The sequence below is a fragment of the Triturus cristatus genome, chromosome 2_1, assembly GCF_964204655.1.
Source record: "Triturus cristatus chromosome 2_1, aTriCri1.1, whole genome shotgun sequence".
In the NCBI taxonomy this organism is placed as follows: Eukaryota; Metazoa; Chordata; class Amphibia; order Caudata; family Salamandridae; genus Triturus; species Triturus cristatus.
The window spans coordinates 934,369,004-934,513,182 of record NC_140581.1 but is presented as its reverse complement, the minus strand read 5'-3'; the positions used below and the strand labels follow the sequence as shown (position 1 = coordinate 934,513,182).

General features: G+C 45.1%; 1 protein-coding gene across 3 annotated transcripts; it reads left to right on the top strand.

Annotated features, from left to right (window-relative positions):
• Window positions 1–30,323: 30,323 nt before the first annotated feature.
• On the top strand, window positions 30,324–138,058 carry GCNT1 (glucosaminyl (N-acetyl) transferase 1). 3 transcript variants are annotated; one of them, XM_085633403.1, is made up of 3 exons: window positions 30,417–30,672; window positions 31,024–31,113; window positions 136,099–138,058. In XM_085633403.1, exon 3 carries the CDS (start codon window positions 136,221–136,223, stop codon window positions 137,496–137,498), a length of 1,278 nt encoding a protein of 425 aa, XP_085489529.1. In that variant the 5' UTR covers window positions 30,417–30,672; window positions 31,024–31,113; window positions 136,099–136,220; the 3' UTR covers window positions 137,499–138,058. The 3 variants fall into 3 exon arrangements, with proteins under 3 accessions (XP_085489541.1, XP_085489529.1, XP_085489535.1); XM_085633409.1 differs by having other exon boundaries at window positions 30,466–30,672; window positions 31,024–31,234; XM_085633415.1 differs by lacking the exon at window positions 31,024–31,113 and having other exon boundaries at window positions 30,324–30,672.
• The last annotated feature ends 6,121 nt before the right edge of the window (window positions 138,059–144,179 follow it).

Genomic DNA, 144,179 nt, shown 5'->3' with positions numbered 1-144,179 from the left:
ACATAGGTTTTTGAGCCAAACACAATATACACATGTATTGGCACAAAAATAAGTTTAACTTATCAGTCTCCACTCCACCAGGGACTCACTCCATCAGCAAACCACCGATAGGACAACACCAGCACAACGGGGATATCTAAATAGGCTTGGTGAAATACCGCTGGCCTGACAGCGATGGAGCCAGCGAAGCCAGCACACATCTAAATACGGTGGGCAGGACTGTGTCAACTCGACGGGAGTACTTGACACCACCGCCACAAAGGGACAGTGGGACTACCGCCGAGATCAAAATCGGGCCACTAGTTTTTTTTCTTTACCTCTTTTCTCCTTTATCAAGTGTTTAGTTATGTGTACGAGTTGCCTAAAGTAATAGAGGTTCTCTTTATCTGTTTTGGTTACAGACCGGACCTTTTGTTGAATGTACACATTGCTACACAGGCCCTGAGGTCAACTGGGTCAAGCCATTATACGGTAATGGTCTTATGGGCATTTAAGGCCTACATAGGGGTGACTTGTTTATCAAAATTTACAAGGAGGGTTTAGGCCTGTCACAAGGGGTTATTTTGACAGGTCTAATTTGCAGTTTAAACCTACACAGCCAAGTCACTGGTGGCTAGCCTGTAGTCATGTTTTGAGTTGTCACTTTAGTGGTGGCACAACATATGCTGCAGTCCACTAGTGACATTTAACTTACAGGCCCTGGGTACACTTTGTACCATATACTAAGAACATGTATAGGAAAGCTAAAAGTGCCAATCAGTAGTATATCTAATTTTGACATGTTTTGGGGGTCGGAGCACATGCACTGGGTCTAGGCAGTGGATCTCCAGTGTACAGTATCAAATAAACAGCAGCACCAGTCCAAACAAATGGAGGTGATTATTACAGAAAAATAATAAACCATCCAAATAAATACTGTTCATTTGAATAAGCATATCGGCGAAGACTTGGTTCTTAAACCTGTGGAAAACTGATGGAGCTTCAGAGAGCTCAAGGGGCACGACACTGTACTCATAGTATGGGGTGTACAAAATTCATGTAATTTGCCTTTGCATTGCTAAGTGACATTTCGGAAAATTACACATAATTATGCAAAATGAAAATCCGTCATTTTCCGCTATATTTCAGCACGAAATACATCATTGCGTCATTTTTTCATGCAAAGATGCCTTTTGCAATTAAAAAACTGGCAAAAAATCAAATTATTTTATTCCCATGAGTTTGGAATACATTTTTATACTTAATGGTGCATTCCCTATAATTTCTTACCGGGAATCGCACATACTTACGTGATGTCGCATAATGGGATAATTTCTGAAATTTAACCCAACAAGTGTAGCTTGAAATTCCTGAAATTACACCAATAATGCCGGTTTTGTTTAAATTACTCATAATGTCCAAAGGGTGTAAGGAATGCAGTCTTCCCCCTACCTTCTTTACTTATTCTTAATAAATGTTATGCCCACACGAATCCAAGTTAGTTATAAATTTAGTAATTAGTACCTATTTTAGAATGTCTCAAATTAAAGGTGGAAGACAACAATTGTATTGAGACGGTAATAATCAATACAGTGTTGTAATTTGGTGGACTTTTTACGCGCAAGTGATGCCCCAGCAGGTGAACAAGAGTTTGTGATAAATTCAATGTTTAGGTTCTCTTCGAGATATTTTTTTACCGCCTTTTTTTCAGGTTCTGAGAATGAGTATATCATCCCAAAAGGTCCTATCTCAAAAGGAAAAGATTGATATGGGAATCATGCTCGCGAAAAGGAGGTAGAGAACGAAGTGCTCGTCTTACAAAGATGTCAAGGAACTTATAGTAGCTGGTAGGAATATGTGACAGAAAAGCTATAATTTTAGGGGCTGTTTGTATTCTACTTTGAAGAGATGAAAACAGACCAGGATTCCTATAATGAGCAGAAAGGAGGACAAAACTAAGACCCTAGTGGTCCTATTTATACAAGGACTGTCCCTATACAACTAAGGAATTGCATGAATTACTGAATGAGGAGCTGCAATGAAATCAAAAGAGCAGGTTTCATCCGTCCCAGAGCTGACACCTGCAGCGTAAATGCCCTTTCAGTAACACGGTCCGACCTTAACACAAACCCATCAACTGCATGAAACAATTTGTCAACATGTTTCTTCTGTATAATAGGAAACTTATTTTGGATGGCCCTAGTCTTGTTCATGAATAACCAGTAGCTCTAAAATCAACCATTTTTGGAGTAAATATGTTACTAGGAGAGGATCAAAAAAGACACCCAGGAAGCAACGGTAAAGAAATGGACGACTGCGAACAGGGCATATTGTCTGAAACTGAAAGCAGTAATGATCAATAATCACCCACACTCACTTCACTTCTTAGAGAAAAGGGTGTTGGTGTTTACATGTTTCTGTGGGCAAATCGGCTGAGAGCAAACCACGTGACCTTTCTGACCACAATACACACACAGTCTCTCCTCAGGAAGATGACCTTTTAAGGTACCAATCAGCATAAGTTCTGCTGGTGTTTTTTTTGTAACCACAGATTTTATCAATAACAAACAATAAGTATGTTCTCTTTTTCTTTCTGCGTTTTGTTCTAGCAGACAATGCTCAATTTGTAGAGCAATATCCATGATCTGTTGCAAGTTTTCTGGTCTCGCTATTCTGGCTAACACATCTTATATTTTTCACTTGCAAGCTGCAGTGAAATAAAAGGTACTAAGGGCCTAATTATGACTACCGCCGTAGCCACGGTGGCGGTGCGACCGCCCTATTACAAGTTGGGCGGTCGGACTGCCATGGGAACGCCGCAACACCGCCAGGTGGTGTTGTGGCGATCTTGAGACCGCAGTATGCTTGCCGGTGCGACTGCGGCACCGCCAAGCATATTACGAGTTTCCTCTCTGCCAAGGTTTGCATGGGGGTGAGCCCGCCATGAAAACTGGAGGAGACAAAGGGGGCTCTATAGGGCCCCCAGTTGGCTCAGGGCCATGGGGTGCATGAAAGGGGACACATGTTGTGCTCCCCCAGTGTGCATGCACCCCGGTGCCTGCACGTCATGGCCTGCACCAGTACATGCCGTGCAGGAACTGCCTTTGACGCTCCCATTGTGGTGCCTTTTTCATAGACATTGCCTTGGGACTGCCCAAAAACCACTCACCAGAGATATAAAAAGTTGTAATCTGGTGGGCAGTGTCAGTTGGCCTTGGTGGTCTTGGAGCGGGCGACGGCGTGGGGGCCCCGCTCCAAGACCGCCAAAGTGGTAATTAGGCCCTAAGTGTTTTCTGGTCTACCCACTTCTCTGCTTAAAACATAATAAAGCATGTACAATGATCCTTGAAGAAAATCAAGTAATGCTTCTCAAGGATATAAATTGTCAAATCAATCAAACATATTCTTAAGTCTCTTTTTCAAGGACATATAATTATCTAGAATAATGTCACCACTGTTAGATAAGGAGTGGTGCATGTCAAAGTGTTCCCTGAATGATTTCTCATAAGTAAGATAAGATGGCGCCTAGAGGAGAAGGAAAAGGAATTGGGCATAAAAAACTCTCACTGAACACTGGAAAACAAAATATCAAGAAAAAACTATTCAAAACAAACAAGTCTGAAGAAAACAAAACACCTAGAGGAAAGAATCAAGGACCTGAGGTGCAGGGGACAATGAGCAGGATAAAGACAGATCCTCAAAGCGTTACAATGCAAATATAATAATGAGCAATCTCTTATATAGTAATTAGTGCCGACATCCCAAGAATGACCTTGAAGAACATTGCTTCCATTAGTATTATTCATAGAAAGAAATGGTACTCCCCGACATAAAGATCCATGCAATATAGATCTCCGACAACCAGATATACTCATAAACCAGTCAGGTTATTTATATCTCGTACTTCTCCACATCCATTTTTCAAACACCAACAGATGGACAAGGCTTAGAGCCGCACTCTTATGAGGCCAAATAGTAAGTTCAGGGCATTTTTTTTTTTTTTTTTTTTTTTTTTTATTTATAAAGTTTTCACGGTAACAGAAAAAACACACAAACAGCGCCTGATGGCTCTGGGTATCATAGTGCAGAACACATAGCATGAAGTTGGTACAGTATCAACAATGTCAAGTACATCATAGCAATAGACGGCAGAGGAAGAAAGCACATATCACATCCAGCAGTCACCCAGGAAGCACTATTCAGCAGTGGAATGAGCCAATAGATAAGCAGTGAAAGGTCCCCAAATGTCTCGCGGCCTCGAAGCTTGCGGCAGCTCCTCCCAATAGCATAGAAGTTGGTCCCGACAATATGCTATATCTTTGAGCCACTGTGCTACCTGCGGCGCCGGCCTACCATCCCAATGAATCGAGACCCTACGTTTAGCCAAGAGTAGCGCCAAGGCTGCTAGCTTACGATTGCTAGCTTTGAGCTTTAACACATTCCCCAGAAGACAGAGGGTCATAGTACATACAAGAGGCTCACCCACCATTTCCGCCACCGCCCCCGTAACTTTACCCCAGAAATCAGATACCTTTGGACAGGTCCAGGACAAGTGGCAAAAGTCAGCCGTGTCTGCACCACAGCGTCTACAACAAGGCGAATCCCGGAGTCCATATTTATGAAGTTGCACTGGTGTATAATACATCTGATGAATGTATTTATAGTGGATCAGCCGTAGGTTACCATTGGCTGTAAGTTGTCCTGTAAGCCTACAACAATCTACCCATTCATCTTCAGTGAGCTTCTGTGGCAGGATTTCATTCCACCTATTCATGGGGCCCAGAGTAACAGCAGCCTCATCTGTTTGCGAGGCGTTGTACAGTCGAGTGACCAGTTTAGTTCGAAGTTGCGAGGTATACAGCAATTGCAAAGCCGTCAGAGCTGGAGGCTCCTCAGGGAAGCACGTGTGCAGGGCCACAAGTGCGGCTCGTAGTCTGCAGTATACAAACGTTGCCATAGCGGGCCTGTCCTCACCCCCCACAAATGCATTAAGATCAATAAACTGGCCATTAGGATATATATCCCCCATGGTGCGCGCTCCCACCTTCTGCAAAACTTTCAAGGAGCCCGCTTCGGTTGTCACCGAGATTTTCCCGTGATGCAGAAGGGGCATCGCCGGAGCATATAGCGGCAGCCTCCGGGCACGTTTCCCGAGTTCTCTCCAAGCATGCGCTGTACATTGCACTGTGTCAACTTCATCGTTTTCAAATACCGTAGTGTCGTTGACAATCATTGCTTGCAGTGGTAACGGGTTCACCGCCCCCGCCTCAACAGCGACATGGGGGGTGTACGGTGGTGCATTTAGCCAATAAAAGGCATACTGCGCTTGGGCGCATAGGTAATATAGGTGCATATCCGGCACCTTAAATCCTCCCGACTCATAGGGCAGTGTCAGAACGTCCCATTTAACGCGCGGCTTTTTTCCCCCCCAAACTAGCGTAATCAATAAGCCACGGAGCGTCTGGAAGAAATGCGATCTTAATATGATGGGAACGGTGCCAAACAGGTATAAGAATCTGGGGAGAACCACCATCTTAAGGAGAGCCACCCTGTCAGCAAATGACAACGGTAGGCGTATCCATCTGGTGACCTGTTCCTCAAGTCGGACGACCGCAAGTTCAGGGCATTTTATCTTATATTTAATGCCAAGCAGAATTTGTCATAATAAACTGCAGCATGGCCCCCATTACAGGAATCATGCAAAGAGCTCAAGTCAAGGTCCAGAACGTGTTGGGAAACGCTAAATGCAAGATCACAAGGGGGGGTGGGGGCTAGGCGTCACATGGCCAACAGCCTTGGCGTGAGGAACTGTGATTGAGAGCTCCGCCCTCTGGCCCAACATCCGTGCAGTAAACTGTCTGGAAAATAACCCCTAGGCTATACCTAGAAAAACGCTAACCCTGAGCGAGCCATGAAAAGGTGAGATGCAGCAGAGGAGAAGTCCCTGGCTCCGACCACCAGAGACACGATAGATTGGTCTCTGTGGAAGCCCGCAAGCCTAGTAGGCCAAGATGGTGTCTGATCCGTGCTGGAGGCCAGAAATTGTGTGGAGAATAGTGAGCAGGGGCTGAATGCCAGATTTACTCCCCAGTGGGGAGTGAAACAGCACCCCATCGATAAGCAGTGGGAGAGAGTAAGTCCCAGCCCCTGCGGGGGGAGTGGTGAGCCTGCGAGAGTGGAAGTGGAGAAGTGGTCCCAACCCGGGACCAAACAGTGGTGAAGGAGGCAGGAGGCGGTGGGCGGAACCCTGCCCCTGGGTCAAAGTGTGAGCGGGTCCAGTGAGGACTTCTAGTGCTGCTGATGGGCTGTTTGTCATCCGCGGCCCACGCTGAGAAAGGCTGAACAGGCCCTGCAGATGAAAACGGGTGCACGGAGTTGATCAAGGGCTGGCGGGAGGCTATTGAGTATACAGCACAGCATGAGGGGGCGAGTCAAGGGAACTGTGAGAGCGACAGACCCGCCTAACCCACAGTTGGCCAGGACGGAATTGGTGAGAAGGCCAGGTGGGGACCCCAGTAAAACAATTCCATATCCACACCATGTTGAAAGATAAGCTCTCCAGGTACACAATCACACCTGGACAAATATGCCACGGTGCTGGTGCCCCAGGGAGAGGACAAGCGGGACTCAGATGTACAGCACTGTGACTTGACAATGCAGGACGTCCTGGAAGCGATCTAAGACTGGTGGACCTTGCTGGCAGCTAATGTGGATGAGGTAGCTGTGGACCAGGACTTAATGCATGCTGACCTCTGGAAAGTCACAGATAGAGTCACATGAGTGGAGAGACAGGAGGTTTCAGGCCCCCACAGAGATTTGGAGAGTCTATTTACGCAGACAGCCGCCTTGGAGGCTTGGGTGGAGTATACTGAGAGGTGCTCAAGCCAAAACAATGTCTGACTAGTCAGTCTTCCTGTACGGATGGAAGGTTAATTATTAGAATTATACCTTGAACAGTGGACACCGGCGGAATTTCAACCATGTGGTTTTTTCTACATTTTTCTCAATAGAGCGGGACAACAGGATGCTGACCCAGTCACTCCGTCCGGAATTGCCACCAAAACCATAATATTCTGACTTCTCAACTACAGGGATATAGATGTTCTACTGCAGGAAGCCCCAAAATGCTTGGAGCTGCACATTGGAGATGTGCGAGTAATGTTGTTCCCTGATTTCATGCTCCAGGTATGAAAACAGTGCAGATCCTTTGAGGCAGTGAAGAAAAAGTGTAGGGACCTGAATCTGAAATACATGATGCTTTATCCAGCAAGACTTAAAGTACTGCATGGCGCTACATCGCATTCCATTCATGGAACCACACCAAGCATGGGACTGGCTGGAGGCATTGTCTACCCATGGAACTGAACAAAGGAACCGCAAAACTGTTCGGCAGAGGCACATGGAGAAGGACAAGTCCGATGACTGAAAAGAACTGCTGCAGTTAATGAGGTGGGTGGGATGGGAGTGGTGCACTAAAAGAAATCTATCTGCCCATACGCCCCCCCCCCAGGGGGACAAAAAGTGAAAGGACCTACCAAGCAGAACCCTCCAACATGGAGGGGCCTTGCACATACTGGATCAATGGAAGCAAGTATTGCATATGTTAATTGACAGTTTGTATAGTTGATGGACTTGAGTATCATTGCGTACTGTACTATTGATTGAGCGAGATGTACCAGGGGGATTATATTTATCTATGCTGTTTGGGCTCAGATCGAAGAGCCATGGTGAGATGCAAGTTGCAATTATGGTTGTTATATCACACATGTCGCAGAGGGATTTGGTGCAAAATGAAGTGCAGGGGGTTTGGGCCTGGAAGTAGTATGAGGATGTTGAGGAGCACTTGATTGGCTCACTCTATCAGTATAGTTACCTGGAGTGTAAGGGGGCTGAATAATTACAATAAGTGTGCGAGGGTTGGGTCATACTTGCGTAGGCACGGGGTGCAGATGGCCTACCTGCAGGAGGCACATCATCTCCACAGTGAGACAAACAAACTCACAAAGAAAGGAGAGGTGCAATCTATCACACGGGGTATAGCACATACACACTAGAGGAGTGGGGATTTAGCTCACACCAAAGACACCGTATGAAGTAGAGTGGGCGCAGACAGGCACCAGAAGGCGATACGTCATGCTACATAGCCACCTTAATGAATACCCCCTAACTACAGTAGGGCTATATGCGCCCAACATTGGGGAGCTGGTGTGCTTGGCACTGCAGTGTTGTGGCTGGGGGACATCAATTGCATGTTGGACGGTCGGATGGATAGGATCCTGCCTAATGTGACCTATAAGCAGGGCGTGAGGAAAACTCTAGAAAAGGCCACGTGGGACCTGTACATGGTCGACATATGACAGAAACACCACCCACAACATCAGGAATTCTCACACTATGCACAGGCCACCAGGATTGACTATGTCTTAATAGATCGTTTGCACGTACAACACGTATCGGATGTTAATTAAAGGGGCAGAGTACTCTCAGATCTCTTCCACTTTAATATATAGAGACAGGCTAAGCCTGGAACAACAGGACACCCCACTACAGCTCTTCCTGCTGGAAGTAGGGGACTTCCAGACCGAGCTCCCAACAAAAAAATGTTCATTGACTTTACCCTATGCTGGCCAGACAGCGGCTGGCGATACACTGGTTAAGTAATAGGGTCCCAACGTGGAGGGCTGGCTGAAGGACACAGCGGAGTGGTGTGCAGCTGTGGGGGCTTGAATGAAACTGGTTCAGATAGACCCCAATCTCGCAGATAATTTGGAGCTGTGGCACGGCCTACTCGAGGCGCTGCAATTCCACCCGGATGCCTGCCCCCATGAACAGAGCTCAGCGAGAGGGTGATTGAACGTGGCTCGGACAAGAGGTGCCCACTCACGCATAATAGTTTTGATTGGTGGCACGCCCTTTGATAATAGTACAAGGCCCCACTTCCCTGTGCCCCAGCATCATCCCCATGTACTGTACCAACAGCTCATGGGTCAGCCCACGGTCAAGACGTGTGTGTTTAGTTCACCACTGGGATAAGTTTGTTTTTTATTTCTGGCACCATGCTAGTTGCAATATGTCAGAGACATTTGTTTCAATGTAACCAAAAATTGAGGGAACACCATCATTGACTACTGCAAAATATTGAGACACGTAACTTGTTGTGCTGCCCAGAAAAGTAATGAAATAAAATAAATAAATAAAAATGAATCACAGTTTATTTGAGATAATGTATTCTGGCAAATGCCACCTGCTGCGGCGTCAAATCAGGAAAGGAGTGCCTGGAGAATAACAGGTTCAAGGTCGATCACCAGCGATCAAAACCAGGGGGTGGTTTTAAGCTGCAACGTAAAAGGGTGGCTTAACCCTAGAAACAGCATGGCTTGCCTGCTCAAGATGGCAGCTGTGTTTTTACACGGCTCCGCCAGCCTGCACCGTCCGACAGCATCCTCCCTCTACCAGCAGAGAGGGGGCCGGGCAGGGTACTGCAGAGAGTGGAGGGGCTGCCAAGAGCAGGGATTTGTATTAAGCGCCTGGTGAGCTCGTCCGTCCGCTGTGACGAAGACGCCCGTCAGCCATGGCAGGGCCTGACAAGAAGGGAAGAGTGGGGAGCTGCTGCGGATGAGTGAGACAACCAGTTCCTGACTGCCTGGATCCTCGAGGGAGCCATGGAGCCAAAGAGCAACGGCCCGAGGGGCCTGACGTGTGGAAGTAATACCAACACAGAGAGGCAGTTCTCCTGTCTTCTGTGCATCTGCTGCATAAGTGCCCCTTCTTATCCCTGTCTGGAGGTACCGGGGGATCATCACACCACCAAGTGACAAGGTGAGAACGCCAGAAAGGGGGCTTGCTGGAGATGCCAAGTGGTGGGTGAGAGCGGACGAAGGAGCCAGATGTACCCCATAAAGACATGCAGGGACACTCTGGAGACCTGCATAAAGAGCGAATGTTAGACCTGGCATCCTTAGGGTGGTCTTCCTCCAATATTTTTGCTTTTTCCCTCCACGTTTTGCTGTATCTTTTTGTTGGCCATAGAACTCTGAGCACTTCACCACTGCTAATCAGTGCTGAAGTGCATGTGTTTCTTCCCTTAAAATGAGTGTAATTGATGTATACCTGATTGACATATTAAATGTACTTGTGAGTACCTTGTAAACTGCTATACCATATACCCGGGCCTGTAAGTTGAATGCTACTAGTGGGCTGCAGCACTGATTGTGCCACCCACAGAAGTAGCCTTTCAAACCTGTCTCAGGTCTACCAGTGGAAAGCCTGTGAGTGCAGTTTACTGCCACTTCCGCTTGTCATTTAAAACTACTTGCCAAGCCGTAAACTCCCCTTTGTTACATATAAATTACCCCTAAGGTTGACCCTAGGTAGCTCTACGGGCAGGGTGCTATGTAAGTAAAAGGAAGGACATGTACTGTGGTGGGTTGCATGTCCTGGTAGTGACAAACAGCCTATTTCGTTTTCACTACTGTGAGGCCCACCCCTCTCATAGCTTAGCATTGGGAATTCCCTTAAACCTCTTAAAGTGGCAATTCCTGATCAGAGACGAGTAGCTTTTCGATTTTTCTGGAATGGTATTGATAAATCGTACTTACTGGCGAGGTTGGTTTGAATTTTATTATTTTAGAAATTCCACTTTTAGAATGTGTACATTTCTCTGCACGTACTGCTCCATGTGGGTGTCAGCCTGTCTCGAATACAAGTCTGGGTGGGGCTGGGTGACAGCTACATTTGTGCACTCCCTCTAGACAGCCACAACACGTCACTCAACTGCATTTGCATCTGCATTTTGATGTGTGTTCATCAGCTGGGAGGGGCTCACACTCTACTTGAATAAGTAGTATCCTGCCCACACACAAGGTAATGATAACCCCCCACCGATAGCCTAGCAGACAGGACTGGGTTGACAGGGATCCTTGTGCACTTCAGAGAACTCCTTTGAAGTCACTCGCTACGTTAAAGGCACTTTTGGGTATAAGTACTGGGGCTCTGACCCCCTAAAATCAGACATGGCGTGGGACTTGTAACAAGACGTTGCTGGCTCTACATCTGCACATTGCCAGAAGGACTGCTATGCTGCCAGGAGGGACTGCCACTTTGCTAACTGCTTTGCTGTGTTGGCCTGCTGTTTGCTGAGTGCTGTGCAGCAGGAGGGACTGCCACTCTGCGACCTGCTTTCATGGGCTGGCCTGCTGCCTGCCACATTTTGTTGTGCTATGGGTGTTCTCCAAGGGTTTGATGTCTTGCCCCCTGTTCCTAAAAGTCCCAGGGTCAACAAAGACTTTTTGCCGTACCGACGCTGCGATAGCACTCGGAGTCTGGAAGCTGAAACCTCCTCATACTCCTCGCTTCACTTCTCTAAAGATAAGTGCTCCACCTTGGCAGGCCAATGCTCTGTGCCCCTCACGTCCACGCCCTGTTAGCAGAGACTCAAGACCAGAGCAGCGCCTTGGGCTGGGTGCCGAGCGGATCAACTGAATTCACTTCTAATGAGTTGTCTAGGCAATGCGGAGTGCAGTGATTAGGTCATCCCAGCAGCGTTGGCCTGTCCGACGCTGAAGACCCGCCTCCCTTGTTCTCAGTGCCCTGAGCAGGTACAGATTCACAGCAGACCTCGGAGGTCCTGGCAGCTTCTGTGCTCCCGCTGACAGGCATTAGAGCCTGCCTTAGTAGCCAGTCCATGTTGTTCCAACTCCTCTGTTGTTTGTGCATGGTAGTGTAAACCAGTCAGCGATACGTGACTTACCGATTTAACAGTTCTTTCACCTTCCTGAGTTTGCTAATCTTGCATTTTTGCCTACTTCAACAAAACGCTTTGAACACAAGTGTTCATTCGACACTCAAGAACTATTGAACACTGTGATTCTTGGTATTCTTTAATTGTGCATATCTTGATAAATATTTGTGACATTGTTATCGTTTTGGTCTTGTTTTGCTATTAATGTGGAAGCCATTTTTATAATTATTTTCCTAACCTAATTAAACTACCTACTTTTTGATACTAAATATCTACTGAAAAGGCCTGTAGAATGTTTTTTTTTTTTTTTTTTTTCAATAAAAAAGGTTTTAATGTTGCAATGTTACAAAATCTGTTTTTATATTAGAACCAAAGTATAGCAAAAATATGCAGGGTGTCATTTACAATTTTGTAATATACTTTTGGTACACCCTGTGCCCCTAAAATAGTAATATCATAAACCAGACATTTTTTGATGAACCATGATTTTTGTTTGAAATTTCTATCTTTAGCCGTTCAAAAGTTACGGAGGGTGGGAAAGTTATGTGGAACACCCTGTATATCTACGATATATCTACATAATTATAGTGTACTATAAGTCAAATAAATCCTTGGCTAAAATACCATTACAATTGTGTGCTGGAAGACTAATATTACATTTCTTTTTTTTTTTTTTGAAACCGTTTATTACAAGACTCAAAAATATACAAATATGGGCCTACAACCTTCCGGCCGGCCGCTAGCAGTGAAAGGAGCATACGATACACATTTATAGAACACATGGTGCTGCGGCCGAGCATGCACAGGAGGTAACATCGTTGCGAGCCACACTGTCCTGACCCCCCTATACGGTTCCATTTTAAACTTAAAGAACAACAACTACAAAACTAACCCACAAGGCAATCCTCAATTGGAAATAGCAGCACGTGCTCCCCTGGAGGGGGGGATCCTAGCCATCCATAGGAATCTCACGAGGGGGGAGAGATCAGAACTAGGGCTGGGTACACCCAATGCTCAGGTACCGGGGGGATGAGTTAGCTAAGGGGACGGGGCCGGCGACGGATCGGGCAATAACGGTGGAGCACAGATTCCCCCGCGGTAGGCGTTCCAGGGGCCCCACACCTTCACCCATGTCGCAGGCTTACCTCGCGCCACATACACCACCTTTTCCCGAAACATGCACCAATCCATATGTTCCTTCCAGGCCGAGACAGTCGGGGGCCTCTGGGATCCCCACAGCTGGGCAATATCACGCTTGGCAACCATATACCCCAGAGTCGCCCACCACGTCTGCGGCACCGAGTAATCGGTAGGCTCCCACACATTCAACAGGCATCTCCTCGCTTCGGGCAACAGCGCCACATGCGTGACCACTCGCAGCACCTCATGCACACCACGCCAGAACCCCGCCACCTCCGGGCACTCCCACAAGATATGCAGAAAAGTCCCCAGCGCACCACACCCGCGCTTACACAAACCGTCCTCAGCGTAGCCCATACGCAGGAGCTTTGGCCCCGTCATGTAGACCCTGTGGAGTATCTTGAGCTGGACGAAGCGAAGGCGAGCCGGTATGGCCACCTCTTTCGGGGAGGCCACCGCAGAGATCCAGTCCTCGTCGTCCAGCTCCAGCCCATCGGCTACCCAAGCCTCACGAAGGGCAATCAACAAGTCTGAGCGGTCGTTGATCAGTTTCTTGTAGATCAGGGAGATCGTGCTGTCAGGGACGTGTCCGTCCAGCACTCTATCCTCCAGGGGGGAACACTCCGGGATGGAGGCAACGTCCGGAAAGACGGAGCCCAGCGCATGTCGGACCTGCAAATACCGAAAGTATTCGCTGCCCTGCAACTGAAATTCCGTCTGCAGCATTGCAAACGTTTTAAATCCTCCCCTCGTCCAGAGATCCCCCACTTTGCTAATGCCTATTAAGTCCCACTGCTCAAAGCCCTTCGAGGTCCACAAGGAGCCCAACCGCTCAGACGCATATAGTGGTGACTTCCACCCCATAGCTGCATTGGCCGCGTGCCACACTCGCACCATGACACGCGTGGGCCCCGTTAGGCGATTGTCGGGCGCGCTAGAATAGAGTGCTCGATAATGGTCACCACCTGGAAGTAGCATCCTATCCATTTCAAACGCCGGGTTTAAGGCTGGCCCATATAGGCCCTGATTGATAGCAGCTAGCTGGGAGGCCCAATAATACCGTTTAATATCCGGGAGGGCTATCCCCCCATCATACCATGGGAGCGTCAGCTTAGCCAGGGCAATACGTGGCCTCCCGTCCCAGAACAGACGGCGCTGCAAACTCTCCACTTCGCGGAAGTAGCGCGCCGGGACGAGGTCCATAGTGTTCTGCAACGAGTACAGGAAACGCGGCAGCGACATCATTTTAAACAATGCCACCCGGCCGAGCGGCGAAAGCGGCAAACGCCGCCAGCGCGCGACATCCTCTTTCAGACGCTGGAGGGGGGGAAGCAAGTTCCGATCATACCGAGCCTCCGGGTCCAGAGTGATGAAGACACCCAGGTACCTAAATCCCTGCGGGGCGACCTGGATCGGACAGCCCCGCGGGAGGATAGGAGCCTCCCCGGAGAGAACATACACACACGATTTAGCCCAGTTGATGACCAGACCGGAGTTACGACCGAATGAATGCAAAACATCAACCAGTACTATGAGTGATTTACGTGGGGAAGCTAGGTACAAGAGGATGTCATCAGCGTATAGGGATACGCGGTCCTCATACTCAGGGGTCCAGCGGAGACCACGGATGGAAGGCTCCCACCGCAGCCACGCCGCCAGGGGCTCCAAGGCAAGTGCAAAGAGGAGCGGCGATAAGGGGCAGCCCTGCCGCGTGCCCCGGCCCAGCTCGAACGGAGCTGACACTCTTCCGTTCACCACCACCTGCGCCAATGGGCCCGAATACAGCAATTTGACCCAACTGATGAACCCTGGGCCGAATCCAAACTTCGCAAGCATCGCTCAGATATATGGCCACTCAAGCGTGTCAAACGCCATGGTGGCGTCTAAGGACGCCAAAATGGCCGGCTCCCGTATGAACGGGGCACGTGCGAGCACACCGTGCAAACGCCGCAAATTAAGGGCTGTGTTGCGATGGGGAATAAAGCCCGATTGGTCCTGATGAACCAAATCGCCCACCACACCGACCAGCCGATTGGCCAGTACCTTGGCGAGAATCTTGGGCTCCGCGTTCAGTAGCGAAATGGGCCGATAGGATGTAACCCGGTCCCGAGGTCTCCCTTCCTTGTGGATGACCACGATTGTAGCCAGACGCTGGTCCAGTGGGAGGGAGCCCACCGAGTGTGCCGCCAGGAACATAGCCCGAAGGTGGGGCGCCAGCGTATCCGGTCGCAACTTGTACAACTCGATAGGGAGACCATTCGGACCCATGGCCTTGCCGGAAGCGACCGAGCGTATGGCGAGGGCGATCTCGTCGGAGGTGGGAGCGGCGTCCAACGACACCCTGTCATCCCCGGAAAGGGACGGCAGCGCGATATCACTGAGCAGGGCACGGGAATCCTCTTCCGAGCAGGGAGACACCGGGGAGTACACCCCACGGAAATAATCCGCGAAGCAGGAGACAATTTCTTCTGGCTCAGTTACACACACACCATCCGTTTTCTCAATCAGCGGGACCACACGATTCGCTCTCTCTGTTTTGTCCAACCACGCTATAAGTTTACCAGCCTTATCACCCACATCATACAGTCGCCCCTATTGCTCTCTACTGAGGCCCCTGGCCGCCTCCGTGACGAGGGCCCTATAGGCCGCTTGCTTGAGTTGGAGGACATGCAATGCGGCATCCGTCACCCCACCTTCTAAATTACCCTCCAACTCGGCTATTTCAGCCTCCATCCGGGTCACCTCCTCCCGCTCGCGCCTCCGGGCGTGGGAAATAAGGGATAGGGCCTCCCCTCGGAGTACTGTCTTGAAGGCCTCCCATAGCGGTACAGCCGAAGGCACAGACCCCACATTCTCATCAAAATATCGCTGAAGGGATTTAATCAATTCAGCGCGAATGGTGGGGTCGCGCAGGTACCAAGGATTGATTGGGACCACCCTACCCTCACCCCTCGGAAAGACATCAAAGTGCAGTAGGAGCGGGGAGTGGTCCGAAATACCCCGTGGCAAATGGCGCACCTCTCCCACCCTCCCAACATAAGCCGCCGGGACAAGGACATAGTCTAGTCGTGAGAGACTACCATGGGCTCCCGAGTGGAAAGTGTACTGCAGCTGAGTGGGGTGTTTTAAACGCCAGCAGTCCACTAATCCAAATGTATCCAAGAGGCCGGGTAGCCACGCCTGTGCCCGGGGGAGGTCCCTAGGCGGGTGACGATCCACAGTCCCAGATACCACCGCATTAAAATCCCCCCCCCACAACTAAAAGCCCCCCCGGAGGAGAAGGCGCCCAAGGTCCGCAAAGGTGGTCGACTGCAGCCCCGGTGGGATGTATACTGACACAAAGACAATCACTTTGCCCTCCAATCTTCCCACCAAGACCGTGTAACGTCCCCTGTCATCGTGGAGCACCTCATCAAGCTCCAACGGGAGCGAGTTCTTCACCATGATGCCCACACCCCTTGAGCCGGACGTGAAGCCCGAGTGAGCCACAAGGCGATAGCCACGCCGATTCATGGCACAGAAGGAGTTGCCAATAAGGTGTGTCTCCTGCAGAAAGACCACATCGGGCGAGATACGCTTCAAAAACTGCAGGACCACACCCCGTTTGATCCTGTCCCCCAGTCCATTCACATTCCAAGACAACAAAGTTAGTTCCCTACCCCCCATCATGTACAGAAGCCATCATTCGTCCCCCGGAGAGCACTTTAGAACTAACACAAAATACGTTTGCCTTGTGATAAAAACGAACAACACCCCATCCCCACCCACCCACCCCAACAGAACTCCCCCCTCCCTGCACCCCTGCATGAGCCCAAACAGCCCCCCCAACGTGCAGTGTGCCTGTCGCCCGATATATAGTTAGACTAACTAAACCCCCTAGAGGAGGAGGGAGAACCCCTAATAGACCCAACACAACCTCCATAGGAGGGGAACTTACAAAAACTGACGCAGAATCAAAAGTGGCAACATTTTCGTCCAGAGTGAGGCCCAATATTAGATCCTCAGTCCCGATCCAGCGTGCCGTCTCCCCCCGCCGCCCCCCCCGCCCCTCCGTTCACGATCCCCGGGCAGAGTATCCAGCCAGTCCCCGGCCGCTTCAGGACGATCAAAGAAGTGAGTGCGACCATCCACCTCCACACGCAGCTTGGCCGGGAAAAGCATGGCATATTTGAGGTTTAGGTCCCGAAGACGGCGTTTGACGCCTAGAAAGCTCAGTCTTTGCTTCTGGACCGCTGGGGTGAAATCAGGATAAAAATTAACCTCCATATTGTCGAGCTTGACCGGTCCATGCAGTCTGGAGGCTTGCAGGATAGCGTCTCTATCCCGAAAATTGAAAATCCGGGTGATGAGAGGTCTCGGAGGGGCTCCGACCTTCGGCCTTCCCCCGGGAACCCTGTGGGCCCCTTCCACAGCGAAGAATTTGCTCAGCCCCCGTGGCTGGAGATGGGTAGCAATCAGGTCCTCCACAAAGAGATCCGCCGCCGCCTCCTCGCGTCCCTCGGGCACCCCAATAATGCGGACGTTGTTCCTCCTTGCCCGACTCTCGGAGTCCTCCAGGCGTCGATCCATCAGCGCACTTGCCTGACTAAGCCGGCGCACCTCTGATTGCAAGGCCGCCACATCTGTCGTTAGGCCCGATGCGGTGTGGGCCAAAGAATCTACTCGGTCGTTGGTTTTGGAAAGATCGGCCCTCACCAGGGCAACATCCACAAGGACCGAGTCAATCTTCTGCGCCAGTGTATCAAACCGCTGGCCCACCGAGGCCTTCATCTCGGCAATGGCGCCCATGACATCTCGCAGAGTCAGATCTGCGGGCAGGTCTGGGGCATCAGGAGGGCTCTCAGGGGACTTGCGCGGTCCATCGGGAGATCCCTTCCGGAGGGTATAGCGGTCCATACTGTTGGCCTGATGGACGGCGCCACGCCGGGTCGATTTGGTCTTCGCCCGGTCTCCATCTTGTTTCGTGGCCATGGCCACCAGTCTCCCAGTCGCACCAGCCACGTCGTGTAGGGCAGGAAAGCAGGGCCACGAGCTCCGGGGGGGCCCCCTCAGAGCAGTGGGGTGGATCACAGCCGGCAGGTAGGCAGAATCTCCCAGCAAGGCCCCACACCAACACCAAGGGCTCCACGACCCAACCTCGCAGAAACGACAAGGTGGTGCGAAAGCGAAAGCGAAAGTGCGGGGTACGCGAGTCGCCAGGCCCTGCCTGCCGCTGTTGTTCACTTTGTCACTTGATCACCCCACAGCGCAAATCCGGGGTCTGGCGAGGGGAAGGCCGCAAACCTCAATCGGTTTCACTCCGGTGTTCGGGGTCCGATTCGGAAGCGGAAAACGGGTGCCACCTCAGCTCGGGTTCACCAACGTAGTCCCCTCATCCAGGACAGGATAATTTCAGGATAATCGTAGGAGGTTGCGGAGGTCCTCGGGAGCCTCGCACCTACGCGGCCATCTTGGTTGCGCGCTAGGCTCCTCCGGCCTGTAGAATGTTGACAAAATATAATTAAATAAATGTTTCTGCAGTTGCTGAAATTAAGCTGCTCTCGTAACGCAAGGCTTGCTCAAGAACCACATTTGGACAGTACATGATGCTAGCTTAGCAACAGGCACTTGGGCACACCATGTTTAGAAGTGGCACTGTCTTTCACTGGAACCAATATTGCAAATCATTTCTATAGAAATTACTGTTACTGGTACATTGCATTAGCTTGGAAAGTCCCAAAATGTCACAAGCAGAAAACATGTGGGTAGCAACACCCCACCACCTCAGACCATGCAGGTATCACGCAATGTTGGCCTCTTCTTATTAGCCTAGAGTTCTATACTTATGTAACTTGCTGAGGCTACTGATGGGCAGAAGCCTCACCCTTTGCTTAATTTCTCAAGAAATGCCTTAATCTTGTCTGTCTACCTAACATATATTTCATGAATAATTATGTTTTTCCCTTGTGGTATCCACCAATAAAAGGCTTTGGAAGACTTCTCGTTGTTGGACATTCAACCGCTTTGCTGTCGGTCTCCGTGCTGCATGTACTATTGATTTGTATCTTGTCCTATAATACATTTTCTCTTTTTTCATATGTGCTGATAGACTGGTATTTTCTTGAGTAGGCTCCTACTTTTATAAACCTGTGTGGAGTCTTTTTGTGGTGTATTCATTATGCTATTGTGTGGGTGTGTTGCACATATACTTTACACTGCCTCTTTAGGTCTGATTGCCCTGTGCCAAGCTGCCAAAGGATGAGCACAGGTTATCTTTTAGTGTGCACTTCCCACCTTGACTAGAGTAGTGTTTTTTGCCTGACTTGGGTGCATACCTCAGCGAACCAGGAATTCCATTTCTAACAGTGTGAGACAGAGGTGGGGCGAGGAGGAGGTGGTTCCACCCCACATGACTAAAGAAGGGGATGTACATAGGGTATCAGAGGCACAGGGACCCTGCCTGCAGCCCGATTGATGGACTGCTTGGTTCCTCAGTCTTCAGCAGCCCGGTGGTATGAGCACCCCTTCCCCTCCATGTCTGGAAGTGCTGACGGATCACCGCACTGCCCGGTGACAATGTGAGAACGCCAAAGGGGGGATTGCTTGGAGAGGCCCCCGTGGTGAGTGAGAGCGGACGGAGGGCCCCAAAGTACCCCATAAAGAGGTGCAGGGAGGCTCTGGAGACCTGCATGGAAAGAGCGAGACAGGGGTGAAGCGAGGAAGAGGTGATTCGACCCTGGGATTAAAGGTGGAGAACTACATACACCAGAGGCCCACACCCCGCCCCGGCTGGAGCCTGATTAATGGACAGCTTGTACTGCCCCAAGAGAAGATTGTGGGGACTGGTGGGTCCCAGAGGCACCCTGGAAAATATTGAATGGCGCTGCACCTCATTCACCAGCATGACCAAAGACAAAGCACCCCAAGCAACCAAACAGGGCATGCTCAATAAGTTAATGCACCCAGGCGGAGCAGCGTTACCTCAGGGACATGGCGCAACAGGAGGAGATGCATACGGGCCAGAGCAGCGTCCTCGGGCACAGACGTTATTCTCGCAGCCATCAATCAATCCAGAGATATGCTGGAAGGGAAAATAGGTGCAGTTGACTGTGACGAAGAGCTCCTGTGCCAAGACCTCCTCAAAGTGGTTGAAAGAATTACCGAGGCGGAAACCCAAATCTCTGGAACAGAGGGCTTGGTGCGTGTCCTGCAACAATAAGTAGCAAAACTAACATCGACTGTTAGAGAACTTGGTACCAGGGCACAAGATGTGCAATGACGTGCATTGAGGAATAACCTGCTTTCATGGGGTTCCTGGAAGGACGCATGGCCTCCTCCACCGTAATGTTTCTAGACCGATGGCTCAAATACTTTATGCCACAGGAAGCCCGGTCCCTGGTGTTTTCCATTGAAAGAGTGTATAGGGCTGTGATGCTTAAGCCACCTCCCGAGGCCCAGCCCCATACGATCATCGCCGGAATCCTCAACTATTTAGACAGAGACACTATCCTTACATATGCCTGGACAAAGGGCCCGATACACTATGAATCCCGTTCTAGAATGATCTTTCCGGACTATACAAAAATGGTCCAGCAGCAGAGGAAAACCTTCCTAGCAGCCAAGAAACTGCATTGGAATCGCAATATAAGGTACATGTTCCTATATGCGGCCAAAGCCAATGTAATCTGCCAATCCCAGACGCTCTTCTTCTGATCACTGAAGGAAGTCTTCCAATGGACGGATGAGATTTGCATACGAGACCCTACACTCCACCGGCGTTGAGTGGTGCAAGCTCAGCGGTGGGGGTGGTCGTCGTGTTCCCATGGTCGAACTGACAGGCGTCTCCGCTATGGAGACCGATCTCACTTGAACTGGAGATCCCGCCAGCGGACAACAGACCCTACAAAACTAACAGGCGGACACAATAAACTTGAGTGTAGTTTACGCCTCAGCTGCGGATTGGCGCCGACCAGTTGAGGGGTAGAACGCACATGGATTAGTTACTTTGAAAGCATGCCCCCCACAGGCCTGTGTGGAAAATGGTCTTGACCTTATTCTACCCTTGATACTCCTCGCCCTGCCTCATAACTGAGGAGGGGCAACATTGAATATTGGAGGGACAATTTTGGTGGTCACTGAAAGTGGGATTGAAGCAGAACACCTCCATGTACCCCCAGAACTACCCCGGTTACGAGAGCCAATTAGCTTTATTTCCAGAGGAAGCCATTGTTAGGGGAATGGGTCCAGATTGGAGTACGGCCATCCTAGCGTCCCATTGGCGCTGGGCCGACTCCGCAATAGATACTTCCACCCCTGGACATAATACTCCTGAGAAGGATGGTTGACCACACACCTTGGGGTACTCAAGATCAACTCCACATCATCACCTGGAATGTTAATGGCATGCTTGATAAAGTAAAATGGGGGGTGGTCCCTAAACAGGCTAAGAGGATGTGGGCGACATATTGATCCTATAAGAAACACACCTGATGGGTAATAAGGCTCCATGCTTTGAATTATCCCTATAAGATCCCTCGCTCCCTCTTCCACAAACTGAACTCCATGCTGCGGAGCTTCCAGTGGAATAAGGGGTTCCCACCCAGTGCTCTTATCAAATGCTTTCAATCGACATACATTTAGGGAATTTCGACTGCAAACAACAAAGCATATTACAGAGCATCACATTCATTGGTTGTCAACGACTGGTGAAGTGATACCCAAGGCGACCCAGTGTACGCCTTGGAGAAACACATCCTGGAAGGTATCCTGTTTCCTGTTCCTACTATATGGAGGGGAGGGGAGTTTGACAACTGCGGTGGTATTGAAGTTATGTAAGTCCACCCTGAAACAGATGGGGTTGGAGGGTATACTTATGGAACAGATGCCTCTGGGGGGGTGGGGCCTGGCTGCGATGGGTGGCAGTGCTGGAAGGGTTCCGACAATGGGATATCATTGGGATCACTACATTGGGGGACATAATGGAAGGGACTACCCTTAAATAATTCCAAACCCTACACAGAATACGCCCTACACTGGAAACAGTTTTATATATATCTACAGCTCAGGCATGCTTTAATGCCATACATTGCAGATTTGGAGAACCTTCCCGAATTCAAAACATTTGATATCAAATTGCTCATGGAAGTGATGGGGGACCATAAACTGGCGAACGTTTAGCACTCATTGATCCTCGATCAGCTTGACCCCTTCAGTGCGCTGCACAAAACTTGGGAGGCAGATATAGGTTAACTTTCAGAGGATGAGTTTATGGAAGCAAAGGCATTCCCTGAGACTCAGCAATAGAGGCCAGATTCCATTTGATATAATTAAACTACCTCCACAGGGTATACCTCACCAGACGGAGGATATGAAGGATGGAGGTGATCGATCCCCCTCTTACCACCGATGCCAAGCTGCAGAGGGTCACTTCATACACATGGTCTGTGGATGCGACAGACGGGAGCTGATTTGGAGGAGTGTCACCTCCTTACGAGGCTTGATCCTGGGCTGGAGGATTCAGATGGACCCTAAACTTGTCTATTCAACACAAGGGATAACTTAGTCAATAATAGACATAAATGCACGCTACTTCAATTGGGGCTTTTATTCGCCAAATGAGATGTAGCTCAACATTAGAAAGACGCAGCTCCCCTGTCGGTGTGGAAGTGGAAAAAGGGTCTAGACCACTTCAAGGGTATGGAGAGATCGGTGTTCAAATATTGCAAAATTTGTCAGGCCTGAGCTGATTACAGGAGGCTATGCTTAAAGCCAATACGATCTGGGGTTGAGTATCTAGATGTAGAAATGAAGGAACTATGAAGAGTGCTCAGGCAACAGAGAACTGCAAGAGGTTCACTTCTGAACAGAACTATTTGGGGGGTGCTTGCAGAAGCAGGGGAATGGAAGGGTTGAGGGTAAGAGCGGGGTGCAATGTCTGACTACTGTTGGTTGTTTACCTTGTTATGTGACCTAAAAGAAATACCCGTACCACTGGGGCACTGGGTTGCCAGATATCCTGAAGTTGTCCACAAAATGTGTGTTTGAAAAAACAAAAACAGGAACAAAGGAATGCATTTACCCTCTGTGTGGGAAGCAACAAACAACGTCCCAGCCCCACTAGGAGGCATATCAACTATAAAACTTGTATACATGGAATCCCATGATCCCGTTGTAAGGGTGTTAGCAGGCAACGTGGTTTGGATATGTTCCACCTTTATCTGTGCTTAGTCAGAACAAGTACTTACAAATTGTTTAACGTATTCTCACTAGTTTGGCCACCAAAACTGTGCCTGTAATAGTTCATGAACTCTTCTCTCTCTAGGGTATCCACTTTGTGAAATTGACCTTCATGGATTTACATATGATCCTCATGAAATAAGAGTGACCCAGTCTTGTTTCGATGGATCTCCTAACCATGTTGCCCGATTGATCTGTTGTACTTTCTCTTCAAACTGTTAAACAAACTTATCAATCTAACCATTCAAGAATGTTGTAGTGACAAAATCTTTTTTTCCTACCCCTTCTTATTCCTATTAACCCTCACTCTTGATTGCATTTCTTAAGTGTTCCTTCCTCTCCAAATTATGATATCAATCGAGATCTAATATCTGGCCCACTTTTTCCATGTCATTTGATATTTCTCCTGCTTTCAAATGTATATTATATCCATAAAATTCACCCATTATTAAATTTCAAAGCTTCTAAATGGTCTAAATCACACTTATCCTTGCACGTCCTGACTACTTCTCCGTGTTGTACTTCCAGCTTACTCATTAGCATCTCTACAATCTATCTTTGATGCTTCTATTTGAATTTGTCTTCTAGTGTTATCTTCTACAGCGCACATCTCTTTTCTATTGTATCCCTTTGCTGGCTTATTTCCATTCAGCATGCATTTCACGTGTACAGCCTTTAAATGCTTTCATGGCCTTCTTCCTACACCTTATCTATCCTCTGTCCTCTTTCTTCAAACCTTTCTGCAGCCTGCCTCTTAGTTGCATCATGTTTGACGTCCTCTGTCTTTTGCATCGGTTTCTTCTCACTTGAACTCTAGAACACTGGAATTCCTGCTCACACGGTCTGTTCTGTTCCTACTTCACACCATTTTCACTCTCATCTATATGGGTACCTTCTTTCTATTTCTATTTGTTTGCACTCTATTGATTCTTCATTGCTTTGAAAGTTATTGTATTGCTTCGTTTGTTAATTGTTCTGGTGAAAATCCTATATAAATTGAATGAAATGAAAATGAGTGCTAGAGATAGCCCTTAAGAGGAGGGGAGTGTGGAGATCAACATTGGTCCAACAATCTTCATAATGACTTCTAGATTTACATTAATGAAAAGCAAATGATTAGATACTTTCGACATTGGGTAAATCCTACATGATCACAGTCTACAACATAAATGGTGTGTAAGGTCCTGCACGGCCTAATGCAGTTTTATTGGGGGTAACTCCAACAGGAGGGTCGGGATACTAAATTGACCCAGACAGTTAGGTTCATGTATAAATGACCAAAAGTTAATCATGCAAGTCTGTTGATTTCGGGGGTAAGAAAGCGTGCATTGGCAGAGAAGACGGTACTCATTTGGTGTTTGCGAGATGCAGAGCATCCACCAAAAGCGGTGGATGCCCTATCCACTAAACTGGTGATTTGCCCACCCCATTTAGCGGTTCGGGAATTCCACCTTTCTGCAGAGGAAATCGCAGTTAGCTCTGCCAGCAGAAAGCTTTGACCGACAGCCCGTCTGGTGGTCATTCTAAGGGATATTTTCCCTGTGCTGGAATGCTGCAGAAAGCCTGGTGGTCCCGAAAAGAAAACAAAGGAAATAACTCCCATGTGCTGGGATAAAACTGCCAGCACATAAGCATGATTTGCTTTTTCGTTCTCAGTAACAAACTCCAGGTTTTGTAGTTTGTTATTGAAAAGAAACCTTTGCTGAGCATGTGCATCAAACATGGCTTCACTGTCTTTAGCGGGGTCACTACAATGTCAGGTTCACTTAAGGCACAGATGTAGGAAAGTGCCCCTTTTTGCATGGTTACCCCCCACACACTTTTTGCCTGATATCTAATGCACTTTGACCGAGTGTGCACTGGGTCCATGCCAATCAGCCCTGTGTTCTTTCCCAAAACTGTACCTTTGTTTTCACAATTCGCACATCTCTGGCCCACATATGTCCTTTGTAAAAGGTACCAGTGGTACCAAGGGCCTTGTGACCAGAGAGGGTCTCCAAGGACTGCAGCGTGTATTGTGCCACCCTCAGAGACCCCTCATCTAACACATATACACTGCCATTGCAGACTGTGTGTTGTGGTGCAGACAAAACTTAAGAGTTGACATTGCACACATCCCTGTGTGCCATGCCCACAAACACTGCCTGTGGCATAGGTAAGTCACTCCACTAGCAGGCTCCACAGCCCTAAGGTAGTGTGCACTATACCACAGGTGAGGATATAGCTGCATGAGCAATATGCCCCTACAGTGTATACGTCCATTCTTAGACATTGTAAGTGCAGTGAAGCCATATTGAGTACATGGTCTGGGAGTTTGTCATTATGAACTCCACAGCTCCATGATGGCTTTACTGAAAGCTAAGTTTGGTATCAAACTTCTCAGCATAATAAGCTCACACTGATGCCTGTGCTGTATTTATTACATAATGCACTCAGGGGGCATCTTAGGGATGCCCTACTGAAAAATGACCAACTCCCTCTTATCCTGCTGACTGGTCTGCACCAGCCTGCCACACACAGACGTTTCTGACCCCCTGAGGTGGGAGCTATTGTGCTCTCGTGCATCAGGAACAAAGCCTGCTTGGGGTGGAGGTGCGTCTCACCTACCCCCAAGCAGGAACAGCATTCAGGGTGGTGAGCCTCAAAGCTTCCTTTCCTTTGTTGTGCGAGCCAGGGCCTCTCCAGCTAGTGGAGATTCCCACCCCCTTGACCAACCCCACTTTTGACAGCAAGGTCAGTGGGAAAATTAGTAGTCAGGGAAGGTGTGTCCCCTTTCTGCCAAGACCACCACTAAGGTGCCCTGGACCGAGCGGACCCCCTCCTCAGGAAATCCTCCATGTTGAATGGAAGGATGTTAGCCAGTAGAATTAGGGAATTCCCCCTCTCCAAAGAGAGGGGACAAACTAAGGGTGTAGTCACCCTAAAAGGTAAGTAGCCCATTGGCTACTACCTGCCTGTACCAGTAACGCCCCTAAATGTAATATTTAGGGGCACCCCTGAACCTTGATCCTCAGATTCCTGCAACCTACAAGGAAGAGGGACGAAGAAAGCCCCATGCAGTAAAGCCTGAAGACGGCTACTGACTTGGCCCCAGTCCTACTGGCCTGTCGCCAGCTTAAAGAACCTATGAAGAAGAGGACACCTGTCCTGTGGCAAGCGACTTCCAGAAACCCGAAGAAGGTTGCCCACTCTTCACCAAAGACCAGTTCTCCCAAGCAGAGTGGCCCTGTCGAGAAGAATCCAACTGCAAGAGCTCCGGATTCCGCTGGAACTGCGATTCCTGCCCACTCTGCACCCCACGCCCACAGCCCAAGTCTGAGTAGCTCACCTGCGAGTGAAGTCTCCCTAGCCACCCTGACCTCAACTCCATCGGTGGCTGACCTCTCCTGGACTCCACAAAGAAGCCTGCAGCCTCTTCACAAAGAGTCTCCCTGGCCGCGAACAAGCTCTGGTAATGAAAATCCACACTACCACATATAGAGCTTTTAGTACTATCTGCTTAAGCCTCTGTAACTCTCTGGGGATCCACTGAACTCTGTGCATGCTATATCTTACTTTGGTATAGTTTATACAGAGCAAGCTTCTTACATTGGTGGATCAGCGGTGAGGTCTACGACTTTACATTTGCTGACCACTCTGACAATAAGTTAGCACACGACTACAATTCAAAGTTGCCTACAGATTCAACTGTATTTTTTAACTGAAAATGTTTCCACATTTTTTAAACGTCTGTCAGGGTCTTGTTAAGTCCCTTTGGTGTTTTAAAAATCTACTTTGGTTAGGGAAAAGGACTTAAAATACCCCAACTATTAGTAAAATGATGGAAGAGGTAGAGAACATGGTTGACTAATATTGGGCCTAGTGACTTCTGCACCCGGCTTTCTCAGTGCTGTTGGTGGTGCAGTACCTACCTTGACCTGACCCATGGCCAGTGTTGGTCCAAACCCCCAAAGACTGGATGTGGAAGTCAAGTACTTACCTGTAACTGCATATAACAGTTTTCATTCCATAGGATTGCATTGCATTTCTGACTATTGCACAAAATCTCTGTTACATTTGTTAGGTTTGCTACTGTTTATTTGACATTCCCAAAGTATTTTAATACTCCTGTAAAGTACTTCTAGGCTTTTACAACATAAATCCTACTGTATTTGAAAAGTATTGCAATTCTTGAAACGGTTACTTACCTGCAACTGAGTTACTCTTGGTTCTAAAATAAAAAAACAAAGTAATTACTTTTTATACAAAACAATTGGTCTTGGATTCAGTCTTTGAGTGTGTGTAATCATTTCTTGCCTAAGTGTGTACAAACAATGCTTAACACAGCCATCTGATAAGCCTAACTGCTCGACCACACTACCACAAATAGAGCTTTTAGTATTATCGTTTTGATAACTTTATTTCGGTCAGAGACCATAAAAGCACAGATAAAATATATATACATACAAGATAAAATACATAAATAGTTGAGAACCTTAGTTGAAAAATTATTAAACAATAAGTTACCACTGGACTCTGTGCACACTATACCTTACTTTGGTATATTATATACAAAGACAGCTTCCTACAACAGTACAACAGAGACACCCACCTATCCGGCAGGGATAACTCAGTATGGTGACTAGTCTTCCACCAGGGGAGCCTCACCTGGTAGGGTGCCTGTCCATAATTAAATCACTTCCTAAGTCTTTCCCTGAGAGCCTTATTTAGAGTTGGACAAAAGCAGTTATTCCACTCACAGATTATGGATGTCCTTTCAGCTGAATTAATAGTGCATTCACCTATGGCACTTTAAATACGGCGGTTTGGACAACTGCCACTTTTTGGCGGATGTCACACTTTGTCAACTTTTATACAAGACCCTAAGTTTCTACTCACAGTTTCTGGCTCCAAATTGCAGGACTCCTTCAAGAGCTTGGGCTTCCTCTGTAAGGATGATCCTTTACTGAATGTTTTTCACCAAACTACTTAGAAGAATAGCAGTATATGCATCCCGAGTGACCGTCTATATACACACAGGGGTGTTTAATGGCTGCCCGGTATTCAGTGGCGTAACGAAATCTCAGGGGGCCCACCTGCAAGGTAACCCGGAGGGGCCCCCGCTCCGGATTTAATCTAGAGCTCTAAGGCCTGAGTACTGTGCTGAGGGGCCCCTTGCAGCTCAGAGGCCCCCCGCACCGCAGGACTTGCGGGGGTCTGTGTTACGCCCCTGCCGGTCTTACTGTAAGATCTCCTCTCCTCGTGGGAATGTGCATGAGATTCCTCGCCTTTTCAAATACAGCGAGAGCTGGCTCTAGCTGTGCACTAGTTCTACAGCCTTTTCAATAGCAGCTAACCTTTGCAGAAATGTGAATGCTGGGACATGGGTGCCACCTTGAGGGACCGGTTATTCAGATTCTATATTATCTAAATGTTGTGTAGCAAGACTAAGATATTAGCACAATGACACAGCTGTTGTGTAAAGTGCTCTGCACATGTAGCTTAAGTGCCCTTTTCTTTTTCTGTACCACCCACTGGGAGAGGCTCTCCTTTCATGCCATTCTTCTGTCTTAGCACAACAGCTAAAGTGAGTGAGTGTCATGGCATCACCCTGCCCCACCTTTTGCAAAAAGTGTAACAACTCTGTTGTCAATAGCCTTATCCTGCTAGTAAGGTATAGAAACCCTGACGAGAAATGCTCAGGTACTGGAAAATTATATCAACCCTGCTGAGTAAGGTACGCATCCTTATAGTGGAAGCAAGGAAAACATGTTAATAAAGGCTCCTCTACATACATAGAAGCCCTACAGTGAAGTGTGCATCCACAGCACACCAACGAAGGCTGACACCTAAAAATGTCAGCGCGAGTACAGAAGAAGGTGCAGACTGCTGCAGTGTTAACATAAGCTGAATCCGGCCTCGCTGCGCATTTCCTTCTCCCATATCATTTATGATAAATATATATTAAATGATGATAATGATAATTGCTTTTATGTGGCAGTTCATATTGCAGATCTGCGATTTCTCAGCTGGTTAGGGCACATTTCTGTGTGGTAATATCTATACTTTGAGGGCATGCTACCTATTATTTACCTATCAGAAAATCATAAAGTTACGAGAAATGCAATGCTATTCCTTTACAACACAGTGTTAAATATATAGGTAAAGTTAGATAGAGGAAAAAAAATTACATTTGAGCTTTATCTTCCAAGTTACTGGTTTTGTTGAGGCATGACACGCAGAAACCCTGTTGCTGCAAGCTTTTTGTGTTTCCCATCCACATTTACCACTAGCATTTGCAGATCATAAAGGAGGTTCCATGTTTACCATGACACTAATGTGTTAAAAACACATCGTAGGTGTGGTTTATACCTTTGGATGATAATGTATGAAATCAGCAATATATGGAGATACTTGGTCTAGGAACATACTGCCACACATATGTCCTAATATCTATAATGGAAGATATATGGCATTGTATGCAGATATTACATTGGACTTGCCTGTTATACCAAAAACCTAGTCAATTTTAGTTTTGCAATTATGATAATTTTAAAAGAAAACTGAAAATAATAAAAAATAGAAATAATAAATCCGAGTAAATTTAGCATTCTAATTTCTAGCTAAACAAACTTAAACGTAATGCACCCTTGTTCGTTTTGAACCTACTCAAATCTTTTTCCCATCTCACTTCATAATTATAAGTTTAATATCGTTGAGGGTGGAGTTTGAAAATACTTGTAAAGCTTCGTTCTGTAACTGTTTAGAAGTCTTTCACATTCACTTTGTTATCACAAAAAGTACAAGATAGGACTCAAAGTTAAAATAATTAGCAGCAGTTTACCAAAACAAGAAATCGTGTAATATTTTGGCATGCTAACAAAAATACACCAAATGCTGCCAAACGAAAAACACTCATGATAATGCACATTTGTTTATTCCCTCTGTGGAATGTTTCGCACCCGCGCCTTCCATTTGATCGCTACTGTAAGAATCATTTAAGCGGCATTCTTTGCCCTTTCCATTGCCCCGCCCCAAAAGAAATCACCACTTTGCAACGATTACCGTCAAGGCATATATTCTTTGCAGTTTCCAATCCCAAAAACACAGGCTCGACCACCTTTTGGGGTCGGCAGACTCGTGATTTGACGGGGTCTGAGCTCCCTTGACCTACAGAAAGTTGGGCTTGAAAGGAAGACGCGCGGGCCTGCCCCTGTAGAGGGCGCCCTCGCCCAGACTCTCGTCCCCGGGCCGTGTGGGGACACTCCTTGCCGCCGGGGAAGGGCGCTCTGGCGGTCACTCCCTTAGACCCTGTGGTCCCGACTCCTCCGGCGTGTACGGGCTGCCTCCGCCCTTCTCCGTTTCACTAATCAGCGGCACGCCTGCGAGGCGGGGCCTGCCATCGATGCTTCCTCCTCAGCCCAGGGGACTCGGCAGAGGCGGCGGCGTGCGCTCCCCCGCCTGTCGGGCGTCCAACTTCACAACGTGCCCGCCGAGGGTGGAGGAGGATCTAGAGGCGCTGCTCCGCCCGACGGCACAGCCACCAGCCCCTTCACTCAAGGCACCCTCACTATACTCCCAGCGCCACCTCGGATGAATGGCTACTACAACATCCCCAGGTAAATGGCTCGCTCGACAGCCTTCGAACCGGAAAATGGTCTGCTGCTTTGGGATTTAGGAACGAGTACCACAAACACCTTGTCTATATCTGCCCCACAGCCCCCCTCTTGTGTGCCTAGGATGGAAGCAGGGGTGTACCCCGGTGCTCGAGTTTGTTTCTAGAGTTCACGCTCTTTTTTTCTGTTTGGGGGATTGGCACCGCGAGCCGTGGAAGCAGGAGGCAGGTGTTTCCTTTTGAGGGCGCCACACTTCCTGGATGACCGCCCTTTTGATAACGGAAGTAGGGGCGTGTTGCTGATACCCATCGCATTGCTGCCAGGTGACAGTTTGCTTCTGCTTCCTCGCCCTAGGTAAATGCAGATCTGGTCCACGCCGGTGCTGGGCGACGTTCCCCGGAGAGGTGACCGCTGCTGCGATACCCGTCTGGAACCTCTGATGTGGTAAAAAGCCAAAAGTTGTACTTTAATCCGATACAACAGAAAACAATTTTTAATATAGACGACCATCTTTTTTTTGATAGTGTACTATCAACTTTTTTGATGTTCTCGCCTATTTTAAAAGGTATTGTCACACCTACTCCGTTTGTCGCCTTTCTCCTCGTTTCTTTTAAATTGTTCTTTTAATCCTGGTGCAATAACCTAAGTCGCTTGCGCTATGTATACTTGTAAATACTGTAGCGAGGATTTGAAATTATGGTATAGTGAGAAAAGTGAATGCAACAAGTGTGTAATTATTGTTTACTTTTTGAAACACTGCCGCAAAGTTGTGTGCTGCTTTTTTTTTGTAATCTTAGGGGGTGATGTTCTTTATTTAGACCCTCACTAATCAAATTATTATACATTTCCGGTCTAACTCCCGGGCATGGCGCAGTAAGATTTTCTTTTATACTATGTGCAATTATTAATGTATTGCTTCCAGATGTCATTTCATGGTACGCAACCGTAAACAAAACCTACGTAGGGTGTTAGATATTTTTCCTCGTGGCAGCGATATGCATCGGCGCTTTTGTACCTCGATTTCATAATTTCCATTCGCTTGCATAATTTCCCCTCGCTTGCAGAAGACGTTCAATGTTTCTGGTTATTGTCTCGTGAGGTAACTTCTAACTCGTCCCTCTCTGTAATACGGTCCTGCGGGATATGATGTGTTCCACATCGCGGCTCATCTCTCGGCTCCTGAGTACAGCTGGGTGTTACCCAAGAGTCCGTGTGTTCCTGGAGATCATAGCCCCCTAGCTTGTACGTCAAGCAGGTCCCCCGGCTTTTCGCGATTTTGAGACTGGCAAGCCTCCCGTGAAGTCTGAAGAAGCACGCAACGAGCGCACACTTTTTCGTTCTCACCTGTAAAGACAAGCAGCCCTCCGCTCCTCCTTCAGGCTGCAATGCTTGGGAGCGAGAGCAAGGCATCCAGTGTGCCTCTCGGAGAAAAAGTCTGGACTCCAGGCATCTCCTTTGTGTGAAGCATGTGAGCTGCTCAGCTAAAACGAAACACCCTTTGCTCCGATTTCATGCCAAGAATTGATGTCAAAGTATTAAAATTTGATGCGAAGCAGAGAGGGATACCCAGGTAGTTGGTGCATTGCATCAATAAACCGGAAAACATGGGATCAATCCCTGCTTCCCACTCATGACAAAATGGTGTGATCCTACGCAAATATTTCATTTAGGCAAGCTCCTTTTACTTAATTGCCACAAATGACAGCACATTGAAATACATGAGCTTAGGATGTGCACTGTACAAAAACCTCTTGAAGTAGACGTTGTCGTTTTCATAGGCAATAATGTTGCTCCATGCTATAAAAGAATTTAGGTCATATACAGAGTGCACGTGTCAACTAACTTGCCTCTTAGTTCACGCGTGGCATTGTCACCAGGAGGGGTGGTGGGGACAACAATGTCATGTTTAAAAACTATCACTTTTAATAGGTGCCTCTCAAAGCATTTATACAATAAAAGCATTTATACAATATGATGTGCTCGGATGAAACGTTTCAACATGTTAAAGAAATACACTTTTCTGAACTTTGAAAAGACTGTATTTTATTTTTACGTGATGTTTGCTGCTTGGCTTACATGTCAGTGGCTCGGTTTGTGTGCAGACTTGGAGCCCTGCCAGACTCCTGGCTCGGCTCTTTGTTAATTTATTGGCTCTCCGACTACTAATAAATATACACACACACATATAGTATTCATATCAACAGAGACAAGGCCTACTCAAGAAACAAAAAGCGATCTGAGATTTAGGATCCAATTGTGATCTTGAAATCCTGCTATAAGCCTAGAGGTTCTAAAAAGGACCATTCCTATTAATGCGAACACATTTCAGCACACCCCAAAGAACCAGAACTATGACCATTGTTTTGCCTCGGACATTGACTAGTACCAATTGTTGCTATGCACATTATTACAATTTGATTCTGCAGAAAGGAACTTAACTAGTGTTGTGCGAGCGAAGGATAGCCCCTTATTGAAAACAATGGAGTCACACCTAGATGGATGACACTCTTTACTATATACTGACCATGTACTTGCCCCCTGATGCCAAACCCATGAGCAGGATATGAGTCGTAGGATTTGACATATAACCCAATTCAAATTATATTATCAACTATACCATTGACTAAGGAGTGACATTTCCCTAGGCCCTGTTTCATCATATTTTATGAGTGCTGCCATAATTTGTCGCCGTATTATATGGCACAAAAGAGGCGAGTAGATTTTGTTACAGGACACATAGAAGTTTGAAGCAACCTGCCCCATGGACAAGTAGATATTTTATTAAATTCCACAACCCTAATTATACACATCCTGTACAAAGGGATATCATTTTTATAAAAAATTGATTGACTTGCGCATGGATCAGTGCAGGGCCGGACTGGGAACCAAAATATGCCCTGACAAATTGCTCGGCCGGCCCCCTTGGGGGTTGGGGGAGCGGCCGAGCTCTTTGCCAGGGCCGATTTTGCAGCTATACTGCAAAAACTGCCCTGTAACAAAAACGACCCCAAGGGGCCCAAAACCAGCCCCAACCCATGAGGCCCACCGGGAGATTGCCTGGTGCCTGCTACGGCCAGTCCGGCCCTGGATCAGTGACGCCTCTTGTCATACAACTTTCCATATATTTTCTCACCGGATGCCAACAAATGAGCGGTGAGTCCTATGATTTGACTTATAACCCAAGTCAAACTACAACTTTATTAACTGTATCATCGGGTGAGGGGTGACAGTTTTCCAAGACATCATATACAGCCACATTGTACCAATAATGATGTGGACCAACTAAAAGATAACCTCATCTTGGGCTGTGTGGGGCAACGACCAGTTGGTTGGCTAAGTGCTACACAGGTGAGGGTGCACACTGGTCTTTATTGCAAAGAGTGCTGAGGGAATAGATATAAGTGTAAATAAATGTGTGTGTGTGGAAAGTGCATTCCCACAGGCGTAAAGATAGATTGGGGAGCATTTATATATCTTCTACCAAGGTGACTCAGTTTAAACTTGTATTTTTTGCATAGCCAATTCGAAACCTTGAAATGGGGCAATCTGAAGATTTTCCTTTGTAAATTTTCTGTTAGGTTGTGCTCTCAGCACATCTGACATCACATTTTAAAAGAGGGAGATGCACAGATATATTTTTAGTTTTGCCTTCAGTGGGCTGTGTGCAAGTGTTTGCTGAAGTATGTATGTATGTATACCCAGATTAGCCAAACCACGGCCAACATTTAAAACACAGGTGGCGAGTATTTTGGTGGAGCAAAATATTTTGTCGAGATCTGAGGGGAGTGATCATGTTATCAATATTTTTTTTACACCAAATCGGAGTCCCCATGTTGCAGTGCAACCTGTCGTCATGCAAAATTATTACATCAATGCCCCAGACTTGAGTGTTGTGACCTGTCCGCCAGTGCTTGTGTGCCGCGTGCAGCCGTTCTTCAGTCTCCGTTTATACACCAGTTTAATTATAGCTAGCCTATCCATTTCCAGAATTGGGACAGACCCTCCAAACGTCCGATTGATCGCAGTTCCACCAGGTTCAGAAGTGGAACATGCCAACCATCAGTTTCTTGATCCTGCCATGCATTCCTTGGATCTTGAAGCCATGAGCCGTGTTGGCAGGGAACCCTCTCATGTTCCTGTCCCTTCAGCAATCACAAAGGGCCTGAGTTTGACCAAGTCTTGACGGTTTTCCATTTCCTGTCTGGGTCCATGAAACTCTTAGCAGCCGTTGCCTAAATCAGAGGTGAAATCTTCAATTCTGCGACTGACCCAGAATTTCTGGGGCGAATGTAAACTTACCCGTGAAGCCCCTGAAGGTGATGTGAGGAGCAGAGTGCAAAGTTGTACCTAGGACCTTGCACTATTTTCAGATAATGGCAGGGTGCAGGGGAAGGGAATTCACCATGCGTGGGAAAGCTTGACTGAGGCCCAAGAGTCGGCTCCTCCTCCCATTTAAAGGAGGTTAAGAGACCGCAACGCCCTCTAACGCCTGTCGCAGTACTGGAACACAATGATTTTTCTTGGGTAGGCATGATAAATGACTACGCTTTACTTCGGAAAGAGCTGCATTACTTGTTCGTTTTTCAATCTGTAAAAAGCTACTGCTATGCAGTGAGTCATGGCTTTATAACTATGTGCTACCGTTTGTGTGTGGTGTTTTTTTTTTTTTTTTTTTTTGTTCTCGTACTTCACAAAATGACTTCTGTATTTTTTGTGGCACTCCTCTCTTCCATTGATGTTCACATCTGATTCACCTTGTTCCCAGCAGCTTCTGCTGAGTTACACCAGTCCTGCCTCTGTTAGCATTTGAGGGTGCAGCCTGACATTGTTTCCTTGGCGTCCAAAGAAGACATTTGATAAGGACTTGGTCTTCGGCGTCATCTTGCTCCTATAGTAATGTGATGTGTTGCGAAAGTGCGAAACAGATGACGGAAACATTGCATTGTTCTGCCCGGGGAAGCGAGGGTTGTCTGGTGGTTTACCTGCTCTATGGAGTTTACTTCTACTGAAGATACAGAGCTGTGACATAAGCACTGCTTCATGTTTAGTGCCTGGCTGGCAGTGGACCACTTCGTCAGCCTAGGGTGGTTGGTATTGTATTTTCACTTCCTGGGCCGTTTGTGATGGAGTAAAAACGGTGTTAATGTCATTCTCTGGCATGTAGAGCCCCTTCTTGTATTCAGTGTTTTTTCCCGTTTGGAGTTGATCTGTGTCTGTGTGAGTTGATATATTCTGTCAGTGTTTCGGTGCTCGCTTTAGTTGCTCTTTTCTGAAGCCCTAACTTAAGAATCCCTTCGCATTCTTTGTTTGACCTTCTTGCCCTCGGGCGTCTGCCACTCGAGGAGCTGGCATGCAGTGACAGTATTGCAGATGGGCCAGTCTGGGCACTGCTCTCGTACCTGACGACTATGCACTCCTTTTTAAACCTCAGTCGTGTTAAATACACCACGCCTCTTTACCATACAAGCCTTTATTTATAGTACGGTTTGTCCCCTACATACTTCATCACTCCGCTTGGGTCCAGTTATGCTCAAATCTCAGTTTGCAGTTTCATTGCACTGTTTTTAATGTTTTTACTTTTAGACTTTTTCTACAGCTTTAGATGGCAGCAGTGTTTTAAATGTTATACATTGAGAACGCTGGTGTTTTATCCACTACATACGAACACTGGGGTCATAGTTTGTGTTGAGCCATATTTTAGTTTTGGATTATGAGCTTTAGTCTGACTACAGGAAACTATAGTATGTGTGTTCTAAAAGGTTTGGGGCCTGGTGCAGAAGGTGACAAACTGCTTCCCCTCTTTCTACTGTAAGTGTTGCTTCTGTTGCTGTACCCGTGGAAACGGGGTACTTTTGATGAAATCTCCCTTGAATTTCCTTTCACTGTTGTTCCTGATTCCAGGATTGCTGACTACTACCTCTTGCCTGCCACTCGAGGATGCACATCTGCCCTTCAAGTGAACCTGTGGCCAGTGCTACTTCCCCAGATGCACCTCTCGGCATCTGGCATCTTCCCACTATGGGTACTCCTTGACATGATTCAGGTTTTTTTTCCCCCTAACTTGTAGCAGGCTGAGCAGCTGGCACTGGTCTTTTGCTTTCTTGCCCCTAGTGCGCCGGTATGCCCAGACATGGGTCTCGGGCTCACTGTGCCACTGGATTCAAGCTAGCCTGGCTGAAGAGGGGTGAAACCCCGAAACCGGTCCCAGGATGCTTGTATCTGATCCAGGGAGGACCTGGCTTGGCAGTTCAGGCTGGACTGTTCCCATGAGGAGCAGGGTCAAGACTGATTTGCTTATGGCTGAGGTGTGGTGAGCAAAAGAACGATGGAATTAACCCAGATCGCTTGACTGGGGGTAAATGTTTGATTTGCTCTGTATTTCAGCCATCATTTGTGTCTTGTGCATGTCAACTTGGCCCTGCATGTTTTAGAGCTCTTTTTTTTATGAATCCACGCCCTGGCTGGAGCGGCACAGGAGCATGGTTGAAAACTGAAGGCAGGGTGGGCTCCTAGGAATCGCAGCAGCAGTGAGTGGTAGGTGGCAGTATAGCCTCAGTTCTTAACTAGCAGCACAGCTGCAACTGTTGCACTCTACTTTGGTAGGTGGAGGACCTGTGGCACTGTGGCACTGTGGCTTCTGGGAGTAGCAACAGCAGTGGGTAAACCTGCACTACTGCTGCATTGGCTGTAACTGTTCTGAGAGTGACTGAAGCTTGCACTATTACTGACGTACTATGCTGGATTCATGTCAGTGACCTTTGCACTGCTACTTTCCACACTTTACCTCTTTTGTGTGTCCGGGGGTGGGTTTCACTGCTCTGTACTGCAAGTATTCAATGTGAGTGCACGTGGCACTGCTGCCTGTTGAGCTGGACCCGTTCCTTCTCTCTGTTGCACTGATACCGTTGTTTCTGCTTGTGCCATAAACTGGTGTGTGTTTGTATTGTGAAAAAAGCCTACACTCTGGGTCCATAAGATGTCCTTTGCATTTAGTGTAACTTGAGAAAACAAGCATTTGCAATGCCATTGGTCTCGCCTTTGGGGCCTTATATGTATTTAGCTATGCAGCACATTAGCCTGGGTGCTTAAACATCTACTGTTCTTTAACATGGTGGAAAGTAAGCACCAAACTGCGTGACACGCCAGATATGGGAACACATGGAGTGAAATATTGCCTTTGAGCGGGAAAAGGTATAGTCCAAAGCTCTGTTTTTAATATAAAATCAGGGCCTTCATTGGTCATATCACTGAAAATACAAGATTTGAAAAAAATATTATTGTCTACGGGTGCTCAGGGAAGACAATTTCTATGGACTGGAATCTAGAGAATGCTAAAGTGATTCTTGTATTTTACTGACCTCTGCTGGTCGTTTTCTATCAAGAAAGTTAAATCGAGGCAGTTGCCAGAAAAATGTAAAAAAAGATAATACCTCAGCAGAAAACAATGCTGGTAATTTACTGACCTCTACTGGTCCTGTTTTAATAAGACAGTTATCCCCTTGAATGCCCATGACGAGCTGGACTCGTCATGGCACACAGTTCTCGTGTGCCCATGACGAGTCCAGCTCGTCATGAGGCATCCCCTGGGAAATCCCTCTGGTGCCGGCACCAGAGTTCCCTTTAAACCAAAATAGCCTTGGAGCTGGGGAAGAGCTTCCCCAGCTCCCAAGGCCCCCCCCCCCCCCTGGTTTCCCTTAAATGACGATCGTCCCCCTGGGGGAGAGGGAGAAAACCCACTAAATTCCAGGGATTTTATTTTGCACAATTTGTTTTAGGGTGGGGGCTGCCCAAAATGGGCACCCCAATGCCCCCCCCCCAAAGAGTCTTTCTGCCCCCCCCCCCACCCGGGGGGCGCAGAAAGCCCACTAGAAACCATGGATTTTTTGTTTTATTAGTGTAGGGGTAGGGGCTCCCCAAAATGGGCATGACCATACCCCCACCCCACCCCCAGAGAAATTCCAGTCATTCTGCCTCCCGGTAATGCCGATGGTGGCAGTGGACCCTGATTCCCCCGGGCAGAAAGCCCACTAGGCGCCAGCGAGTACGCAGGCTTTTTTTATGCGTGGGGGTGGAGGCTGCCCAAAATGGTCATACCAATGCCCCCCACCCCCACAAAAAATATCCAGTCTTTAGGGGCATATCGGGATGAAACCCCCTCCCCCGATTTCCTCCCTTTTCAGCTACATTTGAGGTTTGCAGGGCATTCTGGGTGAGGAAACGTTGGGGAATCCACACAAGCCATACCTCCCTGGAATCCCCCGGGTGTCTAAATGTGTGCAGGGCTCGACAAATCCACTCGACTGCTCGCATTTGCGAGGTCATTTTAGGTCCTACTCGCCCTTTCTGGCGAGCAGGAAAACATACTAACTTTTGTCCTCTGTCTTTGAAAAGGGAGAAAATGTGACAAGATAACTAGATTTAAAGGCCTTTTTATTGCTCACAAAGCAAATGAGCAATAAAGATGCCTTTAAATCTTGTTATCTTGTCACATTTGCCCGGCTTTCAGAGACTGAGGTCAAGTAGGTTACTGTTAGGTCGAGGAGATTTTTCAAGGTACTAGACCTGCAGGACTAGTACCATTTTTCAGATTTTTCGAGCCCTGGTGTGGGTTTGGTAGGTTTCCCTAGGTGGCTGCTGAGCACCGGGCCAAAAACCCAGGTGCAGAGCTAGGGTTCAAAAACTACAGCTAGGCACTTTGCTAAAAAAGGGTAATTTTTCACTGCGAAATTGAGGTGTGTCCACGATGCGTTTTGCGCCGTTTCCTGTCGCGGGCTCTAGGCCAACCCACACAAGTGAGGTACCATTTTTCTCGGAAGACTTTGGGGAACACGGGGTGGGTGGAAATTCGTTGATCCACGCAGATTCCAGAACTTTCGACCACAGAAATGTGGGAAAAATGTTTTTTTTTTTTTTGGGGGGGGTAATGTTTTAGGTTTGCAAGGGATTCTGGGTAACAGAACCCGGTGAGAGGCAGTCAAGTCACCCTATCCTGGATTCCATTGGTTGTCTAGTTTTCAAAAATGTATAGGTTTTCTAGGTTTCCCTAGGTGCCGGCAGAGCTAGGGTTAAACTACAGCTAGGCACTTTGTTAAAAAAAGGGTAATTTTTCATTGTGAAAATGTGGTGTGTTCACGTTGGGTTTTATGCCATTTCCTGTCGTGGGCACTATGCCTACCCACACAAGTGAGGTACTATTTTTATCGGGAGACTTAGGCTTATTCAGATTTGTAAAGGAACTGTTATTACCTATTGACTTTTGATGCATTTCTGCCTTCCAAATGAGACATTGTGTAAAAAAGAAGTCATTTTAAAAAATGACCAATAATTCTCATGCTAGTATGAGTATTCCCAATTTCGGAAATGTGCAAATATCTACTGTTTATAAACTCTATATTTTGTTCCCATTTCAGAAATACATAGGTGTCTTTCATACCGATTTTTCCATTGTACACATTTTTGCAGAATAATTACTATATACCCGGTACATAATAAAAAACCATTGCAAGTTGCTGCTCAGTTTTTGTCTCTGGGTTAGTCGGGTTCTTGGTGAAACTACAAGTCCTATATATCCCCACAACTAGTAATGTCCAGCGGATGTAACTGTATATTGCTTTCAAAGAGCTGTCATAATTAGAAGAAGTTACAGGTGAAAACGTTGACACAAAAGGCTGTTTTTTTCCCAACTAATTTTCAATTTATCCTATATTTAACTGTTAGTTTCTATAAGGAAACCTTGATGGATCTACACAAATGACCCCTTGCTGAATTCAGATTTTTGTCTACTTCTCTAAAATGTATAGCTTTCTAGGATCCATTATTGCTTTTGTACCCATTTCTACCATTAACTGGAAGGAGGTCAAAACCACAAAAAATAGCAAAAATAGGCTATGTCCCAGAAAAATGCCAAAACTGTGTAAAAAAAAAATGTTGGGCTTCTGACAAAAGTCTGGTATCCCCTAAAAGTTGCGAAAATTGTGATTTCAGTCCCACAAACCATTTTTTGATAACATTTGCAGGGAAAAACCCAGACGCTTTCATTTGCAGCCCGTTTTTCCCATTTTCCCCCAAAAAAACAAAATATTGCTTTATTTTGGCTCATTTCTGTGACCCCTCCAGGGGAATCCACAAACCCTGAGTACCTTTAGAATCCCCATGATGTTGGAAGAAAAAGACGCAAATTTGGCGTGGATACCTTATGTGGTCAAAAAGTCACAGGGGCGTCAGCGCGCACTACCCCCAAATAGCCAAAAAAAGGCTTGGCACACAAGGGGGAAAAGGCTTGGCAGGGAAGGGGTTAAATGGAGGCAGTTGAACAGATAAAGTCCCTAAGCGGAAGCAGACAAGTCCTAGGGCTGATCTCCAGAGCTCCTAAAGTAAATACACATGTAAGTATATATTAATGTATAAGTATATACTAAAGTATATACAAGCGGTCTCGAATGCTCGACCTAAAAACGTCTTCGCTACACATCAGCCAAACTATTAGTTTTGTTCATGTTTTGGGTGACCGGTGTGTTTGCTTTGTAAATCTGAGGGTTTAAGTTGGAGGCATTTTTAATTTCCTCCTTCATATATTCAGGTTACGTATATTTTTTCAGAAATTATAGAATTTCATATCGGCTTACTTCTTACTGTGCTAACATGCTGGACTCCAGTAGCTTCTTTGAACTGATTGCTCATGGATGGTAACCCCTTTCGAGCAGAGAGGGCGGCAGATAGTGTCTTCTTCAGAGCAGCCCTTCAACAGCTAAAAATCGCTCTTTGTGAAGCAGAGGAAATTGAGCAATGACATCCAGCCAACATGTTCCCAACACGTGATATCTGATTCAGGAGAAACAGTTGCCATGTGTTGAACATCCTCAATTTACGATTAGTTACAAAGATTAACCTGCTTCTGGAGAAAGGTGGGCATGGAACTCGACAAACCTGTGTATACCAGGGCCTTAGTTTTGAATTCTGAGCTGTCTTTAACGAGGGGCTAATTTAAAAGGAAATGTGTCTTTTACCATGCTTGACTTCATTCACTTCGACTAGCTTATAAAATGTACCCAGTATGTTTTATTGTTTGCAGTGTGCCTTTTTTTCCCTCTTGAAACATTAACTTTTATCGATATTGCAAATGGGCCAATTTTATTTTATTTTTTTAATTCTTTTTAAATAATGGACTTCTCCTCGGGTGTCTTAGAGTATGCTGACCAGTTTCACAGTGTTTTGTACCTGCTGGCAGTCGCTAGACTTTCCTTTTGATGAACCGGTTTAAGTGGTTACCCTGAAGTTGTGATTATTCCTTTGAGTGAATCTGCATGACCTCTGGATTCTAGGAAGAACAGTTACAGACTGTTAGTTAGAAAACGACTCCAACCTTACATTGTCAAAGTCTGTCAACCATCTTGTGAGTTGTAGGAGTTTTCTTAGGGCAAACGTTAATTAGCAACACACACTCCATACTTTTATTTATAGAGATAAAAAGCCCCCAAAACACACTATTTTGCTAATGGTTTCTGTACTAAGCAACTATGGCAGACTTTTATTTTTTATTTTATTTAACCCCTTCGGTGCTCATGACGGAACGGTTCCGTCATGAGCCACGGTTGAGCTGTGCTCATGACGGAACCGTTCCGTCATGACCACGCCCGCGCAAGATTCCGTCAGCACAGCGGCGGAATTTGCGCAGCATGGAAGGGGTTAAATCACATTTTTGAATATTACTATCATCTTGTAGAACAGTTGAAGCAATTTTTATTTTTTATTCTTTGAAAAAATATATGGTTAATAGCTATTTGGCTACTTTGGTGGTGTGGGTACTTTTTGTGTGTCTTGCATCAACAGATGCCTCTAGTTTGACCAAAAGGTCTTTCTGTACCATGTTTGACATCATCCGCCAGATCTGGCCTTTTATCCAGCAGCACTTTTCCACGCTGGGACTTGCCGGCTGAAAGAAAGCAGGCGTGTTAATGATTAGCACATGGCCGGGTACTCTAGTGTAAAAATGTAACACCAAGCATCCCCTGTCCGTGGCGCCTTGTTTCTCTCCCCAGCGCCTGTATTGTAAAAAAAATGTACAGTTTTTTTAAAGAAGCCTATTAGCAGAGTTGCCTTTGGAGAGTAATGCTAAACAGGGCCTTAAGTGGGATGAAAAAACTAGGGGGTCTCTCAAAGGGACATGGCCAATGTAATTAAGGGCGTGACTTAAAAACACGTAAGCTAAAAAACTGTGCTTAGCATAGTGTGCCGCCCGACTTGTATTTTGCTGTTTGTCCAGATATGATGCAACAAGTAACATCATATGTACAACGAGTCAGGGCTATTGGCTTTGCCAATGGTTCATAGTTGCATGAGATAAATAAGCAGCAACTATGGCTTGTATATAATATTAAAAAAGCTTTCACTTAAATCCTGGAGGCACCACGACAGTGTTGCTGCTCCTGAGTTTCAAAAAGAGAAGGGAAATCCAGAGAGAAAATGACTCTTTAAAGGATTTCCCTTCCCCTACAACGCTCGCCTGGCATGACGTCATGCCGTAACTTCTCCACTAGTGAGAAGTGAGCAGTGTGAGCACGTGCACATGATGTGCCTGCTGTCCGTGCAGTCTGGCAAAAACCGGACCGCCTGCAGAAGACCGAGCCCGATAGAGACCCGTTTCGAGGCTCCCTTTAAAAAAATACAGGTGCTCAGCACCGGTGAGACCCGGCCCATTTAAAGCCCTGATGCTAAGGTAAAGATTGGATACCAGCAGATGGAAAAGTGACGACGCCGGCATGTCTCTCTACACACTGGCAGTATTTTGCTGTAAAAGAGACCGGATTTTCAATAAATGTATAGGTGAATAGTGTGAAAATATATTCCCACCCCCTCCGTTTACACACTTTATTTTACAGTTGCATTTATATAGTTCTTCACACCCCAACGAGGCGCTGAAGCACCTTTGGTGGCGGTATCATGCTGCTCCTTACGTTTGGCACCATAAGCGATAGCTCAGTAGGGGGGATGTTTTGACAGGAGTACGCTGGGCAAAAAGTCATGTCTTAAATCAGAAATGCAGCTAATAAAATCAAACTTGATTTATCTTCGCTCCAGTAACGGCTGGCTTGTACCGAGGGTGGTGGGCGGGGGGCACAAAAAAATAAATAAATTGACTTACCTTTCTAACTTGCAGCGCAACGTCGTCCTCCCTTAGGTGTTTTCTCTCCTCATTGAAGCTCCGGACCAGGAAACTGCACTACCCAATCTTGGCACTGCTCTCGCAGTGCCAGGATTGGATAGAGCAGGTTTCTCAGTGCTCCTAAGAGCACTGGAAGCCTGCACCTTCTCTACCCAGCTGTCTAAGACAACTAGTTTAGAGATCTTTAAAATGCACATGTCTGGCTGACTGTCCCAGGACTGCTGTCCAAAGAGACGTGTATTTTAAAGCGCACAGCTCCATACAGCTGCCACTCTACAGCCATGGCAACCCGTCCTGCCCCTTAATTTGGGACGGTTCACGGGTTGCTGAAAAATGGAAGGGTAATAAACTTTACCATTTTGTTTTTCAGCTGTGAGGCGATGCTCCTCCTCTCAAATGAAGGAGCCGCCCCTGCTTAGCTTCATGCCTGCTTTATGTTCAAGGAGTAGGTAACTGCGTACTGTTTCTCATGCTTGAGAACAACACTGTGGTTAATATTGTTTGTTCTCTGGGATTCGTTGTTGATTTTCCGTTATCTTTCACTTTTTGGTCAGCGAGAGTTGGATATTTTATTACTAAACCTGTTGTGCACATTAAACAGATAGTTGAACTGTGAACAGTTGTACAGCCCTATTGAGGCTATCTTTGGTGAATGATTCTAGGAAAGTCGGTGCCTGCACTTCAGTAGTTGTAGGAACATAGACCCTTTGAGTTCAGTGTACCAGTCGCTGATGCATGTTTAGCAGAGGGACCTGGACACCAAGACTTGAGCCAGCATAGAATCGCATTAATTTCTCTTCTGCCTCTACATAAAAGGGTATTTTTTTTCTTTGTGAAATGGTGGTGTTTTGAGAGAGTAAGGGGCTGATTACGATGTCGGTCGTACCGGCTGCCGCGTTCCTGTCTGAGGTGGTTGAACCGGCGAAGGTCTTTTCGGAAGCGGTTGGTCTGACTGCCGGACTACGATGCATGTATTGTGTACTCTGACCACTGAAAGACCGCCGACTCTGACATCCCTGTGGTCAGAGACCACCTGCATCAATAGAGCTGTTTAGGGATCTCTGACTGCCATCCGGATTGAGATGTGGGTTTCTGATGACCCGACCATGGTGTTATGACCAGCTGCCTAGAGTCGGAAACAAAGGATTTGGGGTGCATACTCACCCCAATCTGCTTCTCCCCAGCAGTCTCTGCTGTGGATAGGATCCTCCAGGTCCCCCCTCCACCTCGGTAGCTGAACCCTGACAACGACCCTGTGGGCGCTGGAATCCAAGTAAGTCCTTCTGCGGTATGTATCCCCCATTGACTGGACTGTGCACATTCTGCCACACTTCAGTAATGGGGTACGGGGTGCACAAGGCAATATTCCCACATATGTAATGCAGGTGTGTACATATCACGTTTTCTGAGTTTTGTACACCTTTTCAGCAACCATATTCGGTGATATGTGCTCTACTGTAGCTGTGTTCGCCGTGGTTGCATCGTAATACGGCGGAGGAATCTTTGCAGCCTCGGAGGTCGGAAAATGCTCTCGAAGACGGCGGTTAGTCCGACCAGCATTGTAATGATGCCCTAAGTTCTTGCTTGGAACTTGTATGGTTGTTAACCTGTCTCGTATTTTTTGCATAGCCAATTCGAGACATTGAAATGGGGCAATCTGAAGTTTTTCCTTTGTAAATTTTCTGTTAGGTTGTGCTCTCAGCACATCTGACATCACATTCAGACACAGCAGGCACTGGAACTAATGGAAATGCCATTTGCCCAATACCCAAGTTCAACAGATCCATTTTTATGTCTCGCTACAGACAAGAGCTCTTGTGATCAATAAATCAAGTACGAAGAAGTATATTGAGAGAGTGGACTTTGAGTCACCTCATATCTGACGATAGATTTCATGTTTTTCACGGTTAGCAATTGCCCGGATTGATGGGCTGTCCATAAAAGCTATCTCATTTTAAGGATGGTTACTTTGTCCTATCTGTGCTGCCATCACATTTTGGTAATGGGATCAAGTAGCCCTTTTGTAAACAGCAGATGCGACATGTGTTGCTTGTGATTGAGGGTCATTGTGTGTTCTCTATTGTGTTTGATTTGCTTTACCTAAATGCTTCTCCAAGCTTTTGGTTTAATTGTTGCTTGTGGGCACGGCTGAGCCCCCGAGCGTTGATCTTGTCTTGAGGTACAATTGAAAAAGGGGTATTTTTCCCTTTCCACTGGCATCTCTACCAAGTGGATTCCTACTCTGAGATCTCTGCAGGAGGATGATCTCTTAGCAGAAACCTACCCTTGTAAATCACCAGCGAAGATCAATTGGGGAGCGCAGCCCAGCATGGGCTGACACTTCTCCCACCACGTAGGACCAGCAGTTTTTCTGCCCCTTAGGGGAACAGATTGGGGGTTCTATCGCTACTCTGCCTGCCCCCCGAGGGCAGAAAGACCACTAAACACCAGCAAAATGTTGGGGTAAAAAAATTGAATGTGCACCATATGCGGGCAAGCTTTTCTACACCACTGATCCCTAGGCAGGTTTTTTGGCCACCTCTGTGGAAGCAGATTGGGAAATTTACACCTAAACTGCCTGCACCAAAGAGATGAAAATCCCCCTGGACACCAGTGAAATGTAAAAAAATAAAAAAAAGAGGGGGGCCTAAGCGCTAGCTAGGCAGTCTTTGTGCTCTTCCACCTCACCGGACATAAAGTTCTTTAGATCCCCAGGTAATAAAGGAGAAACAGGTGGGAGTTTCCTGCCTTTGCATCGCTCACCCCCACCCTTCCAATTCTGATTCAACTAACATACGTAACCCACTATATATGCCACATCTAACCTAAGACACTTGACATAGCTCTGCCTCTGCGTTGCTTATATTTTACTATTGCCGTGTGGAGGCAGTTTCGTAAAAATGGGGCAAGTTATGCCTATGTGACCTGGAATGATGGCTTAAGGTACTAAAGCATTTTCCAGAAATTACTCGTACCAAACTCGAGGGACCTTTTAGTAAGGGCCTGTGGTCCTGCAGCATGCCCTGCGATGTGCTGATTGCGGCTTTTGAAGAGAATGAAAATGTTACTGCCATTTGCTTTTTCTAAAATAGTGAGTACTATTGGCTTTGGCAAAGCATGTTAACTATTGCTTAATTTAATGTGGGTGGTTTTTTGTTTTTTTTAGCCCAATCTGGAGTCTTGAAATTTGTAGATTAATTTTTATTTTTCAGGCATGGCTAAAAAGACAAAACGAGGCTACCATGAGCGTGACAGTGACCCAAAATGTGCATATACAGATCGGGTGCCTTTCCACCAAAAACGGACTCTCCTACATCTAAGCCTCGCAAATGACGGATACAGCCAGCTTGGCACTACAATTGTTTTGTCCATAGCGCGGCCAGCAGAGAATGTAATAAGGTCTGTGGACCACTCTGACACATTTTCTTCTTATTCAATATGTTTGTAATCCTTCTGTGTAATCTGATGAATGTAACATTTCTGAGTCAACAGAAGTGATGAGTAAAAGCCTTTAAGGCATAGTAGTAGTGCGTCTTCTGTTCATCCAGTTCACTGTGTGAATCAAGTTAAAGAATAAATGCACATGTAAACAGTTTATTAGAAGACGACAGGCCATAAGTAATCGTCTGTCATTTCTCTGTGAGTACGGAACCACTACTTTCTACTTATCGGTATGGTTGCAAAAAAAACCAAACATAGGTAATGCAAAAGTCAAACCCAGTCATTACGCCTGGAGCACATGGTTTGGCAAGTCTGATCTGATCTCACTCATGGGACAAGATTGGGCCTATCTTGCACAGAAGCTGCTTGTAACAAAATCTTGGAATGGATACCGTGGGATGCAACACTTGCACAGTGAATTTTCTTTGTCCCGTGAGATGTGGTAGCATGAGGCCTATTACTTGCTTAGCCATTTCTATTTTTAATTGTATATCCTGCAATCTCAAAATGTCTCGTGTGAGGGGCAAGAAATTCATCTGTTCCCTCATATTTTACATTTTGTTACTTGGAGGCCTTTACATTTTATGGGTATGTCTATATTACAGGTAGCAGGATGAAAAAATACGAATTTATGGGCTGAATTAAAAAAAAAAAAAACACACACACACACACATATATATATATATATATATATATATATATATATATTTTATAGAAATCTTTGTATATTAATTGTGCATTGAGCATAGTGTTTCAGATAGGTAATGTGAACCATAATAGGAACGAATGTATTTCTGGAGTCAAGTCAGACTTTATTTTGCATTAGTTAAAATGCATAAGTACATACACAGTAAAAAGCAAGTGAATGGATGCAGTTTTCATAAAACAGGACAAATACATCATCTTAAATAAAAACCATGACATTTATCTCATCAGTGTGTACATATCGGCTGAATTAAACAAATTGATATATAAAAATCTTTGTATATTAATTTACATTAAGCATAGTGTTTCAGATAGATAATATGAACCATAATAGGAATTAATGTAATTCTGGAGTCAATTAAAAGTAGAACTTAACATTTTGATGTGCCAAAGTTCATGGTGGAGCTTTTTTGTCTTGCTGCTTTGGCGATCACTTCATATTGTCGTTTGTATTGACGTTTGCTGAAATAGATTTCCAGTGGTGTTACCATTTCTCATACCTTCCCTTCATGTTTTGATGATTCCAGTGCAAGGTTTGCTTGTGAACCAGACTAAGACCTTTGTCCCAGCGAATCTCTTTGCTTTCCGGGTGTCCCACACTGGTGGTGACAAAATTAATTGATTGCAGATCTTTCAAGAGCATGCAAGAAACCAGAGTCGTTGGCAAGCTAGAGCCGTTTTATTCAGCCCATCTGTCCAGAAAATAAAAACGGACCAGACATCTGTAGTGCATCTGTAACGCACAGATGTGTACCGGGAATGCACAAACGCAGTGCGACACTGCATGAGAGGAAGAAACACTCATTGGGAAGCGTCCTGGACTTGATTTGCCACAAATCTTTCTGTGTGGAGACAGAACGTTTTGGGAGGTAGATTTGGTTGAGCACCTCGCTGTGGCAGGCGCTGGTATGAGCAAGATATGGGAGAGTAAATGCAGACACCAAGGAAGTGTTTTCCTGCCATGTCCTATTCAGAGCCTTGGACCGCACCTGGTGGTTATAGAGTCTCCAGGCGAAAATGGTGACAAATAACCGGGTTGCAGACGCTGGGACCCATGGAGTATTATAGGAGCAAGCAGAAGGAACGTTTACTCCCCATGAACTGTGATCTCCCTCTTAGTAAGAGCCTTCGTCAGGTGTGGAATAGTGCTCATTTAGTGATTGGACCCGCATCCGTTGCCGCAAGGTGTCCTGACCACATTGATGCTGAGTGAAGGCAAATCCCATGGTTCTCCAGGCTCTGGAGGTTTGCCGACCTCTTGCACAAGGTGCCCCCAGCTTGAGCTGGCACACCTGACCCCATTTATTGGTGTGTGCTGCAAAGCTCTGCACTTCCTTGTGCAGCCCAAATCTGTGCTGGTGATCCAGTCTGCAGTAGATTCAGGTGGCGATGTGTACAGAGCAGTCACCCCTTCAAACATGTGCGTACATGGAGTGTGCTCCACATGTGCATAGGGCATAGATTTAGGTTTTGGTGTTCTGAATGTGGAAGTTGTTTTGTACTTAAAACTAGAATTGGTCAACAGGACTTATCAATTGCTTCTGTACATCCACTTTCTCATAAAAACAGTACAGCTCTTTATTGAACATGGGGTGTAGTGAAATTCTAGAAGTAAATTGAGAAAAGTGTAATGCCTTCTATTAGTGTGGTCAGGACGTGCAAGCAGGAATGCGTCTTCATAACCAGTAATTATCACTATGACCCTGTTTACCAGTGTAGGTGCTATTAAGCACACCTGATTTTAATGTGCCATGGGGTACATTATTTATCGGGTGGATTAAATGACACCTAGTACGAGTTTATGGGGAGTAACATGCACATGTTTGTTTAAAGCACCAAAATCTGCATGTTACAGTAAATACTGAATGACTTTCCCTGTTAAGTAAATTTAACGAAGGTTGAGTTATTTAACGCATTAAATACCTTCAAACTTATAATTCCAACCCATGTGTAAACAGGTTTATGCACTGGTCGGAATTAACCGACTACCTCATAATTTGGCCCGAAGTGTATTTTAGTAATACACCAGTAGTGCCTGTCTTTTTTTCCCTGCTCAAGCAGTACAGTAGAACTTACATTACCTTTGTGTTGATGCAAAAACTGCATACAAAATAGTGCTACATACCCAAAGTTATTTAAACTTTTATTAATGCAGTAGTTTGTTCGTATGGAATTTTATCAGCTTAAAGGGAGTAATCGCTTATGTCAAGTGTTATCTCAGACGTGCACATCAACCTATTGTGCTACGTTAACTGCATTTGTATAGGGCATGCCTGTGATTTGTAGAATGATAAGTCTGTAGGATCTCATAACTCTGATTCTCATTGACTGAAAAGTGGGTTTGTGGTTCCTGTATTTGGTTATGATCTGTATTGTAAGAGGGGCATTAAATTGGCTGCCAAGATTGGTGAAGAATCTTGTACTGTTCCTTTATTTCATATAATTCATAGTGTCCGGCTACGTTCAATTGTGGACAGCAGTCTTAAGAGCATTAAAAAAAAAGTATAATCTCACGTGTCATCGAAGTGGGGGGGGCAGTGAGTATCGGGTCAGGATCAAAGGTGTGGCTAAAAGGGCAACATATTATGTAACTGTTTTGTTGGTCTTTCACCTTCAGGTAACTGCATTTATGAATATACCACTTAAATCTATTTTTCATTTAAGCATTACCCTAATAAGTGGGAAATGCACTATTTTATGTTATGAAATCTCTGTTGGTTAATGTGATCACAGCAAATGTCTGTGTATGTTACTGACAGCCACAGACAGCCCCTGTTTGGTGCAGTGGGCAAGAGTGACGTGTATTTTATCTTGTGCTACAAGGCCCCAGCCTGTGACAGAAAGCACTATGAATATGCAAGACAATATTTTAAATTTTCATTACACACAGTATAAGATAGGCGGTCACCTAATGCAACAATGTAGGTTCAAGATAGTAATGTGCTTCAAAAATATAGATTTTAGTAATCTGCAATCGGACTGTATCTATTTCAAACTTTTTTTTTTTTAATTATTTTTTTTTATGTGTCTATTAAAAGCACACACTCCACAGCTCAGCTGCTAACACTTTTACAATATCTCTCAAAAGGAATAAATCTGTGTCATCCGAAGCCTCACATGACTCCATCATTTAAAGCCAGTACTGCTTCCAATTAGCCTTTACCTCTGCAGATTAACCAGTTGCCCACATTACATCTCGGAGGCAGCAGGCACTTTGAGAAGAAGGCTCCTTTTCTTATTGATCTTCATCGTCGGAATTAACCGCCCATGGATCGGTGTATTTTAGCAAAAATAGGGGCCTGTTATTGTTGAATTAAAATGTATGGGCGTTCAGCCTCACATGTGCTGACCTCTTGTGGTTCTGCCTGGATATGTGTGCCGAAGGAACATTGCTTTGTTCGGCTGTGGTGCTCGGTTGGCCCTGCTCCTCTTCAAGTGGCCATTATGTTTCAAGGCTTATTTCTCCCTTCTGTGGCCTTGATGCTACTCAGTGTGCGAATAGGTGTACCAGCCATTTATTACTATAGAAATGCATTTAATGGCAGTACAAATGACGGGATATCTGAAGGCAATAATGACATTTGTATTGCGCTTTAAGGCCCTGTAATGCCGGTTTGAGAGACCTTTATTTGAACAGGAACAAATAAGAAATGTGATATTCATTCCGGCAGATAAACGACATCGTGCTCTCCAGTTACACATACACTTATGAGGAATTGCTGTGTTCTGGGTTAGTTCGGCCTGCCAGGCTTGCTCCAGGCATGACATCGCTGTCTACTTGTACACTAAACACCTGGATTTTGTCTCCGTATGATGCACACGACCTTATAACTAAATTCCACAGGAATTAAGACTTGCCATCTGTGTAAAAGAATCAGTTTTGCACACAGTGGGTAAATAACTTATAGAATGTGTTTTAAAAAAAAAAAAATGTTCTTATAGATTTCATGCACATCACAAGAAAATATGATTATTATCGATACAAAGGAAAGTTTGTTAGCTTTGAGTCATTCTAACCTGAATGCACAGTTTAAAATAATGGTAAAAAAACAGACTGGAGCTAGTAAGAAAAAAGCATTAGCAAAGTTAAGTATTATCCCTCCAGCCCTCGCGTTCAGATGCTCTTTGTTTCAAGTGAGTGTGCATGTTGATCAGGAAAATTCCATCGCTGGCTGTGCATGAGAACCAATGGGTGAATTGAGCCGATCCATTGCACCACACTGTGCGCCATGGTGGAAGAAAGCAAAATGTGACAGCCACTCGAACCATGGATGAAGACAGCTGACCCAAAGCTCATCTATATAGTTTTTATTTATGACATCTTTTCATTACCTGAGGAGGGTGAGACTGCTATAGCTGTGTCTAGCTGTCTCTAGGCCGGACACACACAGGCAAATAAATGCTCATGTAAAAGGCTCACTGAGTAGTGTGTGTTACTTGAGGAACTTGTGAAACTGATGGTAATGGTTTTCACACTTTTGACAGATTTGTCGTGACTACTTGTGTTTTAGACGTTACTCACCATACACACACCACACGCAAATACATACAATCCTTAACATCTCAGAACTAAAATGAAAACCTTATGTCCTTGAAACCTATTTTGTCACACTACTCAAGCTATGTCAAAAGCCTCTGAAGGATGAACCATTGTATTTTCCTCGAGCCATGATCAGAACAAGCATTGGCATAGCCAATAAGTCTCGCCTTTGGAACCTTATAAGTGTTTAGGCAGATCTATTGGCTTTGTCAATGTTTTTAAGCTATTTTGTAGAGAAGTTAAGTATTAAAATAGTTCATAAGCTGTCACTTAATTCCAAGGTTTCTTTGGCGACAGGAGAAATAATGTAACTGCATCGTAGGGATACAAAGTTGAAGAAACAACACACAATTAAGTGGCGTAAGACTAGAGCAGCCGACCTTCGAGCTGAAAAAACAGGTTCGAGCCTGACGTCCCGTGATTTTAAAAAAAATCAACATGCCCTTGCCCATGTAAAGCGCTCCAAGTTTTCGCTACATAAAACTGAAAAACGAGTCTCTTTGACATTACATCAAAGACGGCTGCGGGTTTTGTGGCTTTTTTCACCCTGAAGGTAAAAATGGGAAGCCCGATAGGGCACCTGCTTTTTAAAAACTGCACAGTAATGACTAAAGATGAATTACCTACACCTGCAAGCTGTTAAATGATTTGTTGAAGAGTGGGCTCTATTGTATTGTGTGTAGTCTTCTAAACTGCGGCGGCTCATCAAAAGGTGCAAATGAGTGGTGCCCCTCTACGTGACAGCTGCCACACAATGTCAGATAAATACACTTTTTGTTTCTTCTTTTTTTTTTAATCCTCCTGACTACTAAAAACATGTATTAAATCTTATGCGAGCTACTCTGCAATTTTGCAGTTAGTTGTGTAGGGGGAGGTGTGGGGTCCCCACCCCTTTATAATGCCTATAGAGAACAGGGCTGCCAAAAATTATAGTGTGCATGTTGTGCTGGGGAAGAGCTGTGGTTAGCCCAATCTGACGTGCACTTCAAAGGCCTCCGATTCCCACTGTACCAGAGAACCTTGGGGGGTCCAAGACGACAAGTCCATTGCCTCCGATTGAACACTGAGTTGGCCTGCTCAAGCCAATCCCAATGCTGCTCTCATATACTTCAATGTTAAGATTGGCTGGCCTGGGCCGGGCAGGTACAAAGCAAATTCCACTGCAGTGCATGGCATGCAGCGTGGGGGCGGTGGAATAGCCTATTACTCGGGGCTCTGAGAAGGGGCACCTCCTGAGCATGCCAGGGTGAGAGTGGCGCTGAGTGGGCATCACATGAGGATGTGTGTAGCAGTAGTGCAGAGGACAACTGAAAGTGCAAGGAGCCCTTTACAAATCATAACTAGATGAGCAGTAACAATGATAAAGAGGCCGTACTGTTGAGCCGCTGTGCCAGAAACAATCAAGTTCACTTTTATATAATGTACTGTGTTACCGTTAGTCTTGAATCATCATTCCTGATGCAGAGACGTTTTAAGGCATGGGCAAAGTGGGCCCAGGGCCCTAGTCTTTGACTGGGCCCCCTGATAGAGCCAGCTCAGTTTTGCAGAGTCTTGCTCTGATGACCTTGAATAATTCTTAAACATTTTTTTTTAAATACCGTTTTCTTGTCATTTATTTTTAATGTGGGTGATGTGTGAGAGTCTATTACAGACATTTTGCAGGGAGATGTGATTGTTTCATGCAACATCTTTTAAAAAAGATACCTTTTGATCAAAACAGGCCCTCACATATGAGAAATGGGCGAGCGTCGCAGAGATTTGCATTAATATTAGTGAGCTGCTGTTTTACAATATGGAAAACACACGTCACTATCTCTGACTATTATATGTAAACACATTTAGAATTTTGACGAGTGTGCCTGTGCATTGCCAGTGACCTGGCCAGAGATGGCATGAAAGAGCTGAAACTGATCATATATTCAAAGCTGTCCCTAACAGGAGCCCCAAATTACATTTGGCCCAGGGCCCCCAAAATCCTTAAGATGTCCCGGTCCTGATGAGCATTAAGTACAGTAATGTGACAATGAGGCCCCACACTGCAGAAATCTGGAGTTATTTTTGCAATAATTTCATTAAACTCTTACAGTAAAAGGGAAGGTTTCTGGGCTTTTCAGAGAGCTACGGTTGCTCAATGACATTCAACTCTCTTTCAGAGGTCTGGAGTTTTAAATTGAGGTTTGTATCTGAGGATCTATTTTATGTTACATTAAACATCTTGAAGGTTGGATTCGTTTTTGTTCTGCTTCCCTTACTGGTTGATGGATGACAGTAAGTCTTGTCATTCGTGTTTCATCTGCGAGGTACAAAAATGCAAAGCTTGTTACTTTCAGAAATGTTTGTATTTGACCCTTATTGTTTTTGTTAAGGTAGTTCCAGTGGGTTCCTGTTGCTATAATCATTGTTTGGCCTCCAGAATTGTAAGAATTGGGCTCACTCGCCACATTGCATTCAAGACGGCAATAATTTAGGGCTCCCACTTTAACATGCCACTAGCCACTTTTGCTTCTAAAGTCCATGACTGTTTTTTGTTTTTCCTCCATGCTGACATCTTTCTACCTATTTTTATGTCTTTCGACTCTATTTCCTGGTGTTTAGAGTTACTTCTGCACACAATCCCTGTTTGATTCACCTAACAAATAAACTAATATGAATGACGGTTAACAATAACAGAAACTCAATCATTTTCCGCAGTTCTGGCAACTTCTGTAATTGGACTATTATCCCCGTTCCATTCATCATGCCCCTCTCGGAGCTCCAAGGCTCAGACATGTATAATAAATTCACTCTAGTCGGCGGGTATTAAGTACATTGAAAGATGTCGTAAGGGTGACCGATAAAATAGTTAATTCAGGCTGGTTTTCAGACACTTGTGGTTTTGGCATGTTGCTGTTAACGGCTACAAGGTGGCAGCACATCCCTAGTTCTGGATGGGGAAAGCTCGTAAACAATGATATAACTGCTGCCCGATTTTAAGAATAAATGAGATCCTATTATAATTTCTGGTCAATCTTAAGAACGAACGAGGTCCTCTTAGTATTGATCTTTGAGCCGCAAAATAATTTTATTTCAGTTTCCTTCTTAGAGGTGCAGCTAATACAGTGTCTAATTGCCGTATATATTAAATGAATAGTTCCCTGCCTTTTATGCTCCTTTGCCAGGGCTTTAGGAAGGATGAAACAAGCAACCGCAAAAGTGAACGCGACCGCCATCTGTTTCCAATTAATGTGACCGCGAGACATGCAAATGTAAACAAGCGTGGGCGCGATAATTGGAAACAGATGGCGCAGCTGCTCGCTCCCGCAAGGTAAACGCCATCCATGCACGAGTGCTCATTGTAAACAGTGCAGTATATGCACGAGTTTCCCAAAAATTCCTGAGTGATTCCAAGAGGTCGCTCCTAAGCAGCGCTTGCGCGCTGCCTAAGCGAGACCTAAAAACTGTGCATAGCAATATCTGCACTAAGCAAATACCATTACTGTGTTTTCTTCAGGAAGAAACTGAAACACAGCTCTCCCAGCACCCGTTTAAACACTTCTTATTCAGGAAGGGTCCAAGGTATTCATTCTATGTGATGGTGTCGTAAAAGTCTCTAGTGTTTTGATGATAAGGTGGCAGCTCTGTGTAAATAAAAATGCATGAAGATCCACAGAGAAATTTGTGTCGCTTGTTATTAATGGTGAAGGGACCAATACACTCTTTATTCAAGTCTTCTTTTTCTTTCTCTTTGAAATTCAAAATCGGGCTCTGTGCCTTTACGGTGGAAGGATACACTTGCATCCCCTTGAAAAGCAGAAGCACATGTGGGAAAGTTGCACCGATAATTGTTTGTGCCTTGTGTGAAGTCTGGGAAACAATAAAAAAACATAACCCCTAACAAGAAATGTAATAGAAAGATAGTGGGAGTGCAGAGTTGTAGGTTCCCATCTTATTCAATTAAAATACCTAAATGCAGGACTTTGAGGCAAGGGACTGCTGGTAGTAAAGCCATGGAATGATTGAAGCCAAGTGAGGCATTTTACTTTCTCAACCACCACAAGTCATGTAGTAACTTTGTTTACTGCTAGTACTTACAGAGCATCCAGTGAAGGCACACGTTGGTCATGGAAGCTTTGTGGCATTTTCGGATTTGGTACTTGCATAGCCAGTGTTTAATTTGTAAAAAAAAAAAAAAAATAAGTAGCAGGCCCAAAGGCTTGCTCAGAAGCCCATGGCCAACGCTATGAATATCGAAGGTGGAAAATACAAAGGTCATTGGTTGAGGAGGATGAGACCTTTCTCAAGCAGTAACCACCATTCTTCTCAGGGTGAAGCCACAAGCAAACCCTAATTTAACCAGTGCTCAACCCTTGGGTAGCTTAGCACAGAGCAGTCAAGCTTAACTCTGAGGCAATGTGTAAAGTATTTGTGCGACACTTCAAACAGTAACATAGTGAAAACACACCACAAATGGATCACTCACCAGTTTAGAAAAACAGAGCACATTTAAATAAAACAAGTCCAAAACAACATAAATTCAATGAGTACAACCAGAGATATACAATTTTAAAGATTTCAGTGAAAATAGCACCAAAACGCACAAAGCACCAAATGTGGGTATCTGATTTCGCTGGACCGGACAAAGTCACAAGTGAAGGCATACTGTAATGGAGCATGAGCTGTCTACAGGGACCCTAAATCGTGTTTTATGGAGCTTTGTGAGGGACTGCATTGAATATGCATCATACAGCCAAGCAATGCGTCTCTTCCGAGATGCGGCGAGGCTGTTATGGGAAGGCTGACACCATCGTCAAGGATCCTGTCAAAGTGCTTGCAATGCGAATACCGCACTGAGGATGCGTTGCACAGTCTGGATAGTGCATCGGTTCCTAAGAGCTGAGGTACAGTAAAGCATTGTCATCTAAGCTGTCATCTATGAGGGATGCATGTGGCTGCGCCGAGGATACGTTGCGCAGCTCCTATTCCGAAGAGGGTGCGAGTGGCTGAGGCAATGCAAGCCTTTGCGAAGGGTTTGGTCCCTGATGCGCTGGTTCTGCTTGAGGTTGTGTTATGCCCCCACCCCATCCTTCAATTCTGCTGGATCCACAGAGGCTGGGAGAGCACCTTAGGCCTCCTTCCAAGGGTCCAGGAAGGGGGTGGCACCACTTGGCAGTGTAGGCAGATGGCAGAGTCCAGGTGCTGTGCTCAAGGTTGTTACAACCCTCTGTCCCTGAGGCTTAAGTCAGGAGGCCAGCCAACTTGCCCTTCCAGTCATTCTGGGCTCCTGGGTTCAACAAATTTAGGTCCAGCCCATCTCACCCAGGAAAGAGGTCAGCATAGCAGGGGTGCATTCCTTCAGAGCAGCAGTCCAGCAGAGTTGCAGTCCTTTTGGCAGCACTGCAGTCCTTCTTCCTGGAACAGTATCCACAGGTCCAGAAGTGTACTCTAGAGCTGGTGTCTGAGGGCCAATATTTATACCTGGTTCCCCTCCTCTGCAAGGTGGGAGACACTTCTAAAAATACCATTTGAAGTCCCCAGGCATCCTTCCTGCTCTGTTCTGGCTACTAACTACAGGGGATATGCTACCCTTTGTGTGGATGCAGGACACAGCCTAAACTAGTCTAAGTAGGGCTGTGCCTAGCCCCTCCCTCCCATCCGGTCAGTGATGGTCCATTGAGGCACACCTAAGCTCCCTATTGTGTGTGGCTGTCTAGGAGGAATACACAAAGCTCGGCTAAACCTAGTCATGTGACCCAGGTACAGGCTACAGGGACTAAATGGCTATGGCAGGAAAATGCCAACTTTCTATACGTGGCATTTTAAAAATTGTAATTTTAAAAATTTACTTTACTATAAGAGGGATTTTTCGTTACAATCTCAAAAGCCAAACATGGCCAGGTTACCTCTTACCGTTTGGAAATTGTACCTTATTAGATATAATAAGGTAACTCCAATGTTATCCGATGGAGAGGTAGTCCTTGCAGTAGTGAAACACATTTTAAGAGTTTTTCCCTACCAGGACATGTAAAATTTTAAATTACATTCCCTACTTTTAAAATACTTTGCACCTTGCCCTGTGGGTGGTTTAGGGCCTACCCCAAGTGTGAATTATATGTATCAAAAAGGAAGGTTTGGACCTGGCAAAATGTTTATTTTACTGGGTTGAAATGACCAGTTTAAAACTGCACACACAGGCTGCAATGGCAGATCTGAGACATGTATGTTTAAGCGCTACTTAAGTGGGTCTTACTAGGTACAGAATCCTGCTGTTTTAGAAAAGTGTCATCTTCAGCTTAAAGTCTTAATGTTCCCTCATCATTTGGGTTTAGCAGGTATTAGAAGAGCTGTGGGGCAGTCGGGTGTCCTTTGTACAGGGCCGAATGAGTGAAGCGTGGTGATTAACATCTCTTTTTACAATGGGCAGCAATGGCAGGATCCCTTTACAATCACTGGTAATAGGATACTAGCCAACAAATACTTTGTCGTTCTTCGCCACTTGTATCGCCTGGAGGTTAACTTGAATGTTTCAGAAAGTCTTAAGTTTTATAAAGCTGCAAGTACTTGGCCACACTAGACACTGATTTTCCTGATCCATGCAGTTTTTATTTCCACACCACCAGTCTCTTTATACTTTAGAAAAAACTAAACCCACTTCTAAAGTACAACTAGCTTACAATGAATAGTTTATCATCTCCGCTTTGAGGCACTGTTCCAGGATGACAAAAAATCCTTTGTACTCTTGGCAGAATGGCCACACTGGCATGTGATTTATTTGTGGTGTGTTCTTTTTATTTCTGTGTGCTCTTATATCGGAAGAAAATCTTTGTTCACAGAACGGAGGCAGAGCAGCTGGCCAAAGAGGGTCAAAGGACAGATGTATTCACTGTTGTCCGGTTTGTTTTGAACAAAAACAGTGCTTGCGTATAAGAGTTTGGATTCAGTCGCTGCAGTTCAAGTGAATGCATTTGAAGCAAGCTTGCCTGTGTTAATACCACTAGTAGGCCTTGTGGTTGCATGATTTAGAATTGGGTTATATGAGCTACCTCTCAACTCTACCTCATTTGGATGGGGGCATACACCCTGGAATAATTTGAAAAGGTATTCACCTCACTTGTTTCCCGAGTCTTGAAAGCTGAGCCACATACCCTGTCCTATTCACACTGAGGTGAATGCTGCCCTTCTCAGTGATGCTTTCTCTGCCCATTGTGGCTACTGTAATAGCAACTTATTTATCTGTAATCTGGGGCGCATGTAGAGCTGAGTGGTGTCACCGACTGGCTTGCAAATCTTGCTTTCGGATGAAACCTTGGCTAACCACATGCTGAGCAGATGCAGTTACAAGGTGGGAGGCATACCGATTGGCTGTTGGTCTCTCCGCCAACTTGAAACAAAAAGAGGCTGGCTTTATTTTTCTTCCTCAGGATCCTTAGAATTATTTGCTATTGGGTTGTTTCAAGGACCTAATGTATGCAGATCCAAGATATAAAAAAAATTAATTATTAAAACTAATCTGTAAAAGCTGTATTCGAAAACTATCCAGAAAAGCCCAAAACCTGTGCCAGCAGTTGACTGCCACACTCCACATTGGTGCCAGGGAGTCTCGGCTGTCAAAGAATCCCAGCAGCTGAACATCTCCATGACTGTCATGATATGCATCTGAAGTCCTGCCTCCACCATCCCTCAACTCATCAGATAAGTTAGCTGACATAAATCAGCCTTGAGGTAGGCACTCTAATAACAAAGTCTAGAACATTTTCAGATGATATAGTAGAAGTACCTTTTTCTAAGTTGAATGCTGAATTAAAGTGTGTACAGCTGCTTGTCTGAACTTCGGGGAGGGTTGAGATAACCAAGACTTGAAATATCATGAAGTGGGTCCAGCCTAAACTCACTTGGGCACTAATGCCCCCCACATTGACTAGTGATCAGCCCATTGCATGCGGTCCCAGTTGCTTTTATGTGTAAGGCTCCACTCCTCAATGGAATGAGGGGTGGGAGCTGATGGGCAGCAGATTCGCCTGGCATTCCTGTCTGATCATACAGGCAGTGACTAGGAAGGTAGAGTCCCAGGACGAGCCTATACATGTTCTAATGACATAAACTGTATGCTTCCTGGGATGTCACACTCCTCTCATCCTCAAGGAAATTTGATGCTTATTCCCCCTTCCTCCTAAAAGATCTTAATAGGCTCCCCTTTGACGTGTGAATTACATTGAAACGTGTGCCAGCCTACAAATCGTATCATGTGAATGAATCTGACTGAACAGCACAACGTCTCAGGTGGTTTGAGTAGCAAGAACTCTCTACAACTAGAATTCTGGAAATACTAAACTGACCAAATGTTCAATCCGATTTTATTTTTTGAGGTGCTGCAACAAGCATGTAGAACTTTATCTCCCCTCTTACAATAAAATAGTGAAGAATCATTTCTTCCACTATTCTATGTGCATTTGTAGAGCGCATGGCGACCCGTAGGCATCCCAGGGTTAGCAACACAGAGTCCACCAAAACATACGGGGGCCGACTAGTTATCAAATAGCCATGGGTTTAAAAGTTTCTGGAAATTGAGTTCATTGTCACGGAGTCTTATTGTGAGGAGACGGGTGTTCCATGATTTGGCCATCGTGTACCCAAAGACTGCCCTCCCTTTCTCTCTCTCTCTTTATACGTGGAACAGTGACCTGGCGGGAATTGGTGGAGCGGAGGGCTCTATTTGACTTGTAATGGGATGCCAGTGGTCTGAGAATAGTAGGGCCTTTTGTTTGGAGTGCCTTGTGGGTTATGCATAGTACCTTGAATTTTACCCTTTGGTCAACCGGTAGCCAATGCAGGGTGGCCAGGCCCCGCTGTGTAGAATTGTTTAGGAATATTCAACAGAGATCGGGCTGATGCATTTAGCATCACGAAGTTTTTTTTATGACGATTTTGTGGCTGTCGGGTAAAGCGAGTTCCTGTAGTCGAGACGGGAGAGAATATGTGCCTGGACCATGAGCCTTCTGGAATGGAGGGGGTAGCAGGTGTAGTATTTTATGGAGCATTCTGGGAATGCCGTAGCAGCATATAGTCTTGTGGCCTGAACCTCCTTGCCAAATGATTTGTCCAACCATGCCCCTGGCTTTTAATAACCACCTTGGGGGCAGGGGATTGCCTAAGCATTCAGGTCAATCCAAATTGAGGTGGGTGTTGATGTTATTGCCTAGAACCATCAGCCATCCAGCTCACTGCTTGCCTTTAAACAAGGTCCTAGTGTGGGAGGATAGGAGTCACCTCCGTGTGTTAATGGGAGCAGCAGTTAGGTGTCATCTGCATATGAAACCATAGATATCCCCAATGACTGTTCTATATCTGCTAATGGATGCATATATGAGTTGAAAAGCGTTGGGCACCAGGACGAGCTCCGCACCGCACCACAAAAGAAAGATGTTTGATGAAAAGGAATCTATAAAAAAGATTTGGAAGGTCCTATCTTTCATGGGGCAGGTGAAGCAGTTTAGTCCTGACCCATAAAACCTACATTGTGAGTTGTTCTTAATGAGGATCTCATGGTTCACCGTGTCGAATGCTGCACTGAGATCGGGGATAATAATGATGGCTGTCGTACCTCCTTGATCAAGCAGCACTTTTTACTTCTCTACCACCACCAGAAGGGCCATCTCTGTGCTGTGCATAGAGTGAAACCAGGTCTGCGTGAGTTGCAGGATATTGTTTGTTTCAAGAAAGTCTGAAATGCTTCTTTACATGTTTCTCTACCACTTTGCTCAGACCAGGTAACAAAGAGATGGGTCTGTAATTGCTTGGGCAATATTTCCATGTGGAGGGACACTATTCCTGTTGCTAAAGATAGGTTGGCAATTTCCAGCAACACTGGGAAGGTGAGTGCAGCCACTTTAGAGAAAATGTGAGGAGGTGTTGGATCACACGGGGGACCTGATTTGACTTTATTAAATGGAAGTGTGAAGCTGTCAGGAATATAACCTGAAAAGTCCATTAGGGCATTTTTCTCCGCAGTTAAATTGTTATTAATTCGACTAGGACTAGGGTCCTTGCTAGGATTGGGAAATGTAAAATCGATATCTGTGATTTTTCATAAGAAAAACGTGCGGACATTGTCCAGCAGAGGGATATGGGGTTGGCGCTGTAAGATGTAGGTTCCATCGGTGTGTTTACACCACCTGATTTTTTTAACTAAGCCTAAAGCCTGCTGTAATCCTCGATAGTATCTTCCACAAGTGTCCTTTTATTATAATGTCTACTGTCTATTGTAAGGTACACTAATGCACTTGTTGAAGCCATGCTTTATAAAGCTGTTAAATAAATAAATCCATTGTTTAGGACCGTGCCTAAAACTGAAGCGAAGTTCTAGCAAGAGTGCACCATGATTTGCCACTATTTTGCTACAGATATTCTAAAACCAGCTATTGGCCAGTGAATGGCCATTTCCTTGAAAATCTTCTTGCCTGATGGAACGATATCCCCCTTTGATGCAATTAGTTTAAAAGTATTTAGATGGTTCACCGTTGGATAACAGTGTTCAGTATGTAAAGGCACATTAGTAATAGCCTGGTACAGGATTAACCCATAGAATAACTTGTCGCTGGCATGATTAAACACATAGCAAACATTGATTACAGTAATTATGAGTTTTTAGGTGTCGGCAATATTGCACCTGCACAACCGTTCTATGTAGCCGCACGATTTGCAAATCACCTTAATAAAAGCATAACATTAGTATTTGTGCACTATCTTAAAGTGACCACGAATGCTAAAGTAATTTTGAAATTCTTAGTACATAATCTAAAACAGTCTTGCTTAAAGCCCCACAGATATTGGAGTTAATTTGCCGAAACAAGACATGGATCCTCTGATGGCCTTTGCCACCTTATTAAACTTATAGAAACTCTAATTAAACCCTAAGTTCGTAAGTATAATGAGTGCTGTATAGTAAAGCCTCACTTTAGTTTTTCTTTGGGGGGGGGAGGTATATTACGTTGTATTGGTGGTCCAGCCAGGCTTTTCTCCTCGAAGTATGCACATGCCATCAACAGTTCTCACTGGCACCTTCGTCCCTTCCATATGCAACCCCGGAACACTCCACCCTTGAATGCATAGAAATGCTTAGATGGTAACATTGCTTACCATGCGTTGCCCAAACAAAGATTAAAATTTGCGATTTGCATGAAACTGGGGTACTGGTCTAGGCTTTTTTTTTTTTTTTTTACACTGTATATTTCATCATGATCCCCAGAAATGCCGTCGCTGATTTGTTGAGGACAAGTAGTAAGGCAAGGATTTGCAATGTCGTCATGTAATGCCTCAGACCCCTTTCTGGTTTAATGCAATGCCTCCGCTTGATTTTGATGGCACTCATTTGCGACTACTCCAAATAGAAATTTTTTTAAATTTTTTTTTTTTTACGAGCCTTATGACTGTATTTGTGCTTTGATTATAAAGCATGCTGTGTAGGTTTTGAAACTAATTAATTAGATGCTAATGTCCCAATCCTGTTTATTAACCAAATATGCATGTGGAAAAGCATCACTGATGGATATTCCGTTCCTGGTCTGGTTTGTAAGATCTAATCTGTGACCTGTAAGTTGCAATCGGAAGAAACCTGTTGCTTAAAGCCAGCATATGATCCTCGTGCTCACTTCACCACTGGATTCAAGCTACCTGGCTGATGAAGGGTGATGCCCTGAAACCGGTCCCAGGATGCTTGTTTCTAGTCCAGCGAGGACTTGGCTTGGCAGTTCGTGCTGGACTGTTCCCACAAGGAACAGGGTCAAGACTGATTTGCATATGGCGGGGTCCGAACTGGGGTGGTGTGGTGACCAAAAGAATGATGGATTAAACCCAGATCCTTGTGACTGGGGGTGAATGTTTGCTTTGTCCAGCATTCCGTCCATCAATTGTTTCTTTAGCATATGATCCTCGCCAGACTACCTTAACGAGACCAATCACTGAAAGCAAATGTTTAATTTTTTTTTCTTAAACTTTATTGCCTTTTACATATGTCTCCATCCTCTGCACCGACATTACATGTTTTCATTTTGCATTGTCTCTTTATACATTATACCACATTTCTCCAACATGTTAACTATATTTGCCCCATGGACATCTCCGGTGCTGTAATGCTGGTTGTAATTCGTACACTTAGTCGAAAGCTAACTTTATCTTAATTGTATTTTAGCACCGCGATATTCGTGCTCGCTGTCTTTCGGAAAGAACATAGGTCGTGGGCATGAAATGCTCAAACCCAGTTTTGAATTGTAGTCTTCTTGTGCAACATCCTTGCGTTATTGTTGTATGCGTGAATGTTATAGGCCTAGACCCAGGTGACTCTCTTTTGGCAGAAAACCACAGATTGATGTGGTTTGCTTAGTGTTTAGTCGATTCGTCGTAAGAAAGCCTCAGATGGCATTGTTATTAATCAGTGGTGTGAAAACTACCTCCGGGTGAATTGTCTTGGGTTTAAAGCTTTCAGACAAGGCGTGCCATTAAACGATTGTGTGTGGCGTCTCGCGGAGGGAAACGACAGAGAGAAGAAATGGTGCCTGAAGTGAAATGAAACTTATATTGGTGAACCGTAACTCTTTCCCTAGTGTGCTGTGGAAAAAAATGAATATTTATAAACGTCGAAATACCGCAACATGACACTTTAGTCTCTCTTACTAGACTCTGATACTATTTTTTTTTCTTTATCAGCAATTGATCGTGTGGAGGGGTGTGTTTTTAAATCTTTTTTGGCAGTCTCTTTCTCGGAGTTCCTTGGTTATTTGTCTGGCGGCACTCTGATCAGTCAGTTTGGTTTGCTGGTACCCCTCACACAACCCGTTACACTTGCTCCACTGATAAATCTCTCACAATCGACAGCAGCCATAAAAGGATCTTATTGCCATCACAATTCCCTTTTAGCACTTGAAGCGGTGTTATCTTGCTAACTTCTGAAAAGGAAAATGGAAGTCTCACGGATCCGCGAGAGTACTTTTCCTGGGTCTTCTCAGAGTCCCAACAGTCTCTTGATTTCTAGCCTCTCCAAAATAAAGACTAGAAATTTACAATTCTAAGGAAATTTTACTATCGAAAAGAGCATGAATTTTGTAATTTAACGAAGTAGAGATACAGGCTCATCGTAGATTGTACTACATGAGTATTGAGTAACTAAGTAGTGATACAAGGTCGTCCTAGGGGGCAAAGATGCTTCTGAACTGGCGCGAGGGAGAGACCTGCTTTCGTAGGGTATGGAAAGACGAAGCTTGTCTGGATAGCGGTTGATGACTTCTGTAAATTATGTAATTTTTCCAGAGCGGAATGGTGTTAGTTGGTTGTATTGGGTAGTTCTGTAAGAAGAGGATCTAATCTGTTCCTACCAATGAACTAACATCAATTAAACAGCTTCCATAGGCATCCTGGGAAGCAACAGTGTGGAGAGACAACCTGTGGTGGCTGGCTGCGTCTGATTACCTGCACATTTCACTAACTGGGTTTTCTCCAATGCTCTGAGATGAGTTTTCCATCACCCTCAGTCCACCTGCGAATGTCTCTGGTCTAGTAGATGTGCACAAACCGAACTCGGATGTTTAATCGGTTAACATGGAATATAGTTCTAAGTTGCATTCCTCTTTAGATCGGAGTTCCCCTGTTGTCCTGGTCTGTTATAGCATCTGAGAAACGTGCAATGTTTGGATTGTAAAGTTGCTGTGCTCTGCTTTGTACAGCTGCGTCTAGCTTAAAGGCAGCATGAAACAGTGGTCTACAACTATACCAAAGGGGAGGGGGGGGAGATGGGGTGTATATTATAAAATGTTTGTGTTTGGAATGAGATGTCAACGGGCAACACAAGTTCATGTACGTCTTTCAGTGGCTTATTATAAAATGCGACCTTGCGTGCTTCCGCTTAGTGCATTTGAAAGCTATTTCCTAGGGAGTCTGTCACGCCAAAGGTGGAATGTGCTGGGGACAGGCTGACTGGTTGTGCTAGAGTCATTGTTGTGCTTGAAGATAAATTAGATTTAATAACTTTTATATAACGCTTCATAGTACTTCACACTTCCTAAGTGGTTTGAATTCCAGGTGTGAACTAATTTGATGTGAAACATGTCCTATCCAGCCCTTCCACAAACAGTTCAAAGTAGTGTTTTTTTCTGCAGGTAATCTTAAGAGCGCAATTGCTTCGATAGACACAACTGGATCTACAGCAAATGGTCTTGGCAAAAGTGAGTATGTGCTCTTCTTTGGCCAATGATCAATATGAACTTGAATATCACATTTTTAGGTCTCGCTGGCGTTGCAGCGCGAAGCGCTGCCGCCAACGAGACTTATTGTTGCCGTGTTTGCTCCCAAGGGAGACAGACCAGGGCACGCGCAGCGATCGGGGTCTGTGGATGCGCTTCAGAGAAGCGCTTGCGCAGATGCACACGCCCCCAAGCGCGCACGCGCCACGCCGGGCTTGTTGCGTGAGGTTGGATAAAGCACAATAACGTTTTACACGTTGATCCCGCTTAACCATGAAACATAAACTACTGCTTTTAGTTTTTTCATGTTTTCGTACACTTTTTGGGTATTTGTCTTCCTTTCTTCCGTTTATTGGTATTCATACATAAATCCAGTTTCTAGTCTGGAACATTTGAGCTCTCAGCAGTGTCTGGCAGAACGACCCGTATTCATCCAAAGACGTTTTGGGAGCCATGTCAGCAGTACGGATAGTAGTGCGCGTCGCATACTCTTCCTTCACGTTTTGGACAAGGTTTTCTACTGAAAGGAAATCTGGCGCCCTTTACTCCGCAGCAAGCAAGGTAAATGTACAAACTACCTCCGATGCTTTTTACTCTAGGTTTGGGAAGCCTACAGCCTGTCGCGTCTATTGTCAGCTGCTCGGGTTCGAATACCCCACAGGTCGCTAGTCAAGGAAAGATCCAGAGGAGCGACATGTATTGTGATTTTGAGGTGCCTATTGTCTTTTCAATACAGTTGCGCTCCTACTTACGCTAAGCCCCTTATATCGTATTTCTTATTGTGCCCACTCTCGTCCCGGAAGAAATGAGGAAATCTGAAAACGTATACTCCTGTTTTGAATGTTGATTTTACAATTATTATTTTATCTGTTCCATGCTGAGGACGTTTTATCTTTTCCGGCGTGATACTGGGAATGGTTTCTTTTTTTTCTTCCACATGGGGAATGTTTTCTCCATGTGGGCACTCTACCTCCACCAGTCTGGGGACCAAAGGGCAATCTTTTAGCCAAATTCTGGTGGACCATCTGTATCTTGAGGTCTTCATCTAGTATCTGCCAGAAGCACATAGAGCCTCTACTACACAAGACTAGTTAGCAAACTGTGTGTGTGTGTATAAATATTGGACAGGGTGAAAGCACCGAAGCTCGTGGTCTCCACAACTATGGACCTATCGGCAGCACTTTGAGAGAACACACACTGAACCTACTGTCGGCGACCCCCGTATTTTACTCCCCCAAACCGAACTATGCACACTAGCTCAGCGTTCATTTTTCGGTGGATCTGCAGTAGCAGCACACCACAGTGCTCAAATTCTGTACTCTGCTAACCGCTTTCAGAGGTCTGTGAGTATAGACTGGTGTTACCATCTACTAAATCGCAACCCATCGGCAGTTCTTGACGTCGCACCCATGGTTCTGTAATGTGGCTGAAGCAATAACGGAATCAAGCCTCTAAATTCGCACGGCATCATTCCATCTAGGGGTCTGCCTTTGTTTGGTACCACCTGCCCCATATGCTGTAAGGTGATGAGAGCGGTCCTCTCCTGCTAAATTCCTATGCCATGCTGTGATAGGCAGAGTATCGAGATCATGTTCTCTTAAAGTCAACTTTGATGTACTCGTTCATAATTATCAAGAATTCTCCTTTATTCGATTTCTTTCAGCCAATCTTGAATTTTTAGCCAGCATCACTTTTAGTAATCTTAAATCCCGGCACTTAGTGTTAAAAGTGCTCTCCTCAAAATGCTGGTACGCCCTACTTAGTTTTGTGAAAGAAGCTTGCCCAGTAGTTGACCCTGCTGTAACACGCCGCGAGAAATCTACTCACCCGCTGCTATGGCGAGTCAGATTTTATCAAGTAGTACTGTTTTTAGAGCCTGCTGGCCTGACTGGTGGAAGAGGTCCCGCTGACACAGAACAGGTGTTCTCTTCATTCAGAAAATTCATGAGAAATAAAGGTGCCTTTAAATTTGGTTTTTATCTGGTATCATTTGCTGTGCATTCAAAGACCAAGGTCAGATGTCGACTTCTGTCTCCTTACAAATTTCTGCTTATTTTTGTCCAGGATGCAGTTAGAGGGTTTTGGAAAAGTGAACTGCCTGACAGTTGTGCTGTGAACACATGTAAATAGCTTGTAAATGAGCTGCACAATATTTCAAAATATATTTCAGTAGTTAATCAAGCAATTATTTGTAATGCTGAATTGAGATGGAAGCAGATTTTAATAGGATCAAAACAAATCGGAATACCTGCGGGGTGATGTTCAAAGGATAGATATTTCCTGAAACCCGATTTCCATACGTCATAGTATGTACGCTATGTACTTTTATCAGTACGCCTGCATGTCACTGGGAAAGCTTGTGGCCATTTCAATGGAAAGGTCTCTGTAGATGACACCGCACAGTCACATCTTGCTTTAGCAATATATTTATTAAAAAATATTTTTTAATTATGAACTGAGAAACCTTCGTGCCCTCACCCTGATGACAATGCTATTAGTGAAATAAGAGGCAAGCCAAGGGTCGCCTGTATCATATATGTGGGCTAGATTCCATTATACATGGAGCAAAAGTTTTAGCCTGACATGAGTACTTTTTTAGGTTTCTCCTAGCTATTGCATTTACGCAATCGCTATGCGAGACTCTAGTAAAAGGGGCATTTCAAAGTGCTCCCAAAAGTGGATTGCATGGCGAGCACGCGCACAATCACTTGCATCGTGCCGCCATGCAATCCGTTTGGGGAAGCGCTTCAGCCCACTGGCGCCCTCGGCATCATACTTCAAAGGGTCCGCTCCCCCGCCTGGAATGCGCTCCCCGCCAAGCGTGCGCGCTTGCTTTCACTTTCGCGCTGCGTCACCGCGCAGAACTGCACAATGCACGAGTTCGGAAAGCTCTGAAATGCGCCTACATGTTAGAGAAATGCATTCTTTTAACTTTAAAGACATTTGATCATGTATTAAATCCGAAATTAATCACGGCGTCTCAGCTTCTGCACTGTGTGATTTTGGCCAAATTCTTTTTCACGAAGCCGCTTTTGTGCACATCACAAATGACTGCACCTTAAATGCGTGAGTTCGGAAAGCTCTGACATGCGCCTACATGTTAGAGAAATGCATTCTTTTAACTTTAAAGACATTTGATCATGTATTTGTTTGTGTCACAGCTCGCCAACCTTCACCCCTTCCCTCGCTCGCTCTCTCCATACTTCAAAGGGTCCGCTCCCCTGCATGGAATGCGCTCCCCCGCCAAGCGCGTGCGCTTGCTTTCACTTTCGCGCGGCGGCACTGCACAGAACTGCACAATGCACGAGTTCGGATAGCTCTGAAATGTGCCTACATGTTACAGAAATGCATTCTTTTAACTTTAAAGACATTTGATCATGTATTAAATCCGAGCTTAATCACGGCGTCTCAGCTTCCGCACTCTGTGATTTTGGCCAAATTCTTTTTCACGAAGCCGCTTTTGTGCACATCACAAATTACCACACCTTCAAATGCGCGAGTTCGGAATGCGCTCCCCCGCCACAGCTTGCCAAGAGATTGGGCAAGTTGAATTGCAGCTTGAAAATAAAAACAAGCATTTGCAATGCAATAGGTCTCGCATTTATACGAGTTTGAGCTATTGGCATTGTAAATGACGATGCTTTTTATTTAAGTTTGTTTTTTTTTAAAACCTAAATAAAAGGCACTGTCATTTACAATGCTAATAGCTAAAACTCTCGCAAATGCGAGACCTATTGCATTGCAAATGCTTGTTAACAAAGGTTTCTAAATGTAATAAACAGTGCTGCTTTTGTGACTTTCTCTGGGAAGTGCTCCTCATAAGCTGTTTCAGTAACCTTGACGTTCTTTTTTTTTTTTTTTTTTTTTTTTTTTTTTTTTTTTGCCCAAGCACCGGTCTAGCATGACGCTGTTCCTCTGCTATATCCTGTGTACAGAGAAGATCCCTGCGGAAGCCCAGTGCAAGCAGTGTCCTTGTTTGACCTATTATAGGGATTGCAAATGAGAAACTTACACGTACAGGGCCCATCTTCTCAAAAGAGTTTGAAAAAACTTGATATTATTCTGAAGCCTTATAGCAACTTGTAAAGGTGCCACTCGTTGCCTCTGTGGAAACCTTTCTTTGATATTTGTGCAGGGAAAGTAGATTTGAAGAAGTGAGCAGTTTAAGGCATCTCAGGGCTGTGCAGCACAAATTCTGATGTAAATGCTGAGGACCAATTGCAGTGCCCATCCCCACTGCGGCAATTGTTTTGCAGAAATGGATTTTCATTTATACGATGCTCCCTAATCCTTAGTGGGGTATCAAAGAGACTTTTTTTTTTCTGAGACCAGAAGCGCAGTTTGTTTATGTGAGTAATGCAAAGACCTACTCTGGTGGTCCAAAGATCATGGTCTGCAATGGTAAATGACACTTCTAATATGTTTCCTTTCATGTTTATAGGAAACATTTATGTTGCAAAAAATGCTACCACACTCTGCCTGGGGAAAAGGCTCCATTCTCTGTGAAACTCACTCACTCTCTATGATTCAAAGCAACCCTCAAAATTCAGCCCACATGATTGCTTCATATCATAGAACAATATCTTACCTACCTACAACTTTTCATCTGCCCCAACGTCCGCTATATCAGCAGTCTTAATTTTATGTTGTGGAAACATCATTTACAATTGCAGTGTAGGATTAAGCGCTTTGCTATTGTATGAGGTCTTGACTTGTCCATATGTACCTTGATTTTACCCAAAATTTGATCTGGATTCACTATGAACACTGCACAATCAATTCTTGTGAGACTACAGATATTGTGTGATAAAATGCTAGATGTGACTGCGTCATTATCTCTTCACATATAGTTTTCCAACATTTTCAAAGAAACGGATTGTGTGACTAAAGGCGCTGTGGAATTCATAGCTTGTTTGGTCTTTACAGGGGAGAGTACCTCACTTATATGTTGATATGTTTGCTTGTGTCCCTGTTTTAGAAACCACCTTTTGTTCAAGGTTTGAACTCTAGCCCAGTGATCACTGCTTCAAAAGAGGCTTTTTTATTGACTTTCTTTGGCAATACGCTGGGGGTCAAAGGATCACGACCTCCTCCCCAGCCATTACACCCTTAGATCAGATACTCCATAACTGGCCTGCACTCACTTATGCATGCACTTTTTTTCAGGTATCGCCTAGGCAGCATTTGCGCTCTCTCTTTGAGACCTGCTGTATTCAGGTTATGGACTTTAAGCTCTGCCCGTGTTCCGCCCATCTTTTCCATTGGCTCCAGTTACTGTACTTTGTAAATGGTGGCTTTTGATTCTTCAATAGGCTTAGTAGTACCTCCACTTTAAATGTTGAAAGTTAAAGCGCCATGCCGTCAATGCTAGAAAAGCAAGTAAAAACACAACAAAGGTTGGCCGCCTTTACATCATTGTCTGCATTACCTCTTAACCCCTTGAGTGCCCATGACGAGATAGTCTCGTCATGGGCACAGCGCAACCGCGGCCCATGACGAGACTATCTCGTCATGAACCCCGCCCGCTAATTCAACGCCCGGCACAGGGCGGGGAAAGGGCGGGGCACACAAGGGGTTAATATAGCGGCCGCCCGTCTTTAATTTCTATTTATTGATGGCACAGCGCACTTTAACTTTAACCATATGAAAGTAAAACATGGCATACTGCAAAGGCTACAAAAGCCTAAAAACTAAATGCTTGCTGCCTTAAACCACTGGGTAACGGAATTTAAATATTGGGGCTCAAGGAAAGGGTTCAGTACTACAGGCTGTTACTAGACGTCCCACCGACACCTAGTAACAGCCTGTGGTACTGTACTCAGTCCTTGATACCTAATGTAGGAATTCCAGTGGCTTAAGGAACGAGTGCGAGCATTTGTGAGCATTTTGTTTTTAGGCTTTTGTAGCCTTTGCAATAAAAAAAATAAATTCCACTAATGAAGGAAAAAATGCTCGCTCGTTCCTTAAGCTCCTGGGAAATGGAATTCAAGTGCTAGGTCTTAAAGAAATGGCGCAGTACAACATCCTGTTACTAAGTGTCGGTGGGACACCTGGTAACAGTCTGTGGTACTGCACCCATTCCTTCATTAGTGGAATCTCTTTTCTTATGCTTATGCTACTGCTGGCATAATTTTAAATGGAAAAAATAAACATTAGCATTTACAACGCCATTAGCTCACACTTTCACTAATGCAAGACCTATTGTGTTGCAAATGCTTATTTCGCCCTGGGAACGAAGCAAGACTTTCTGGGAACTCTGTACATTTAAAAAACATAAACTACACCTCTTTCAGCTTACCTCCAGTTGCACTGAAAGAGCCTAGGCATTTTCTGTACGGCCTCAAAATCGAAGCATCCATCCATTCATTCAAACAACTGTTCTTTACCAAACCATCATGCCTCCTACTTCCCTCATGTTTGTCTCTGTGGCTTACTATTGAAAGATAACCGCATCCTGTCTCTCTCTGACTGAAGTGAACAGAACCCATGATCAGTTCGGTGTTACCATTACATTACCCAATATATTGTAGGTTGCACCGAAGGTTAGGGTGACATCGCAAGGTTTTATTAATTGCAGACATTAGCCAAGTGAGCACCCTTCAGCCCTGCAGTCCGGCAAAGCACCACAGGTCATCGAGTACACCCAAACACTATAGCAGGGACATGTGACTGTCCTTGCCCAGTAAACTCAATCAGGACACTCAAGACTGACAAAATACCACATGGAGCAGATGCGAATAAACATTTCCAAAGCAGTCAGTCTACAACAACCTATCGCTAATAATGATGTAGCAATTGCTAGACAAGTTATTACCATCAGCATTAATCTAAAGATGTTTTCTTACCTGGAGGGAAGGCGTTGGGATGCACCATTCCGAGAAACACATGCACCATTTAGGAGAAAACCTGTGTGCTCCCTGATGGTTGCTCTGCATACGGTCCATAGGACTGAGCGGTATAGTTCTGGAATTCCTTAGCTGTTAACTGGAAAGCTCTTATTTAATTTGCAAAGAACGTTGATTGCCACAGCTGTGCCTATGTGTCCACTGTGGATGAAGATGATGTCCTTGCTTTTATCTTGCACATTGAGTTTTCTATTTTCAGAACTAGGTTGTTCCAACACGAACACTCCTCGTGCACAGTGTTTGTTGTACAACAGTCCCCTGCGTTCTCTTCTCACATTCCGACTTCTACAGCAAACCTGATAAACAGGAAGGGAGGGAAATAGTTCACATGAGGAAATCAAACCGGAATGATCCAAGCTGCCATGGAAAGGCACCGGGGTTTGATTGCTGATGGCCACAACGCGTTGACATCTCTTAGCGCAGCATTTACAAGTCGTTAATGAGTGATGCTTCCTGCAGGCTCTATTTATTGCTTGAACATGCTTTGTGTTGTATCGTGGTAGTATTTATGGCACGCTTTCTAAAATGCATATGGAGTTATGTTGTCGTGCTATTTCACGCATCTGTGATGCGGTTTGTCTTGCAAGCCGTCTCGCAGTCTGTTCTACAAAGTTTGCAGCGAGCTGCCTTGCAATATACACTGAAGTGGATAAGCTGTCTTTCATGCAAGTGGGCATGCAGGTGATCCCAGTGTAGTGGTCAAGCAGTTGTCCAGTGTTGGTCAGACCTGCGGTCAGGGTTTTTAAGTGGGATGAAAAAACTGAGGGGGGTCTCTCTCAAAGGGGCATGGCCGATGTACCTAAGGGCGTGGCTTAGAAGCACGTAAGCCGAACATCTATGCTTTGCTTAGTGTGCCGCCCGACTGGTATTTTGCTACTTCGGTCATTACATCCAGATTTATAATACAGCAAGTAACATTACACTTGCAACAAGCCAGTATTATTGGCTTTGTCATTTGTTAGTTGCATAAGACAAATAAGCAAGAACCACAGCTTCGTAGTATAGCATATTGAAAATCCTTCAGTTCTGAAATGGTGGGACTGTGAAAGAACTTTAACGAGTCTCTTTGAAGTTACATCAAAGGCGGTGAAATGTGGTACTGCTTTAGAGTTATTTAATTTCTTCATCTTGAGGGTGAGGTCAAAATGGGAGAGCCCTATAGAGACCTGTTCAGCACCTGCTTTTAAGAACTGCTGGTGTTGAGCACTGGCAGGAACCTGCCCACTTAAGCCCTGCCTGCGGTTATGCAGCTCTTAACGTCTAAGATCATACCTGCATGCATATAGAAGTGCATTCACATACATGTAACTGGAACTTTATTGTTGAGAAGCCTTCTGGCAACAGTAGGAGTAGCAATAATTCATAACTTAGTCTGCGGTTGGTTCAAGGAAAACGGTATATAGTGCATTTCAGCATTATTATACATTTTTGGCCACATATGGTACTGCACCCTGCAACATGGCTAGGTACAAAACATTGGCATTTATAATGCCAATAACTTCAACTCTAACAAATGCGAGACCTATTGCATTTCCAGTGCTTGTTATAGTTTTACTGGTGCAGAACAGTAAACAGTGAATCAAAATACGCTGCTTAGCTAAGCGACACAGGCGCAATACACTGATTGTAAATGATTTGCAGTGCTTTTATAAGTGGCTGTCCCTTGGGTCAAGACCCTTGTTTATAGTATGCCATAAAATGAGCAAGTTAAAACTAAGTTTACAGAAAAAAGTTCCTGTAGAAAGTAAACATTTCGCCTGACCAACTGCACACCATTTACCACTTAGACCCTATTTAACCCCGTGTATGCTTCTGACGGAACCACTCCGTCATGAGCCACGGGCGCCGTGTCCTCATGACTGAGTGGCTCCGTCATGCTGCGGCCGTTGGCAGCCGCTCCGCCCACGCGGCGCTAATTCCCCGCCTGTGCGGGCGATTAGCGCAAGTGGGTGGAGTCATGACGGAACCACGCCGTCATGAGCACAGCTCGCCCGTGACTCATGACGGCGTGGTTCCGTCATGAGCATGGCGGCGCCGCAAACCCCCCAAACCCCCCCAGCGCTGCGGCGGAATTCGCGCCGCAGCGAAGGGGTTAAAGAACCTACACGTCAGATTCAGGATATTGCCTAAATAACGTTTCTGACTGAAGAAAGTGCACATTGGGATTCACAGAATAAAACGCTCAATCATTTTGTATTTATTTACCTTTTTTTCTGCCTTTTTTTGATGTTGAAGCGCTTTTTGACAATTCAGTGTCTCAAACTATTTTCTGATCCATTCTACTTTCATTATTTTTCATTTAAATAAGTACTATTTCTCTCCCGCTAATCACTTTCCAGATTATTGCGTTAGCAATGTTTTCACAGTAAACGTTAATTCTGTTTATCAGTTGAGGTTGCGTGTAAAACACAAAACTCCAAGGAGAGCTGTTATAGCCCCACAGGACCGCACAAGCAATAGTAGTTTATCATTCAAATAGGTGGCGCTTCACCTCACAGGATCCTACTGCTCATGAGCCGTGCCTATTTGTAAATCGATTCTAACCTACATAGGGAGCGCTGCAAAATATCACATGGACCGTTAGTAGTTCATTGTAACACGTATCAAAATAGTCAAGTCAGTCCGTCAGGATAGATATTCTTCGTTCAGTCCATTAATACGCAGGAACCATAATGTTAATTCCCCAAGATTTGTTTGTTCTTCACACATCCGTTTCCAGACCAGCCAACGCGTTTCGTTCCTTTAAGAGACGTTCATCAGGGATAAATATACATGTCAACCTATCTCAATCTTCTTCCTGCAAAGAACATTCTATTCAACGTTTACGGAGGATCGCACAACACATTTTTCGTGATGTTGGCCCTTTTTGCCTTCAATATCCTAACGTGCCGTATCACGTCCATGAAAACCTCCTAATCAGAAACTCAATATTAGTCAGATGTTACTGTCTGTTATTAAAACTGTGTCAAATCTTTTAGGATGAAGCGTGTACCCCTATATGCACCATGGCATTGAAAATAAATGTGGCCCAATAACACAGTATTTAGACTAGCTGTACTAAAAAAAACAAAAAAAAAACCTTCACAAATTTATTACAAACATACACAGATTAAATTTCAATTTATTATGACACTTAAGCAAATTTTACATGAGAAAATCATTGTTTACGACCTCACAGATTTGAATATTGCGTTTACTTTATCCATGAAAACATCTCTCCTTATGGACAGCCTCTTCAATGTGATTTATTGTACTGCATTATTTTAAGCCCTTGCATCCTGGTGTTTCTTAATCATATATTTCCCAAAAAATGGGTCGCAAGATAATTTTTGGTGGGTCGTGAAACTCAGAGCAATAAATAAATTCTGAGTTTAACTTGTCACATTTGCTATGATTTGAAGACAGAAGTCACATGTAACTGCTTTATTCTTTTAACATGAGGAATGGTGTTTGCTTTTCTTTCTGGGACTGCAAAGCGAGAGTTGTTTTTAAAGTGAATTATGTGACAATGTAGGATGTTGTTTTTTCCAATACACAACAAAATGTAAATACCTGTAAACAAACTATGCATCCAGCAGGTATGAAAGCAAAAATGAAGAACTTTTTTTGTAATTCTAAATTGTGCTGGACACATATCTTAATAGGATCAAAATAAATCCAGACACTTATTTGGTGATGCACAAATGATAAATGTTCTCCTGAAACCTGATATCCTCAGATCACTTATGTGCTATGTAGTTTTATCAGTAAAACGATATGTCTGTGCAAATTTAGTGGCCATTTCAGTTGAAAAGGTGCTGCCTGGAAATGACAGTTGAGCCACACAATGCTTTAGTTACATTAAAAAATAGCCCTGCCTCGTGTCCATTATAGGTAGGTGGGTTACGAAAGTTTGTTCTAAAAAGTGGGTTGTGGTTCTAAAAAGTTAGGGAACCGCTGCACTACTCTAGAAGCTTCTCTCCAGAGCCATGAACCCTCCCGCACTCAACAATGGTAATGAATAGCATATTACACTGCACATCTGCATGCATATTGTAGATTCAGTGACAAAAACAAGGGTTAAAGTGAAGTTGTGGTTAGCATTGTTTATAACACCTTAAGAAAAGAATTAAACTTAAAAACCAGAGAAACACCAGAAATTGATCCAGAAAAAAATCTTATCCAGGAACAATACTAATACACAGTGCTTCTGTATGGCACTCGTACTGCTCTGCATGCCCTCTACATATTGGAGGGTCCATCTGGAAATTATGGCCCACGGGTTTTTACAACCCAACCATGCATCATCAAACAAAGCTATACAGAAAGTGATGGATAGAATGCTTGAATGAATCTCAGCCACTGGTAAGTGGGTCGCGTCCCAGTCCATCTTCATTTTACACATCATGCCACCCCAGATAGGTCCCAGTTGCTGAAATAAAATGTAACTATTTGGAGCCAAGGATATTTTTGAACCTGTTCATGAGTTATGTTGGCGGCGGCTGCGTTTTTCACTCAAAGAAGCCGCGTTTTTTTGTGTTTGTTTTAACCCGAGCTAGGGCACAGAGCGCAGTGATCCTTGTAAAAAAAAAAAAAAAAAAATGTTATCCAAGTATCGACAGGCCAGGGTGACCTGATTAAACAATAGTGTTCACTGTTTAATGTCTTCAAAACCAACGCCCCCTTAATGACCTCCTTTTAAATCTTTAACCAACCTAAAAATAAAAGCATAAATATGCCTAAGTGACTTGGTAGGTTTAGTGGCTTTCGTTGTCTGTCCCTGTGAGCACAGGTGGAAGGGGCTGTATTTCAGAACTATGTGTGAAAGCTGCAATTAGAGTAATGGGTGGTTCGGTCAACAATATTCGTTCCAGTCAAATCCACTTGTTAAACAATGTGTGGAGACATTTAGAAAAAGAACCGCAACGCCTTGGGCTTCTGCAGATCCAGTTTCCCGTGTTTTGTCCACCTATTTTATTTTATTTTTCCAGATCCCAGCTGAGTATTCCCTATTTGCACCACACACTTTATATATTAAATATCGAGTTTCTTCTTGTATCGATTTTACAATGTAATCTAGTTTTCATCTGGTATGAATTCAGAAAAAGTCTGCCAGGGAGATTTGTTTTGTAACCCTTATTAGTGTGCCTCACTGTTACGAGGTGCATTAATGAGAATTTCTTTTGTGGAATAATTAATTTAGCTCCACTACTTATTGTCAGAAAGTTTTGTAATCATCATATCTGTGACATCTGACATGACTTTTCCCAATGAACTAATCGGGCCCATAGCCATGATCAGTGGCTTGTTTCAATAACCAGCTTGGGCCGGCTTGTTTGTATTGAGAATAAATGTTCCCACAAAAATAGCTATTAGGCATGAACTCGTAAAGTTATAAATGTGTACAAAACCACTGTTGACAAACAAATATACAACTTCTCAAATGAAGAGGCCTAAGAAGGATTTACACAGTGAAAACCTTCTACCACAAGGGTTTGTCAGAGGGAATAACACCAAAACCCATGCCTTTTGTGGTAGTCTGTGATCTTCCATGAAATAAAATACCAGTCTACATATGCTTTAATGTGGTGTAATAAATTTCCCTTGGGACCTATCAGCTGTAACGCATTCATTTCACAATAAATAAGTCAGGCCTAATGCTACTGCCTTAATATTTCATGAAAAAAAAAAAAAAAGATTAGACCTATGGCATTTTAAGTATCTTTTCCAAATGGACCAATCCGGCTTATGGACGTTATTGTCGGCTTGTGACAGGGACAATCTCAGGCCTACTGCATTGAGCACAAGCTTTCTAACCAGGTGAAGATGCAATAGAGGCACTCATTTTCAGCAGACGCGCCAATCGAAATCCTGTATATAAGCTCAATATGTAGGTGGAGTCAAGCTTCTCCTTCACCACTGCTTCTTGAAACTTTTCTGGTAACTTCATACAGGATGGTGTCAAGCAAGACTTAATACCGAATCAGATTGTGGCCACAATTCAAGCAGAGTGGTGAAGGTTGTTGCAAGTAGTCCACCATATACATCTTTAAGTTGTTCAAATGGGTTCAGTTAAAATATCCCCCAAGAGCCTTGCTAGACAACTAGTAAACTTGAAAATGTATCCCCAATGAGTTACTCAGTTGTTTTTACAAGTAGGGGCGCAGATTCAGATGATAATGTGGGTGATTGAAAAACGTACAAGGCAGGTTGCTGTGGCCAATGTGTTCCTCCATTGATGGACAACGAAGAAATGCTTCACATTATTTGACGCTGCCTACTTCTACATATGATTTATTCTTATTTTACCGACCTGGGCATGTATTGACCGATCACTAATAGCAACCTTTCTTGAACTCAGTTGTTTTGGTCTCTTCCACAGACCGCGTTAAGCCGCCTTTTGACGAATATCTATTAAGTACTGTACTAATACTTTGAGTGGGCTTTCAGTCAGTCTGATGCTTACCATTCCTTTACTTTCATGTCTTCTCATTTTCTTGCCTCTTATGTAATGACTGTCATTTCTGTTTTTAATTTGTTCCCAAGTCCTCTCCAGATTGAATTACTTGTATCCTTCCTCGGCTCCACATTAGGAAAGCACTTCTTTGAGCAATCCATGGGAGTTCTTTTGCTTTTTTTTGTTCTCTCTCTGTTCTACGCTCCAGCTGTGCCACTACCTCCTAACATCCCCACCCCTGCCTTTTCCACGTTGTTCCATTCCAAGTTCATCCTTTGTTTCTCCCTCCCGAGCTGCTCTCGTTTATGTTGTTTTTGTTGTTTTTTTATTATTTAAGTCCCCAACACTGCCTGGTTACCCTGTTCCTCTTTCCTTGCTCCCTGCTGCTGCTGTCCATCTGTCTGCACCCTTGCTCATCTGAAGCCGCCCTATGGTTGCTCCTTCTCCCAATCACTTTTTTGAAATATAATCTTTTTTTTTCTTTTTAGGAAGTCCTGGTAGCTGTAGTTTTTTGCTCTGCCGCTCCTTACTAACTAATGTGCTTTTGCATCCTCTTTACATATTCATTAATTTACTGCACCAAAATGGACATCCTTTTATGCTGCAGTGGTAAATTAAACCTATAAAATGGCTGCTGCAGCATTGTTACACGTACACGGTGGCACATGACAATGCGTTCATAACCATGCTATTTTATTAACCATATTTTTCATTTGTCAATGGTGAAGAGTAGGAAAAAGCACAGGCAAAACTAAAAGGCACGACCTGTTAGCTTTACAGTGATTATTTCTGTTATGCCATGAGGATGTATACAAATTTGAACCTGTTGTCCTTATGATAGTGTTGCAGCGCTGAATGCATAATCCCTCTCTTCGTCACAGGTCACAGATCACAAACAATACTACATACGCTGGTGGGGCCCATAACACCAACATACACCCATCAAATAACCTGTTTCAAAGAGGTGATTGTTCCACTTGCTGTAATGGAAGTGAGTACACACATAACCGTATTCAAAAAGATCTAAACTTCACCTTTAGAACTCCTCCCATGTATAGGCCATGGATCTACTAGCTGCAGGTTGAAGTGATAACTAAATCTATAACATCATTTATATAAATGCATTTTCTCAAATAAAAACGACCCAACACAGTTCTTGTAATGAATACTAAATTTTATCTAAACAATTGAATTTGATTCTCTGGGTTTTAATCAAGCAAATTAGATCATCATAGTTACCTATTCTGGCTAAGAAGTCACCCTCTAAGTCAAAATCTCGGTCATCAGTTCATACTGTCAGTCTTTGGAAACAGCTGTCCTGCAGTGTCACCGTCCTCTCCGTCAGCATAACGTCAGGAAATCTGAAGGGTCTCGAACGAATCACCGAATAAAGAAGGATAAAAGGCAAAAGCTAAGGCCCCTCTCTAATCTACCATTTTTATAGTAAATTTACATTCCAAAGTGTAACAAATCAAATTTTGAACGAATCCCATTGGTCCGTTCGACTTCTTTCCCATACATATAATGTGTCTTTAGATATAGTTTCAATCCACGCAATAGTATATTTTCATTGTTTCTTTCAGAGCAGCTTGGCCGCAAGCCCGGGAAATAGCCTTGGTTGTCACAGTTGAGGGGTCATGTAAAGGCTGCGGCAGCTGATGGCGACGCATGCACACTTCACCCAGAGATGCTCATAATGGAGTTGTTCTCGTCTAACAGGAACGTCAGCCATTTTGTGGCCACCAAATGGTCAACTTAAGCAAAGAAACACAAAAATGTAATTAATACATAGAAATGACTAATAATCTGTTATCCCCTTACTAATACCCATATGTGTATGTATTTATCTAGCAGAAGCAACACTTAATGCAGGTTATATTCACATTAATAAAGCACAAACCACAGATACATCACAAAAGCAACATATAATCATGCAATTTCTGAATATCTATTATTAATATGCATACAAATTTAGTTTACGTCTTTAATTAGGCCATGCCACTGCAATTCCCACGTGTATTTCTTATATTAGTAATGTTGATCAATACACACAGCAAACCGTTAGTATAATTACTATTAATTAATTAATCTTATTAATCTAAACATGCAAAATGGAGAGGGTATATACGATTTTTAAAGGAAACCCCACTCCAGCAATAGCACGTTCTCACATTTAGAATTCCGAATACGGTTTGTTTCACCGACTTTCGTGCTGATGTGATGCATTAAAAATGTTTTCAAATTCTTAAGATACCATGACAAAGCTGTGAGAAGATCTTAAGGCAATATATGTGATAAAGACCCCCCCAAAATACACTATATTGCAAGTCACTGCAGGGCTCAGTTCCCACCTAGAATCTTTTGTAAGGTCATGGAACTCCGAGGTGACTTGGAATATTCTTATGTGCAGCAGGGGGCTACTTTAATAAATTGGGCATTATTACTATCTGCTATTTACACTGCTTAGAAACGACATAAAGCACTATAAAAATACACCTTATCACTTCTAACTTTTCAAAGCCAGTACTATGGTAATATATTGTGAAAATTAAAACCAAGGTATCCTCTGGTCTATCCATTCATGCCCAGTTTTCAGAGGGCAGTGTTTATTTTCCTTTGTGGTACAGTTACTACTCATTTACTCTTAATCAAGGCTCATTATGCTACCTTAAGAGTGTCTCTGCAGAATCGAACATTGGATTGACTTGTTCTGGTTAAAAACTCATCTTGATGCAACCGAAATCTTGATTGTTTGCGAAATCATTTGCTATTGTCTTTTTTTTAAATTTGGCCCAATTCTTACAGACCTTTTCCAAAACCATATCGTATTATCAAAGGTTTGAGTTAAATTATACTCGCTATTTAATATGTAGCATCAAACCTTGCCTGTAGTTTTCCTCCTGTACTCTTCAAATGAACAAGATCAAGCCAGTTCTTCACTTCCTTATGTAGGAAGGTAGGATATCTTCTATCTTCACAAAGATAAGATCTAGATTGGGTTGCTGCAACACATTCTTTACTATTGGGTAAAACCATCATTACTACATAGACTACAAGTAATTGAAACCAAAGCAAATAGGCTGACTGTTTTGGCCCCCTGTTTTGCTAAAGCAAGACCTTTTTTGACACAACTGCACGTATTTCCTGTCAAGCTACAATTCCTTTTAAGATTCTACTTATGGTCCATAAATGTTTGCATGGATAATCCTCTCATTTTAAATCTGCCAACTCGCACTATGTCACTTTGTCACACTTTATCGGCTCCCTTGACATGGACACTCTGTAAAGAAATTAGATCACACAGTAGAAGGGAAGGCGAGTTGGAAACCCCACCACTCAGTAGGTTTCCAGGTCATCTTTGTAGGTGCTAACTAAGCAGCTGATGCCAATTAAGAGTTTAAAAAATATTCCAGGACCTCGTTTTTTTGAGGGGGTGGAACTGTTGGTCAAGCTGGCAGAAGTGGCTCTTGGGTAGGTTTTGCCATGAAGACCTGCTCCCTCCTCAAATGGTGATTTATTATTTTCATGTCTGTAATTTTCTCTCTGCAAAATTATGCAGACAGTCCCCGTCACCAATTTACATTCTGCACAGCACTGTCTAGCCTTTCACAAATCCTCAGTTTTGAGATTGCGCCTTTTGTGTCCTTGCCTAAGCCTTTGACATTTCTGGCCTCTGGACTTTAAGGCCATATCCTCCCACGTTCTCTTCTGAAAGCTGTTCAAAACTTTTTTTTCTCTTCTCAGTAAATAAGAGACTTGACAGATTTCATTCCTTTCTTATATCCGTGCAAAAAGACCTTTATGTGCAAGAATGCTCTAGAACTATTATTTAACATAGTCTCTCCTACCTGTCCTCTTTTCTGACAATTTTCCTTCTCCATTTTTCTGGTTTATCTATTTCTCCTTCCACTTCTTTTACTTGGCCATTGCATTTCTCTTCTCGCAATAGTCTTTCACTCTTTGAAGTACTTGATGTAGTGTTCCCTTATCCCTCCCCTCTTCCAGCTACCTGGCTTTTCAATGCTAATTTGCATTTCGATTTTCTGCTTAGGTTGGATCCATGTCCTTACTGCCAGGATACCCTGGGAGGTCACAGATTGCTTTGTAAATTCTCAAAATATATACAAGTTATTAAAACCGGGCCAGCCTAGGTTTTCCTTTCAGTTGAACTAGTTTGCAACCCTCCATCTATTCTGTCTAGTTCCTCCCTATAGCTCTTCTACTCTGGCGCTCCCACCTGTTGTTGGACTTGAGTTACTTTCATGTTTTTAGACTTTTTTTTTTAATTTATTTTTTATTAACTCTCACTTTATTTGCACTATAATTTTCATTAGTCACTGTTAGAAACTGGTTGTTAGTTGAGTGGGTTGTTAATGCTGCTCGAGTGACAGCCGTGATCCCAGTCAGGGGGAACCACATGTCACTAAATGAACCTGTGCTTTAGCTGCTGGTAGTTTGGCACAAAAGTAGTCGTGCTTAAATTAGAGGTAATGTGTAAAGTATTAATGCAGCACACAAACGGTGATAATGTGAAAACACCAGAAAAAGCTCACCAGTTTAGAAAATTAGAGTACATTTTAATACATTATTTGACACTAAGATAACAAAAAAATCTAATTAGTAGTTATGAATTTTTAAAGTTTAAAATAAAAACTAGCACCTAAAAGATCAAAGCATCTACCATGGACATCTAGTCGCACAAGTCCATGTCAAAGTCGAAAAATGTAGCGATGTTTTGTGAGTTGGATACAAAAAGTGGATTGGGCCCGGTCAGTGCTTCCATTCAGAATTAAAAGAAATTTAGAAGAAAAGTTTTCCGAGATAGTAAAGTTCAGTGGGGCAAGGCTGCAAGCGGTGTCTGAGGAGAGAGCATCGTCATCTGGGGCTGCAGGAAGACGTCGCAGTGAAGATTTTTTTTTGTTTGGACTTAATCACTTTTTTGGAAGTTGAAACTCTGAAGCGGGACTAGGCTGGAGCCTGTAGCCAATGAGAGTTCCACGAGGCAGTATGTCCTTTTGGCAAAGCACAGTATTTGCTACTGTGGACAAGAACGTAGCAGGAGCCGCCACAAAGTCAGCTAGACCGGTGATGCACCTTGGGTGGATAGACGAGCAGGTTGGCCCCTGTCTTGTCTCGGTTCTCAGAGCAGTTTTTAGACAAAAAAATGTGTAAGTCCCAAGTCTTGCATTTTGGCTATCTTGGCACCTTAAGCACCACCAAGGGCCAGGGACAAGAAGGGCACTGCTAGGGGGGGGGGGTTTAAGGACTCACTCAGGCTGGGTTCAGATGCGGGCTCAATACGATTTCAGCTTTTTCTATCCCTGGGGCTCTGATCAGGTGCCAACCGACTAGCTCTTGGAGTCACTCTGGTAGTCCAGGGTTCCAGTAGCAGAACAGAGATCAGGCAGCAGAGCAGGCCTTTGAGGGTTGAAGGCAGGCTTCAGGCAGCAAACCATTCCTTCCAGGTGCCACAGAGCAGTCTTCTGAAGTACACAGTAGGCCACAGCAACAGGCAGTCCTAAGTCCTTGCGCAGGTCCAGACAGTGAACTGAAGAGTGGGTCTGAGATCCCCCTCTTTTCCCCCTTGTCCCCTTTGAAGTAGAAGTTTCTAGAGAATTACCTTTGAAGTGCGTGAAGTTCCTGCTTCCCCTGCCACAGATCCAAATTGGCTGCATGAATAATGCAGGAATGACAAGTAATTTGTGGAAGGCAGAGCACATCCTATGCAGTTGTAAGTGGGGCTGTGCCCAGCTGTGCCAATACCCTATCCTGTCTGTTCATGGCCGATCGAGGCACACCTAATTCTTTGTGTGGCTGTTTTGGAGGAAACCAAATCGAGCTGCCAACTACACCCAGTCATGTGACCCAGGAACAGGCTGCAGACTCCAAAAAGGGCAGGAAAATGCCAGCTTTCTAAAAGTAGCCTTTTCAAAATTTGTAACTTAAAATTCGACTTCACCATCAGAGGATTGCTAATTACAATTTTGCAGACACCAGATATGAAATATTTAACTGTTCCCAGTCAAACATTAGCATGTATTATATGTAATAAGGCAACCCAATGTTATCCTTTTGGAGTGGTAGGCCTCACAGTATTGGAAAACAAATGTAGGAGTTTTTGACTACCAGGACATGTAAGACTTAAAAGTACATGTCCAACGTTTTAACTACAAGGCACGCTGCCCTACGTGCTACCTAGCGTCTACCTTACGGGTGACTTATATGTAATAAAAGGTGAGTTTAAGGCTTAGCAAAGGGTTTATTTTGCCAAATCGAATTGACAGTTTAACGCTGCTTTCAGGCTGTAATGGCAGACTTGGGCCATGTTTTAAGGGGCTACTTAAGTGGGTGATACAATACCCGCTGCAGTCCCACTAGTAGCATTTAATTTACAGGCCCCCGGGTATTTGGATACCACTTTACTAGGTAGGTCAATATAAGTAAATTAAACCTACCAATCGGGTGTAAGCTAATGATGCCATGTTTTAGGGAGTGAGCACAAGAAATTTACAACTGGTTAGCACTAGCAAAGTGCACAGATTCCTACGCCCAACAAAATCAAATTCAGAAAGAATAGATTTGGTGAAGGCAAAATGTTTCGGGGTGACCCTGCAGAGAAGGCCAATTCAAACAGTCACCTTGCACTACCCCATTTTGTCCTTTTTTGCTTTCCAGTGTTTATTCATTTTTTTTTTTTCTCATTTGACTCCATTCTTTTTTTCAAGTTAAGCATCTTTTGTTTTTGTTTTACTACCGTACTTTTATAATATCCATGTTAACAGATCTGTCACATCAAAGTATTTTGTCTTCGAGCCTTTTTGATACTTACAAGCAAAGGCTGATAGACTGAACTGTCATGTTTGTTTCTCTCTCGTACACCTGTATGAGATTGCATCAAACTGTTTCCTCTGGTTTCCCTGTGGCAGCGTATAGAAAAGGTGCTTTCTGGACTGAGTAAAGGGGATAACTTTCTCAGGTCCTTAGCTTTTTCCTTAATTGTTCCCATTTTGTTGCATGCAACAAAGCTTCTGACAAAGACGTCCTTGTTTGTTCTGTTGGACTTCAGTAGAGATGACTTAATAAGATTTAGTTTAACCACTTACTTGTCATTTAAGTATTATTGTGTCATTCTGTCAGCACAAGGCCTCCACTGTTTGTTCTTTGCTTTAGAAACCTGCGCTGGATACTAGTATTATTGTTTGAGGGTGGAGAGGTGGGGAGAAGATTGCTAAAAGGAATCTTGGAGTACAAAACTATGACACACCAAGATGAGGGAATGATTGCATGGTGTGACTATACGTGTGTCAGCTATGCCGTAACCAGATCTTCCTGGTCAGATTCAGTACATTTCTGTTTTCCAGCGAGGCTTCAACATGAACGGTAAACATGTTCAGCACGCCCTGCTTCATGTTTTTCTTATGTCTCTGTAAAAGTTGTGTGTTGCTTAGCTAAAGTTTGTATGCATAGTTTGAATATTTGGTGTTGATATATGTGCCATTAAACAAAATACTCCCTTGTAAGGCCAGAATAGCAAGGGCAGCAGTAGTTGGTAAATTGCAGTCAACCCTGAATCTTTACATTCTTCTGGTAAGACAACTACTTATGGGTGAGATGGTTTTGTTTTCCTTAGTTGGTTAAGTCTGTGTCACATTAGTAGTTTATCTTGAGTGTCCAAAGGACTATATGGTTCCCATAATACAGTGATACTCAAAGTATGGCCCGGTGGTGGCTAGCCGCCCTCTTGACCTTTACAGGCAGCCCCTCCCTGGTAAACAGCAGCATGAGCTGCTGTTTAGTTGCTGAGCACTCATATTCAGTAAAAAAAAGTTCAACAGGCAAGCATTTATCAACCTGCAAATAAATAGTTGCCTGTTTATTTAACATTTCTAGGCCTCCTTACACAATCCCAGACCCTCTACCTCCACCCTGCTGGCATCAGTGCAGCCCTCTGTCACACCACAGACCGTACTTTGTGGCCCCTGGCCAAATGTTTGTGAGTACCCACGCCATAATGAGTTTACCAGACCGCGGATCAATAAATAGTTGGCCGGATCTACGTTTTTATAACATTAATTTAACTTGAATCACTGAAAGCCGAGCAGCTTCTACTTGTATGCAGAGTGGAGCCAACTAGTTTTATCATCTGGCTGGATTTGTTTTATATTTTAGTTTACTCATGCCATCATCTTAGCTTTTTATTATTAATGAGAAAACTGCACTAACTTTCCCAGGAGTGATGTTCTGTTGAATAGGTAATACCATAAGCCTCAGATACGTTTCGCATCTGAAGATTACAAAGCTTGTGGGAGCTTTCGTGGTATGACCCTCCCTCAGATGTCCTTGTACCAACAGTGTTTTTGTGTACAGCTCGGCTGCAGCCTGACTGGCTCACAAATAACTTGATGCTTCTAAACTAATTTCCTTTAATGAATCGGAGACTCTTCTGAGAATCTCCTCTTGACTGCTGATGTCTTTTGCTTATGGAAGAATCACCTATTGCTGGATTTGGTACCAGAATTGGCGGAAGATCACCACCTCATCTCTGTTATATCCCTTCCATACCCTTGGCATTGAATGCCTGATTCTTACCGATGATATTTAGCGGTCTTTGAGGTTCTTGTTCCTTAGGATTCACTACCTGGGTCAGTCAATTTGACTACTTCACAGCCCCTTCTTAAAGGGCAGAATGTGCGATCACTCGTTCCCAAGCAACATTAAAGGGAGTCATGAGGCATAAAGCAATGACATGTGATGTTGAATGCGTAGTGGGATGTACAAGTGATAGCTATGCACTAGCCACACCTTCATGGTGGCAGGTTTCAGCACATTGTTACTTTCCAGCGTGGTGAATTGTCCACTTAAATCTTCTCTAGTACACCAAGTTTCTGTTGAGAGATCTTAGTATAGGCCAACGTTTGGTTTTGCCTCAACAATACAGAATATTTAACTCCCCAACTCCCATCTTTATGGATTGGCAGTAATTCACAACTTGAGCCTTACCCTTGTTGCCTGGTTGACTACACAAAGCACTGCTATTTCCAGGGGTTTACTTCATTTGTGATCAAAAAAGTCAAAAGAGCTTAAAAGGAAATCTCTCACAATTTTGACAGCAAAGGCTCAACTCGGAACACCCCTCATGTCATTGGATCAGGTTCTGATATATTTCAAACCACCAGTAGTTACCTTATTCCTGGAGAGGCAGTCACTGCAGCTTTTACTACTAATGGCGCCACAAACCCATAGCATCTAGGATTAAAACTGTACAGGGGTTTGATTATAACTCTTTATGGTCCTTGTTATAGCTTCTGGTTCATGTGTACACTCTCCTTCTTCTGAAAAGCTCCTAGACTTCAATGGGGCACTCTGTGACCTTGATTAGATATTTTTATTTTTAAAAACCAGGATGATGGTCAGATTCTAACATGATCTGAGCATCTTGAATGAATTTACCCAACTTCTGCAGTTGCTCTAGTAGACACTCTTGCGAGGTGGCAAATTACTTCTGCTCCACTGAATCGAAGTCTCATTCTGTTTAGCAAAGTGCTGTGTTTAGTGCCAGCCCATCATGCTGTCATTTTATAATGGTCTGTTTTGTCCCTGTTTTGCACATCCACTTTGTCACTAGTTCCTCCAGTAAACAAAGTTTGAGTGGGACTAAATCAAGCTCCATTTCATAGGGACCGTCACAGCCTTAATTGGAGAATTGTCTTGTCATGTCCATATCTCCACACAAAAAGAAATCGGGATGTACCCAACTCCCCCTCCCACCCCCCCAGTTGTCAGTGAACACAATGCTGTGATCTTTTCAAAGCAGTGCCCTTTTAGGACACAAAAACTCCATTGTAGTGGACATTTTGGAGCTCACTTAAGGGGCCCTCTTTTCAATGTCTCCAGACCCAGGGTCTCTGGTTTGATTTGAATACTGACATGCCAGACACTATTTTCTAAGTCTTTTTTTTCCCACAGCCGCAGGGAAAATTTGGGGGCATATTAAGAACGGCGTTAAAATTCTCGCCGCTTTAGCAGCAGAAAACTGCCGCTAAAGCGGCGATAATGGGCTTGATAGTATGCCGCAGAGAATACCAATAGAAGCCCATGTTGACACCGGAACATGGGCTTCTATGGTAATTCTCACGGGCATATTATGAAGCCCATTATCGCCGCTTTAGCGGCAGTTTTCTGCCGCTAAAGCGACAATAATTTTAATGCAGTTTCTTGATAATATGCCCCTAGGTTCTTATGTACAGTACCACACACGCAATATCTCACTAACGATTGTTCTCTGTCTGATGGCCACTGAGATTGCGACACAGGGCCTACACCACAGCATCTTTAGTCCCTATCCATTTGGGATAATGGTTGAGGTGAAAACACAAAGTTGCCATGGACTCGCTATCCAGTAACAGTGGCAGTTGAAAACCACAGTTGGACTGCTATCCCTGCAGTGCTATCTTATGTTTGTACACTAATGACTTCTTGAATGCTTCGTGCAGAATGCATGATGCTCTAGGCTCTGTGAAACTGGGAAAGAGGAAGGAGCAAATAGCACCAAAAAAAAACGGACATTTGTGACATAGCAGTGGTCTTTGAAGATGGTAGTCTGGTCTTGCTCCATTGAACCAATAGTTCTATAGGTATGTGGTGACTGATGTCTGGAGCTTACGAGTTTTCACATTGCCTGTTATTCGGCTAGGAAAGATCGGTCTTGAAATCCATTCCTAAACTAGCAATTGTGTTGTTTTCAACTCGGGGTGTGGCACTGCTTTTTCCATGCTTCTGGTTCATTCAGAAATTGTTGCATCCTCCACTGCACGCCAAATCCAAGAGTTTGAACTCTCACAGTATAGGAGGATTTCTTCATTTACCATGGACAGTATCTTTAGCGTATCCTGAATCTTGGGCTGGGGTCCAATCTTTTGAAAGAAAAGCAGGGAATATTCTGTGTTCCTAATTTCCTTCTCATAGATTGAATGCTGGATCTTGTGAAGCCAGGCCTTCATACATCAGCAAATGCCTTTATCTAATAGGAGGGTTTCTACAGCCATACACAACTGTTTGGCCAGCATGTGCCCTCGACCTAATGTAAAATGAACAAGCATTTGCAATGCAGTAGGTCTCCCATTTGCGAGAGATTGAGCTTTTATCTGTGTTTTTGAGAACCTGCAAGCAGTGCGTAAACATTCACTTTGCACTTATAGCCCTTGCTTATGAGAAGCAAGGCTGGCAGTAAAAAAGGCACAGTTACTGCTAGCCTTGCTTCTCATAAGCAAGGGCTATAAGTGCAAAGTGTGTGTTTACACACCGCTTGCAGGTTTTCAAAACCTATAAATAATAGGCATTGTTATTTACAATGCCAATAAATTAAACTCTTACAAATGCAAGACCTATTGCATTGCAAATGCTTGTTTCATTTTCTGCAGGTCTCCACATGTTGGAGACTGGCCTCAAAGTTAATATTGTCATTTTGAGTTTTTGCACTATTCTTGGGGCCACTGCACTCAGCACCACATCTCTGAAACAAACAGCTTTGCCTCAGTCATTGCCTGCATATGATCTATCTGAAAACAGTATAGCGAATTAAAATCTACATAGATTCATGCAATGATGATATTGGTGTTGTACTTGGGCTCTTTCTGTAGGGCAGCCTTGTAAAGCTACTTTCAGTAATATGCATACACCGATTTTTGATAAGGGAGCTTGCTCGATCTCTGCAGAGCTGAGGCATGAGCGAAGCTTAGTAAAACCGTTTCACTACAGACGTTAAAACAACTGCCATTGTCAGTGCTTGCAAAGGGTATGAAAGAGTATTATTTCAACCGAACCCAATACTGTTCTGTACATGCAACCTAAAGTTGTAGCGGTTTCTGCTAGCATAGACTGCATAGCTGAAGAGGGAAGTCTAGTTCAACTATATACTATAAAGATATAAAATATACTTGAAGGTACACATACATTCGAGCAGCAGGTGTATTAACTCGGCAAGCTGCATTTCAGAAGTAGAAGCCTGTAACAGAATGCACACGGATCACATCAACCATCTCACTGAACTGTGGAACTTGCAACTGACTGTCTTCGTGGCATGCTCAACTCGCCCCTCTGTTGCTGTGTTTTCTCGAGCGATTTTCTTACAAGTACTAAGCCCTGAACGATAGGATACATGTAAAGGGATTCAAGAAAGTGGTTTACTTTTCAAAAGTCATGGTTCCTCCCACTTGAATCTCTTAAAACCCTCCTTACGACCAACCATCAAGCAAACCCCCTCTGCACCAGCTCTGCCGTCCCACTTTATCTTTTTTTTTATTTGGGTCCACTGCTAGGACCATCTAAGTTAAACACTTGTCTCTCATCCACCTGCCCTTCACTTTAAATCTCATTAGGATAAACTCTTATAGGAAGCAGCATTGACAACTAGGTCACTAGGGACAGCGTGTCCAATGTCAACACTGGCTATTATTACATCCATGTAACGTCCCTTCACTCTTGGTCACCATTTCTCACCTGGAGGCACCCGCCGAGGCTCGCATTAAATCCTGACTCTTCGAAACAGGGATCCAGTCAGGGCGCCGCCATCTTTAGCGTCGGAAAGAACGCGCGCATCAACACACACATCCAGTGTTCTGACACACTGCTTCTCCTCAAAAAGTGATTCAAGGGCGTGGTTTGGACAGGAACGTAAGCACGCACATGCGTAACGGCAAAAGGAACGCTAGCTGACTAAAAATCTGTAAACTTTGGAGCATGCTGTTGCTAAGCGATTAGTAGCAACCGACAATCGAGGTTCATCTGGGGGTACTATAGCAAAGCGTTGGGGCTTCAAAATTGCACCCGTGGCGGGGCAAGCAGCTAGGGAAAGAACAAGGGTTCCAGGTGGTGATCCGTATGGTGGCTAGATTTTCAATAAAAACAAGAAGAAAAGGCACTCGGGGGAGTAAAAAAGTGGAAGTGCGCCATTTTGCACACCATACCCCCGCACATGTCCTGTCCAGGCGCGTGCACATCTCCTGTCCGAGGTGAGGAAAAGTGAAAGCGCGCCATGCGCGTGTTGTGCTGAAACGCCCGTCAGCGTGCATGCACATCTGCTGTCCTCCGTACGTGTGCACATCTCCTGTCCCCCTTCCACCGACAACAATAGGTCTCGCCAAGGCGAGCAACGCATGCGCTGCATCGCTAGGCAAGACCTAAAAATGGCATGTTTGACGAATTAGTTGTGTCCATTTGTTGTCTCCTCCACTTTCTTCCATAATTCCCAATGTCCACCTCCTTTTAAGGCTTTTTGATAACCAATTTACCCAAACCAAACTTTCCTGATTTTACTTGCTAGTTCGCTCATCCAGATCTCCATGTTCTGAAATAATCTGACGCTAGTGCACACCAGCCGTCATGTGGAACTGAAAGGAGTGTATGTTATAAATAGGCTGATCTACTGAAATGTTATCCATAACCGACTCTCACAAAAGCTCATTGACTGATTAAAGAGACTAGTACATCATGCAGCCAGACTTTCTCAACCTCTGGAACCACAATCTGGCAAACCAGCCTTTAGTCTGCCACTGGCTGCAAGTATAATCAGTGATTAAGTTCAGCACTCTATGCACCATCCACAAGGTCTAATGAACCAACGGGCCTTGTTACCTTTAATAGTTACCCCACTTTACATTCGGGCCGAGAACTTTAATTGCGCAGGTCCCAGGCTCACAAACTCTGGAAAGTCTTGGAACCTAGTCTCAGAGTGTAAACACCTTCTGTTCAAAAAATATTGGTGACTGAACTCAGTAAAAGGCTTTCATATGATCCTTATAGTTGACAAGGGCACTGTTGGAGTAATACCGTGTTGGACGTTTCATTTAAAAAAAAATGTAGATCCCAACCGCATTCGATCGATTCTGCTTTGGACTACATCTCTTTTTATTTCTCTGTAGTAGACACAGGGCTATTGTAGCAGCACTTTCCCAAAAATGTAGTTAAGTAAAGCGGTGATCTGAGCTATTTTTCTTCTCATCCACCCTTTTTGTTCTGTATACACTTTTCTAGTTGCACTTTGAGGTTCCTGAATCCTTCATTGGCATCGGACTTCCCTTGCCCCTATGCAACACCAGATCTTGCTTTACAAATGGAGCTGCTGAAATTCTGTGGACCAGAGAAAGCCTGAAGCTCACAGGCCATTTGGGTAAGAAAGACTAAGCCTCTTGCTTGGCTGCCCCACTTCATTGGACAGTCTTTAAACTCCTACTGCTCCTGGCCACCGCATCACCAAGCCTCTATACATAGAATACTGTGGTATCTGAGAAAGCGAATAGTGTGCCATACACGGAACTACTGTACAAAGTGCTTTCACCGCCTTCTGTTTTCCTAGCTGAACTTTGCATTGTTATGAATCTGGAATTTTGTTTATCTTCAGTTGACTAAACATACTTGTCACTCCTAATAAGTTGGGGTGTGCTGAAAAATATATCTAGCATTTGGCCGAACATAGAATAACTGGTCAAGTGCTCCGCATGAGCTGAAGCATGAAGTTTTTTTTTTAGTTTTTTTTAATAAAGATCAAAATCAAATGAAGATCCTTTCTAACACCAATCTTACGCGCTTTTGTTTTGTAGGCTAGTCTTATTTTCTTCATATTTACATGATAAACAGAACAAGTTATCAGCCAAAAAGGTACAATTTAAACTTATAAATGGATAGTTCTGAAAGAAGGTGTTTTCTAAAGAATACAAATTAAGATTTATTTTCCTCGTTTCATTTTAGCATAGAGGAAGGTTGTTGCTATTCAATCAATCAATCACATTTATAAAGCGCGCTACTCACCCGTAAGGGTCCCAAGGCGCTGGGGGGGTAGGGGGGTCAGTGCTCGAAGAGCCAGGTCTTGAGCTGCCTTCTGAAGGAGAGGTGGTCCTGTATGGCGCGAAGATGGCTGGGAAGAGAGTTCCAGGTCTTCGCTGCCAGGAAAGAAAAGGATCTTCCTCCGGCGGTGGCTTTGCGGATGCGGGGTACGGCTGCCAGGGCTTGTCCGGTCGAGCGTAGGGTGCGCGGAGGAGTGTAGAAGGAGGCGCGGTGGTTGATGAGTTTTGGTCCAAGGTTGTGCAGGGCTTTGTGTGCGTGGGTGAGGAGTCTGAAGGTGATCCTCTTGTTGACTGGTAGCCAGTGAAGTTTCTTCAGGTGTCCGGAGATGTGGTGGTGGGGGGGGGTATGTTCAGGATGAGACGTGCTGCAGCGTTCTGGATTCGTTGAAGTTTCCTCTGCAGCTTGATGGTGATGCCGGCGTACAGTGTGTTCCCATAGTCCAAGCGACTGGTGACGAGGGCGTGGGTGACGGTCTTCCTGGTGTTGGTGGGGATGAGAGCAAAACTATTGTTATTACTTGAAGAGGAGCCTTTAAGACTGCAAGTAAAACATCTTTACGGATATTGTTGGGTCACTTCCTGTCCTCCTGAAACCTAGCACTTCGGTGGGTATCTATCATGCCACTGTGGGTAGTGGGGCAAGCCTAGGCAGGTGATTACTTATATTTAAAGCAAATCAGTTGCTTGCTATTTTGGAACATGGGACCATTTTGTTCTTGCAGTGGGAGGTGAAGGAAACGTCCATTTCTCTGTTTCACAACTCCTTCTCTATGTTGACATTAGTCTGTTAACCAGTGCATAATTTATGAAAATGTAAGTGCCAGGGCTCTCGTCAGGAGGCCACTGCAATTTGCACCACTTATTGCCCCTGCCATGTTCCAGTGATAGTAAAAACACAACTACTAAATATCACACTCCAACAAGTGTGACAATTCAGGTGTTTTCAGGCCCCCAAAGCTATAAGAATGGCTTGGGAGGCAGGTAATAGTCATTTTTATTGTATATTGAAATAATAATTGTTGTTGCGGTCATCTCTAAATTAACCAGACAGCGCCATCTTGTGGCAGACTGTCACCAGCGCTGGTGTTGACAATTAAGTGCCGGTGCCGAGCACTGGTAACCACCAGCTCAAATTGAGCATTGCTTTTAACTCTCCAGCCACACTCTCATGCAAGAAAGGGCAACTTCATTCTTCAGTGAATGCTACGTGAGATTACGCGCACAGACCAGCAAATCTGCCTACCATTCCTTTCTCCTTCTGTGGCCCGCAGTACAAGCACTCATGTCAAACAATATCTGGTAGCTTTGGAATTTGTGCTTCAGGGACTGTTTACTTTTAATTTACAGCTGGCCTGATGCCAAAAAAGCCCTGAACCCTGCTTCACTATGAAAAGCAGCATCTGGGTCCTGACTTTGCCCGAACATGGCAGAGCAAAAATAGCGCATTGAACTGCGCTGCGGCTGCAAGCAGTGACATCAATTACATGTGCAGCAGCCGCCTTTTTTTATTAGGTTTAGAACAGAGACCGCTTTTGCTGGGTTGCCAGCCATGTATATGAATTCACCAAGAAGAGTGACTTCTCATTGCGCAGGCTGACATATTGCCTGTGTGTGTCTCAAATATTGCCTAGTGTTCTCAGACCTAGAATCTTTCAGAACCAGTTATTGATTTGGTTTTAACCTCTTTAGATGGAATCAAATGTATCTTTCTGTGCATCTAAGCTTGGGAATGCAATGCTGAAAGACGTCACTTGTGCATAATTTTTGTAATCTTAGCACGTCCTTATGCAGTGCTTGTCATGTTAATAACATTACGTGTTTTATGACGTGTGCTACTGCTTTTTCCCTACCTTGTATCTGAAGTGTTGGTAGGACTGCGGAGCAGTCAGTCACATATCTACATAGGGACAATGTGTCATGAGCTAAACTCACTATCTTATCTATTTATTAGCAAACAGATCGTCACTATCTACGGGGTAGGAGACCCCAATTGTATAAGAAAACCACAAGTCCCAGAAGGTAGTGTGCTACTGGCTAAAAATCTCAAACTGTCTGAAGATCTCATACGTGGCAATGAGCAGCTTCGCAGCACTGCAGTCTCCTGTCAAGATCATCTCTGATAGTAGAATTGAGTCCAACACAATGGGCTGGCAGGACTGAGGGCCAAGTGGTCACAAGCCAGTATCACATGTGCCTGCTTTCCATTTGTTTGGAGCAGAAACCTGCAGATGGCGAGGAGCTTTCTTAACTTAAGTTCATCTGGGCCCAAAATAAAGGCCCGATTGAAAGGGCCATCAGCCCTTCTTTTGTTGAAGTATCTTCCAGGCTGGGAGCCATCTTGAGCCTAGCACCTACATGGCAATGGAAGGAAACAAAGGCACAGAGCATATCCCTTCACAAGTACTTCAGAGAAACTATTGGAGGCATATTTTGAACTTTGTTAATCTCCCATGTAAGAGATGTACATGTGCTGTAAGAATGCCAGATGTATCTGTGTGTATTCACACAAATAATGATTTAAATGGCACCGACTATTTTCTAGTATTGCATTTTATCGACTTTGGAAGGACGGTAGGCCGAGTAGATCATCCACGATTTAAACCGGTGACCATGTGGCCAAGTACAGATGCTTGAAGTGGGCCCATTGGTCAGCTGAACATGTGTTTGGTTGGCTACAGAAAATATTAGAAGGAAAGGACCCATATGAGGTGGCCTCAGCGGAAGGTGGGCAATGCGTCTCAAGACCGGTAAGTGTCCCTAGAGAGAGATACTTAAATTTTACTAGGACTATTGCCGACAGTGTCATAAGTCGTTAGCAAGAATGAAGCGAATGAACGTAAATTAAGTTATAGGAAAACGTCTCACTGGAAAACTCAATGATAGTGTACACACTACGCAGTGACGTGCTGCTGCGCAGGAACATTTGCAAATGACTTGTATTACGCATGTTTGCACAGACGGGAAAAGGGTGTTAGGGGAGTTAAAAATTAAACTTCTTATTTTTAATATCCGCGGATTTACTAGGGAAATTTAGAGAAATTACTTTTGAGCACTTGGGAGAACTGTAAATTGTAATATAAGCTATTCCTAGAGTAAGTTAGGCACTTGAACGAACGAGAAACCCTTACACGAGCGACTGTTTAAATGGGGGGCTCTGGTGGCTGTTACAGGTACAAACAATAAGTTGGCTCCATTCAAGGGTTCAAAAAAAAAAAGCACACGATCTTGGTGTAAAGTCAAACACTCGCAATCTGCGGGAGGTGTGTCTTGAGTGGTTAACATGCAGTAGAATTACTTGCATGGAATGCTGGGTTTAGGTGTGACACGGGTAACAAAAACACTAGGATTAGCGAGCAGCTGTTGAAAATTGTCTGTTTTTTGAATTGTGAAATCGTTGCAAAAGCCGTAGAACAAGAGACTTGATGACTACCTGTCCCCTGAGGAATTGGTGACAAGAAGGTGCACGCGCATGCGTAGTCTTTGAAATGCGGCATAATGGGATCTTTAAATGCTGGGGGCGCCTTCTAAATTATGCAGCCGAAAAGTCACCCAGGCCCTGTGGGCGCTATTTACTGTGTGAGATAAACTACTTAACGACGTCTGGAAGATTAAACATTGTATCCTCCCTCAAACTTTTGTTTTGTTTACAGTCTGGGCCCAGGGGCAATTTGGCGCTTTAAAAGACAACTGGATTATGTTGCACATTTTTATTAGGCGCGGGGGGGAGGGGGGGGGGGGTAGATTTGCCCCAAATCACAGGATGTTGAGCCAATGCCAGGATTCGCACCTTGTTGCCCAGTTCCGACTTGGACTGCTCCAGCTGCCCCTGTTTTTCATACCTTGAATTGGTGCAAAAACGATTTTAAAAATCCGTAATGCAGTCATTGTCACTATTTCAAAACACGTTTTTTCAGGCGATTCGAAGCCAGGAGCGCTGAGGTGGTAAATGTGTTATTTGTTTGCGAATTGTGAGGCCCTTCTCTCACGCAGGTGCAAGTGTGCGCAGTAGAATTGATTTGAAGTGATTGCATTCTGTCTTTTATTTCTTCTACAGTCCACTGTTTGTTAACTAACTGAATTTTAAGAGCTCGAGGGGGTATGGCCGAGCAGTTTGCTAGGGCCGGTTTCGGTTCCCAGTCCGGCCCTGGGGGTGGGTGAGAAGGTTAAGGCTTGGCTGGATGGCGGGGGCCCTCCGCCACTCCCTCCTGCCAGTCACCGCTTTAGGTGGCGACTTCTAGGGGCACCGGTGTCAGGCTGCAGAACTGGCCCGGTGGTGACGGGAGCCTGTGCACGCTGGTGGTTTCCAGGGGATTTTTCATATTTTTTTCACCTCAGGTAAAAGGTCCGGCGGATGGAACATTTGAAGGCGGGAGAATGGGGGTATTTTTTATTTTTTTTTGGCCCGACAGTGCTTTTTCAGTCTGGCATATGAAATGTAATTCCGATTACGGTTCCACTGATCGGACTGTCACGTAGCGGTCGGTGGTAGCTTGGGCTGTCACTGTTCAGTGTCCCTCGTTTGTTGGTAGAATGTGTGAAAAAGTGTATTTGAGGGAGCAAATAGAACGCTGTATTCACAGGCACACAGAAATCTAGACAACCATTAGGTGAAATCTATTTAGCAGAAAGTGAGAACGTTTCCTTGGTGGTTACCCGGGCCTTGGGCACCACACCGGCTTGTCTTTTGTTAGCAGTTCCTCTGCAAGCGACTCACTGGTCGCCAGGTCTCGTGTTGCTTCGCAGATTCAAGTACATGCAAAAAATAACGATGAAACCAGTCCTGTTATTGGGTCTCTTGTAAGCATCTCTCTGGGTTGGCAAGGTGGTACAAAAGTTGCTATCGCTACAAAATGATAGAACTCTTAAAAGTTATAATGAAGATTTAAGCAGTGCACAATTTGATCCTATGGGGCCCACGCGCACTCCTTTTTGGAGACTGGCTGGGCCAGTTTTTGTTATGACCAGAGCCTGGTAAGCTATTCTGCATTGTTGCACTGTCCTATTCGATATGAACACCGATGAAGTCGCATTTTTTTCTGTTTCTCTCGACATTTCAACAAATGTATTTGATTACATGTGAATGGAGGAACTCTGACTGGCAGAGTCTTTATCTTTCATTATGAAGGTGATTTTGAAATGATGCTGAACAGAGTACATCAAAAGATAAGGACCCTAAGAAGAAGATACAACAATTACAAATGACTGATTGTGGGTGGAGGGGGACGTTACTCCTCTCTTGGCTCATTCCTATTCTCAACATGTGGTTTCCCTGCCACGTCTAGGGTTTGGACCGGACACTGCTTGAAGGCTGTTACAAATAGCAGATTGCATAATGGTACAGCACACGTCTCCATCTTAAGGCATGCCCCCACCATTCCTGTTCAATTTCACTCTTTTCCTACTTCCCTTTTTCCACAAAATTGTGCGTCTTAAGACCTGCTCCTTTTGCACTGTGCTTTTTCCTAACCAAGTTTATTTTTTAAAAATCGTTTTCCCCTTTATTATCTTTGCTCATGTTGGGTAGCTTATTCTGCAGTGCTCTTGCGTTTTCACACCAGTTGTCACTAGTGATGTACCGCAGTGGACTGACACAACTTCTGCATCTATTGCCTGGAGGACTGCATAGAGGTACTGTTGGTATGAGGTCCCTTCTGAAAGGCTGGTTTGCATGCTAGGCGAGGGTTCACGTATTCAGCAGATCTTGGATTTCACCTAAGAAAGGGGAGTCAGGTAATGAGTACAGCACCTCGGTCACCCGCAGTACTCTCAAATGCCCTTCTTGTCAGTGAGGTTTCCTCTAAAGGGACACTCCACCTCCTGAGTGATGTCACATCCTGGCAATTTGCAGTCAGTGCGAGTAACCTGGTAAAGGTCGAAGCACTAGGTTGAGAATGAGTATTTTTTTCTGTGTGCAGGAACTCGTCCCCTATTGTTCAAGGGGGCTGAGCAAGACTCCTCCTGCAGGCCAGGGGACAAATTCTCTGTTTTCCTCTGTGATTCAGACTTGCATGAGTAACTAGAGCCCAGCTGCTCCTGTGCATGCCCTATTCCTCACCTGCCAAACCCAGTCCATCTAGTGACTGCTTATCCAGGTCACAGGATGAGCTTTGCTTCTGAGGTGCAGGAGGTTTATGAGAGGGAAGAAATTGCCCAGTCAGCAAGCACCAATCTTTGCTTGTAAAAGTAAGATTCCTGTCCCTCCAAACGTTTGAGCACACACTCACTCTGAAAAATGTAGAGGCCCAGGAAGGAGTTGGGCACCAGGAGTCACTGGATCCTCTAACACCTCCCTTCCTTCAAGCCTTCCTCTCACAGCAGCCATGTTGGAAGTTTTCTTCGACACAGAGTGCCTCTCATTTTGGAGGATCAGGGCTTTGTACTGGGCTCCCTGGTGCATAACCGACTCAAGGCACCCCGGTCCCCGGCTAGCAATGGTGGCTAATCTCCTTTGGACCCAATTACTCTTGGATTCTTTCCCAGCGCCCCATTTCTCACAGAATGTGCAATAATGGAAAACCAATCCAACTCCTCTTTACAGCAGTTGCAAGATCTGGAATTGCCTCAACCTTCCCAGCTTTCCACGCAGGGGCGGCTCCTCCACAATGGCGGAGGAGCGTCACCCCACTAGTTCCGTGCCAGCACCAAAAAAATAAAATATTTCATTATCGTTTTATCTTTAAGCCACTGGCTCAGCAACTGTGTGCAAGGAGGGGTGGGGCAGGGCATGAGGGGGGAGGGGAGTGCTATGTGCCTTCCCTAAGTGTGCATATATGCTTAGCTGCCCGCCTCAGGCGACCAAAACACACATGCACACTTAGGTTTCTCTAACCCGGCTGTATTGAACAGCCGGGTTAGAGAAACCCCACAGACACCCTGAACTGAGTGGAGCGTCTTTCCAGCTCGCTCAGGCCAATTCAGTGTTCGACAGGGAGTCTTTGGCATAGTCAGTGTCTCGTGGGACAAGGAAGACCCAGCATCGAAGCACAATGAGGGAGGTGGCTGGTACCTGCTAAGTTTAACTTAAAAAAAAAAATGCCATTATACACCCTCTCCGTACCTCCTCCCACGCTCCTCCCCCCCCCACCACTTTTTGTATGTGGCGGCCATCACTGTCCCACAGACTCGAGGCTAATGTTTCCCTCCATTTTATCTTCCACTATAAGTTCATACTCCTTCTTGGACATTGTGAAACAAAAGGGCAGTAAGATTGATCCCGTCTCTACTTCCAACGCTCATGATGCGGCTCTCAGCCCACCTGGTGCATCTCCCCATTATGTTGGCCAGCTCCAGGTACAGGCATGCTAATCTCTTCTGACACTACCGGTGTAGCCCCAGCTACTGGTACTGCACACTTTTCTGTTCTATGCAGGAACGCCATCAAGATTTTTTGAGGCACCTGTCAACAGGTCTCCCTATGAGCATCGCGATGCAGACACCGATCTTGCTGCTGCTATTAGAAGCCATAGTTATGCATCCAAGCAAGTGTTACCACTCACCAGGGCCCTGGAAGTACTTTTTATTGAGAACCCTCCCAGGGAGTGAGGACATGTATGCTCTGATGGTAGCCTTCGCTTCCACACCACAGCCAGTTCACATCATATGAAGGAAGTCCCATTTGGATTCAGCTTTCTATAGATACTTGGGTAAAAAAAGTATTAGACGCCTTAGGACAGCAATTGTTTGTCTCTAAATACTCCTCAGCTCTAACTCTTTTGTTGGGTGCATTTCCCAAGACGACACAGCTGTGTTCTCTCACGTGTCTTGAATGCTGCAGAAAAGCGATGTACCAGTCTTGCAGCCTCTCCCTTGGGGAGACAAATGCCTGTTACCACTGCCATCAAGGCGCAATTACTGTGGAACGAGTTTGACCACAGCCTATCTTTACACTAAGGCCATGCCCAAGAAGAGAATTGGGCGGTATTGGTTAATGATTAATCTAGGCAAAGAAACAGCGAAGTAAAAACTGCAGATGTCTCAGGACCTCATCAGCCCTGCGGCCAGGACCACCAGCACCACTCTTTCCATTTACGGGCAGGTTTGGCAGATTAGGCCAAGGAGAAAGTCCTTTACCTCTTGGTTGCTGGTGAGAAATGTTTTGATCCCCGCCTAGATATCCACCATTGTAAATTGACACATTGTTGGCCCCATCATTATGACTGTTTTCTGTGTATGTCCAGTCCTAGAGTACTTTGACGCTGTAGTCCGGAGGAATGCATATGCGACACAAAACCGATAACTGCATTTGCCCTATAGCACATAAGCGGCTTATTTAGCCTGCCCAGCAAATTGTATACACGCCTTTTCTAAGAATGCTTTCCTCAGGTAAGCAATTTAGTGCCTTGCACTTTATCCTTGAAAAGGACGTCAGCCCTGTTAGTCCAGGAGCAGGTAATAATTCAGTTCACGTTGGTGCACTTTTGTCATATTTGCTCACTGTGATGCTCCTGATAAGTCCAGATTGATAGCACAGCTGTCAGTAGTACCTGTTGTTACCGAACTTTGAAATCCACATAGCAAAGGTGCTGGGAATTGGGGTGCTGGAAGTGCTGCAGCACTCCCAGATCTAATCCTGCTGGAGTTGAGAAGGTGAACGAGCAATAAAATGTTGTTTATCTTGTCACATGTACTGTGCGTTCAAACATAAAGGTCCAATATCAGTCTATATGTCATGGCAAACTGTTACTTATTAAGAAACAAACTGGGGAGTACTTTTACTTCTTTGACACAAAGTGAGTGTTTTGAAAAGTGACATAGGTGACAATCCCGCTGAGGCACAGAAAATTAAAGCCAAGGTTGTGTAATGTCAGTTTTCTTTTTTTTTTTAACGCACAACAACATTTAAATTTCTATTAACTATACACATTTAAGATTAGATCAGCAATTAGGAATGGACAAATGAAGCACTTGTTTGTAATTTTGTAGTGTGATGGAAACAAATTTTAATAGGATAAAAAAAAATCAAGACACTTTTCTTGGTGATGTGCAAGTCATAAATATTCACTGAAACACGATTTCTATATTCGTTTTGTGCTATATTTTCTTTACCAGTAAATCTTCATATGTATGCAAATTTAGTGCCCTTTTCAAAGGAAAAAATGGTGTCTGTAAATAAGTGTGCTACCACACCAGTGCTCCAAAATACACTACCAGCTGCATACCACTCTCTGCTGAATGGGTGTGGCACATTTGTATGATGCTTGGATCTTTCTCAGTCCCTGTGACTTCATTGATATGAAATGAATGGCAGCACCCCACTCTAAAGTGTTCCAGCACCACTGCTACATAGTGTGCTTTGATTCTGCTCTGAGGATTATTTCCCTCTTACCTCTTGTTAGTGGATGTTTGGTGTATTATTCCGCCTCCTACAAAGTGCTAGGATGTTTTGAGCACTTATTTGACTAGGATGGAGAATATATTTTAACCATTTTCCTTGTAAAATAAACTCTTTGCGCAACTAGGTCAGAAAAGCAGGTCTTAATTGTCTCCTATAGATTGTAACTTTAAAGCCAGTGGCCTTTAAGCTGCTTAGACATTGCTTCAATAAAAAAGTCTCACCTTTTTTTTTTCTTTGGAAGGGTAGACTGACAAGTGCAGGTTTATCAAGCCCCTCTTTGTCACCTTGGGTTGGTTGAGGACAATCTCTAGTGCCTGGTCTTTAAATCTGACCATTTAGTCGTGACAAGTGGTATGTGGAGTTGACCCAGATCTTTATGGATATACCAGGAGAAAGATCTTGAGTTACATTCTAACTTCCCCTGCTTCACCCCGCAAAATCTCTCCTGTCTCTTCTCCTTGGGCAGTGCATGCATTTGTATATTTTACTCGGTTAACTGCCGTTCACTAGTACAACATAAACTTGACATTTTTCACCTGTTAATGGAAAAAAAGCCTACCGCCTTATTTTTAACCGAGACCTGGCTTCATGAAGGATCAGGTCCGGACGTTGCCATGGCCCTCCCCCCGAACTATGCTATTGTAAGGAGGGATCGGGTAGGACAAGTAGGAGGGGGCATTGCCATTATTTACAGTAGAGATTTTGTATGTAACTTCGAACCTGTAGACATTCCTAATTGCGAAGCGGCATCTTTTAAAATTACTCTTAGTCCCAATTTTACCTTCTCTGGCGTACTGGTCTATCGACCGCCAGTAAATAATCCCGCCTGGTCAGATTATTTGGTAAACTCTATCCTACCCGAATATCTGAATGCTCAAAACTACACGGTCCTTGGAGATCTAAATCTTCATCTTGAAGACGATAATAATAAGACCTGCAAGAACTTTATAGATGACTTCACGGTTTTAGATATGACAGTACGCAACAAGGGTCCTACGCATAGAGCTGGACATTTGTTAGACCCTATCATAACAAACATGAAGGAACTCTCATGGCTTGACACTACGCCCGTTCTCTGGTCTGATCATTTTCTTTTACGTTTTGCCATCTCACTTAAACCTATAAAACGCCCAGCTACGGCCGAGCTAGAATCCTGTAGGAGAAATTGGAAATCCCTAAACTTGGAGGATCTGAATAACGCGCTGAGGAAAGACCACCCATGCTTAGATGGAGACATAGAAAGCATAGCAGAAGCCACACAAAGATGGCTAAACGGTGCAGCGGATTCTTGTGTACCCTTATCCCGCTGCAAAGGGAAAATACATCGTCCTCCTGCCCCCTGGTACACTGAAGCTCTCAAGAAAGAAAAATCCACATGTAAGAATCTTGAGAGGCAGTGGCGGAAAAACTATGAACTCCATCAAAAAGAAGTCTACCGTAAAGCCAGAAATAGTTATCATTCAGCATGCATGAAAGCTAAAGCATGCTATGTTACCACCAGCATTAACATGGCCGTAAATAAATCTCAGACTCTCTTCAATACAGTAAGAGAGCTGGCTGGTGAAAACTCAAGAGCGGAACCTACCCCTCTTAACACCCAGCAATGTCAAGACTTGGCTTCATTTTTTACTGACAAAATTGATAATATTGTCTCTAATATCAAAAGAGACAGCATAACCATGCATAAACATTTCAACATCCCTCAAGTTGTTAGAGGAAATTGTCATCTCGGGGCCTGGCCTCCTATTAATCTGAATATACTGAAGGAACTTTTAAAATCGATCAAATCAGGTTCCCCACGTGACATCATTCCTATAAGTATTCTAAGTAAACTAGAGGACTCGGCTATGATCCCCATAGCGGAAATACTGAACGCCTCCATTGAGCAGGCGTCAGTTCCTGCACTATGGAAACATGCTATGGTCACTCCTCTACTTAAAAAGCCGGCCGCAGACCCGTTGATACTGGCCAACTACCGCCCAATTTCATTGCTGCCTGCCTTCTCAAAAATCCTTGAGAGGCACATCCACAAAGCACTCTCATTTTATGTGGAAAAAAACGAGCTTCTTCACTCGTCCCAATCTGGCTTTAGGAGTGGTTATTCCACTGAGACGGCCCTACTTGGGGTCACGGAAAAAATCAGGGAGCTCATGTACGATGGCCAAACGGTAGCACTGGTCCTGTTGGACTTAAGTGCGGCCTTCGACACCATTTCTCACTCCATACTGCTTGACAGGCTGGGGGAGAATGGTGTCGAGGGCAAGGCCCTTGAATGGATTAGATCCTACTTATCCCTTCGCACTTTTCAGATCTCTTCCTCGGAGGCACGCTCTGAGATATTCCACTCTCCTCACGGCGTGCCACAGGGATCGATACTGAGCCCGCTGCTTTTTAATTTGTACCTTCGTCCATTAGCAGATCTTGCTGAAAAATTTGGCCTTGTCTTAATGACTTATGCAGATGACTCTCAAATTCTGTTCTCTCTTTCGAAATCCGATTCATCTGCTCCATCTGCACTGAAAATAGGCCTCCAGGAAATATTTAATTGGATGTCAGTTAACCAACTTAAATTAAACGGGGAAAAAACGGAGGTCCTCCTTCTGGGAAATAGCAAAGATCTTTGGAGCGATCCCCACTGGCCATCATCGTTTGGTAAACTTCCTCCTCCTGCCTCTCAGGTCAGAAACCTTGGAGTCATCATAGATGATAGTTTATCTATGACGCAGCAAGCCAACAAAGTGGCTGGCATATGTTTTGCCATTCTTAAATGGCTTCGCAAAATTGCCTGGATGTTACCCCCTTCCACCCAGAAGATCGTAGTCAATGCCTTAGTGACATCTCGGCTTGACTACGGAAACATCTTGTACCTGGGTTCAAACAAAGTGGTAATAAGACGGCTGCAACTGGTGCAAAGCGCCGCTGCCAGACTGCTTTGCAGAATCCCCAGATCCGTTGGGATCACCAAGCATCTTAGGGACCTGCACTGGCTCAGGGTCGAAAACCGGATTCGGTTTAAAACCCTGATTTACCTATTTAAAATCAAAGCTGGTATTGCCCCTAATTATCTACAGGACCTTGCTAAACTCTATCTTCCCAATCGCAGCCTCCGTTCAGGCACTGCTGCGAATTTTGTGGTACCTAGGTTCAAGCGGGCTAGAATAGGCGGAAGATCGTTTTCCTATTTGGGCCCAATTCTGTGGAACACCTTACCCATCCATATACGTAAGGAGGAAAATTTCATGAGCTTTAGAAAGACCTGGTTGTTTGATAAATAATGTGTTTCAAGTTTGCTTCTTGTCCAGTGGATGTTTGTACGTTACGCTGATCCGGCGCCGGGAAACCCTTTGTGGGTAGCTGCGCGCCTTACAAGTGTTATAAAATAAAAATATATAAATAAATGCATCTTTGCAAAAATACATTTCGATTATTTTCACCATTGTTCTGGCATCTCAAAGTCTCATATTTTTCCGTTTCACGTTGAAAGTGATCGTCATCCTCAATTTACTTTAAGGTGCAGAGCTTGTGATTGCTTTTTCTTTTCTGATTCCTGTGTGAGTTGCACTTTACTGGTGGAAGTGCTTGCGCTAAGTTCCTTTTGTTCACTCCAGATTCTTCAGATAGATGGAATATGAACTCAAGACTCTCTCAACAATTATGATTTTTCGTCACACAACTGTTGTTGACCTCAGCCTGACTGCCCCTCAGCTCCACTCATACAATCAGGGACCAACTTGAACCAGAAAGGTGCATTCTTCTCAGAATGCAGAATATGCCTTCTCAATTCCTATTTTGCCCAAAATATCAGCTAGCCCATTACCTTATGTTGTGGGAGAAATTCTTACTCTAATTGTGGCTAGATGTTTGCCTTCTCCAGACCTGGTATGCTTCTTTTGTAAACTTTTATTGGTGGAAGGGCACAGCAGACCTTATTCTTGGTTGTGTTGTGGTGTTTACAAGAGATTCGGTGACCTAATCGGAAATGCCAAGTTTGGGGGCTATTTTGCCAGGCACATAGCTCAGCAGGTTAATGTGCGTGTTGCAAAGGATTGTATGCCGCATGTGAATCTTGAGTTGGGAAGGGGTAGCCACAGTATTTCACCTTTTGAAGGTAGTACAGTGACCACACTTATCTGATGCCATTTCTGTTATTGGGGTAGCCAGGTGATTCCAGGGAAATGACTCTTGTGAGGATTTGTTTGGTGTCAGGACTTGTACGTTCACAATAAATTTAAGTTTTCCATACCGTGATAGGTGGCAGCATTGATGCGTATGGCAAAGTAAGCCTTTTTTGGCTCTCCTAATTGCATCGTTGTATCTTTCCTGGTGTACCTTTTATATCTGTTTATATTTAAGTTACCCTGGCTGAAGAACCCCATTGTGCGGTGGATATGTTCTGCAGGGACTAGCTGAAAACTTGTGAACAGTATAGTCATGATATAGTAAATTGTTAATTAATGCATGCATTGTCTGGGCGGTAGTGTGGTCAGACAGAAAATGAATGGCCTGTCTTTAAACTCTGTTAACCGGAACCATTTGAAGAGATTATACACTAAAGTGAGGCAACTCTGATGAAAAATAAAATATAATACATAAGTACTAAAAATATATATAGATTTCCCCCCCCCCCCCCAAAAAAAAATAGTTCCCTTGTACACATTGTGAGACTATAGAACATTTATTGTCCATCTTGGGTGACTGATAAAATGGTACTGAAGAGAGGTGCTGCATGCATGGGGGGGACGGGGAGGGGGGGTCACAGGGGTGAATCATGCAAGTATATGCTACCGGTGTTATTTGTTGGTGTTGGTTGTGTTCTGTTTCTAGATCTACCTGTGTTGGGAGTGCCTAGATCAATATAGTCTCATTTCCTTGGCATGGAATGTCGCCTGCGGATACGTAAACCTAGAATGGGAGGCAGGTCCTTTTTGTTTCTGGGTCCTACCTTATGGAATAACCTGCCGCTGGATCTGAGATGCCTCCCTTCCACCGCTCTATTTCGGAAGAAGCTGAAAACATGGCTCTTCTTGAACAAATAATTCTGTCTTTGTAGCTTGTTTCTCTGTTTCCTACATTGTTAGTGCAGAGCGCCAGGACACTACAGACTAACAGCTGCGCTTCAGAAGTTACCTCTTTACATTACATGCTGCAGGTCATGCTTGTTCCAAGTCCCATGCTGTTATAAGGCTGTGTAGGTTTGTCCTGTGGCTCAGGGCTGCCTGTGTTTTAGTTGTTGCTGTAGCATAGGGTGGCTTCCACCAATAGTTTTCTGAACTGTGAGCTCAGCCCATAGGTTCTCACTATTAGGAATGCTGGCGTATGCGGATACCAATTTCTGACCGACTGCGGTCCTCGGGCTACAGATAAACTGCGGCGCCCTCCAGGTGGGAGGGAGCGACATGTAAAGGGAAAGAGAGAACGAAAAGATATTGGAAAGAAAGAACGGGGCAATGGGGGTTGAGAAAGGGCCCATATCGTTACTTCATCGTCTTGGTGAGGTGAGTCTGTCGTCGCAGCTGTGCACAAAGCACACTTCTAAATCTGTTCATTGTGTTGGGTCTAACCGTGTCTACAACACAAAGATATTTTGGTTGTCGCTCATTTTAGGTTGAATTACAGGGCACAGCAGCGATTATTTTTAGCTTGAGCTAGTGTGGTTATTTTTCTGCAGGATAAAGTTCTATAAATATCTAAATTCGGATGGGACGCTCACTGCGTAAACCATCGGAGGGTTACACCCTGCCAGCTCGCTTATCTCGCCGGAGTTACGCAGATATAAAATCGTCAGAGTAGTGTCAGTTTATTTCACAGGCGGACCCAGTTCACCGCTCTGCACGGCAGCTCTGGACCAGCGATATCCTCGATTAGAAACCAGGTTTGTACCCGCAGCAGATGAATAAACATGAAACTAAATTAAGCAGCAGCCACCGAGTAAAACGATAAAGCTATCATAATGCATGTAGTTGTAATTGTAGAGAACGCAATAGCAAGTATTTGCTTAAATATTATTGGCTCGCTTGTTCCACCTTTAGCCAGTCTGCACGAATAACTTCTGTAGAGTTTTTGTTGCCTTATTTTGATATTGACGTTGATAAAATTCCACGTTTCTCGCGCTCTCGCAAAACACAGCCGGGCCCAGCTAGCCCTCTCACCCTCCTGAATGAAAAGCGGTCAAACCTTCCCCGACAGTGGCTAGGGAAGTAGTGCGTGTTAGGGCTAACTTCAGTTCGTGGGGGCAGTGACTTGCGATTGCACTGATTTTCGAGCCTTTACTCCACGAAAGTTTGCATTTATTAAGGGCTCATCTTGTTTATGCTACAAGAAACATTAATTCTCTCACCGATTGTGCATACTCCTCTCTGGCGTTTGTTGAGGAGTGTGTGTTGTTTAAGGTAAAGACTTAAGGCTCTGACCGTTCTTATAGTTAGGTGGTCTGCTTCCTGCGTGGTGTGAAACATGATTGTCTTTATTTGCCTTAATTTACTTCCTTCCTTTTTAAAGAGGTTGTGTTAGTCATCCTTAGGGCGGTCTTCCTCCAAACGTTTTGTCACTTTCCCTCCCTTTTTGCTGAAATTAGTTTTTGTTGGCCTTAGGACTCTATGCACTTTGCCACTTATAACCCACACTAAATTGCTTGTGCTCGCTCCCCTAAACATGGTAAAATTGGCTTACATGTTGGCATCTTTAATTTACTTAGAAGTCCTTTGTGAAGTGGTATACCTTACCCATGGCCTGTTAATTAAATGCCACTAATGGGCCTGCAGCACGTATTGTGACATCCACGTAAGTAGCTCCTTAAAACAAGTCCAGGCCTGTCATTGCAGCCTGAATGGAGTTTTAAATTACCTATTGGACTTGGCACTATAAGTCCATTGCCAAGCCCTAAACTCCCCTTCTATTGGATATATCGCCCCTAATGTAGGCCCTAGGTAGCCCATAGGGCAGAGTGCATTGTAATTAAAAGGTTGGATATGTATTTTTTAAGTTTTACATGCACTGGTAGTGAAAAAGTCCTACATTCCTTTTTCACTACTGTGAGGCCTACCAGTGGCATAGGATAACATTGGGTTGCCTTACTTTCATGTAATAAAGGATAACCTTTAATTGGGAACATTTGAGACATGTCATGTTTGGTATCTATGAAATTGTAATAAAAAAACTCTAATAGTAAAATCAGAATTTTTAAAATACAATTTTGAAAATTACACTTTTAGTAAGTTGCCATTTTCCTGCCTTTGGCTACTTGGTGCCTGCAGCATGTTCTAGGTCACATGACTGGGTGTAGTTGGCAACTGGACATTGTGAATTCCTCCCGAGCAGTCACACTGTAGAAGAATCAGGTGTTACTGAATTGGCCATCTGCTGGCAGGATGCGGGAGGGGGGGGGTTGGAGGGCGGAACTGGTCCTAGTCCCACTTGCCACTGAATAAGCTGAACTCTGCCTTCACACAAATGGCTTGTTAACCCTGCATTGTCCCTGCAGCCTGGAGACAAGGCAGGGGAGTCTGGAAACTCGAAGCACTTCAAAGAGAAACCTCTAGAAACGTCTCCTACTTCAAAGAAGGCACCATGTATAATACAAGCATTTGCAATGCAATAGGTCTTGCAATGACATTATTTTGAGCTATTGACATTGTAAATGGCAATGCCTTTAAAAAAATTAAAAGGCATTGTTTTTACAATACCAAAAGCAACACCTATTGCATTGCGCGGTGTCCGTGAAGACGGCGCCGCGTGTATTAAAGTAAAAAAAAAAAAAGTGTGTTGGGCAGAGAGCTTTGGCATACTAGGTACTAGCTACTAGGTCTCGCTTTTGGGACCTTATAAGTTTTTAGTTATGCAGCACAAGATCTTTGGTGCAACAACATCAACTGTTGCATGGCTAAAAACTTATAAGGTCTCAAAGGCGAGACCTATTGGCTATGCCAATGCTTGTTATACCATGAAACTAATTAAAAAGTCCGTTTATACCTAAACCCTTACAGAAATCAGTAGTTAGCTCTCTGGTGATGTCTAGAATTGACTATGCGAATGGCCTGTACCTAAATGCCCATCAGCACGGGTTAAACAAATTGCAGACACTACAGAATAGGGCAGCATGGACCCTTTTGAAAATTCTGAGATCTTACTCTGCTGCAGATTCCATCAAAAAGCTACACTGGCTTTCTGTGAGACAGAGTGCTTTTTAAGGCTCTCTGCATTGTCTACAAAGCCTTGCATAACCAAGGTCCTGAATTCTTTAAGAACCTTAGCTGGTATTCACCCTCTAGATCCTTAAGATCCACTTCTGCCAAAATGGTATCCGTACCCAGGTACAGGCGAGCCTCCTGGGGAAGTAGTCTTTGTCGTGTGTGCCTCTAAAGCCTGGAATAAACGTTCTTTTTCCATCAAATCGATACCAAATCTGCTGGCTTTCAGGAAATCACTAAAAACCTGGCTCTTCAGGTCCTGCTAATAATCTCTTCGGGGTATCTCTCATATGGTGTTTCAGCTAGCACCAAGACGCCCATGGGCATTCGAGCGCCTAAAAAAACTTCTTAACATAACTTTACCACTGCTGACTAGTGCTAAAGTCCTAAGGCCAACAAAAACAAATTCAGCAAAATAAAAGGGGAGAAGGCAAAAAGTTTGGGGGTGGGGGGAAGACCACCCAAAGGCTAACAAATCTAACGTAAACATGCATTAAATTATTTAAACAGTTTATTGAACCAGTATGCTTCAACAGGCACCATGAGAGGAAATGAAAATCTATCTAGAACTGACAGGTGGATTTTCTCTCGTGAGGCACTAAGCCCTCCAAAGGGCCCTCACCTATTGCTGCGTAGTACCACTCACTTCATGCTGAGTGCGCTGTGAAGGGATATTGAAAGGATGACTGCGTTTCTGCTTATGGATTCCCCCATTGCATTCCATGTATACAGTTGTATATTTCCCCTTTATAAATATGTACACCAGTTGTTCATTTATGTGTACTAGTGTGAGTTATAATACAAATATAATGGGCAACAGAATGCATATGCTAATTCTTGCATTCCACATGATTAATCACAAGGACTATCCTTTTTCATAATAACTTTCATTTGTTCACTGCTAAAACATTCCATGTTTTAAGTGGCGTTTGTCCTTGGTTGATTAGAAGTAGAGTAAAGAAAAAGACTGTCGCCATCGTGAAATGCTTTTCCAATCTTATTGCTCGTGCCTCAGTGTCAGCTTTGTAACTCAAGCCTGATGATTTATTGAAACTGGGAAACCGCTGAATGTATTGGAGTTTCTTTTTAGTTTCTATCTTCCAGGAAGGAAAAAATCAAAACAAACATGCATGCAGACACATACAGACACTCTTCAACCTTCCCCCCCCACTCCCCAAACTCCTCCTGCACTCCCTCCTCCCCTTCCCAAACACTGCACTATGTCTCCTCTCCCAGGAAGGGATACCCTGCTCTGCATGTTCTTGGGACGGTCACTGCCACCACGGGATTCCCCTCACCTCTCTGTCTTAGGGGAAGGAAAGAGGAATAAGGCACAACTTCTTGATATCTGCATGAGCATGTGTGAGATTACTGTTAAACACTTTTGCAACGAGGCACAACATTGTGACTAATATTCAGAAAAGTGGGACAATTAGGTTGTTACTCGCGACGTCTGTTCTGTTGATTCTGAACCCTGACCTCTGCATACTCCGGGAGCCTTAAGCAAACTCATTGGAGCATCTGCTGAGCAAATTGTGTGTTGGATGAAGCATGCAAACGTTGAAACCCACAAAAGGAAACCTACAATCCCATAGTTATCTTGTAATGGTGTATTATTTCACAAAACGTATGTGGAGCGCTGATCCATTTTTCCTAACGCCCACTCGATATTCTGACTGATCGAAGGAATCATTTTTATCTTCAAAATAGATTCAAAACATCTGCAGCTTTAAAACCATAGACTCTGTGCCGATGAGCTCTCCTGCAGTTCCCCCGGGGCACAAGCAGGCATCCACTTCTGTCAGGACAGCTGATCGCAGCAAGAAGACAGAAGTGGATGCCTGCTTGTGCCCCGGGGGAACTGCCAGCAAAAAAAAAAGAAAGCAAAGCACACGTGAAGCGGCATTATGTTGCTATGGCAAGAAAATGGCGAGGGATTGTCCACAGTCCCACGGACACGCGCATGCGGTTTGCAATGGACACATGGCGAGAGCAGCCATCTTTGTCCATTGCAGATGCGCGCATGCGACCCCTCGCAGAATCGAGACCTAAAAAGGGACCCTCGACCCACTCTTTAGTTTAATTTCTGGCCCTGCAAAAAGACTTTCATAGGAGAAAGTCCAGTCCTTCAGATCGAAGCCAGAATTCGGTGGTGCCTTTACAGCGCTGGTAAAAGAATAAACACGTCTTAAGTACGCATTCGTTCAGCACATAAGTCGTTATAACGACTAGCCTTAGGAGTGCATTAGAGGAATTGTGCTGGTTTAAAGTCCAACACCTTTCCTACTGTTGCGCTTACTGGAGTTGGAATAGTAAATTAACCTATTCCTAAATCCAGCACCCCCAAGTGAAGTCGCTATGACGACTTGCGTCGTGAACTAATGCTTACTAAAGACTCATTCGATCTAATGACGGCGCTGTGAAGGCAGTGTGATTCCAGCTTGCAGAATACTGTCACACATTCCTCTCAGAGGACTTCCTGCTGTGTACTTCAAAAGACTACTTAGCTGCACCTGGAAATACTGCTTTGCTGCCTGAAGTCTGCCTTAAACCCTCAAAGGCCTGCCCTGCTGCTTGAGCCCTGCTTCATCAGAGTGACTCTAAGGGCTAGTTTGCTGGCCTCCTTCAGAGCCTTAGGGACAGAAAAGACTCCCACTATCTTGAACCCAGACCTAGACCCAGCCTGAGTGAGCCCTAACCCCTGCAAGTGGTGCCCCATTAGTCCTAGTCTCTAGGTTGTGGTGCTAAATGTGCCCAGAAAGCCACAATCCAAAACTTGGGGCTTAGCACATTTTTGGCTGAAAACTGGTCTGACAACTCTGAGAAGACCGGGACCTAACTGGTCTGACAACTCTGAGAATACCGGGACCTAACTGTTAGTCTATCTGCCAATGTGCATCGCCGGTCAGCTTGACTTCACAGCAGCTCCTGAATAACACAAGACCAAAACTATGACAAATCCAATATAAACAAGCAAAGATATCACTTTTAAAAGGTTCAAAACAGTTCAATTCATGGGAAACTATGGATGCATCGCTCTTTTGACAGAGTACCAGGGATGCATCGAAGACGAAAACAGGCATAGGGGAGATGAAGCGCCGGAAAACAAAGCCGTGTATTGATTCCTTACTTGCAGAGGAGGTGATGCGTCCATTCCTTACTGCCAGGGGAGGTGATACGTTGATATCTTACTCACAGGAGAGGCGATGCACTAGTTTCCGGACATGCAGCCTCCTTTCCTTACTGCTGGGCTACGTCAATGAAGTACTTGGCGCACAGGTGCGATGCGTTGAAAATCCAGATGCACTGGGGTCGATGCAGCAGAGGCAAAACAGACGCTGCACCTTTTTTAAAAATTTATTTTATTTATTTTTTCCCCCAGCCACGAGCAGGTGATGCATCGCTTCCGTCAGCCGCACTTCAGGGCCTGAGTCCGAGAGGGAGCGCGTGCCTCAAACATTAAAGACACTGTAATCAGGACTCTGGCTGCGGTTTGCTTTTCATCCGCAGTGCAGCGATGCATTGGTTTTTCAACCGCACGACAAGACTGTGGCGGGATTAACAGGTGCTGATGGTCGATGCATGAATTTTTGGGCTTCTTTGCAGCAAAACCACCTCAAAACGGCCCAGAACTGGAATTGACACCACTTGGCAGGTCAGAACTCCCAGCATAGGAGTTCAGGGGCTACAGGTGAAGTTTGTGGTAGCCCTGAGACTTCTTAACAGGAGGCAAGCACACACAAGCCATTGGAGAACCTTGGCAAGCAGGATAAAGAAAGCAAAGTCCAGACTTTTTACTGTCAAAGACGGAAACAGCAAGAGCCAGGCCAGCCCAACACAGCAACAAGCAGAGTGGCAGGCATTTTCCCTCCTACAGCTTCTCCAGCTCTTCTTGGTAGAATCTCCTCTTAGTCCGGACGTGTTCAGAAGTTCTGGTGTCACAGCTCCAGTTCTTATGCAAGTTTCTGCCTTTGAAGTAGGCAAGTGTCAAAGGAAAGGAAAGTCTTTGTAGTGCACAAGACCCTACCTTTCCCTGACCTGGCTGCAGACACCCTACAGGGGGTGGAGATAGCTTGGTGCGAGGACAGGCACAGCCCTATCCAGGTGTCAGTGACCATTCCTCCCACCACTCTAGCTCAGGAAGACCCATCAGCCTGGTGATGGGCCATTAGGATATGCAGGGCACACCTCAGCTCCCTTTGTGTGACTGTCTAGAGTGAATGCACAAACAGACCAGCTGTTAGTCTAAACAAGAATTTTTAAATTATGAGTTCAGGGACCCCAAACTCTAAATCCCTCTGCCCCAATTGAAAGTTACACGTGTAAGAGCTTACAAAGCAGCTCCAATGATAACCTATGGGAGACATAGTCCATACAATAGTGAAAACGAAATTGGCAGCATTTTACAATCAGGACATGTAAAACACACCAGTACATGCCCTATCTTTTTCATACACCTCACCCTATCCATAGGGCTACCTTGGGCCTACTTTAGGGGTGCATTACATGTAGAGAAAGGGAAAGTTTGGGCCTGGCAAGTTGGTGCACTTGCCAGGTCGACAAAGCAGTTTAAAACTGTCCACACAGACACTGCAGTGGCAGGCCTGAGACATGGTTGTAAGGCTACTGTAAAAGAGTCTTCCAAGACTATATATATATATATATATATTACCTACTGGCGGTCGCCAGTAGGTAGTTATAGTTAGGACCACGTTTCCATAGGAAAACCTCAACATTCTATTTTGAATAACTTTGGCGCCGGTCGACGAATCCTCGCGAATTTCTCAAAATAGGTGGGGCGCTACGCTCCGCTCCTACCCTGAAAGTCTCGGGGGGATCCGTCAAGCGGGGGCTGAAATAAAAGGGGGGTCCCAAAACGCGTTTTTCCCATGCATTTTTCCATAGGACCTTTAGAACGAGCTACAGCCCGAACGGCTGAACAGAATTACTCAAAATTTGGCAGAGAGGTAGTCCCTAGGTCAAGGAAGTGCCTTTTGTAGGTTTGGTGTAAATCTGTTCAGTAGATTCTGAGAAAATAGCCTTTAAATCAATATATATATCTGAGCCCGCTTACGGTACGCTTACCGTACGCTTACGGTAAGCGTACGGTGGCGTGCGCGAGCGCGATTCTGATTGGCTCTTAGATCTTAGTAAACATTCGAATCGGCCGAAACCAGGAAGCGGCGGCCGCCATTTTGTGTATTTCACTCTGAAAAAAAAGAGTGAAAACAAGGAAAGGGGGCAATGAGGAGAGTTACAGACCCCCTAACATTTGTAAGGGGGTCAAAGAAGGACAGAAAAGTACAAAGAAAACATTTATTGATTTTAAAAAAAATCACGGGGTACGCGTACGGTAAGCTTACGGTAAGCGTACGGTAGGAAAAAAAAAAAAAAATGAAAATCAGATTTAAGTGTTTAGATATTAGGGGGCTCTAAAAAGAGCCGTTGTGTTTATGAAATGATTTTTTAGTGGTACCTACAAGTAAGTACCGATGCAGAGTCTAAGGTTCAAGAGGAAGACTCTGTTCCCTTCATCATTGAAGTGCACACCATCTCCTCTATAAATGTCTTGCATGTCATAACGCAAGTTGTTGTGGTAAATGGCACCCATACCATAGTCACGGAGGAAAGCAGAAACAGATTTGTTGACGTGCTTTCTTGCTTTGTCATCGCACCGCGTGCCCACCGTGCGTGCACGGCACTAACTGCGTAAAGTGGGCGCGCGGTGCGCGAAGCGCACCGCGTGCTCACTGTGCGCGCACGGTGCGCGAAGCGCACCGTGCGCGCACGGAACGAACTGCGTTAAGTGGGCGCGCACGCCACGAATGGCGTAAAGTAACTTAGCATTTAAAAAACCGTACAAATTCACTGAAAAAAACCATAGGTTTCACACACGTTATAGTTAGGAATTAGCATTTAAAAAACCTTGCAAATTCACTGAAAAAACCATAGGTTTCACACATGTTATAGTTAGCGGAAATTTTACTGATAAAAAACCAATGAAATTCCCCCGTTATAGTTAGTGCAGGCAACTATAACTCACGCGACCGCAATCTTCTGCTGATGACATATGTGTCTTTCTGAAAAAAAAATATTTGTAATATATGTATAGCTAAAAATGTATGGAAGAAGACATGGGCAAATAAGTGTCTAAATACAGTATTAGCATCAGCAGAGGATTCCGGTCGCGTGAGTTATAGTTGCCTGCACTAACTATAACGGGGGAATTTCATTGGTTTTTTATCAGTAAAATTTCCGCTAACTATAACATGTGTGAAACCTATGGTTTTTTCAGTGAATTTGCAAGGTTTTTTAAATGCTAATTCCTAACTATAACGTGTGTGAAACCTATGTTTTTTTCAGTGAATATATATATATATATATATATATATATATATATATATATATATATATATGTTTGTCAATGTCTTTTAATGGAGCTTGTAAATCAGCTCCTATCTCAATCTTACTATACAGTTGAATGCCCCTTCTGCATTTCTCAAGTCCTAAAATTCTTTTGGAACTAATGACATCATAATGTCATTCACACATTACTACATTCACTAATGTGAGTGGCACAATCAGTGCTGCATGCTCACTATTGGCATTTGATTTAGAGGCCCTGGGCACACCTTGCGCACTTAACTAGGGACTTAGTAGTAAACCAAATATGCCAATCATGGATAAACCAAATGCAGATGCATTTTAAACAGGGAGCACATGCACTTTAGCATTGATCAGCAGTTGTAAAGTGCCAAGAGTTCAAAAACCAGCAAAAATGAAATCCAGCACACGGACAAAAAAGAGGTCAGAAGCAAAAATACAAGGGATAAACCAACCCAAAGAGGTCTAACAGTAAGGTAGATGTTAATGTGTATTTAACTAATTTGTCATTTTGGGTGCTCAACCTTGACCCACAAGCTTTGCTTTGCTTTAATGTTTTTTTGATGATTATTTTTTCGTTTTGTAGGTAACAGTTGACTTTTAATCAGGATAAGTCTAAAGGCATCCTATTTATTTCCTGTGCAACAGAACTCCAAATTGTCAAAGTAGATTCCTCAGTTTCAGATTTGCTATCCTTAAGTGTCTTCCGATTTTCGTTGCAACGCTAACTTAAACCCAATGGTTTCAATAACGTTTAGGCACTGTTGGTGCTTTTGAGCAATGGGTGTGCTTATTTTGTTGTGCACTGCAGTTGTATTTGAATAAATTATACTTTTTGTTTCCCGACCCCAATCGGTATCACTTCGATCTTTGTGGTGGTGTTTAGCCTCTAGTGAGGCCGAAGCTAAAGAAATACATCGTACAAAACAATCTTATTTCTTCTGACACTGTAACACCCTTTCGGCTTTTTGCCCGGGCCTTTTTTTCTTAGCTTTTGTGTAAACAGGAGTTTCCTTGAGCTGCTGGCAGCAGAGGTGTTAAGTGTTGTACATTGCCTAGGGTTCTACTTGAACAGACTCCAGTGCCCGTATATTTAGCTAATGTTTGTAGTAGTAGGAGAAAAAAAATCACACAGTAGGCACGCTGCGGCAGTCCAACTTTAGGTGCAGGAGTAAAGCAGCATTGGCAAAGCCAATAGGACTCGCGAGAGCTATTGGTTTTGGCAATGTGTTTTAGCCATATTTTACACCAGTGTGCCTCTGTTCACCATGGCTAAAAGTGGGTGAGGTAAATTGAAGGATGGGTAGATTGGAGGTTGGGGCAGATTGGGATGGGGTAGGTTGGGGCAGATTGGGATGGGGTAGGTTGGGGCAGATTGGGGTGGGGTAGGTATGGGGTGGGGTGGGGTAGGTATGGGGTGGAGTAGGTGCAGGTTGGGGCCGGGGTGGGGTAGGTGCAGGGTGAGGTCTGGGTGGGGTCGGTGCGGGGTGGGGTCAGAGCGGTGTAGGCGTGGGGTGAGTCGGAGCGGGGTGGATCGGATTGGGATAGATATGGAGTAGATTGGAGCATGATAGATACAGGGTAGAAATGGGGTAAATTGGAGCAGGGTAGATAACGGGGTACATTGGGGCTGGATTGGATAGACTGGGGTTGATGGTGTCGACTGGAGTGGTGTCTACTGGAGTGGGGTTGATGGTGTCGACTGGAGTGGGGTAGGTACGGGGTAAATTGAAGTAGGATAGATTGGAGCAGGGTGTGATGAAGGGGAGCAGTAGCAATTGGAGGGAGGGAGAGATGCAGTGGCAGGAAGATGGAGACGTAGTGGAGGGAGGGGCAGCGGTGCCATGAGTAAGTGGGAGCATTATTACGATTAACTGCATGTTCATTTCTATTATCAATAGCCGTATAGGCAGTTTGTTTTGAAAAGTTAAAAAAAAATACTTTTCTGGCCCAGGACTCACTTATCCCATTGTAGGTACACAAAGAAAAGTCGAACTATATAATTTCAAGTGCTTGGGAGCCGTTTTAAATGTAGGTATTTTGTCAAGAAAACACATACATTTTTCTCAAGGTTTGTGTTGCTCCAGGTGACAAATTCTGTTTCACTGCTTACTACTTTGTAATTGCATTGTCTAGAAAGCCATTCCAGGGTTCATTTGTATGCTCATAATGCCATTGGCTTTAATTGCAGAATTTGGCTGCTTCCTCCTTTTTAATTCTTTTACCTACACCAGCAATATTGTAGAAAGTTGTCAGACCGCACAGACTGTATGTATGTATATATATATATATATATGTATATATATATATATATATATATATATATATATATATAGTGCAAACCAAAATCAATCTCACTTTAAAATCTTTTCATATTAGGGTTATATATACTATTCTATACAATTTTGTTGGAGCTCACGTTCTGCCTGCCAAACATTGCAGCTTCTCGCGCTTCCAAGTGCGAAGGGGAAGGAACAGTAATTTAGAAGCAGGGGTTGGGGAAAGCAACATGGCATACCAAGTTAGTGGCATTTGCTTGTTATTGAAAAAAGTCACTAGAGGTCTGAAAAGGCCGGGATAGAACTAACAAAGAATGTTGTCTCCCGGTGCTCTGTCCGAGATTCACGTTCTTGTATACCCTTTCCCCATAGTCCTACTGCACAATCATGAGTTACTTCCTCATTTAAGACTAGGCTTGGTTATTTTTGGTTCTTGGCCGCTTTTGCCATTTTTTTAGACCTGGAATCATTGAACCATACAATCATGATGTATTCCTTCATTCAAGACTTGGCTCTGTTTTGTTTAGTTTTTAACCTCTTTTGTCATTTTTTTTTTTTTTTTTTTTTTGAGACCTTGAATCCTTGATCCATGCTTAACATAACAATGCACTTGAAATAGGGAGTCCTTTTACAAGCCGAACTAGTCATTGGACTCGAGAGGAGATTTCAGCAGGTGAAAACCATGGCTCCAAAATAGGCTGGTTTCTTTTATTTCAGACGCATCGTTTGCAACCTCTACTACTGGGATTGTAAGGTCCAGAAAATTGTATTTACAGATTTTTTATTCTGTGCATGGCTGAGGGAAGAGCTATTTGTGTAGACGAAAAGGTTACATTTTCACGAAGGGTTGGAGTACATGAAAGCATTCCAGCATTTGGGGTTAAAACGTCTGCAGAAAGGAGTCGTCTTAGTTTGATCTGAGTTTTTGGTTCATGCAGTCTCACTGTGTATGAAACCGCAATTTGTTTAACATGTTTGGAGATGAGTATACCAGTATGGAGGAATGGAGGTTCATTGAGCTGGTCTGACATACTGGTATCATCAGCAAAATCTTGAGTGTCCTGGGACCTAGCCCCAAAATCTTAATTAGCTAGGGAGCTTTGTGGGCTTTCCAGCCACCCTCAAGTTCAGTTGCCCCAATCCTATACTAGCCCACTTTTGGGGATTCATGTTTTGTCATCTCAAAGATGGCAAAAGCGGATGTGAAATATCTTGTGTAAATGCTGTGTTGTTCCAAGTGAGCCAGCTCAGCTAGTTGAACCTTTTTGTGTTGCTGTTCTGATTCACTCCTGAAGTTACCTGATCTCTGTTGAATGAAGCAGCCTGTTAGGTTTTAGGACCCTTTATTTAACTCAAACAAGGCGCAGAAGCCGATTCAGTTAAAGTACAGACCTTTTTTTTTTATATCACATGATTTACATTTGGCACGTAAAATAAAGAATATAGGATTCAAATTAATTAAATTAATACCTACTGTGTACTCTGATGACTTAGACTACGAAACGGGTTGCTAAAGCTTTTGAAATAAGACTAGCATATTGGTTTCTTAATTAGTGGGTAGTCTGGCTTACTTATGCTTTGTAACAGTTACGTACAGTGTCTAGCCTTGCAGGTCCCCACTACTGTCATGAACAAAGTAGAAGCATTTATGATCTATTATGAAGGTCTAATTTTGTCACCCCTAAATGCACATTTAAGGTGGTATTCCTCTCACAGAGGTCAGTTTCCTGGTTATCAAGATCTCTGCTCTCTTGAACTCACTTTGACGGCTAACCCCTTTCATTTACTATGCTGCACCTGAGAGCAGGGACATATTCCCATTTTGTGTCTGCTGATGAGATTAGCCGTGCCATTCCCAGAGCGGTCCCTGCCAGGTGATTCAATGGGTAGCTGTGTCAAAGACTAAGAATGTATGTCAGCTTGTCTCCTTCGATCTTCTGGGCCACACTGAATTTGGATATGGCTGCTTTGCAAAGGAAAAGTTTTTCCTTTTGTCTTTTCTATAGGTCTACAACTTGTTTACTGGTGTACTTGAAATAAGATCTACTTTCTTGTTCTTACTATAACATATGCCAGATAAATGACAAATTCTGTACAGTTGAACATCAACACAAACATCTGCGTCATACGGCATAGATCCCACCATCGTCCAGTTCTTAGGAGCTGCTGGTAAATGAGGTAGACCTCTTGATTTCCTCCCCTTAGTTTTGTGCTGATTTGTTGAGTATACCAATACGGAGGTTTGTTTCTGGAACCCAACCAGTATAATCCTCTCAATTTGCCTTTGCGTTTTATTGCCTTTAGAACTGTTGCACCAGCATAAGTGCATGAAGCAGGGACATGGTGTATATTTCTTTTTCAACATGCAAGAATGGCCGCTACTTGCATTTAATTTGGTGCCTGTGTATATGTGAGTAGCATCATAGCAACCAATAAATAGTTGTGCTGTTCTGTTTTTCTGCGCCTCCTACAACTATTGTAGGAGGGGGATCAGCATATGTTTTTGGGGTTGGCTTTCTGTTTGATTCAGGTTGATTTTAGTGTCTACATATGTTTATTTTGTTGGTCAGGAACCCAATATTGTTTAAATCTGAATCTTCATATAGGGTTTTTCTTGGAGATGCCCAGGCTCATTCTGATCAGAGTAGGGAAACTGAGTCGTTCTTCATGTACCCATTGAGATTATTATAGGTTGAATCTGAAAGAAACACGTTAGTTAGATTCCTCACCTTAGAATATCCCCAGGCGTCAGGCTGGATCCGGAAAGAGTTTTCGTCAGCAATACCCTTGCGCGTTGCTAGGCGTAGTCTGTGGCTCTGCGTCCGTCGTCGGCGTCGTGATCGCCGAAATGACGTCGTCGGAGTACTTGGACGCCGCCCTCGCACGCTGACGTCAGTTCTTTTTTTTTTTCCGCGCCGATCCGGGAAGAGCACACCCTTTTAGTCTATTTTTGACTAAACTTTTTGAACTCTTTTGGTTCCATTTTCAGTCGACCTCGACTCTGGTGCCGGTAGGGATGCCTGCATTCAAACCTTGTGACGCCTGTCACCGACTGATGTCTGTCACGGATCACCACCGCATGTGTCTCTATTGTCTTGGGGCCGACCGCGATGCAGAGTCGTGCCTCGACTGCTGGGCATTGACCTCGAAGGCTAGGCGGGAGCAGTCCCGCAAGCTGCCCGAGATCCGGCAGTCGGCCGCAGCCATCACCGCTCGTCGGGGTCGAAGTCTTCACACTCCGGTAAGTCGAAGCACAGCAAGAAGTCGAAGAGGCGACCTCGCTCTTCTGACTGCCATCGCCGGTCACGCGACTCGGCTGAGGGTTCGGGTGGTACCACCCGCGCGGCTCCGTTGGAGCCGCGGGAGTTCCGTCCGAGCCCATACCCTCCAGTCCCTGGGTCTGACGCGACTCCGGGGGAGATCAGAGACTTCCTCGTGGCCATGAGGAGCCTGGCTCCGCCGTCTACGCCTTCGGGCCTCGCGGGCTCGACTGGTAGGCCTAGCGTACCGGCGGCTCCGGTGCCGTCACCGACTCCAGTCCCGACGCCGCAGGCCCCTGCGGGGTCCAGGCCTAGATCCCGGTCGACGTTGGCCGACCTTACGACCCCTCCGCCGCCGCCCCCGGTGCTGCCTTTGGACAACACCGTTCCCCGGTTTAGTCCCGGTCCGGCGTCAGAGCAGTGCCGTCCGGTGCCGTGTCTGGCGTCGATGGATGACAGATTCATCTACCGCCCGGCGCCCACCCTTACATCTGTATACCAGGATTCGGAAGACGGAGACGACGGAGAGGGGTCTGAGGACCCTCTGGCACAGCAGTGCCAGTTATCTCAGGACTGGGCAGACGAACTGGGGGATGCCAGTGGTCTTGATACCTCCCCTGACACTGGCTTCATCTCTCCTCCATCCGTGGCTACGGAGGAGGGTGCTATGTATTCTGTGGTGCTGCGCAAGGCGGCCGAGGCCCTCGGGCTGGAGCTGCCTGCTGTGGCCGTGAGGACTGATCTCCTCGAAGTGCTTCAAACACCGGCAAGCTCCTCGGAGCCTCTGCTGCAGTTCAATGAAGCACTAACCGTTCTGATGGGCACCTGGTCCAAGCCCTCCACAGTTCCTCCTGTGGACCGGAGCCTGGCCTGGCGCCACGGCCCTGCACCGGGTGACCCCAGTTTTCTGTCGGTGCACCCCACACCCGAGAGCCTGGTTATCCTGGCCTCTACCTCCCAGACCTCCTTCCCGTCTGCTCCCCCGGATTGGGAATCCAAAAGGTTGGAACAGTTTGGGAAGAAACTGTTCTCCCTTAGTTTGGGGTTGCGGTCTATCAGCACCGCGTGCCTTTTGGACCGTTTCTCCCACTCCCTGTGGGATACGGTGGAGGACGTGCTGCCCCAGTGTCCGAAGGAGGCCCGTACACGGCTCGCCCAGGCTCTTGCCGAGGGGCGGGATGCGGCACGGTATTCGATCCGATGTGGACTGGACACAATGGACTCGCTAGGCAGGGCAGTTGCGACCACGGTGGCGATTCGTCGCCACGTCTGGCTGAGGACCAAAAATTTCTCCGGGGATGTCCAGAGCACCCTCATGGACATGCCCTTCGTTGAGCGTCGCCTTTTTGGCGACAAAGCGGATAGTGCGCTGGAGCGCTTGAACGACTCCAGGGATACGGCCAAGTCCTTGGGCCTCTCTGCCCGCGCCCGCAAACTTCCGCTTTTCGCCCCTTTCGTGGCCAAGAAAGGGGCGCACCCTCACGTCCGTCTAGCCACAGGCCGCAAACCCAGTCTCAAAGCGGTGGCGGACGTGGATTCTGCCGAGGCGGAGCATGGGGACAAAGCCGGTCCGTCCACATCTACCCCAGCAGCATCCGCATCAAAGCCCTCCTAGTCCGAGCTTTCAGGCCCATTCCATGCCGGTGGGAGGCAGAGTTTGCCATCACCTGCTCCACTGGCGTACCATCACATCAGACAGGTGGGTGCTGCAAATCGTCCTAAGGGGCTACTCCCTCCCCTTTGAGGCAAGCCACCCAGCCATGCCATCGCATTACCACCACATGTCGGGGGGGATCACTTGAAACTTCTGCAGGAGGACGTTACGGCCCTCTTGGCCAAGGGGGCCATCAAGCACGTTCCTGGCCCACAAGTAGGTCGGTGTTGTTACACTCACTACGTTTTGGTTCCCAGAAGGGCAAAGGGGGCCTACGCCCTATCTTGGACCTCAGGAGCGTCAACGCCTTCCTCCAGAAGGAGAAGTTCAAGATGCTGACATTAGCTCAGGTTCTGGCTACCATGGAGACTGGATGGTAGCGTTGGACTTGCAGGACGCTTATTTCCACATCCCCGTCCTGCCGGCCCACCGGCGTTGCCTGCGGTTCATGGTAGACCACGAGCACTTTCAGTTTACCGTGCTCCCCTTCGGCCTCACCAGTGCCCCTCTGGTGTTCACGAAAGTGATGGCGGTGGTCGCAGCTCATCTGCGCAGATTAGGGGTTCCAGTCTTCCCCCTTTATCGACGACTGGTTGTTGAAGGCGGGCTCGCCCCAGGCAGTCTTCTCCCACCTCCAGACTACGGCCGACCTCCTGCATTTGCTGGGGTTTTCCATCAATGTGCCATAGTCGCTTCTGAGTCCCTCCCAGAAGCTCCTCTTCATCGGAGTGTTTCTTGACTCTGCGCAATTCCGGGTTCATCCTCCGGAACAGCGGGTTCGGGATATTCAGGCTCTGATTCCAATCTTTCAGCCTCTATCCCGGGTTTCGGTCAGGTTGGTGTTGCGGCTTCTGGGTCTAAGGGCCTCCTGCATCCTGCTGGTACATCACGCTCGGTGGTGGATTTGGGCTCTGCAGTGGGACCTGAAGTTTCAGTGGGCCCAGCATCGGGGCAACCTGTCCGACCATGTCTTGATCTCGGAGGGCACTGCCAGACAGTTGCAGTGGTGGCTCACGGACCGCGATTGGGTCAGTGGCAGATCCCTCTCCCTACCCCAACCGGAGCACGTAGTGGTGACGGATGCGTCCCTCCTAGGATGGGGGGGCCACATGGGAGAGGCGGAGATCAGAGGCCTCTGGTCTCCGGCAGAGTCCCGGCTCCATATCAACCTATTGGAGCTGTGGGCGATCCGACTTGCACTGAAGGCATTCCTCCCCTCTGTTCGGGGGAGTGTAGTGCAGGTGTTCACGGAAAACATCACCGCCATGTGGTATTGCAACAAACAGGGCGGGGTGGGGTCGTGGACCCTTTGGCTCTGCGCCTCTGGACATGGCTGGAACATCAGGGCATCACCCTGGTGGTTCAACACCTGGCGGGCTCTCTGAACACCAGGGCGGACGAACTCAGCCGCCGGTGCATGATGGATCACGAATGGCGTCTGAACTCGGACATGGCGCAACACCTCTTTCGGCAGTGGGGAAGAGTCTTGGTTAGATCTATTCGCCACCGAAGAGAACACGCAATGTCAGCAGTTCTGTGTGTTGGAATTTCCAAGGTGGCACTCGCTCAGAGACGCTTTTCGTCGCGAGTGGAGCTGCGGTCTGTTGTACACCTTTCCGCCTATACCACTTCTGCCCAGAGTGCTGAAGATCAGGCACAACCGGGCCCATGTCATCCTTGTGGGTCCGGATTGGGCACGAAGATACTGGTATCCCGAGCTACTCAGTCTATCGATCGATCCCCCGATTCCACTGCCTCTTCAGGAGGACCTTCTCTCGCAGCAGTTGGGGACGGTCCTCCACCCGATCCTGTCCAGCCTCCACCTCCATGCGTGGAGATTGAGCGGCGGCAGTTGATGCCATTTGACTTGCCTCCTGAAGTCTAATGTTATTCTGGCAGCCAGGCGTCTCTCCATAAAATCGGTATACGCCTGCAGGTGGAACTAACTTGTGGCATGGTGCACAGCAAAGGCTGTGGATCCCCTTTCCACCCCTCTTTCTGAGGTTCTCCTCTTTCTTCTTTCCCTGGCCCAGCAGAGCTCTGCTCTGGGCACCCTCAAGGGATATCTTTCAGCTATTTCTGCCTTCTTACGGCTTCCTGATCAGCCTTCTCTTTTTAAATCCCCTGTTTCTCGACTCTTTAAGGGCATTACTCGCATGTTTCCTCCTGTCCCCTTCGTAATGCCTCAGTGGGATTTGAATCTAGTCTTGACCTATCTGATGTGCGCTCCCTTTGAGCCACTTCATAATTGTCCCCTTTGTCTTCTGACTCTTAAGACTGCTTTCCTGGTTGCCATCACCTCTGCTAGAAGGGAGAGTGAGCTCCAGGCTCTCTCTTCTAAGCCTCCTTTCCTTTCTGTCCATTCGGACAAAGTTGTTCTTAGGACTCGTCCTTCCTTTCTCCCTAAGGTGGTAACTGCCTTCCACATCGGCCAGTCTGTTACTCTGCCCACCTTCTTTCCGCCTCCGCATCCCTCGAAAGAGGAAGAGAGGCTCCACCGTCTGGACCCAAAACGGGCGCTGTCCTTCTATCTGGACCGCACCACACAGTTCAGGGTGGACTACCAACTCTTTGTTGGCTACGTGGGCGCTAAGAAGGAGCGGGCGGTGCACAAGCGAACTATCTCTTGGTGGGTCGTTTTGTGTATCAAGGCCTGTTATTCTTTAGCTAAAAAGAAACCTCCTGTAGGGCTGAGGGCCCATTCCACGCGGGCCACAGCGGCGACCACTGCCCTGGGCCGGGGAGTTCCCTTGCAGGACATCTGTCAGGCAGCAACTTGGGCCTCGCTGCACATGTTTGCCAAACATTATTGCCTGGACAGCCAAGTCCGGAGAGACTGCTTCTTTGGCCGTTCTGTTCTCCAGGACTTTCTGGTGTGATCTTGGTTCGCCGACCCACCGCCGGGGATGGTATTGCTGGGGTATCTATTCTAAGGTAAGGAATCTAACGTGTTTCTTTCAGATGAACAAGTTACTTACCTTCGGTAACGATATATCTGTAAGAAACATTAGTTAGATTCCTCACCGCCCCACCCATCCTCCCCGTTCTGCGAACCGATATCTAGGGTTGAGGTCATCCCTTTCGGGGCCCTAGATTTTTGGCACCAGTGTCGGTCTCTTGCATGACTGCATTCCTGGCGCCAAAAGCTATGTACAAGAACTGACGTCAATGCGCGAGGGCGGCGTGTAAGTACATCGACATCATTCCGGCGATGCTGACGACGGACGCGGAGCCGCAGACGACGCCTAGCGACACGCAAGGGTATTGCTGACAAAATCTTCCTGGATCCAGCCTGACGCCTGGGGATATTCTAAGGTGAGGAATCTAACTAACTAATGTTTCTTACAGATATATCATTACCGAAGGTAAGTAACTTGTTCTATACCACCAGTCGTTAATAATTAGGAGGTGAGAGGCCACACAGTATGAGTAAACATCAGCTGCCGCTATGCCACCACAGTATGTAGACTGAACACAGGTCTGTAAAGCCACCCTGACTACACCACCGCCCCACAAAAATGTGTTAAGTATAGCGTTTATTTGTGCAAACCAAGACCTCGGTATATAATATGGGAAGTTTTTGAGGCGATAGAACACTCTGGGGAGCAAGACCATTTTGAAGATTGCCGAACGCCCATAGAGTGAGAGGGGCAGGGAGGACGATACAGAAGTCTACCCCTGAAGGCCTGCCAAGAGCAGGTTGATATTTCGCCCCCATGAGGTCGTAGGACAAGGAGACATCAACATTCCCAGGAACTGGAAACCGTCCATAGCATGGTGTAGCTGAGATGCCCATGTACCCCGGCCCTACTGTCCACAAACGGGAAATAACACTAATTTAGATGGATTAGTGTGGAGCCCAGTGGTCTGGCCGAAGACATGGAGAATCTGCCAGATTCTCGGACCCGAGATCTAGGGATCCGTCATGAAAAATAAGACGTCATCTGCGTAAAGAGCTATTTGATCTGTCTGCAACCTTGGCCACTCAAAGCCACGGAGCACTGGGTCTCCGCGGACCCAGACCGCCAGGGGATCCATCGCCAAGGCGAATAGGAGTGGGGACAAGAGGCAGCACTGCCACGTGCCGCGGCTAATAGGGAAGAAGGGAGAGCGGTGACCGGCGATACGCAGAGAGGCCATGGATTCTGCGTATAATAGACACACATATGCCAGAAAGCGTGGGCCAAAATTAACCGCCTTCAAAAGCTGAAATAGGTACTCCCAGCTCAGGGAGTCTAAGGCCTTATCAATGTCTGCAAGAAGAATCACAGCTGGATGTCTTGGCTCCGGGGCCAGTGCCATGGCATTACCCGGCGGATATTATGACGAGTGGCTCGGTTAGGAATGAAGCCTGATTGGTTGAGGTGAATTAGATCCTGAATGCAGGTACACAGGCGGTCTGCGAGAACTTTCCCTAGTAATGTGGATTCAAAGTTAATTAAGGAAATAGGGCAGTATGAAGATGGATCCTCGAGCGGGCGACAGGGCTTCAAAAACAAAACTATCTCGGCCTGGCGCCAATCCCAGGGTAATAATTGGCGTTCAAGAGCTTCGTGTATGGTGTTCAGTAGGTGTGGACCCAATAAAGACGTGGGAACGAAGGAATTCTATTAGGAACCCAGTGGGGCCCGGGGCCTGGACAGGTCGCATCACCGTGAGTGCCGCCGTCAATTCATCTATTGTAATGGGGGCATCCAGTTGATCCCCCAACTGATCCGTCAGCCTCGGGGGGGGGGGGAGGATTTCCCAGAGAAACTAGGCTGATGTCAGCTGAGAGCTGCTCCTTACGGGTGTATAGCGTGGAGAAGTAATGAGCAAATTCTGTGACTACCTCCGTGGGGGATGAGCGTAAGACGCCATTGCGACCTCTAATGATTGGAACCTGGGCCGGAGCGCGCTCTGACAAAGCCTGTGTAATATTTTGCTTGATTTATCCCCCCACTGGTATATCCAGTGCTGAGATGTTATGTTATGTTATGTTATGTTAGTTACATTTTAATGCGCACAGCTGCTCCAGCGAAGGAGCGTCCTGGCGCAGGGAAAGGAAAACACCACATAACACAGGATCCGTCGACACGGAATAGAAAATAAAGACAGGAAATAATTAAAACAGAAGGGTTTTCAAAGCTCTGCGGAAGGACAAAAGGTCGTTCGAGAGCCGAATTTCCAAGGGAAGAGCGTTCCAGAGGGTTGCGGCTTTCACACGGAAGGAGCGACCCCCCATCCGACTAAGTCTGAAACGGGGGACGACCACCAAGGACTGTCCAAGGGATCGTAGAGAACGAGTGGGAACGTAAGACGAAATCAATGAATTAAGTATTCCAGGTGCCAACTCTCTCAGAACTTTAAAAACCAGGCAGAGAGCCTTAAATTGGATTCGCTTACATATCGGGAGCCAGTGCAGGGAACGCAGGGTGTTAGAAGTGGGGCAGGATCGAGGCAGACCAACCACCGCCCTAGCTGCCGCATTCTGGACTCGTTGTAGACGAAGAATCTCGGCTTGGTTTACTCCTAATAGGAGAGAGCTGGCATAATCCAGCCGCGAGATGATCATAGCTTGAATGACCAGCTGTCTTGTGGGGGCATCGAAGAAACGCAGCAGGGGTCTTAGCCCGCGTAGTACTCCAAAACAGCAGGCCGCCACTCTCTTTGTGTGAGTCACAAAGCTAAGCGTATGGTCAAGCCAGACTCCGAGATTCCTGAGTTCCAGGACAGGGACCGGCGCTGATCCCAGCTCTGGAGGCCACCATTCATCCCCCCAGTGGTCCGCATCCCTTCCAACGATCATCACCTCAGTTTTTGACGCGTTCAGTTGGAGACAGTTGTTATTCATCCAACTGGCCACCTCTCTCAGCCCACTTCGGAACCTAATGGCATCCCGCTTGGCATCCCCGCTGATCGTCACCGCCAGCTGAGTGTCGTCAGCGTAGGAGACCATGGTAAGGTCCCATTGCCTGACGACCTCAGCCAGCGGCTGCACGTACAGATTGAAAAGCGTGGGACTCAGCGAGGAGCCCTGCGGAACCCCCATGTCCAAAGGATGATACTTGGACTGAAAAGGAGGGGTGGCAACGCAGAAGGAGCGATCACTGAGGAAGGAGCGGCACCACTGCAGAGCTGAACCACAAATGCCAATGTCCTGCAGGCGGTGTAGCAAGATGCGATGGGAGACAGTGTCAAAGGCAGCGCTCAGATCGAGTAAAATAAGCGCTGCCGTTTGACCTGCATCAAGCACACCTCGCAAATGCTCAACCATTGCTAGAAGGGCCGTCTCAGTGCTGTGACCAGCACGAAACCCATTCTGCGTTGGATCCAGGACATTCACAAGGGTCATATGCTCCGTGAGGACCCGATTTACATGGGCCTCCATAACCTTGGCCGGCCAAGGGAGCAAAGATATAGGGCGGTAGTTTTCAGGTCTCGAAGGATCCAGAGATGGTTTTTTTAGGATCGGGGAAACCACCGCTTGCTTCCATTTGGCCGGAACCAGGCCAGAGGTTAGGGAGAGGTTAATCAGGGAGCACACCACAGTGCGACCCTGAAAAGCAGCGTCCCTGAACAGCGCAGATCTTACCGGGTCTGCAGGTGATCCAGACTGACCAACCAGATCTCCTTTGCCTCCACTATGAGGTGTTGGTGGAGCTGTTGATATGTGAAAGATGAGTTACGCTGAAGGGTTGAGCTAGGAACCTGCGTATATTGTGCCTCAAGGGATGCGCACTGGGTTTCCAACTCTTTCCGCTGAGCGGAGCGTTGACGTGTGTCATTAGTTCTAAAGCTGATATCTACCCCTCTGAAGGTGGCCTTCAATGCATCCCAGAGGGTCTCTTTATAGGGAGTGGAGTCCGTATTTAGCGTGAGATAATCCTGGACCGCCATGCCCAGGCACTCCTGATAATCCGGATCTCGAAGGTGCCATGGGGACATTTGCCACCGGAGGGGAGGCTTATGGGAGTGCAAGCGGAGTGTAACTGTGACAGGGGAGTGATCAGACAGCCCTCCGGCGTGACGGGAATCCTGAGAAAACCTATGGATGTAGTTACAGGATGTATAACATGTAATCTAGTCGAGACATGGAGCCGTGCACTGTGGACATGTATGTGTAGCCAATTTCAGCGGGATGGTATTCACGCCATATATCGGCCCAACCAAGTGCACCAGCCAGCAATGATAACTTCGAAGCCCCAGCATGAGGATGTGTACCTGATCCCCGTCGCCTATCTAGCGATGACAAAGTATCATTCCAATCACCTCCCAGGATAGACCGGCCCTCTGGGAGATCACTCCACTGACGGGTGATGCTCTCAACAAACTTGTTCGCTAATGGGGGGCGTGCATATACACTAACTATGTTAAGTGGTTCCCCATAAAGTGTGCCCGACAGGAGGACATATCTACCTCCGGGGTCTGCACAATGTTTACTATGGATAAAGGAGATGCGTCTATGAATGCGGATAGCTGTTCCTCAGGAGCCTCTAGTAAACCCTCCGTGGAAGACCTGCTGAAACCAAAACCTGGCCAAACAGGGAGCTTTGTTGCCCAAGAGATGTGTCTCCTGTAGGAGTAGGATATCGGGCCCATACCGTTTTAGCTTGCCGGAGGACTGCTCCCGTTTGATTTCATTAAGGAGCCCACAAACGTTCCATGTTACCACAGTGATGTCACCCACATGAGAGGCTATTTGACCCAAACACCGTCGCATGGCCACACAGCAAACTATTTGCCTTCCATGTGAAGGCTGGAATGAGCGTCTGCGTATGAAAGAAAACTGAAACAACAAAACTGCGAAGTCAAAATACCCCCCTTTTATCCCCCCTGCCTGATACTGCCATGAACTAGGAGCATCTGTTGCGGTATGGAGCACCCCCGGCCCCCCAACATTGCTTTCCGCGCCAGGAACACAGAGCCATGCAAGAGACCGACACTGGTGCCAAGAATCTAGGGCCCTAAAAGGGATGACCTCAACCCTAGATATTGGTTCGCAGAACGGGGAGGATGGATGGAGCGGTGAGGAATCTAACTAACTAAATATTTCTTTCAGATATATAGTTACCAAAGGTAAGTAACTTGGACTTCTGTCTTTGCTTAATTGCATTCATACATTTTTACTGTCTGTATACAAGTTTGACTGGGGCATGATTTTGGTAGGCTGTGTTGTAAAATGTTTGTGACAAGTTAGTGTTTCTGTAAATGTTTACTGCTTAGTGATGAATCATTGCTATTTTGTTCTTTTAGTGTCTCCCCATTGGGAGCTCGCCATATAGAGAACTAGCATGTTAGCCCATAGCATTAAGGCTATCTGTGATTTATAATGTGTAGTGGTTTGTTACCTTCCTCAGCACATTGGGGTTACAGACGTGTCTGCTGTGTATTTTTTCTAATTAAACCTTATTGTGTGGTGTCATAGCAACCAAAGCAAGCGAGAGTGTAGGTATAGACTCACTGCTTTTTACATCTTGCTTGTTTTTGTGGCGTTTGCGTTTTTTTTTTCTCGTTTTTTTTTCTTTTTCTCCAGCTCAATAATTCTTAATACAAGTGTTCATCCACAGATATTACTTTTTATTGGGTACGCTGTCACCAAAGGGATATTAACCAGTTATTTATTTTCTACATAGTGAAAGCTATCTGGGGCTCAGTGTACGAACCTTAACTTTTTCAGAGATCTGGTATTTAAAATGTATGTTCAAAGTGGGGACTGCATGCCTGCCAACTAGCACGATATGTTTGAGGGTGCGGACCTGGTGTAGAGAGAACTGAGAAGCTCTCTGCCCCTCGCCACGTTCTCCCATTCCCTCCAAAAAAACAAAGGTTTATCGAGGCTGTCACCAGCGTCCTGTGGTATTTTCAACCCTTTTATAGACAAAGGCTGCCTACAGCCTCCGAAAAACGAGTAGAAAATCCCCTGTTTACAGTGGTTTTGTGCTCATTTTTCCTGCCACTGTGATTTCGCCTTCTCATCGGGTACCGTGTGAAGGGCGCCGACATTGTGTGACACACGGTAGCACCGTGTGAGTTGGCAGGTCTGGGATTGCCAGTTTGAGGGACTGAAGCAATGGAATGTTGTTTTGATTTTGTTTAGGATACCCCTGACTAAGTAGATCTTTCTTTCTGGGCCTGATTCACGAAGTATACCTACACTTCTGTGTAAGTTTACGATTTTTGGCAATTATCAAATAACTTTTACAAGTAGTATATTTACCACTGCCGATCTTTTTATATGCTGAATCTCCCACAAGTGCGGAGACTTCATCGTTCTGAAGATACTACTCGTAAAATTATTTTGTGGATTGCAAAAATCGTAAAATTACACAAGTGTGAGTTTACCTTTATGCTTCAGGCCGAAGTGTCTGAAGACATGCATCCAACCTACATCCCATAGACAGAGTCTGAAAGATGCAGATACTGTTACCGTAGTTAACATTAAATTGGCCTATAAGTTTTACCTTGTTCTGTGCTAGAATTTACACATACCAGGTAAGAACTAGATATGCATTTAAACGTGTTTTTTTTGTTTGTATTTTTTGGCACCTAATGTATTCTGACGAATTGGTGCCTCGTTTGTTTGAACTTGTTCGTTTTTTTCATTTAGTCTTTTCTCGGTATATTCTTCTTTGGTGTTAATGGTCTGTGTTTTACTAGAATGCAGACTTTCTGTTTCTCACAAATGCGAAACTAATTGACTGTGGGTGCCGGCTTTTCCATTGCTTTGAGTAAAAGTAGCTTAAAAGCTCAAAGTGAAACGTCCATGTTAACGTTTACTGTGAAAAAAATGCGTAGGAGTAGCTTCACGTGTCAAATTTGTTTTAAAATGTGTGCTGACGCCCTGCGGCTCTTGGTTGACTGTCCCTTGCTTGTGGTAGTTTGTAAAAGAACGTTTTTTTCCTAAGCCCATGTTATGGGGATATTATTTAAGAATGTAACCCTGGAGTAGAAAAAAAGCAAAACTGCAAGGTTTTAGGTTTTTAAATCCTTATCTGATGAACGCTATTTTTAGAAATGTTAAGGAAAACCTAGATGTGTGGGGCTAGAAATAGTTAACTAATGCTGATTACAAACATTTTCACTTTATCTTTATTTTTTCTGTTTTCCTTTTTAGGATAATACTTGGTCTCCTTCCACCATGCGGCCTGTCTCATGTGAGGTGCACTGAAAACCTTTCCAGGACCATCACTGTGGCGGGGCATTATTTCGCAACTTGGACTGCAGACAACATCTGAAATGCTGAAAAGAAAACTTCGTCACTGTCAACTGAAACGTTGCAAGCTTCTCCTAGTGGCAGCCTTTACTCTTCTGACACTCTCAGTTGTGAAAATCCACCAGCATGCGTCGTTTGTGGACCACCGCCACTTGGAGATCAGAGAAGACCACCCCAACAGTGCTGTGAACTGCACGGCCATCTTAAGGGGCGACGCAGAGGCCATTGCACAAGCCAAGCTTGAAACATTGACGGTGTCCTTCAGGAATCGGCCAAAGCTCACCACAAATGACTATATTAACATGACCAGAGAGTGCGACTCCTTTGTAAGGTCGCGCAAGTATATCCTGCAGCCGCTGAGCAAGGAGGAAGCCGCTTTCCCCATCGCGTACTCCATTGTGGTTCATCACAAAATAGATATGTTTGAAAAGCTTTTGCGTTCCATCTACGCACCCCAGAACTATTACTGCATTCACGTGGACAAGAAGGCCCCAGAATCCTTCTTGGCTGCAGTAAAGGGTATAGCTTCTTGTTTTGAAAATGTCTTTCTGTCGAGCCAGATGGAGAGCGTGGTGTACGCCACCTGGTTCAGGGTGCAGGCAGACATAAACTGCATGAAGGACCTGCATCGGGCTAGTGCCAAGTGGAAGTACCTGATCAACCTCTGTGGCATGGATTTCCCAATTAAAACCAACCTGGAAATGGTGGAGAAACTGAAAGCTTTGAAAGGGGAAAACAGCCTGGAGAGTGAACGAATGCCTTCAAATAAAGAGTGGAGATGGAGAAAGCATCACGAGATCATTGACGGAAGCATCCGAAGCACAGGAGCGGAGAAGGAAGCTCCTCCCTACGAGATGGCCATCTTGTCGGGCAGCGCCTACTTTGTCCTCAGCAGGCAATTTGTTGAGTACGTCTTGGAAGATGAGAAAATCCTTAAATTTATTGAATGGGCAAAAGACACTTATAGCCCGGATGAATACCTCTGGGCTTCCATTCAGCGGTTTCCTGGCGCTCCAGGCTACCTCCCAAACAGCGATAAATATGACGTTTCTGACATGAATGCCATGGCCAGGTTTGTCATGTGGCATTACTTTGAAGGGGACGTGTCTAAGGGAGCACCGTACCCACACTGCAGCGGGGTTCATGTCCGATCAATTTGTGTGTTTGGCGCCGGAGACCTGACCTGGATGCTCCGAACACACCACCTGTTTGCCAATAAGTTTGACACAGACGTGGACCCTTTTGCAGTTCAGTGCCTGGAGGAATATTTAAGGGACAAAGCGCTGTATTACCAAAGCTAGGAGTGTATGGTTAGCGCTATGGTAATTGCACTGTGTTAGATCCTGCCTTGTCTCACAATGTAATCTAGGTTTTGAATGGTGTGACGCCATAGGACCGGAAGAGGTGTAACGCCATAGGACCCGAAGAGATGAGGCCATAGGACCCGAAGAGATGTGAGGAGCGCTTTTTATTTATTAGACTTTGGTTATTTAACAATCTGGCGCTCTAGACAAGAAATGAGAGGGGCGTGCAGTGGAACTTGAACTATACAATTTCGCAATGTTTTCTAGATCACTCCTATTAATATTTCCAAAGATCTGCAGCCAATAATGAAACCAAACCTGTTTGTGTAATTCCTTAAGTTCAGAAGGCTGTGCTTGTCTGTGACTGAGAGGTAACCCTGTGCTGAGAAGACCTCTCCAGATGCTCTCAGAGCTAGGTTTGCACAGTTTCTTAGAAAGTCTGGAAGCTGCATGCACAATTCACCAGAATTGCAGTTTTCCGCCATGTGCACGCAATAGTTGCACATTGAATAAATATTCCTTTTTCTAAAAAGCACGGACAATAAATTTTGAATGCATTTGCTGTGACATATGTTTTAATTCCAGAAACCTAAACATGTAATGTTGAGTAGAAATTAATTCGGAAGTAGAGGTGTTTTGCTTTTCTAGAAATACAACTTTACAGCAACTGTAGCTACATTGACACGACACTCGGCAGAACAGTGCCTATTCCCGGGATTGTGTTTGTAAATAATACAGGCCACCTAAACTATATTAATAAATCAAACTCTTCTTTCTCCCCCAGGGCACTCCGATTAGCAACTTTTTACCGAAGTTTTCGATATACTGCTGGTCTCCCCGCCCCTCTCCTTTTCGTATACTGCCAGGCTTTTATGCCGAGTTTTCCATAATCGTTTCTTAAAAGAAACCTTCTTTGCAGTGGTATAGGGTGGGGAGATCTGTAGCTTGTAACGCCTTCTGGTAACTGTTCCCATAACTTTTTATGTGAACGCAGCAGAGCACACGCCCGCCGGGTTTCCAGGCCGCTTAGCATGCCGGGAGCCACATCTCTTGTGACTCTTGACCACACCTGTCCTTTGATCTGAGGAGGATTTCAAGAGATCCATTCAGTGTTGGTGAGAATACTGTTCTGCACTTGCCGTCTGGAACTGTTTGCCAGTGTCTCTTTAGATGAGGTCATTAACTCGATTCGAAAAATATTCAAATTAAAGTAGAGTAGAGGTGAATAGGAATTCCGGGTGTTTCACCGCAGGACAAGCACAGACACTCTCGACGCCCGCATTTGTACCACATTGATTGCTATTTTTGTTTTGTTTTTTAAACGGCAGCATTGCTTAATTGCTCCATACACAGAATAGATTTTCACCTACATGTACCGACACTTAAAGACCAATTACTGATGGCATCAAAACGAAGAAACGCCGGTGAGATGTTGGCTTAGAGATTCTACCACAATATCAGAATTTTCTCATGTGCACGTTTAGAAACCAGGCAGGGTTGTGCACAGTGCTGGACAGGCCTTTTATTCTGGTGGGCATTTCCCCGGTTGGCTGGAGCCCTTGGAGGCTGGTTCTAAAATCCCGGAGCCACTCCTGGTGCCGAGGTCTCTCTTCCTAGCACCCTGAGGTTAATTGTAGCAGGCATGGGGATGCTTCAAGAGATAGAGTAATAGAGGGAGGGAAGGGGAGAGAGAAAGAAAGGCAAGAAGGAGTGGGTGAGGGGAAAGGCAGACCAGAGAGATCAGAGTGGAGAGAAGGAGAGCGAGAATCAATAGATGGAAAGAAAGACTGAGAGGAGACGCAGGAAGTGGGGCTGGTTTGAGCATTTTTGCCAGGGCTGTTTTTGGTTCCAGTCAGAACTTGGTTAGTTGGACCTAGCATATTAATTTTGTGTTGCAAGCTTATATCTGTGGGGTCCTTTAAACCACACAACCCCAGTGAATAGTATGAAATGTAATTATTCATAAATGTTGTGCAGACTTTGTTGCGACAGAATGTGTGTAGGGCAAAATCTGACTCATAGAGGGTAGCCTTTTAAGTCATTCCATGGTGCCAGAGGTCGATTACCTGTTGGATGCATTATTTCTGGTATAGCAACACATTTTAGCCAATTGATGGAAAACAATACAATATTTATGTGAAAAAAATGTGAGACAAGGCATCCTTCCCTCAAATGTATTTAGAACAAAGCTACTTAACAAAGTGCGTTTTCTTTATACCATGGATTCTCAAAATCAGTAACTGGCAGCAGACAATGTGAACGGAATAGTTGTGGGTTGTGAGGAGGGTGTAGAACCAGTGATGTTCTAGAAAATACGAAATTGAGTTATCGATGGAGAAGTGTACCAGAAAAATAAGCACTGCAATCATAGGGTTTTTTCTTTGGGGTGGGGGTTCTAACTATGGTAGAGGTGTCCAAAGAAAGTTCTGGAATGCTTGTCAAATTTTCAAAATAACCACAAACTTTGTAAATGACTTCAGTTTATATTTATCGTATGTCAAATTCATGTGGCTAGCCTGAAAATCGTGCATGCAAATGCCCCTCCTGGTCCTGCTTTGGCCACCACTCACTAGGCCCAACGAAGTCTGGTGTGAGGACTGTTGCTTTGTTTGTTAATTTGTGACCCAGAATAACCATTGGCGCTAACGTCTAGGAATTGGACAAATGCATTTTTATTTGAGCGAAATAGTATCAGATTCTGTGAAAACAAATTGTAAATTAAATCGAATAACATTCTTCTGTTCGATGAGGGGCTGAAGTGCATTCGGCTAACAGCAGCCTCCTACTTCATGGCTCTACAAAGCAATAATGCAAAAGCATTATTAACAGCCGAAGTGTCCATCATTTTCTAACATTTCTTAATAGTTTTCTTTTCCAAAAGTTGAACGTGAACCCAGCCGGATTAGACGTCGCTTAATGGTATAGGTGTCACTTAATCAGATGTGTTAGTCTGCGGTTTGGCTTCTGCAAGAATGCATTCAGTTGTTCTCTTGCAGTGGCGAGAAGCACACTCATGTGTGCTGTGAAGTGCACACAGACACAAGACAGTGAGCCTGCTGACTGCCAGCTCGCTCAGTACCCTACCATTCTCGGGTTCTAGGTTCACAAAGTGTAGCTGAGTTACGACACCCCGCCAAAAGTTGCTATAAATAGCAATTGTTTCCTTTTGGGCAAATCTGACATGTGTGCCTGTATTACATATTGGGCACTATGTCCCTCTTTGCGCCCGGCGCACCCTTAAACAGGAACGCTGGCACAAACTGGAACGGTATGCCTTAAAGTAATGTGGTGCCCCAAGGGCAGCGGCAAACATGTGCTGCCCTGGAGCCAGTGCATTAGTGAATAACAGACCAGCTGACTAAAGCAGCCAGTTCGACCTCTGTGCAAGTGGTGCCCGCCCGTCCGCACTTCAAGGAGGGAACAGAGAGCCCCCTGCCGGCGGCAGCAGTGAGCGGCTGCTCTTCCTACAGGAGATCTCTGGGGGTTCCTTGGGACCCCCATTACCCTCCCCTGCAGGAGTTGCCATCAGTGGGCGCCGTGATTGTGTGCACCACCTTTTTGTGATGAACAGTTAGTGCGCTTCCTGACAACCTCTTTGGCTCTGCACCTGTGTACGTAATAGGGTGCAGAGGCAAATTATTCCTCATTAGACCGAACCCCCATGCTAATGAGGGAACCCCTCCCAATGAAGATAGCACTGGTGCTCTAGGTGCACTGGTGCTGTCTATTACAGGGGAGATTCGCAAGCATCTGCACCGCCTCCTCTCACACCACCTTGCCCCCAGGGGTGCAGAAAACAGGGGCACATGTCCATTGTACCCCCGGGGCACTGTTTGTAACGCACCCCCAAATTTGTTTTAACACCTTGGGTCCTATTATGTATGGGGTGCACTTTTCCTGTTTGCGCTCTGCACTCTGTGCACCTGTTTTAAGGTGTGCCATACGGGGAAAGTGTGCCCTATTACATAGAATGCGCTGCCCCCGGGGCAGCCACAAACTCGTGCTGTCCTGGGGGGGGCAGTGCATTCAAGTGAAAGACAGAGTGGCTTTAAAGCAGCCGCTCCGTATTTCACTGTGCAGGCGGCAACCCGCCAGCACTTTTAAAGGGTATTAGAGATCCCCTTACAGGGGGTGCAGTGAGTGCTGCTATGGGGGGGGGGTGCACTGAAGGTGGGGCACTGTCAGAGCGCCTCCTGAGAGCTTCTTTGCCTCTGCGCCCATGTCTATAATACGGCGGTGGTGGAAAGGGATTCCATCATTTGCATGGGGTACGCCCTATGTAAATGAGGGAATGCCCCCTTGAAGATAGTGCTAGCGCTTTGTGTGCCAGCACTTTCAGTAATAAAGAAGGGGCTGCACAAGCGTCTGCAGCCCCTTCTGTAATACCAAAGTGCCTGGGGGCAGAGCAGGCGCAATCACCAGGTCCTTCCCCGGGCACTTTGTGTAATACAGCCCCTTGTAGCTCCCCTACTGCAAAGTGGATATTGGAATCATTTCATTCGTTTTTGGCAGAGTGCCCAGACTTTTCCATTACAAAGTTCACGATAATTAAAAGGCCTACTTGCAAGTGTAGGGTTTCTTGTTGGCACAGTGGTTTGTGCAGTTGAAAAGCATCGGATTTTTTTGTTATTTTTCCTATGTTTAATTTATTTCATGAAAACTACGTTTTTCAGCTGCATGAGCGAAGTGTTTAGTTTGTACCTTTTTTGACTGTCTTCATTTAAAGCTTGAGGAGGTGTTGATTTGCAGCTAAGCCTGGGCCTGAGTTTCACATGACTGGGTCCTGGTTGAAGACCCATGACAGAGTCCAGTCTATCCATATAAGTTCTCCGAAAGGCTTTAGCAATTCAGATTAGTTAAGAAATATGGCAAAGTTGACAAGCCCTTCCCGGGGTATTCCGAGTAAATTCAGCTTGCATAAATGTGTTGTGCTCAAAACTGATGGTAATGGAAGCCTGGTTGCGTAGGAGGATGGAAATGTATTTCCCAATAAACCCAACTTCATACCCAATTGCCTGTGGTAAAAAGGAAAGCATGTTGTGCATCAGACTGGAAGTAGGCACAGATTTGACTTCTCTCTGCCCACAGATGGGGCACAAGTTAAGCCTTTGGGAGTGTATGTGTCTATATACGTATAGGACACGAGGCGGAACAAATCTTTTCTGACAAACAAGTTGCAAAAGGTATCTGACATCAGTGTCTTGTGTGAAGCTTGATAAACCAGTGTTCCTGGATGGTTGGCAGGCCTCTCTTCCTGTGAATAAATTCCCTTTTTTTAATAAACCTATGTATAAATGCATGCTTTTCACCTTTTACCTGTAGGAATGCAAATGTTACATCATACCTCGGGCGAAAAAGCAGCATTTCTCCTCACCCGCAAGCAGTCGTTTCGAGCCTACTGTGTAAACAGTGCTTCGACATTAAATGGTTAGTTGGTAGAGAGAAATGTTGCATGGGGAACGACAGTTTCTTCCAAGTAAAGTTTTCTGTAGTTTTAAGTAGTATCACAATGTTGTCCTTTGTGCCTCTTGGGCCGTTCACACCCTTCGAACATTCAGGGGCTAAGTTTATGAAAAGGTACGTGGCAAGGTAAGTCCAAATCTACTGTAAAGTTGTGCAAAAGCAACGTGTAATGGTTAAAATGTGAAATTCGTTGCAACTTCTTACATAGTTTGTCTTTACCTGAGAAGAGCATACATGTTTCTGTTGCTGAACTTTGCTAAGTGATGTAAGCATAATGCATTAAAAGGATTTTCCACTGCACCTTATGCAAATAGTCTTGCCTAAACAACCCTTTGCATGTTGTTTACTGTAATAATTTAACGTTTGTTTGTGGGCTCTGTCTACGTATAAATTCCTCTGTCCTGCAACTTTTCCTTGTGTCCTACGACTGGTGATAGTTTGTTAGTTTCTACTCTACCCATTGTAAGTATGTGTGTCTCTTGCATCTTGCTTTTCAGTTTGCTTAGTTGAAACCTTTTTTTACCATAGTCCTTCCCAGGCCATTGCTTTTAAATAAGTCCACTTTCATCATGGCATTTGCCTACACTTTTTCTCCTTAGTGACATGAGTGAATACCAGAGTATTTCCTGTGTCCTGCTATGCCACTGATCAATGTAAAGAGTTCCTCTATTTTATTTTGCTAGTGTTGTATTTCAGTCAGTTGAGCACTCTTATCACCCGACCCAACCACTTTATCCCACAAATTCATGCCCCTCTTCGAACCGAAAATGCCCAATTTAGGCCATAGGGAGCAGGGTCAAGACTGATTTGCATATAGCTGGATCCAAACTGGAATGGCATGGTGAGCGAAAAAACAATGGATTTAGGCTCAGGTGTCTATACTGGTTTGAATGTATGACTTTGTTTCTGCATTCCAACCATCAATTGTTCTTTTTGCATTTGTCATCCTAAGTGAGACGGGTAAGCCTAAATGTAGGCCCCATGCTCTCCATGCCACTGGAGTCAAGGTCCCAGGATGCTTGTTTTTGGTCTAGGGAGGGCCTGGCCTGGCAGTTCAGGCTGGAACTGTTGCCATGCGGAGCAGGGTCAAGACTGATTTGCATATGGCTGGGTCCAAACTGGAATGGAATGGTCAGCAAAAAAACTATGGATTTAAGCCCAGATCTCTGTACTGGGGTGAATGTTTGACATTGTTCAGTATTCCGTCCAGTGACT

Excerpts from the sequence above, each read along its gene's own strand:
- GCNT1 (XM_085633415.1), top strand. The coding sequence starts at position 136,221 with ATGCTGAAAAGAAAACTTCGTCACTGTCAACTGAAACGTTGCAAGCTT.